The following is a 139,826-nucleotide window of genomic DNA, read 5'->3' as shown; positions in this document are numbered from 1 at the left end:
AGGTACTGGCCGGTACGGCGTACCAGTAAGAAATTAAAACACACGCACAGGCCCGTCGCGACAAGGCAAGCAAAACAAGCAATTGCCTGGGGCACTGAGCTGGCTTGGGGCCCCAAGACTAAAATGTAACGACAAACTGTGTGAGCGCCCCTTTGATAGTTAATGCAGTAAAGTGCGATGACACTGTTATCCCCCTCAAGGGGCCCCTCTCATGATCTATGCTGCTGGCAAATTAAAAAAACCTCGTCGTTCGGCAGTCATCATGAAGCGGAATTATGCTTCAGGAAACCTGTTCCACTGTTCTGTTCCACTGTTCTGTTCTAACTATTCAGCTAATAAATAAATGTTGAAATTAAGTGTTTGCAATTTATTCATAATCAAAAACAGATACAGGTGGGTTAAAGAGTGATACTAGAGTGATAAGAAGTCCTAGTGAATGCTTGTAGTAGACTATAACATAGTAAATAAACAAATAAATAATTAGGCTAAGTGAAATTTTTGGCGCTGTGCACGCGCATTTAACCTGTATCATAGTACCACCTGCATGGAACGTACAGTGCATGCCACACACTAAAAGTATGATTTTTTTTCATCCGGATGCTGTGTGGAGAGTGTGTAGAAGTTTGGGGGACTTGTCTCCTCTCCTCTTCCCAGGAAAGGGGCATTGCCGGGGGTGGGGGGGTGGGTAGGTGGGCAGAGCTGTGCCTGGCAGGCAGGCTAACCAGGTGTTCTGGGAGATAGACCGCCTTTTCAGAGCATCCACATGACATGAAGTCTTCATTTTACTGCCGACTCTGAAATAACTTTTCACTCTTCCTCTTTTCATCCAACATTCTTACTGTTCTCACTCATTTCTATTTTACTTTCTTCTTTTTTTTTACAATTTGTTTCACGCATTTGTCCATACTGAAATCACATTTTACTTTTTAACTTTACCTAGTTAACTTGACAGCAATATGTGTGGACTAAACTTTGGGTAATTTTTTCATCGCTTTCACACAGAATTCATTGAATGACTACATCATTCAAATTTGGTGGTTAAGTTTTTTCGCTCAAACTTAATCACCACCATCTTTTTTCACATGCATCTCACGAAATCCACATTTTTGCACATGCCTATGGACTCTTTTCAAAACATTTAACACAACGTAAAAAAATCGAACATGAACTGTGATCGAACTATGAACTGAATTGAGTTCGACAGCAATGTACTACATTTGTACTGTTATATCATTTTTGAAACATCGATATTCTATATTCATTCTATTCAAAAATCTATTCATTAAAATGATATAAATTACATCAAATGTTTTTTAACAATACAATTGTGTCGCAATTATTTAAAATATATTCCTACCCCAGCTGATTCCAATTTTAGCTGAAGCCTTAGCTAGGTGTTTGTATTTTCCATCTTCACAGACAGAAAACAGAACATCTTTGTGTGTACTTTAAACATGGATGCAGCCAGACAAAGAGAAGTAGCTGACAGAGGAAGAAAAGTGTCTGGTGATGGATCAGGTAGGCAAAGAGATTCTCAGGAGTTTTGCAAGACAGGATATGAGGTGTCATGTGGAATAGAACCTGTGGCCAAATGCAGAAGACAAGGTTGATGTATGTATTGATCGGAGTATCACCATTTATTTTTTCATTTCTGTGACATACAGTACATATGAAGTACATGCTATGAACTGAATAGGTGCCGTTCTCTTGTAAAATACTGGTATTTGTAAATATAAAAAAAATACCTACAGTAAGACCAAGTGATCTAGGTTACCGGTTGTTTTTTTTTTTGTTCATTGTGTTAATTTTCCCACCTTGTCCTCCAACAACATACATCAGAAGACCTGGCATCCCAACAAACCCTCTCTGCCTCTCTCTGCCTCTCTCTGCCTCCCCCTCTCTCTGCCTCCCTCTCTCTCTCTTTTTCTTTCCCCTCAATCAATCTATCTCTGTTCACTGAGGTGTGCATAGCTGTCCTAGCTGCACTTTCAGGACATCTAAATCTGAATATCTGGAAGGCACAATGATCCTGAGCCAGGAGTCTAACTGCCTGTACGCCTGCTATAGAGAATCACAGATAATAGCTGAGCTGTACTGCAGGAAATGAACAAGATAACTTGTGGGGGTCAGATGGCTGAGCGGTTAGGGAGTCGGGCTATGAGTCAGAAGGTTGTTGGTTTGATTCCCGGCTGCGCCGGGATACTACGAAAGTCTACATGACTGGCATACAGACGTTACTGTCATTACAATAGCCTGTCAAGTTTCCATCAGTGAATTTGCTATTAGTCAATATGCACATATTCTCTATGATCTGCCTGGGAGTCAACCCCATTTTACTGAAAATTCATTTTATCTATTGCCTGTAGAGACAGCCTCAGCAGAACAGCCTCTGAGGTTTTCCTCATTGGTGCCAATGGACCTGCAGGATGCATTAGTTCTTGTGGATTTCATGTTCTCAGACAATAAGGGATTATCCCCCTGAGAAGTGGGATACATATATCCAGTCTATATGTGTATGTACAGTCATGTAAGCAGAGGGAAGGAGAGAGTCGCAGTATGATGATTACTGATTTGACTATTACTGTTTCTGTTCAGAGAACCAAAATAAAAGAAGTGCAGTAGTGCAGATGAGAAGTAGCTGGCTTTCCACATTGTTAGCACTCAAACTACAGACAGCAATTGCTTGAAGGGTTTGATCTAAAATGATACAAAGTACTGTACATTTCACACATTCTGTTTCTAAGACTTTGAAAAGGAGGTGGGTTAAGTGGATTGAATTTTTTTTACATTTATTTTGTGCTCCTTGAACAAGATCCTGCCACAGTACATTTGACAAACCTCTTTCCACACACAAAACTGTTTGCTCCACTCCTTTCCTTCACACCTCACTGTCTTTCATATATAAAAGTGATTTATTCTTTGACCGTTTAGAAATTCTGATGCATGGTTCCTGTGGCCAGTCATTTGAGGCAGCCTTTTCCATTCTCTTTTTAATTCCCAGCTGTCGTTTCAGAGGTGAGTCTGTAAGAAGAGGCTCTTCCATGGCAACCCTGACGATCTTTTGATCTTGAAATGACTCCCACAGTCACTCACAACGGCCATTTTTGAAAGCGTCCCGCAGGCTGCTTAGAAAGCATAAATCCCATTGACCTGCACTGTGAGATTGATAAGTCTCAGGACACAAGAGTCAGCTTGTTACCGTGTGCCACATTTTAGAGCACCAACAGTAGCCTGTAACCTTCGATAAGTATACAGTGCTATTTTTATCAAGGACCAGCAGGCTATGCTGGTTCTAGATTCCATCTTGATGGACACCTCTTATTAGACACTCACGTTGCAAAACTGTTTGTCACAGCCACAGCCATGGCTCAGCTTGACTTCCTGGTTTTCCCTGTCCTAGTGTTTTCTGTCTGTCTCCCTGGGTGTGTTCCGGTACTGGTCTTGTCGCTCACTCTCCTGGATCCCTGCACCTCATGTCTCTTTCCATTCACCCAGCTGTTGTCCATGTGTGATTACCCTGACCTGTATATATCTGTGCTCCCCTCATCAGTACGTGTTAGGTTAGTATAGGTTTATAAGGTTAATATAGGTTATTATGTGTATTATGTGTATTTAGAGGTTTTGCATGTTGTTTTGATTATTGCATATTAGGAGGTTTACTATATTTTAGCTTATCATAGATGTAATCTATGTTCTGAGTACTTACATGTTATGTTATGCCAGGTTGCTTTGCATTGTCTTGTCCTAAGAATTACAGTGCCCAGTCTGACCCTGTATTGTTCTGTGCATCTGACAATAAAAGACTTGGACTTGAACTTGAACCATAGTTGTGACTGCCCTGTGTGAGTATACCCTCTTGTTCCCGTTTATTTTTATTTTTTATAAAATAAATGTTTTCATGCTCCTGCCTCTGCCTACATTAGGGTCCCTCCTGCTCTCCCGCTGTGACACAGTTGAGGTAATCCCAGGGCTAGTTGTAGCTGCCACAGATTTAGGAAAACAATAATAGTCCAAGAAAAGAGACTTGACTGTTCTGTGTCTAAGAAATTGTCCTAAACTTGACAGCATGAGCACATTTTCTAGGGTATACATATTAATGTAACATTCATTCCTAAATACAGGCTTATTGAGTAGGCTGGAAGATAAAATAGATTTTCTTTGATTTCTTTGGGTCCCTCTGCCCACCCATTTCCTTACATTTCCTCAGAGTTAAAACAGAATTCCTGACACGTGAAATTCCTTCAGGGTAGAAACCCTCAAGGTAGTTACATTTATAAAAGAAAAAGGGTTATCCTGGAGTTAAAAGGATGTGATCACAATACTAGACAGAAAAATTGTGAAATGCAGCTTCCCACAAGTGAGGATTGCTTATAACGTGTGTCCCTGAAGTTCACTTGAACTTAGACATTTTTACTGGAAAATAATCATTTGTAAACAGTGACAATGTCATCACTTGTCATAAACATAGACAGGAGAAAGTATAGTGGTTTCCCCTAGTTTAACAGAATACTTTTGCAAGAATGGAAAAAATGCCCTTTATTGTATCTCTTGTTTGATTTGATTTATTTTACTCCAACCATGAGGTTCTAGGAATTTAAAGCTAATTTATTCAATGATTCAGTTAAGGTCGTCTTTTCATCCATGCGCTGATCTGGCTCGTTAGATGAAACCGTTTTCTTCAAATATTTAGAATATTCAAATTTCTTTACTTTTTTAATCAATCCCTACTTTCAAGGTCTTCTTGCATGATTTACTTCCAAGTAAAAAATCCATGAAAATGAAATTGAATTATGAAAAATGCCCCATATGTGCTTTCTTTTTGAGGTATGTTGAGGTATCAGAATCAAATGGTGCATATCCGTATCAGAATCGGTGTGCATGTGTGTGTGGCAGGAGAAGTGGGAAACAGGTAAAAGTCCTAACAGCAGCAGAACATGGTTGCTGGCCTGGAACAATACAATATTGCTTCAATGAGCAGAGTGTTTCCTGAGCCTCTGAAATAAGAGATCCAGATACTAAAGAGTCAGCATAATCTTTTCTAATGTTGGAGACTTGACCGTCACTGAGGAACATGAACGTGTCTGACTGGAATGGGTTTCTGTCTGTCAAGCGCAACACTCACAAACCCAGAGAGGCATTCCTTCAGCTTTTACATAAAATAGGTGCAATAGGTCAAGAGTCTTGTCTGTAGTCCTCCCTCAGAGCTAAGCAAAGCTGACAGGTAACACCCCGCTCCATAGCCTCCTTCCCATCTTCCCAGTCTTCCTGGCATTCAGTATCAGGAGACAGAGAAAGCAGGAAAGTGGTGTGTGCCATCCTCATCCATGGACGCTGAGTGGATAACGTTTGTTCTCATAGAATTAGCAGTTGTTGTGTGAGCAAGAGATTATGTCTAACTGCGTCAAAGAGCTGTCAGTCATCCTGCCCTGCACGCTCTCTTTATCTCTCGCTCTCTTTCTGTCGCTCTCTCTTTCTCTTTGATTACCCTTTTTTCTCTTTATACATCTTTTTTTCTCTCTCTTTGATTACATCTTTTTCAGTCTCTCCTTTTCTCTTTGATTACCTTTTTCTCTATCAATCTCTCCTTCTTTGATTCTCTCTCTATCAATCTCTCTTTTTCTACATCAGGGGACTGGTACTGTATTGGCCATCCTCATCACTATATGCATGCAGAGAGGGAAGGAGAAAAAGAACCATCAAAGTAGAAGAATGAAGGCAATGATTGGGTGGATGGGAATATATGGATGGATAGCGAAGGATGGAATGGGAGGACCATTTCATTCAGCATGATATTCATGATATGCTGCACAAGGTCCATCCCTCCATCCTTCGTGAGATGACAGTTCTAGTTATTTTAATACGTTTTCTTGAGTTGCCGTCCAATGATCCTCCACTCCTACCATCAATCCAGGCCCTTTCACCTTTGCTCTTTTTTAACCTTGGGCAAGAAGATGAATAGACCGTGAATTAACCGTGATTGTGCTGATGTAACAAATCACCGTCTCGTTCTGGGTGACCTTAGAGGAAGTCGGAGAAGGCAATGCCAAACCAACTCCGTAACGAGGATGCTTCTCCTAGAGCAAAGGGCTTGACTCCTGAGAGGAGCCAGTAAGCAGAAGCACTGATCAGACCTGACACTTGGCTTCCTCCACTGCCTCCCAGAGCAAGGAGCCTCCATGGTGCAAAGGGGGGGGGGGGGGGGGGGGGAGTGCAGCGGGGGGGAATAAAAGAGCAGGGGGGGGGCAGAGAGGACAGCGATGGGAGGAGATGGAGAGGGACGCAGAGGGACAGAGAGAGGGGTGAAGCATAAGAAAGAAGGAAAGAGAGACGAGGTGGAGGGAAGCGAAGGAGAGGGAGAGACAGAGTTTACAGATTAAATGCAGCCATCTCTGACCTTTTCTGTGTCACTCAGGCTGAAGCTCAGGGTGACAAGCAGGGGACAGAAGGACCCGTGAAGGATCAAAGGATGTGAAAAGTGACACAGTGAGGAAAATCTGGGATAGAAGATGAGGAGAGAGAGGAAGACACTGAGGGATAGAGAGAGGAAGAGAGTGAGAAAGAGGGTGAGAAGATAGAGGTAGGACAAAAGTCAAAGTCAGCAAAGATTCAGTCTGATCCATATTAAATGGACAGGTAGGTGAATGGGTATGCAGATGTCTTCTTGTCCATGTTTTAAACATGCATCCTATGTTTAAAACATGTAGTCTCAGCCATTTTGCATCATAGACCATGTACATGACTGATTATAGTTTTGGTCTCTCAGAAGATTATAGTAAAATCCTCTTGTTATGAATACAATCTGGAATCCAAATCTCTTTATCCCCCATGGTCTGCCCAGTGTAAGCAACCCAATGGATGACCCAGCTTGTTATGCCAAATTAACACATAGAGAAAGTTCCTCCCATGCTGGAAGGTCAACTTGCTGTCTTCAGTGTTAACCATTAATCGATGCACGTTGAAATTTTAGATGGATGGAATAGCACGCACGACAGTTAATCTGCAGGCTGACGCATCATCAATTTTCATTAGCTCCAGGCAATCAATTATAATTGGCATGCACTAATGATGACAGCTATCACCTTATGCTAGCCTCATGATACTCCATGAACAGTGGGGGCGAAAGGCTGTTAATAATTTCATAATTATCTTTAGTTTATAATGTGGCTCCTTCCTCCTTAAGGTAGCTCATTATGATGTATAATAATTGTTAAGCATGGCAGAGAATAAAAGGAATCTCTGTGGTGTAACTCTCAGACTGTCAGAGACATCTGATGATATTAGTATTATTAATCTAATATCATAATTTAGCTGGTAGACAAACACGCTGTTTGTCACTATACATTGTTGACTTTCAACTAAAGCAAACATAGTACAGATTGACATTAATTGGTGTCGTGTGGACACACGTTTTGATCTTGATGCATTTTCAAAAGAAATCCTATTCTAACATTGCAAAATAATAATATATCTGCACTGCTTGAATCATGTCTCATGAAATTCTCCCATCTCATTGCCAAACTATTCTCCAGTCTCCAAGCCGGCCTGGAGCTGCCTTCACTGTGTCTGCTATGCTGTCACCCCATCCTTACAAGACCCCTCCTGGGTGAGGGTCAACCTCTCCCAGAGTAATGATCTACCTCTCACGCATCATAGTGCTGGGCTGGTTCCATCTCATCACTCAGTGCTCATGGCTGCTTAAAAACGTGCATATTACACCTGTCTTCATCCATCTCTCAGAGTAGCATTGTTTCTCTTCATACAATTCCTGTCACGTGACCAACTCAAGGACATTCCTGCTCTCCGTCTCCCCTTGAACTATCGCGTTAACAAACTGGGTCCTCGCTCGTGACAGAACCAAAGAGAGGTGGCCACTGGGCCCTTTCTGCTCAGATGGACTTTAGAAAACATGGCTGCCTCACTACCCTATTTGAAAATGTTTGAGGTGCGATTGATGTGTCTTCCAGTGAACGATGAAACCAACAGAGAAAGTGTATGGGAATGCACTGAATGAATAATCAAGTGCAACTTAAACTTGCAAGATGTATTCTGTTAACCACATCTGATTAAATAAATCAACAGATCAAATGTCAACTGAAAGAATTTACTTATCTGGTGTAAAAATAAATACATTTATGTGTTTAATTTAATCAAGATTAGGACAAGAATAAATTACTCATGATGCACCAATTAGGTGTTAGGTAATCCTTTTGGCCACAGTTGCTGCAATGAAAACAGTCCTTTAACTCAGCCTATAAAACCATGACAAAATGAGAATATTGTTCCACTAAACAAAAATGGTGTTACGCTTGCTAAGGTACATTTGACAGATATTTCCAAACAACAAAATCCAATACCAGCATTTCTATGCAAATTCAGATTGTCCACAAATCTGAAAAAGTGCATACACACACATTTCTTAACATTGAACAACAGCAACCAATTCCTTGTTTCCCCCCTCTTATCCAGACAATCTGTGTGCTGTCACATTGACCTGTCCCACTAATAGCCTCTGTTTTAACAGCTCACACACAGGCATGGTGCTCTCCTCCTGCCTCGCTAGTGTGTATGTGTGTGTGTGTGTGTGTATGCCTCTCTGTCTGTGTGGTTTGAGTGAGTGTCTGTGGTTTGCGTGTGGGTATGTGTGCATGTGGGTGTGTGGTTTGTGGTTTGTGCGTGCATGTATGTGTGTGTGTTTGTGTGTGTGTGAGTCCGTCCAGCCTCCAATTAAGCCACTGCTTGAGCTTCCTCCTGTCACACGGAGGCTGGACCTGCCTCTCTGCTGACTGCCTTTACGATGAAGAACATACAAACACCAAAACATACACTCAATCCATGACAAACATATGCTCAGATCTGCGCACCACATCAGCAGCACAGATGGTGAGAGGATGGACAGGCTGGGGATGTGTGATTTGAGTTAAGTTTCAAAGAAGTTTGTAGGGTTGGATGTGGGGGCTGGGTGGGAGGGTGGAGGCTGAGGGGGTTTGGTAGGAAGGTGAGGGCCGGGTGGGAGGGTGGAGGCTGAGGGGGTTTGGTAGGAAGGTGAGGGCTGGGTGGGAGGGTGGAGGCTGAGGGGGTTTGGTAGGAAGGTGAGGGCTGGGTGGGAGAGTGGAGGCTGGCTATGAGCCTGAGGGCTGGGTAACAAGTTCTCTCAGTCATGGCAACAAAATAAGGAATGGTTAAGGGGAAATTACAGACTGCAGAGCACAACATCTCTGGATCACAATTAGCTGAAAGAAATCATTTGACATCACCTCCACTTTGGCTTGGTTGTTTCCCTCTGAGTTTCCCAAAGCCTCTGGCTGGCATCAGGGGAATTGGAATTCTGCTCAGTACTAGCATCCGCATCCATTCTACTTACACTCCCCCTTTTCGCTCTCCTTTGACACAAAGACACACACACACACATAAACACATACAAACAGTCAAACATTTCACACACACAAACACACTCACACACACTACAGTGTTGTAATATGCACCAGCCATCAGATGTGTCTTTTAGGCTCCATGTGCCTGGAACAGATTGCATTCCAACAGTGACTATTAGCAATATCAACTGCTGTGCAATTACAATCCCACTGGTGTATAGAGCTTTGTAATGTAGCTTTGCACCAATCCCTCTAATACTAATACGCATACTACGCAGACTAATCCATATTCCTCTCTAAGGAGAGAGTATGAAAGAAGGGAGGGAGAGGAAGGAGAGGGGAAAGGGATGGGGAACTGTTTTTAATTCAGTCAATTTAGCTTGTACATGTCTTGCAGTCAGATGACTGCTGGGCTGTGGAACAGCAGGGGTAGAAGCGAGGCGTTTAATTTAGGAAGATCTCATTCGAAAGACGTTAATGAGGTCTGTTATGAAGCAAAACTGAAGCTGGCGAGGCAAAATGATGTTGAGGGAGGGAGAGAATGATTGTAATAGAAATTGGGTGGGTGTTCGAGATGCAGGCATTCTGTCATTTAAGCAGATCTTGCCTTGTTCTATCCTAGAACATTTGGTCCGTTCATGGCTTGACTATCAATAACAAGGATCATTTTGGTTGACCCAATTTATTATTTTGCATCAGTGTTGCAGGGGATTAAGAATCTCTTGTAGTGACTTTCTGAATGATTTGTAGGTATCAGGGTAAAAGCAGCCATCGGGAAAGCAGAGATGAGTGACAAAGCTGATTCACCCAGAGAGAGGGTTCAGTGTGTTAAGCCAGACAGACCTTTAACAAGAGACTGCACTGTTTAGTAAAGGCCAGAGAGAAAAATGGAAAAAGGATGAGCAAGAGACAGAGAGAAGTGGAGAAAGAGATAAATGGAGAAAGTTCTGAGAGAATGTCACTGATTGCCCATTAAACAACCGCTGTAGCCTGAAGAGAAGCTTTTCAGTGAAGACTGGTGAGAACAAGGAAGAGAGAGAAGTGTCAGAGAAGGGCAGAGAGTGGAAGTAAGAGAGACACAGACAGAAAAGAAAATACATGAAGAAAAACCAAGTGACTTGCTTCCCTCCGGTATGTTCTGGGGCGAGTACATTGTTTTACCAGGCCTGTTGCAGTGAGCTCATGTTTACTGCACTTTCCTGGAAAGTGGTGTGGAGCAGGTGGCAGGAAGGGGACCATGGACACATCGACACCGCAGGCCTACTGTTCTTTGGCCTCCGTGTTCCTGTAATGATCAGCATCTGCTGGAGAAGTCTCAGCTGGTGGAGAGGAGGAACCAGGCCTAGATTAGAGGTTTCATGTTTTCATCACAGCGACATCAATGCTACCTAGTATTCCAGCGGGTCATCTTGAGGTAAACACTGTGCTTTTTCTGCACTGCAGACACCCACCCTGTCATCCAGTCATTTACCAAGAAGGGGAGAAAGGAAGGATTGCTTTTTGGGAGAGGTCTGACAGGCCTCATACTGTCACCCTGAGGGAGTGATCTCAGAGACTGGCAGAACCTGGCTGGTATACAGTGTGTGTGCAAGGTTTTTAAACAGCCTAAAAAGGCAACATTTAATACAATAAGTCGAAATTAAAATTTCTGCCGCTGTCATAGCGTGATTTCTCCACAGAAAATGTTTGTGTGGCCCCAGGGGAGTGACTTCAGAGCCAGATTAAACTGTATTAGTCAACGGTGTTAAAGAAAGTTTCCATTACACCTCTACAACCCTCCTTACATTTCCTCTATCCCTTAACCATACTGGGTTTACAATTGAGCTCCTTACATCAAGGTCTTATTATCCAAGAAGATGTTGAAGGATGAGCTCTTCGGTAGATCATCTACAGAACAAAAAGTTGCATATTCAAATCCCAACGCGGGCATTATTTTGGATACGAGGGTCCGCTAAGTGTTATTTTTTGTATTGTTATTACAGTGACTGTGCATCAGTGTTAGTGTACAGGTTAAGCATCAGTCCACATCTTGGACTGTTAGTTGCAACATGCAGTTCTTCAGATGAGATTTATTCCTGTGATTAAAGTGTTAAGTTATTTTCCTCTATCCAGTGTGGAGCTCAGAAGCGCTACATGCTGAGTTGAGGTAAAACATTCTCTTATTTCAAGAAGGCACAAATTGATGTTGCGAATGTTTTATTCAGGATGCAGTTTGAGCAGCTGGGCATAAAATCAACTCTGTGTTACAGCTAAAGCAGTAAGCTTTCCTCAAAAAACCACACATTCCAGTTAAATGGAACCCTGTAGTATATAGCTTTTTACATCACTTTAGCATTGTGCTGAACATGTCGAAATAATAATAAAGCTTAGTAATAGAGACTCGGGAGGAACTCTAACAACAGCACCAAATGCACCAATGTAGCTTTGAACTGATTTGTGTTGAATGTTGCCAGCTCTGACAGGTAGTGCGAGGGCAAATGAGCCCAAGCCAGTCAGTGTGTTTGAGTGTTTCAGAGTGTGTGTAGGATCCCTGTCCAGCAGGATGTGGACCAACAGCCCCCCGGTGGTGAACCAAGGCTGTCAGAGCTCAGACTGACGCTGGCAGGGAGAGGGCTGTGGAGGTGAGCCTGATTCAGTCACTCTCACTGCAAAGCTGCCCAGGCAGGCTGCGTGGAGACACTTCCCTCAGAAAGAGAGAGTGTGTGTGTTTGTGTGTGTGAGCGCACGTGCGTGGGTGTGTGTGTGTGTGTGTGTGTGTGTGTGTGTGTGTGTGTGTGTGTGTGTGTAGAGTATTTGTGTATGTGCGTGTGTAGAGTGTGTTTGCTTGTGTGTGGATGTGTGTGTGTCTGTGAGTGAGCAGACACACTGACGCAACAGCATCGGACAGGTGAGTCAAGTGGAAGCAACATGGGCCCGGGGCAGATTGAAAGGGACAGAATAAAAGTACCATTGGGATTAAGAACTTGGATAACTGGACGTTTCAGAGAACGTATGTGTGTGTGTGTGTGTGTGTGTTGGGCAGCGCGTCACCTCATCCGCTGATGTCACTCATGCAATCAATTGCAGGTGTGCTAGTTCAAGTTTCAGGTGTACCCCTTCAGAGGACTTGAACACTGCATCCATTCACATACCTGGACACTCATGCTCACACATCATGCATTACTGTGTACCTGCATATTCAGCAACTGCTGCCATCCTCCTCCATCCCCGGCCCCTCCATATTGTCTTCTGTATCGTAACTACAAGATGTTGTTAATGTTCTGTGAAGCCTTTTGACTTACTTGCTAAAAAGACAACTTAAAGTGTGAAATGGTTCCTGTCCACAGTGCATCTTATAACCCTGCCTTGTTAATTGTATGTACTTGTGCTTTGCTAGCTATGTCTCAAAGTAGAGAGTTCACCCTTAGATACAACCACACTGCCAAAGACAAACCTATTTCCATTGTATTAAACGGTTTAATCAAAACGTGAGTGTGTTGACAGAACTTCTGCTGTTAGAAGACAAAATGTACCTCTACAGGACAATCAGGAGAGCGTGAAGGAAGGCCTGCAGCACTGCCTGGTCTGTTTCTCCCTCAGACAGCACAGAACCACAAGCACCCTGCAGCTTGTGGGGAAAGAACCAGAAGCCACTGTAAGAGTACTTTACAGTAACATCAGCAAACAAACCTGGGGATAATCTTTAGTTAATGTGTGTGGTCTTGCCGCAGTGTATATGTATGTCTGCATCAAGCAAATCTGTGAGACTCTGGGCTGCATGGGCTGCATGTCCCATCAGTCAGTCTGTCCTGAATGTCCGTTTGCTTGTCTGACTCTGAGCCTTGAAAATCATCAGATCTCTCTGTCTGTGTGGGCTTTGTGGCTTCACATTGCGTACGGCAAACAGCATTGTCCCCAACATGATGTTACTGTTTAATATTTAATGTGCAAGTTGCTGCCAAGCAGCAAGCAGATATTAACATCAATATCTCAGCCAGCCTCAAGGCCTTGACTGAAGAAAGAGATGGAGGGAGAGAGAGAAGATTGGGGGAGTTGTCCGTGTGTGTGTGTATGGGGGGGTGACCAGAATAAGCGGAGAGAAGAATGAGAGGGGGAGTGAGGAAGATGGACAGAGAGATGTGGAGAGAAAAAGAGATGGGGAGAGAGACAGACAGAAAGAGGAGGAAAGAAATATGGAGAGAGGGAGCGAGAGAGATGGGTGAGAAACAGAGAGAGAAAGTGGTAGAGAGAGAGGGAAAGAGAGCGATGGGTGAGAGAGATAATTTATCTAAACCTTATTTTCTGAGGGGGCATAAAAACATGAAGCAGTTCATGTTACAAAAGCAACAAAAGCATTCTTGACATTTATAAAGCAGCACTCAGCATCGGTCAATGTCTGAATTTCCTCAAGTGACAATCTTAACATTTCACGACAGTGTGAATAACCATCTACATGCTATTGACTCACATTTACAAGACTGGAATTAGCAGTCAACTCGATTCCCAGCATCATTTTCATTCATTCCACAAACAGGATTTTGTAAACCTATTAAGTTGTTTATGGCAAGGCTATGCCATGCCATAAACAACATTTATTATTGGGAATGTAAGAAGTAACAGACATTCTGTGCCGTTTTCAAATGTATCGACAGACATTAAATTATTTGAACTTTCAACTCTCTTTGCTGTTTTTCACACCATAGGAGCCTCCATTAAATACAGCAGCAGTAAACGACCGAATGACTCAACCTCCTTCTGAGAACCCATAACAAACGCCACAGGAGGCTTCAACCTCCCAGTAGAAGCGTTGATACATCTGTCCTGTGATTGACTGGCCGTCATGTCAGGTCTCACTCAACATTCAACTCAATAACTGTATCATACTTTGTGGCATGTGTTGAGGCAGTTTTGTCCTCTCAGATGGCCCTCTGCTGCGCTGTCTGATTCTCTCTGCTCAACATAAAAAAAATTGGGGACTATTTGTCTTTGAGTGCAGTGATGTGTGTGCATGTGGTGTGTGAAAGTTCTGTGAGTGTGTGTTGGTATGTGTATATGTGTTTTCTGCAGGGATATCCCTGTCACTCAGACATTAATAGTGCTAGTCAGATGTGTAGAAACACTGACAGAGTACATCCACTTCCTATGCTGTGTTCACACGCAATTCTGTATACCCAGAAAACTTGAGTGAATACAAACATTTATAGGTGTCTCTCTCTGTGGAATCAAACTATGGATGACCTGTCCGAAATCTTCAGTTTGGCTTTTTTTATGGGGAAAGAGACTCTAAAACTCCATACTAATGAAGAAAATAAGTGTATGCACAGTTAGTATCATGAAAAATTTGGTAAATCAAAGGAACTTCTCATTATCAGCAGTGCTAATGAATAGCTTGTTCTTGGGAATGCAGAAAAAGAGCAAGAGAGAGAGAGAGAGAGAGAGGGGGGGGGGGGTAGAGCGAAACAGTGAGAGAAAGGGAGAGTAAAGAGAGAGAGAGTGAAAGAAAGGGAGGGTGGAAAGAGAGCAAAAGAGAAGGCAATAGAGAGAGAGAGAGAGAGAGAGAGAGAGATAGAGAAAGGGGGATGGGGAGAACCAGAGACATCGAACCTGATCCTGTCAGACATACAAGACTCTGTAGGAGAGGTTAAGATTAACACAAACCTAACAGGCCCTGCCAATTGGGAGCATTGTTCAAAGAGATGCAGGGTTACAAGAAAGCCTGACTCTTGTCAAGGCAGTAGGAAACCTGATTTGGTTGTTTTGCATGTCTCCTTTGGGAATTGATTTCAACCTAAAAGTTCATGCAGTGGCAAGGCAGCTTTCACTTAGCAAAAACCACTACCGTATGATTTTTGCACTGATTAAACCTTGTGGGTCACATTGTTAGTCTTTGGTTTGAGTCATATCATTAAAAAGTTTTATAGTTGAATAATAATGGGTTTATGGACTTATGTTCCTTTTGTTAAGACCAGATCTGACAGGTTAAAGCTATAGAGCAAAAAATGACTTTCACAGGTAGTAATAACTAACTATAGCAATTATATTCGTGGTGTTAAAATTAGTAATATATGGCTTGGTAACCCCCTTAACACTGGTCAGGATGGGGACAGATTAATTGTGAGTATAGGCTACTGGTAAACTAAAAACGATGTGATTGAGAGTAACAGGATGTAATTGAGGATGAAACTCCCTCAAGGTTGAGGAGATACAGGGCCCAGATCAACCCTGGGAACCTGGTAGAAAAACAGGCTGCACAGGAACCCACTTCCCAATGGATTCCTTCAACACAACTCCCATACACTGCACGTTCTGTCACCTGCTGGCATCACAGCAGGCCTCTGCTGGTAGACACAGTGTTGTATGATAGAGGTGAACAGTGTGGCCTTGAGTGAACAGCAGGGCTGAGGAGCAGCGAGGTAGTTCTCTCACGTTGCTTCTCTCCCAGGGGAGAACAAGGAGTGAGCGGAAGCTAGAAGGAATGAAGGAAAGGAGGATGAAAGAGTCCAATCAGACCCATAGGACCGCAGAGATCTTTGATTTGCATTTCACGTAAAATAGGTTTTAGGTGTGAATGTGTGTTTTTGTGGCCGCATGTGTGCGTTGTAAGGAGGTCAATACATGTGTGCCTGTGTGTGTTTGTGTGTGCATGAGTTGTGACGTGGAGTTAAAACAATGTGCATCTTCTTCTCCACATTGATATCACTTTATGAAGTTATAATTTAGGTTCTTGTTCAGACCTCGTATGAGTTCAATTACAGATTAAATAGAGAAGGAAGGAAAGGGGGGAATTTAGTTTCACCAAAGTGCTCAGAAATACTTTCATCCCCTCTCGTTTCATCTGAGGAAAGAACATTTAGAATCTGTTAAGATGTGTCATGACGCAATACTGTATTACTGTAATTATAAAGCAACTCTATTAAAGTATTTGTGTTGGCTGCAACAACACACTAGTGACAAATTAGAACCACAGAAAGACTTTAGAAAGACAAGTGTGTATGTGTGTGTGTGTGTGTGTGTGTGTGTGTGTGTGTGTGTGTGTGTGTGTGTGTGTGTGTGTGTGTGTGTGTGTGTGTGTGAGAGAGAGAGAGAGAGAGAGAGAGAGAGAGAGAGAGAGAGAGAGAGAGAGTTCACATGATTGAACAGTGGAACCTCACAAGAAGTGACTTTGGATCATTTTGGATGAAAGGTGCAAAATTACATTTAGTTAGAAAATACATCTGTTAATTTGAAGAAAGCTGAGAAGGTATTGTAGAAAACTAAAGTCCTCCAGTCTCTCACATTACTATGTCCTCATCCCAAATCCTAACATGCTGTATTCTGTTTAGGATGTAAACCATAATGCCTTCCTGTTTCCTATTGTTATTCCTGGATGAGAACTATGGAATTGTCCAATGGTAAACGGGTTTACAGTGACGTAAGAATACAGTATGTTGAGTATCACAGTGTGACAAAAATTGTCATTTAATTAACAAATAATAATAATAATAAATAATCCACCTTGTCATAGACCAAGGGTTTTATATCTTATCCACACCACACAACCCGCTTAAGCTGAACAGAGCAATTTAGTTTAACATGATTACCATCAATGTGATGAAGAGACTTTCTCATGGATCGAAATGTATTTCCTTTGACAGTTTGAACGTCATAGCTTCAGACGAGGAGTGGCACGCTGTCAACTGAAGTAGTCCATTGTAAACCTTAGAAGCAAACCTGTGTAAGAGTTCTGCAAACGAACAGTGGTGTGACGGGCGCAATAAGTATTTCATGCTTCAGTGTTTTTCTACGGGTGCTTCAGGGCACACATTTTTACGCAACCTGTCGCTTTTTCTTATTTATTCTAGCGGTCCGTGACGGATCAGGAGAGGCGCGCAGCCCTCTCCCTCCCAAGGGGAACGAATACATCTGCAGTACCGGTGGAGTGTCACAATGCCAAGGGTGGCACATGAGACGGAACTCCAGGCACTTCTTTTCACTAAACTTCTTATCAAATTCAAATGTGGAAAAACACGTTTGCAATTTGGGGGCGGGGAATATGCCATTTGATTACTTAAAAAAAAAATGTATGTAGGTATAGGGGAGATCGGGGAGAAAGAAACACGTTTTGTTTGAGCGATATATAATTGACTCTTTTATCTAACTAGGTTTTGTCTTATGAACGTTATTTGGATTGTACTTTCGCAGCGGAGTGTTAAAAATATAGATTTGAACTGAACACTGCTATTGTTAATTGGTTTCAGCTCGGAAAAAAGGATCATCGTCATGAACTACAGAGACTCCGTGACTTCAATCAAGTCTAGTGAAGCATCAAGGACTGGGACCTTTTGCGGCGTCCCAACCTGGAAATTGACGTGCGTAAAACGGACATAACTTGGTCCGGATGGACTTTTGACTGATGATGTCCGATGTACAAATATGTAATTTATCACCGGAATACTTGGATGGTCCTTTGAGAAACCTGTGGTGAGTAACCCTTATTGCCCGACTAATGCTGAAATGTCTAAGAGGTTATTGTAGGACTGTTTGTACCATTACGCACTGTCCAAAGGATGAACGTTCAGCCAAGGAAATCATTAGCTGACAATGACTGAAATAGAAAATCCTAATAACCTTCAATAATAGAGTAAATTAGTTGGGAAAATAATGTGTTTTAAAAGTTTTTCTCTTAAACGAATGCAAACTGAGCGATCCAATATGTATTGCCTCTCTCACAACGCAAGTGTGTTAGATGTAAAGACCTGTGGGTTGAGGTAGGCTAATGCATGCTTGTTCATTTGTTTTATAACAAGCCGTAGCCTAAACAGTCGTGCAGGGTGGCGGATGGGCGCTTGTCTAAAGGGCGCTCGTTTGAAATAGGTTTTAATCAGCAAGTTACATAAATCTAGCAAACAATTGCTGGTTGTTTTTACTGCCCTCCTAAACGTTATTTCACTGACCACGTTTTATCGACAGTTCCATTGTAACTGACACCTATGTAAGCTAGTTTAAAGAACAATTAAACCGTGACCTATTCTTGACCGACTGCTTAAATCTTGTAGGCCAACCAGACAAATGATCTACCAAAACCAGCCTTCTGTCTATATAGGGTCAGAAGTTCACAGCCGTCTAGAAGACTCCCTGTGTCCCAGTGTAGACAGATCCCAGCAGCTTCAGCTCTCAGCTCATGCACCATGCTCTACTGCAGATCTGAGCCTGATAGGGGGTAAAAAGGTTGAGGAGACTGCCCTCCTCCTGCTTCTACTTGTGCTGCTGGAGTCATTACAGAGACCAAGGGGAAATCAGGTTTGTGTGTGTGTGTGTGTGCGCGCGCGTGTGACATGTATTCATGCTGACAATAACATTACAGCTCAGAGGTCAGGATCAAGGCTGTATTCACAGTCTGGAAAAAGCGAAGAGGAAAGACAGGACTGGGGGTGTGATGAGAAGAAGAGGAGAGATAAGGAGGATCAGGTATATGAAAAGGGGTGGAGGAGAGTGAGAGGAAGATAAAATGTTTTGCGGGGGCAACATGAAGTGATAGAAGTTTACATGTTTCCGTTTATGAATGATAGGTTTTATTTTTTAACTGCAGTACATGCATTTTACACACACACAACGTATGACCTTCTCTCAGATGTACACTTCGTATCAGATTAGGCTACGTGTAAAAATCTGCTTTCATTATAGATGTGTGAACAGCATGTTGTTTTATTCAGAGAACATACCTCACACAAACATGAATGGGCTCCTTCCATCAGCCTGAGACCTGCACTACCAAATGGAAAAATCCCCCCCCCCTCTCCTCTCTTACCTGTTATCTACCAGTGGGCTGGTATGTTGTGAGTCACGTACAGATGTGGCCCAGTGGCACCCTATTCCCCTGTTGGACACATACCCCCTGCAGGCTGTGGATCAGAGAAATCAATCAGTGGTTTGAAGTGATGCATTGGCAGGTTGGAGAGTAGATGCTGTCAAAGAAAATTCAAGGGGAATGCTGAATAGGTCCAGGAGAGATGTAAAGCAGAGAAATATTTTTTTTTAAACCTTGCTCTCACACATTCGGTTTAAATTCACTTCATCCTCGGTCAGACAAACACATATGTATGCATGAAGACACAGCAGCCTCACACATCCGTAGACTGAAATCCAAGCACACACTCCAAAACATACACACACACCCTGTTTCTCTCAACATCAGAATGCGAGTGTGATTCGCCTCCACTTTGAGCGTGTAGAAAGCCTGTCTCCAGATTATCTTGTGACTCAAGGCTCATCTCTTTGACTGTTGCTGTGAGGGACCTCAGGATAGCAGAGGGCCTTCAGCGAGTGTTCAGCTGCTGCAGAAAACACACACTCACACACACACATGCACGCACACACTCACACACGCACACAAGCACACAAGCACACAAGCACAAACATGGATTGTGAGCTCCCGTCTCAATGTGATTCACAGGCAATAGCGTAGACATGAATAGCACATCCTGTAGAGGATAAAGCATATTTACTAGGATCTGTGGTGCATGACTGAATCTGACTCCAAAACTGGAGGTAATTGCATCAGTCAAGATGACTGAAAGTGAAGAAATGAGAGGCCGTTACTGTATGGATGTGTATGACATAATCATCACCCTGATGGATAGTTTACAAACATGTACAATACAATACAGTTAGCTGCTGTAAAGAAATTCAAGTCAACACACATTTTTTTTTACCCTACAAGATGTGAGAGAGAATTTGTCCAAGCCCTTGAGTCTTAATCGAATGTGATGCATGGAACAGGATATTTTCCCATCAGACGGTGCCAAGCTTAGATTGTTTTCACCATCGAATTAAAGCGACCAAGGGGAATAGAGATTGTTCGGGTAATCCCATTGGTTCTTAATCCCAGATTATTCACATGTGATTGTGGTGACAATGAGACAATCACATTGCGTCTCAGTCAGAGATTGACACCCCAAAATCTCTTCTCTTTTTGCTTTATTGGTTTCCTTTCCTTTTCGAGGTTTCTTTAGCCTTGCTTTGTTGGTGTGTTTTCCCCCTTATCCCCATCTTCTATCTTGTGTTCTTCACTATCTTTCTCTGTTTACCTTCTCATGCGTCTCATGACCCCGGCCCTCGTTCTTTCCCCCTCCCTCTTTCCCCTGCTCTTGCCCCTTTCCTTCTGAGATCTCCCCACCTTTGCATCCTTATCTCTGCATAATCTATGTCCAGGGAATGTAATTATGACTCTGCAGTATCCTATGATTGGTCGTCCAGATGGAGGATCTGTAATTACAGATCTAGAGCTATACATCATTCACTGAAGGACAAGATAAAGCAGAGCATTAGCTGCGCCGGCTCCCTCACTGCACAGTCCACACTAGGACACCATTAGTAGGAAATGGTACATTTAAAAGGCCCGGTGCTGAGTTGATAGATGCTTGCTAATATGAACGTTTCTATAATTTGTCCACAGCAAAAAATATTTTATTTTAAGGAAAAGGCACTTTGGGATCATGTTAACATTGCAACGCAGTTCAAAGTATTTTTTGCAGTCCTATCTGTCGCTTTGCTCTTCTATTACAATATGAATGAGTGCAGAGGCACTCTGTTTTGGCTGAAATGGCAAAAACAGTTGGAGAAATGCATGGGAAAAGCAACTTGAAAAGATACCAAACACAAGTGTGGATGTGTGTGGGTGGGTGATCCCAGGTGGGATTCAGTAAAGTTGGACCCTGATCGCTTCACCTCACCTCATGTAGCTGGACAGGAGCAAATAACTATATGTCCTTCCTGATCTCATAACACCATACTCAGGATTTAAATATAATTGTTTTCAGCCGGCAATCCCTAAAATACTGATGTTTACCAAATGAGTTGCCATTATCAGGGGAACATAGGGTGAGGGTCAGGCTCAAGTGATGCTTTCCAGAGTCAAAATGAGACCTTTGTCCACAATCTTCAAATTCCAATTGGATCATAAGGTTCCGTGAGATGATCTATGAGATCAGGCTTTCTCTCTTGATCTCCTCCATAACCAGAATGCACCACTCCAGTGATGAGGGGCTGCAGCTCACTACTCTTTCAAGGTACAGTGTCAGTACACCCTCATCCGATAGGAAAGAGAGAGGGGGGAAAGCAGAGAGAGAGACTGAGAGAAGAGGGAGAGAGAATAGACATAATGGGGAGAGAGGAGGAAGAAAAGAGATTGAGAGAAAAAAGAGTATGAGAATGATGTAGATAAAAAGAGTTAAGAGACTTGAAATGAAGCTTTTTAAAAGTAGTAAATCAGCCGTCTGGATCAACCACATATAGCTCTCCACCCACTTGTGTACCTGTGTGAAATAAACAATGATTGCTATACCGGCTGTATGTAACACCTAATTTAAAGAGGATTCAGTGGATTGTGAAAGTCAGGTAACAGAACTCTGATTTGCCCAGTAGAAGGACATGGAGGTGGAATGGAGTTTATATCTGTCGGGGGAATGGGGTTTGGAAAAAGTGTGTAAAGGTGGTCAGGCTTGTTATTCCTCTTTTCTAAATCCATTATCTGAGTATTACAGCCCAGGTATCACTGGCAGTAGAGGAAACAGTGACCTCTCAGATGACCTTGGTAGATTTACCAGGGAGGTACATCCATCATAAATCACTGACATCTGATACATTATAGCAATACTAAGAATATATGCTGTCCGTGAAGAAATTTGTATTTACTGCCTACGTGATAGGCAGAATGTTTCACCCAGTATACTCTCACTTTCTCATTCCGCTCTGCTGATCAGCGGTTCCGTGAGCTTTCAGTCTTAAAAAAAAAAAAAAAAAAAGTCTCAAATACAGTCTGAAAAATCAGCTGGAAATGTTCCAACTTTCAGAGAACTGTGAGATGGGGTCAGGCGTCACATGCCAAACCCACCACTCGTAGATCCTTTTTGCCGACCGTACCAGCATCTTACTGTTGATGTTGACATGGGACTGTTTGCACTATCCTTGCTTTATCATGCTGTGCTTGTTTCATTATTAGTTGTCTCTGGAATGCAGTGCACAACACGGTTAAGCAGATGCATCAAAGCAGGAGGTGGACGGTGACTCATGCTAGCAGAGGATCAGCAGCCTCCTATTAGTGGTAATCTTGGGCCATGCCATTTCATCTGTTTCATGTTAATATGCAATGTGTACAAACAGTACCTTTTCACTAAAGGATCACTGTATATATCTCTGTTTCTATTGACAGAAGGACACAATAATGCATGGATGCCCCCAGCTAGCCATTCTCCAATTAATGTCACACAATACCTCGGAGCAGATAAACAATTTGAAAAAGTGCTTGGCTGGAAGTCAAGCTTGAGAGCTGAGCCAAGCAGCACTCTCACACCAACAGCTGTTTTAATGAGGCAGCCAGAGTAGAAACAAAACCTTAGTGCTCATGTGGTGGCCCTTGGACTTTTTTGTGGCGCATCTAAATGGCTTGAACTGGTTTCTTTGCAGTCCTCCTTGCTCCACCTGGAGCATTGTAACCATGACGAAGATACTCCCCGCATCAGCACATTCCTGCTCCACAAGGTGGAAGTCCCTCAGGTGTGCTATATTTTCCCTGCTGGAAGTGTTCCAGTGTGCAGCTTCCATGTGGGATTCACAGCACACTGCATCACATGTGGTACTGGCCAGGGAGCTAGCATTGGCCAATCATGTTTTGTTGTGGCAGTAAGAATGTGCTTTGGCAGTTAGGACTGTTAAAAAGCTTACATGTATAATCTGTAGTATTATTAATTTGTCCTTTTTATTTATGTAGAGACTAGTGAGACAGAGTGAAGGAAAGGAAAACATAGCCAAAAATAGAATAGCGATAGAAACCTAAAGTAAAGGTAAAGAAGGAAAGAGAAAGAGAGAAATTGAATTAGAGAAAGTGATATCCAAACAAATCAAATAAACTGAGAGAAGACTTGAATTTTGTTCCGTTGTGTTACCCTCCATATCGGCTTACACTGGAGCACAGATTATCCTGCGCTGCCTGAGTGCTCTGACCTGAGGTTTGGTGTCCAGGGGTTGGGATTATGCCATGGTGATGCTGCACCATCTGCACCTCCCATCACTGCCTGGACAATTTGAATCTGAATCAGCACCCTGAGTCTCTTGGAGCTAAACTGGCCTCTAACAACGTGGAAGGGGAAGCTCAGTTGAGGGGCTGGTAATGACCACACATACCTATAAACTGTATGGACTATTGAAAGTACATGTCCTGTATGAAAGCAGGTAGGACTGTATAGTTTTGATTGTATTTCTTGCTTGTTTGCAACACAACCAACGAGGTTGGGGGGATTTTCCACTTGGGTTAATGCGGCTCCAACTGTTTGTGCATCCTACTGTGCATGTGTTTGTACTGTGTATAGCTATGGTGAATCGTATATTTCTATGGTGTTTCTCCCCTGTGGATCAGACAGAATAAGTCATTCACAAATCCTCTCTATCCCTTTGTATGGATCCAGCTTTCTAAAGCCCTCTCATGTTCACATACACTGATATTACAAGATGGGAGAGATGTTGCTCAATAAATCTAATTTTAGCCCCCATTATTGTAATATTGCACACACACTGTATGGATGACTATGAATAAATAAAATACATGAATAAATACCTAGTACAAGATGCAAGCTTATGAGACATTTATTGACTACAAAGTGACCTGTATCAAAAGCTGTACCTTTAAGGCAAACTCTGGGTGTTGCTTATCATGCTGGAGAGGGCAATCATTCTTTCTGAAGAACAAGGAAGTTAAGTACAGCAGTGGATATAAAGGTAATTCACCTATCATCGCCAAACTATCCCTGTCATCCATCCTCTATCCATTTATCCACTCCACCATTTACCTCTTCACACTGTATATTGACAGTGAAGAGATCACATACCCCCTGTCTGCCTTTGCCTGTACATCAGCAGGTGAACCAAGACCATTATCTTCAGCTGAACCATTGGCTTTCAGTTGCTAAATCAATTAGCCTGTTTGTCTCCACAGTGGTCATGCAGAGCCTGCAGGCCTGCTGTATTCAACAAGGATTACCACCAGACCAACATCAGTACTTACCCAGACCAACATTAGTGCTACCCCTAACCAACACCAACAACCAGCGCCAGCCTGGTCCAATGTTAGTATTAGCCCAGACCAACATTAGCTTTACCCCAGACCACCTTTAGCACTGGTCAGACCAAAATTTGCACTAGCCAGCTCAATATAGAACCAGAATTAACATATCTGTCCAAAGATCAATGACCCATCATCCATTGTACAAACTCCTCTAGGGTATAATGTCATGTAGCCTACTGACTGTTTATTGCTTTTGAGGTGTAAATTATCTAGTCTTCACTGTGTTCTCTGTGTTCTTTATGCCTGTCTCTGGCCGGTGATGGGGGTATTTCCAGATGCAGGCTATATTAGCTCCTAACGGTCTTCTGGCAGCTGGATCTGTGTCTGGTTCAGGTTCAGTCAGTCTGTGGCGCCTGGTTTGGTTTCATTTTTTTGTTTACTTCACATTCATTTAGGTACTCATTATCTGATTGGAGGCCCAGCACATGGAGATAAGCCATGTCATTGTCTGTTTGACTGGATGTGTAAATAGATAAAGATGCCCCTGTTCATTACAGACTTTCAGATGCGGAATAATATACACCCTATTTAATCTAAATCTATAGGTGGGAAACTAAGATTAGTGTGTGTGTAGTCACTATAATTACATCAGTTTAGACACACATGTTCTCTCTCTCTCTCTCTCACACACACACACACACACACACACACACAGGCAGCTCTCACAAATCTGTACACACACTGTATGACATTGTTCCATCTAGCATCGTTTACAAAACCATTTTGTTTGCAAACTACCTAAAAACCCTTTTTCCCCGGCAGATTTGACAAAGTTGTGGAGCAGACAAAAAGTCCTAGAAAGTTATTTGGGGTCTTGTTACATTCTAGTTTAGAAAGAGTACTGCGGCCATCCTAGAAAGGGATTTGGGGCATTAGTAATTTATCAGAAGACTGTATAATTATCCTTGTCAGCTCAAATCTGAGTGTGGAAAATCTTAACAGCAACCGGATGAAACAGCTACAAACTCTGTGGCTTCTCAATTCAATGGCTTAATATGGGTGAAGTTTGGTTACTTAATTCCTATCACCAAATAGTTGTGGTTGTTTATTCAGGACAGAAAATTAAAGACGTACCCAGAGTCTCACTTAACCGATTTCACTGAAATTGAACGAAAGTACATTACCTTCAGAACAGAAGAATAGAACCTGCTTGTGCTTTGGTACCTCCCTCAAATCCCCCTCAGCTAAAGGTTGATATTGGTTCATGCCTTCTGTCTGTGCCCTAGGGCTCGCTGGGCTAAATGAATCACCATGGAATCCCATCACGGGTGCTGTAAGCCACGACCAGGTTACATTTGCCCCTGTCTGAGAGAGCTTCATTCAGTTTGTTCAAGTAATTGAAAATAACTGAGAGCAGCCTACCCCCTTCTTTATGTTAGAGGTTATACAGGCTTGACACACAACCAAAGATGTTTCGATTCCTCCAGGACAATGGTACCTTCTCATGCTTTCTCCTATGACTGATTGCCAGTGTCAATATGAGTCATTGAATTTAGATGGAAATTGACCGTGAAACAAATTTGGCGTGTTCCTGCTCCCTGCCTGTATATCTTGGAAGCAGTTAGTCTGTGGGGCCTGGTTTGGCTTCAATTTTTAGTTTATTTCACATTTATTTAGGTACTCATTATCTGATTGGAGGCCCAGCACATGGAGATAAGCCATGTCCTTGTCTTATTGGCTGGATGTGTAAATAGATAAAAATGTCCCCGTTCATCACAGACTGTCGGATGCTGAATAAGATACACCCTATGTAATCTAAACCCATGGGTGGGAAACTAAGATTAGTGTGTGTGTGTAGTCACTGTGATTAGATCCATGTAAATCTGTTGTTCTCTCTCTCTCTACCTGCTCCCCGGCTGTATATCTTGGAAGCAATTCAATATTGTACAGTACAGTTCTGAATACAATACCTTTGAGTTCTGTCACAGAACATTTTTACCTAACATTTTTTTTGTAGCCAAAGAAATACTCAAATACTCAGCTTCTCTGGTGTGACAGGACCTTAACAGACATGGGACAAGAATGATAAAACAAGAGTCTGACTTAGCTTGCTTACCACCTGACAGAGAACAAACTCTAAGGTACTTTTCTAAGGGAGATACAGTACCAGTCAAAATGTGTCCAAACTTTTGACTGGAACTGTATGTGTGTATTAACAGAGTAATAATCCTTCATGTGGGAGTAGTTGTCAATCAAAAAGGTAAGAGAGTGCTGCTCTAATTAAACAAGCTGTTACAGCGGCATTAAATATCAGCTGAGGTCCTTAGCTTGTTTGTCAGCTGTTTTTTTTCTGGCCATTACTATTCTGAACTTCAAGACCTGTCAATTTGGGTAAACATTAAAAAAGAGGCCTCTGGAAATAATCAACATGAAAGGCAACCATTTTATAAGCTTTATCCCTTTAACTTCCTCCACCGAACTACCTAATCCCACCCTCCTAAGCTCTGCAACAATGCAAGAACTAAACACCACCACTGCTTGGTCCTAATGAATTGTGCATTGTGGTTTCAGTGTGGTTGCCAACCAATTCACACACAGGCTAATTCATGCACATGAATTCCATCTGTTCCTTGTTGGTTACACAAGCCCTGTTCATTGTGCTTCATTAGCAAGGCACCATGTTACTACTAGCAATGGCCTGTGCACCTTATAATTACTCAGATAGAAATGTAGAAATAGAGAGAGAGAGAGAGAGAGAGAGAGAGAGAAAGAGAGAGAGCAAGAGAGAGAGAGAGAGAGAGAGAGGGGGATGGGGAGAACCAGAGACATTGAACCTGATCCTGTCAGACATACAAGACTCTGTAGGAGAGGTTAAGGTTAACACAAACCTAACAGGCGCTGCCAATTGGGAGCGTTGTTCAAGCGATGCAGGGTTAGGCAGAGGCAGAGGCAGAGACAGGAAGAGTCAGATGGAGGTAGGGTTACACCTGGCTGGCTGTCCCATCATGATTGCTATGGAATGTGAATGCCAAGCTAACTGTTTCCACCACCTTGTCACTTCACATATCTCACACTCCACAGAGGATGCCCTGCGACTGGTTCTTTCAGATGGCAGGCGGCCCAGGTGGACTGTCCCGATCTCGGGTGAGGGCCAGTTTGGTTGAGCGGGCTGTACTTCATCAGACTTCACATTTACAGTCTGTGAGTTTTCATAGACTCAGGGTCAATTGAGGATATTTGAATTATAATTGGTGAGATTCTGTGGATATGTCAGGTTCTGACCCTGCTTCAGCGCTTCTTTGAAAAACTCCTTTGAGACCGCTGTATTCTTTGTTGAAGTGACTGATGCTTAATTTTTCCTGCAAACAGCAAAATCAAAGGATGTGACTCAACGTCCATGACACAACAGTGTGTGCTGACCAAACAGGCCAACAAAAGCCTGGTCATCGTGGTACTGTATTTAAAAGTATCATTAGCAATGTCAAGAGCAATGTCGCAGTGTCATTAGCTAAAATGAAATGAACTGTGGAAAAATACTTCCAGATCAGATGTTCACCAGATCCAACATTTGGGTGAGTGCCCATAGTGGGGATAAAGCTGTTCCGAAGGGACACCCTTCAGTCTGGTGACACTGCCTACCTCCAGGTATAAAATCCCCCAGACAGGTGGGAGGAGGAGGAGGGAGGGGCTAGGGCAGGGTGAGAGGAGGAGGGAGGGGCCGGGGCAGGGTGGGAGGAGGAGGGAGGGGCTGGGGCAGGGTGGGAGGAGGAGGGAGGGGCTGGAGCAGGGTGGGAGGAGGAGGGAGGGGCTGGGGCAGGGTGGGAGGAGGGAGGGAGGGGCTGGAGCAGGGAGGGAGGGGCTGGAGCAGGGTGGGAGGAGGAGGGAGGGGCAGGGGCAGGGTGGGAGGAGGAGGGAGGGGCTGGGGCAGGGTGGGAGGAGGAGGGGCTAGGGCAGGGTGGGAGGAGGAGGAGGGGCTGGGGCAGGGTGGGAGGAGGGAGGGAGGGGCTGGGGCAGGGTGGGAGGAGGGAGGGAGGGGCTGGGGCAGGGTGGGAGGAGGAGGGAGGGGCTGGGGCAGGGTGGGAGGAGGAGGGAGGGGCTGGGGCAGGGTGGGAGGAGGGAGGGAGGGGCTGGGGCAGGGTGGGAGGAGGAGGGGAGGGGCTGGGGCAGGGTGGGAGGAGGGAGGGACTGGTACATCCTCTGATCTCCAAACAGACTGATATTCTGTTGTTTTATTCACAAAATTAATTTTGAACAAACATCATTTAATTCACTTGGCTGTGTGCATTTATATAGTTTTATCCATGTGGGTGTTTTCTGGATGATAAACCTTTTCAGCGAGTGACCCATTTTTCACATTCTGAATACCTTCAGGCTTACAGCCAAGACAGTGGTTGACAAGAGGTGCTACCTCATCAGCTTCATGTTAACAACTGCAGCCACTGATGTATTAACCTCTGGCATAAAGACATACTGAAGGCTTTATAGACATCATCTTTCTTCTTATTTGCTTTTCATTTATGGAAATAGAATCAAGTTAATATGAAACGTTGACACAAAGCTGGCTGTGTGTCTATGCATTTTGAGTGCATCTCTGCTTGCACGTGTCTGTGTGTGTGTGCTGATCAGTATAGCTGCTGAAGATTAATGAGAAACATGACTCAAGACAGCGTATATGCATTTATTTTGGTGTTGGCAAGCTTCTGCGATTTGTATGTTATCCCTGCTCCATTGGATTTCAATGTCATTCTTGCATGTAATGACAAAAGATGGTTTGGGGTGTAGGTGGTGAATCTCAAATGCAGTGAAAGTGGAGTTTGCAGATTTCTCAGTCCTATTATTATTGTAGTTTTTTTATATAAATCTGTAATGCAAATTTCTAAATGTTGTATTTGTTTCTTCCTAGGGTGAATGTGCTGTGAAAGAAGCTGGGTAAAATGGAGGTGTTCTGAAGCAGAATCAGGACTAAGTGAAGGTGTCAGAGCAAGCCCTTCAGCTCCATACTGTACTGACCACCAAGTCTGAGACAGAGGTGTGTCCACAAACACACATTGAGAGATCGATAAAAGAACTCCCTCTGCAACCTCACACAGGACTTAAAATGTTTTTTTCGGTACCACATTCATTGAGTGTCAAATGAGCCCATGGTCTAAAAAAGTCTCAAGGTATTGACTTGTTGTGGTCCTTCACGACTGGACTGAACAAGAGGATCTCAGGGATGAGGGGATCATGTTAACATCTAGCTTGGCTATTGTTGTTACTCAGGCTTTGCTCTATGAACACTGTTTGACAGAGTCTGGTCCAGTTTCAGATTAGGGGATCGGCAGAGGCAGCGATAGAGTAAGGGAGAAGAGGTGAGAGGGAAACAAAAAGAGAGAGACGGGTGGAGGGACAAAGGTGTGTTCGATACAGAGCAAGACACAGAGGTGCAGAAAAGAAGCTGCAGACAGAAGAAGAGACAAAAAGAGGAAGCTGGAGTCTCTGTTATTATCTCTCAGGCAAAGGGAAAGGAGGAAACAAAAAGGGAATGAGAGGAGTGGAGTGGAGATGTGTCCAAAGAGAAAACAGACTTTTAGAGCTGAATACCAATGAGGCCCTTTAGTCAGACCATCGGGACCAACCAATATTAGAAATTCAGAAAAACTAATGCAGCCATTAGTCGCACAATAAAATTATGGACCTGCACAAAACTAAAAGGCTGATAATATGAAATCGAACACAGGCTGGTTCTCTGCTCGGAGATGACCGAAACGGAGGTATACAGACGGATTTGTTTACCGAACAGGCTGAAATAAAGGGATAAAAAAGCCCTCTGTGCAACAGGCACACGTCTAAACCAGCTGTGACATTCATCAATGCAGCCCTGTGATCCCCACTGGGGGAGAGGCAGAAAGAGTCTGGATCGATCATCTTGATGGGGACCATGAGCTTCCTCTAACCCCAACCACATGAAAGAGGAGTGGCGTGGAGAGGACATCTGAGCAGAAAGGTTAAAGCACCAGGCGGGATGGAGCAAGATAACACCTCAGTGCTGGACCTGTTCTTGTCCAATGTCACAGATCTCCCTGGAACCAACACTGACCCACCCTGGGATGAAACCACAATCCTGAGCTTGCAAATCTCCCTATCCGCCATCTTGGCCATTGTCACCCTGGCAACGGTGCTGTCTAATGCCTTTGTCATCGCCACCATCTTCCTCACCAGAAAACTGCACACCCCCGCCAACTTCCTGATTGGTTCGCTGGCCGTGACGGACCTGCTGGTGTCCATCCTTGTCATGCCGATCAGCATCGTCTATACAGTCAGCAAGACCTGGTCGCTGGGCCAGATTGTTTGTGACATCTGGCTCTCTTCCGACATCACCTTCTGCACAGCCTCCATCCTGCATCTGTGCGTCATCGCCCTGGACCGCTATTGGGCCATCACTGACGCCCTGGAGTACTCCAGGCGGCGCACGACGCGCCGGGCGGGGCTCATGGTGGGGGTGGTGTGGGTTATCTCCATCTCCATCTCCCTTCCGCCGCTCTTCTGGCGGCAGGCCAAGGCCCATGAAGAGCTGACAGAGTGCCTGGTGAACACAGACCAGATCTCGTACACTCTCTACTCCACCTTCGGCGCCTTCTACGTTCCCACCATCCTCCTCATCATCCTCTACGGGAGGATTTACGTGGCCGCACGCTCGCGCATCTTCAAGCCGCCGGCGTCCTGCGGAAAACGCTTCACCACAGCCCAGCTCATCCAGACCTCCGCTGGCTCCTCCCTCTGTTCGATTAACTCCTCCTCCAACCAGGAAGGACACACCCATTCAGCAGCCGGAGGAGGAGGAGGAGGGGGAGGCTCGCCTTTGTTCGTGAACAGCGTGAAGGTGAAGCTAGCGGACAACGTGCTTGAAAGGAAACGCCTGTGCGCTGCCAGGGAAAAGAAGGCCACCAAGACGCTGGGCATCATCCTGGGAGCCTTCATCATCTGTTGGCTGCCCTTCTTCGTGGGCACCCTGGTCATGGCCATCTGCAAGGGCTGCTGGTTTCACCCTGTTCTGTTTGACGTCTTCACCTGGCTGGGATACCTCAACTCCCTCATCAACCCTGTCATCTACACTGTCTTTAACGACGAGTTCAAACAGGCCTTCCACAAACTCATCAAGTTCAAGAGATGCTACTGACACAATGGTGTGGAAAAGTTATACACATACATACACTGTCTTTGTGATGTACACTCTACTGGGATATTAACAGGTGTGTCTGACCTGGACTGCTCCACAGCCTGTGAAGACATGGCAAACATGGACTTTACTGAACTCACTGGTAACCTGTTGACACTAAAGACAGAACATGTGATAAATGTGTTACCACTGTATTTTTCCTTTCCTGTTTTTGTGGGAAAAGGCAGGAATGACATGAAACAGAAATCCTAATGTGGACATCATTATGTGGATTATATGGCCTGGAATATTGCAAAACACTGTGATGTGGCATTTGTTAATTGTTGTAAAAACACACATGCTCATTGTATTGTGTTTGTTCAATGGACATCTTTGAACTCATCTCTAAGATCCATGCCATTGCAGTTCTTCTAGATATTTCCCCTATCCAAACTTCTGCATGTATTTCAAGAAGTTGAATAGGTTGCTAGAACTACAGAAATCACGTTCTTAACACCAAAGGGACCGATACAATGATTAACACTTTGAGGAACGCCAATGAATAACTTTGTGTACCAAGACTAATGAATTTGACTACAAAGCAATGCTGTCACACATATGTTCATCTTTCATAACCTTAATGTGATTCAGTACAGTTTATAGAGAGGATATATACCTATATATAAATATTAACGCTGTGTTTCTGTGTCACACTCTTGAGTGTGAGAAAAAAGGAAACAGTGTGTGTGTAAATGAGAGTGCGTGTGTGTGTGAGTGTGTGTGTGCCTGCTTGTGTGTATTTGTGTGAGGCCCTCCATGTTTGCGGATGTGCATGTGTGAGTTTCAGGTTGGGGGTGCATGTATGTGTGGGGGAATGGATCTCCATTTATTCTCTCTCATGTTCTTCACAAACAAGCGAAACAGAGTGTGATCTCATGTTTAGGATGTGGGCAGAGTGGAGGCTCAGCGTTACTGCAGTGAGAGTTGGGCTGGCAGGACCAGCCATCCACCTACTGGAGATCTATTATCTAAACACTTCTGCTATAAATACACCAGGAGAGCTGTGAAGTTGCACAACCATTTCTATCAGGTTATAAGGGTTTGAACAGTTATTGTGTGTGCGTGGTTGCCTGTGTCTGTCAGCGTGTATGAAATAACTCCCTCGAATGATTCTCTTCAGTACACCTGTAGGTGATGTAATACACCTCCACCTGACCTTTTATCCACAGGTGGATAAACGGATCCTTTCAAAACGCTCCCTGGTACCACCTCCATCCATGATACAATAACTATCTTCGCACTCCTCTGTGGCTAGGGAACAGGTTAGTGCTAAGCTCTGACGGCAGATAGACAGGGCCCCTCATCCCAGATGCAGCCAAAAGGACATGAAGGACTGAAGATGTGAAGACATGGAGGACAGAGGCGAGGGGGGGGGGAGAAGTGATGGAGCAAAAGGGAAAAGGGTGAGGGGGTGGAGTTCTATTATTAACGCCCAATTTACTTTGTTTACAAAGGCTAACAGCTCTACCGTTCCACCTCCAGCACCAGCTTTTAATGTTGACCAGCTGTGGAGACCTTGTAATGGGAGTTGACAGAGTGCCGCTGTGGAAACCGCCACTAGCAATGCTCCATAAAACCGATGAAGCCGTCAATATTAATTTGCAGAAGTTAATCAATTATCAAGGAGTGTTGCCTTGCTGGGATCAAACTAATTATAGACCTGCATACTATCTCACCAAACACATGCACACATGCAGGCTGATCTCAAAGGGAGAAGATCAGAACCCGTGACATTCTGAACTAAATGAAAACTACTGCCTCATGTTCTATATTTCCTCATGTGTCCCCAGGCAAAAAAGTTAAATAAATAAAAGAAACACAACTACTTTGATCAGATTAACCACACTGCTAGTAGCAAGCTTGGAACTGATTCCTTTTTTCCTTGGAAATCAACAGGCATTTAAAATGGTCTCTATTAATTATAGAGGAAACACAGAGAGAAGGAAACGCAGATGACACCCAACAATGGCGTGCAGTGTGCAGAGATCGAGAAAGAGGCACGTGAGTCGTATACTAGGAGTCAGATTTGACAAGGGGACATGGGCGATTTAACTAGATAATGTTTCTCTAACTGACACCAATGGAAAGGTCACTTTGCACTTAACCTCCTAGGAATGTCACACTGGGTCACAGACTATCAACAGCATGGGAGGAGAGGTGACAGTAACGGGAGAGGACAGACAAAGAGAGAAGGAGAGAAAGGAAGGAGGGAGTGAGAAGAAAGAGCAAAAGAGAGGATGAGGACAGAGGAAGAGAGGGAGCTATATTGAATATAGTCCAGTCCTCTGGATAGATAAACAAAGAGAATAAGGCAAGGGAGCTGTTGAAAACCTATGTTGAAAACCAAACACATTGTATGTAGCGTCCCTTTGAGTTGTGGCACACTTGTTTCTTTAATGCTCATCAATATGAAATCCCGTTCTCTTCTCTCTGATAACCAACAGAGTTGTCAGCTATGTGAGTATCATCAGCAGGAGCAGAACTGAGTCAACTGCATCTGAACCCTGAACAGATCTAGCAAAGGAGCGGAAATAATGTGGCGGCCGCTCACTCCACGCTACATCCAGGCCCAAAGTGGCTCTCGTAGCCAGGCCATTCTCTGTCATGACGTGTCCTTCTCCACGGATGTCAGCTTTGTTCTTTGAAGAGTCACATCTGCTTCTGCGTGTGACAAGGGAGGACAGGAAGGAGGGAGAAGAACAAGGGAAGAGAGAAATAAAATAATCTTGTTATCATCCAAACTGTTCTGGTTCTTCTGTTATATGTAATGTGTTTAAGGCGTCTGTGTGTTATCACAATGGCTGCTAGCCCTGTCTAAAAATCCTAATTAGCAACAGTACTTAGAAAGCACTTTATCACCTCCCTCAGAAGGAGGGACTTCGACCCTTCCCCCCCAAATTCGACCCCCCCCCCACATACACATATAATATATATTTTGCACATATTACCACAGAACACATAAAACGTCACACATCACATGAACAGCTGCACTCCAAGGCAAATGGGAAATAAATGTTTGAAGGAACCCTATGAATAGTTCATGCCTTCTCTTCAATCTTCCATCAAACTTTTCTCTCACCATCTGTATGAAACATGTATGAGCTCCAAACACACGTGAATGTCCACCGTTACTGGTCACGATGGTCTGTCTCTCCCTCCCACTGTGTCAGTTTGAGTTTCAGAAATTCTGGTGTGAGTTAATTGTAATACAAAGCTTCAAGGAAACTATGGTTCTTTCCATTAGGCTTTAAACTGCTCTGAAGAATCATGTCATATCTTGCTTTGGTTTTAATGACTTCAGTGAGAGACTTGACTCTCTGAGCCTCTTAACTCCTCAGAAAACTTTTGGTGTCTTTCTATGCTAACGACCTACCCCAGTTATAAAGCTTTAGAATCTTTCCCTCAAAGCTGAGGTATCAGTTGATGTATTTGTCATTGGGATTAAGGTCTATTAAACAAGCAACTGCCTAGAAGCCTTGAAAGCCTCTCCTCTCTGCGGGCTCCTCCCTCTATGATACAGGCCATGCTAGTTTTATCTTCTGTTCTTAACACAGTCAGCGAAAAGTCCTACCATGGAGTCTGTACATGATGCATTGGTTTGATAGTTAAAGAGGTAGAAAGAGTGAGGGTGAGAAAAGGTGTGGACTGAAAGAGAGGCTTAAAGATTCTGAGACATATAGAAACATCAGATGATGGTGGAAATGAAGAGGTGTTGGACCGTAAAATCTTTGAAAGTTGTAACAGCAACAACTTTCATAAATTCTAGTGTAAAGCTGTGCAGCGTGTTCAAAACAGTGGCACTCATGAAGATGATGGTTTCGCAGTACAGCCCTGGCAGTGTAAGACACATGCCGCTCAATCCGTCGCTTTAACCATGTGACTCATGAAAGAGAGCAAGTGTTCCAATGTTGTGACATATTTTAGTACCTGCTTGAAAAGCCACACTTGTGTGCTGTATTAGCTTTTAATGACACTACTAAGGATTCCCTGGCCACCACTGCCTGTCAGGTCCCAACCAAGAGGGACGGTGATAAAAACCAACCGTCCAAGGGATTATGACTTAATTAAAGATGTCTGTCTGTTTGGGCTGATCTTCCACGACAGCAGCATTACTACCTTCTGCTGTGGAGACACTCACCCTGGCAGATCCACTCTACTCTGTGTACTGTGGGAGAACATGCAGGGTGACAAAACAATGGGATTACCTCTTGTTATCTCACAGAGCTGCCATAACAACTGGACACAGTAAGAGAATACTAAACACCAAGATGCTAATCAACACAGCCTCAAGGACTAAGGCGTCCCAGGGGGAACGATGCAAAACAACCCTCTCTGGTGTGTCTGTGGAAGAGAGAGTGAGATGTACCGATGCATGTCAAGTGGCTTCCTCCCACACGCTGGCTGTTAGGGTTAGCTGTCCTCGTTCAGACTCTATGGGTTTGTCCCCCGTTGTGTCTCCATGTGATATCGATTATTTTGGAGAAATACCTCATCGGACAGGAACAGGAACACTTGGGACAGGTTACAACACCATCCTTAATTAATCATTCTACTGAAACTATTATGATGATCACAAAGGCACAGAATATTATCAATATTCAGTGTAGTACTCTATCAGAATCAGAATCGTAAATAAATGTAGAAAATGTACAACAAAATACTGGCAGAGCTATACAATATAATATAAAATACAATAAAATAATAAAGAATAAAATAATATAGAATAAAAAATAATACTGGAAAATAATACTTATCTAACCCTAAGCCTATACATTATGTGTGGGTTATACTTACGTTCTGAAGATATGTAGTCTGTCTGACTATACTGGTACTAGCTACTTTACATTCCCCTATACCTATAGGGAATCATGGATTAGAGAGAGTCACCCACTAATCACAAGCTTGGTGGTTCGATCCCTGACTCCTCCTGGCCATGTGTTGCAGTGTCCGTGAGCAAGACACTGAACCCAATTTAATTCCGGTGGGCAGCCCAGCGTCTTGCATGGCAGCTCCATTGGTGTGTGAATGAGAGGCAAAACGTGAAGAGCTTTGGGTATGCCAGAAGGTGCTGTGAAATGTGCTATATAAAAGCAGTCAATTTACCTCCCCCAGTCACAAGGAGGTTTGTAAAAGGACCCATGGTAACGTGACAGATAAGGAGGAAGGGAGGTTGAATAATGAAAGAGTAGAAGTAGACAGAGACATGGAGGACAGTGATAGTGACAGTGACACTCAGCTGGCGGGATCAATCTCCTGAGTGAGAACTCCCAAGAGGAGGGAACATGTGACCCCATGATCTTCGCCAACAAAGCTTGTGAATACTTCATATCTCAAGATCCCTCCCCACTGGTCTCTGACTCCGACAGTCCTTATCTCCGCTCATCTTCCATCCTTTTAGAGACTTGTCACATTCTAATGCTTGACAGCTCAATGAAACTGTGTTCCTGAGAAGGACTGAGATGCTTTTGATGATCCTTGACGGTCACTGGCAATGCTGTCTCCAGATGATTTGTCGTTAATCCTCTCTGCAAAGCATGGACTTAACGTCAACTTGCTCACCCCCAGAGAAGTACCATTCCAAATACAGCCGTTCTGAACAGAGACACAAGACAGCACCATGGACGATGACTTCTCAGTTATTCAAACGTTTTAACATTCTGGATTTCAGCCTCCCTTCTGAATGAGGACCAGGGTGAGCCATTCTTTATCCTGCAGATAGAGAGTGAAACTCGGTGCATAGCTGACACACAGACATTTGATCTGAGTGCACAACCAGCAACACATGCATTATTAAAGGTGCACTGAACTCCTTCACACATTTTTCCCCAGTCCCACCTTGCCAAGATCATAAATCTTCCTCAAAATCTCACATATCAAGCTGTTCATATACAGATTCCCATTGCCCTTATAATTATGAAACCATGGATGTGATGTAATGAGACTGGGAAATCTCTTAAATTATATAGCTTGAGAGCAAACCGCAAAACTAATTAACAGAACACGCAATGGATGGTTAAGCTTTGCCACACACCTCAAAATGCTCCATTATTTGTGTTTATGTTTACCGGTATCTCCACCTCGTTATGTCAGAATTTGGCAGCAACCAGCTCTATAATTTTGTCTGTGTACCATTAGCATTAACGACCTAGAAATTTTTGGAGTTCTTCAGCTCTTGGCTGAACAGAAGCTACTAATTACCTTTGTGTAGTTTCTATACTCAAGAAGTTTCAGGTGGGCTTGATGGTAAAGAAGCATTTCCTTACACCCAAAAGTGTTCTAAGTCTTTTTTAAAGGTGATTTGATACTCAGTGCTCAGTCATAATTAGTCCATCCTCCCTCCCAATGTAAAGTCCTAACTGTCAGTCTTCAAAACACAGAGAAATCTGTCTGTGGACAGGCAGCCTCCAGACTTAAAAGAACCAGGGTCTTAATGCCACCAAACCTAGTCCAGTGTTTAAAGGTCAGGTCCGATTACATCAGATTTTACACTCAGGAAGAGTGTTTTATCTGTGTGGGCCATGTCTCTGTCTCCAGTCTGCTGGCCTCTCCAGATTAGCCAGGGCAGGCATTTCATTTCCTGGTCTAAATGGTTCACCAGTGGAGAGGAGAACTCCGAGAGGGATAAGAAAGGTAAGATGAAGGAGTGGAGTGTGAGAGAGAAAAAAGAGGGAAAGACGAGAAGAAAGATAGGACTGAATAAAGAGGTAGACTGAGAAAAAGACAGTCTGAAGTTAGGTAGGTATGGAGAGGAGAAAATGGAGATGATGTGAAAAAGGATCTAAGGGATCAGAGGGACGACTGGTTTGAGAGAAGGCGGCGGGGCAGCGTAACCCTTTTTCACGCAGACTTTATCTCAAATGAAATGTGCCATATCAAAGCCATGTGCAAACTCTAGAGGGGAGAGTGAGGTTTCCCTTAAAGGCCACAAGCCAAATCAGCTTTTTTAAATAGATGTGATAAGATAATGAAAAAAATATGATACTCTAACCAACAGCAAAATCGTAAAAGAAAAGCACAATAGGAAAAAAAACTTGTGAACTCCTGTCTGTTGGTCTGTCCTCAAGAAGCTGGGGGATATAACTGTGGGGTGAAGTCTTTAGATATTTCCCTCTGTCAGCCATCCATCCCAGTATTAACAGTGCAGGCCAGGGTCTAAGCCTCCCTCCCTCACTCATCCATGTCTCAGACAGCTATGACAGGCTTCATCCCTTGCTGCCCTTCTCTCCAGGAACTGAGAACTGAGAGAGAGCCAGTAGAGAAGCTTGACCCTCACAGAGGACTTTGTTACTGACAGCTCCCATCACTGTGTTGGTGTGGGTTGGGGGGGGGCACCCATTTGATATTCTCTGATAAGAAGGTCTTCCCCACCAACACAGTGACTTCCCATGACCTTCTGAAGCTCCTCCTCCACCGGGTTATTTGACCTGTGATGAGAAAGGGAGGAGAGGAGGGAAAGGCAGCGGAGGTCAGGGGTGGGAAGGAGGAGAAGATGTAAATAATGTAGGTCTGCTCCATAGGATGTGTCCAGGTGCATGTGTTTGGACCTGTAGCAACATCTCTGTTGACATCTGTGGCATGTGATCGCCAGGATTCTCTCCACCTCCCTCAGACCTCTGACCCCCCACTCTGGCCCCGCAGAGTTATCATCACCCAGACCAGGCAGAATGTTATGTTTCTCAAGGCCCCTGACAGCTGACCTTGTCACTAAAGCTCACATAAAGAGGTGATGAAGTCCAGCACAAAAGATAATGGACTACAAACAAAGGATAGCAAAATAATAGCAAAAATTTCAGCAATGATAAAAGGCACAGAGAAATGTGTTCATAGTTTGTAAGCTTTTTAATAAATCTAGTGGGATTGTCAGATATAGTTGAATGACTCACAACAGAGAGATTAAAACATGGTTGTTGGTGCTGAGGGAGGGCATTTGGTGGTGGCGAAGGAACAATAGTGTTGTTGAGGGCCCTGTCAGAGATTCAGAGTTCTTTTGATCACTACTAGAATATCGTAATGGTGAAATGATTCCAGTCGGAACCCATGCCAGTTGTCTACACACACCATGTAAATTACACAAATGTAAGCATGACAATAATCTGTGCCACACAAAAAACTTGAAACTTTAAAAAAGAACTATGAAGCAAAGTATTTTTGACTCAGAAATGTAGTTTAGTCTTGGTACAAGAACATATTGTCTCTTTTGAATGTTGTTTTGATGGCTTGAAGTGAGGCAAGCACAAGATCAAAACACATTTGAGAGAATATTACTATGATAGAAACACTTCAACTTCTCATTAACTAACATATTTATATTCTCATAACTGGTCTTCATTATAAATTAATGAAATCATGAAGGCCACTTCTTTCAGCTCTAGGTAATTACTAACTTTAGAAATGGTCCATCGAAATGGTCTTGATTGTTCATTTTCTCTTTGAACACTGATGAAGTGTGACAGAAAGAGGGATGGAGAGACAGAGAAAGACAGAGTGAGAGACCAAGACAGAGAGAGAGACAGAGTGAGAGATCAAGACAGAGAGAGAGACCGAGATAGAGAGAGAGACAGAGTGAGAGAGCAAGATAGAGAGAGAGACAGAGCGAGAGACCAAGACAGAGAGAGAGACAGAGCGAGAGACCAAGACAGAGAGAGAGACAGAGCGAGAGCGCAAGATAGAGAGAAAGACAGAGTGAGAGACCGAGATAGAGAGAGAGACAGAGTGAGAGAGCAAGATAGAGAGAGAGACAGAGCGAGAGAGCAAGATAGAGAGAGAGACAGAGCGAGAGACCAAGACAGAGAGAGAGAGACAGAGCGAGAGAGCAAGACAGAGAGAGAGACAGAGTGAGAGACCAAGACAGAGAGAGAGAGACAGAGCGAGAGAGCAAGATAGACAGAAAGACAGAGTGAGAGACCAAGACAGAGAGAGAGAGACAGAGCGAGAGAGCAAGATAGACAGAGAGACAGAGTGAAAGAGCAAGATAGAGAGAGAGACAGAGTGAGAGACCAAGATAGAGAGAGAGACAGAGCGAGAGAGCAAGATAGAGACAGAGACAGAGTGAGAGACCAAGACAGAGAGAGAGACAGAGTGAGAGACCAAGACAGAGAGACAGACAGAGTGAGAGATCAAGACAGAGAGAGAGACAGAGTGAGAGACCCAAATAGAGAGACAGAGGCAAAGAGAGCTGTGATGAATGTATAAACTATAGAATTACTTTTAAGCACCCTTTTTTGTATGTGTTTGTGTGTCCAGAAGTTTGATAGTTTCTATGATTCCAGAGAAACCAATTCACCGGATAGACTGTACAGCTAGAATGAGATAAAAAATTAGATGGGTTTGGAAACTATCAAGTGCATTCAACGTGTTACAAGCCAGCAGGTCTGATTGTAATGACTGTTATAGTCATTAACTGTAGGTTCAAACCTAAATAAATCCTCTAATTGTTCTTAATGGAGTTTCAGGTTATCTCAACTCGCAACTTTTGTGGAGGAAATCGGATGGATTAGTAACAGACTGTCGATCTTCATTCACATTCTGAGCCAATATTCCACTTCGAGAGTCAAGAGATTATTTCACTATCCTTTTAAGTAATTTGTTTGTGGGGTGTTAGGGAAAATGAAAACAGAGAACCTCCAGCCAATGCTGACAACATCAAACATAAAAGTAGATCTTGGGATCTGTAGCCCTACAGAATAAACTCACTTTGACCACAGACTTAAAAGGATTACTGGGCAAACAACATGAAGATCAATATGTCAGTCAATCTGAGAGAAATCCAATTAGTAGATATTTTATCATCCTGGTCTGACATTTACTCAAACCCTAGGGGAAACAGAACAACACCCTCTAAGGACCATTCAATGAGCCCCTGCAGGATTGTGTTCTAGCTTGGTGTTGGTGCTTGTATTTTGTATTGGTCTATAAACATTCAATCCCCCAAAAATTAATTCAGTGAATTTTAATCTGAAGTAAAATGTGTCTGCAATGGTGGCTCAGATGGACAGAAAGAGTGATTGTAACTCTAATGGTTCTGATTTTATTAAAATAGTTAATGTATAAAAGCAAAACCCCATCCACACACACCTACACAGACGTTTATCAGCACAAACACACACCTATACACACCCATACACTCTCTCTCTCTCTCTCTCTCTCTCTCTCTCTCTGTCTCTCTCTCTCTCTCTCTCTCTCTCTCTCTCTCTCTCTCTCTCTCTCTCTCTCTCTCTCTCTCTCTCTCTCTCTCTCTCTCTCTCTCTCATACACACACACACACAGACACACACACACCAGGACCCTCTGCTCAGTTTGGCAGCTGGCAGATGTTCTACTAAGCCAGCCCACCTTCAGCTGGAACCTGCACTCTTTAATTAGGAACAGAGCTGTCATTTACACACATCTGTATTTCAGAGAGTCAAGGGGGATCAACATCCAGCAAACCCTGTTTTCAATTCAAAGAAATTGTGGCTCAAGAAAAAGATAATGACACAAAATGTGTGTGCTTGAAATCACATGCTTCAGCATCCCTCCAATCCTTCCCTTCAACCCCCCCTTCTTTTCCTCCTACTGCTCGAACACACCTGATTCAATTAAATGGGTTGTTATAACCATTCATTAGAATCAGGTGAGCTGGATCAGGGAAACATCTAAAACATGCAGGACAGCGGCCCTCGAGGACCGGAGTTTGACACCCCTGCTTTAGTTTAAAAGAAATAACTTTATTTTTTTCTTTCCTTTTCTCTCTTCTTCTCTCTTTCCCTCTCTCTCTCCCTTTCTATACACCTCCACCCACCTCTCCCTGTCTCACTCTTCTTTCCCCCTCCCTCTCTATTTCTAGCCGTATCTGGCTCCTGAACAGTAAACAACCTTTCGTCAAGACCTCACACTATTCTTCCACCGACTGCAGCTGTTGTTATGACAACTCACAGCACACGATAACAGGGAGAGGTGCCCAGTACCTATGGATGTAGCAGTGAAAGAGCACAGGAGACCACTAATGATCCAGACCCAATAGGGGTTTAACTAGGAATCAGGTGACTGGCTGTTAGTGTTGAGGCTAACAAAGAATGTTCTAACTTGCTGCTCTGTCATTCTCCTTCGCCTTCTGACAATCTCCTTTTCTGATAATGAAGAGTCTGTGCAAGGTGTTTTGGGAAAATTGGCGTGACCATATTCTTGTCGAGTGCATTTGCAACGAAGCGAGTACAGATTGTCCTTCAACATTATTGTTATTCTTCATCAAAGCTGGCGCAGACCCATTGTGTCATGTCTTTTGTGAAATAAGATAGGATATATTGCTCACACACACAGATACTGTACGTGGACACAGCGACACACACACAAACACACACACACGCTTTTGACAGGATAGAGATTCTGCTCTTTACTTTTGCCTTTCAATAATGTAGCCTTTTTTCCCCTCACCCTGGATGCAGAGACAGGAAATGAAGACAGCCCTATCTCTCTGTAATAATCCTGCTCTGGAAAAGGAGCCGGAGCTTCTGCATGAAGGGAAACACGGACACACAACACAATGACTCAGATATACTGACTCACATCCTACACTGTGTTTTGACAAATATGCACGTCACATACATAGAAGTCATATCCATAAGCCTCCTTAACTCCTCAGTGATTCGATGATTTAGACAAAGGTGTGCGATTGAAGAAAAAAAAGATCATATCGAAAGGCTGGAATGATACCGTACTGTAGTCTGTCCATCAATGCATGGTTATCAATGTAGAGGCCATCCCAAGCCTGAGAATGTCATTGGACATCCATGGTACAGAAAGGTTAGGGATCTGTGATCCCCTCGTACACAGAGATTTTTTAGCTTTCTCAACCAGAATCGAAGGCGATTAATGCAAATAGAAAATTGTCTTTACTTACTCTAACTGCATAGGTACCAAAACTACTCTTTCCTCCTAGGAGTGATCAGTCACACAAGGGAAGTTGGGACTGGCATGTTGGAACTGTCTCGTTGCAATGGAACGTAAAGGTAGATTCATGCATGTCATTTGCATAATCTCCTGGGGGTGGATAAATGCAAATGAGGATTCAATTAACTTATTTGAAGTGATTTTGCCCTTGAATAATTGAAAAGCTGCTCTGTGATTGCCAGGGTGTCCTTCAAAGGCATTGAGGTGCAGATTCAGTACTGCCCATCTACTATACTCTACGCTATAGGGTTAGGATGATGGATTACAATTCTAGTTTTAGACACTGACATGTTTATGCTTAATTGGCAAAAGCAGTCCAACCTTGCCGCTGAACTTCTTTCTCTCACAAGGAGAAAAAGACTTTGAGAACCAAAATGAAGGATTTTGCCACCACTTTAAATGCCATTCTTAATTAATTCTGTCTAATAAAGTCATAGCAAATACAAAAAAAAGGCTGTGAATATTGCTTTAAAAAGCATCGAAGATTGTTTGTATCTGTGAGATTAGCCCTCCATTCAGCACTGTTATGAGAGCCTGAACCATCAACATAAGTTAAATAATGCTGGCAGATTCAGAGATGAAATGCAAATGTGAGCTATCCAGAGCGTGTTTTTTTTCCAGTGATTGTTTTTTTCTTCTGTTAATGGAATCCCTTTTAACACCACACTGCAGCTCACCACTCTAGAAGCAACCAGTTACAAATGCAACATTTACAAAGTGAGACACTGAACCAGGTCCCAGTAACCAGCCCTTGACTAAACTCAGAAACTGGAAAAGCAGTGAAAATACCTATCTTGCTTGTATCGCACATTTATGCTGACCCACATTAATGAGCGTGTTGAGTCACTCACATTCATGAACATGAACACATGAACGAGTGGATGAAGTGATTTGTAATTCTGTCGTTCGCAATCATAAAAATTACATCAGGAATCAGCCTTACTAGCCTTATTAGTAAAGAATAAGCTGCATCTCATTTTAAACACGACAAGCCATAACTGACTGCACCTTAAATGGCCGAAAAAAAGCTTTCAAACTGAGAGGAACTTTGAGAGGAACATCTACCAGCAAGGACTGACAATCATCTCTCCTTCAGACACATCTAAGAAACTCAAAGGTTTTCTATCTGTGAACTAGTGAATCCTTACTGCTACAATGTTGCTTTCATTAAATAACATAAGTTACAGAAAAAATTCTGAAGTTGAAGAAAAACTTGTATTTCTGTGTATTGTGAAAGGCTTGTCAGGCTTGTCAGTTCACTTCATGCTTTACCTTGGTGCAGCTATTGTCACTACACACTGTACTCCATTAATGCAATTTGCTATTCATGTTCAGCTGTGTTTCATTTACAAAGTTGTGTTCTTTTGACTTTTCATAAATAATTTTCCATTCATGGTAAATATAAGGATTGGTTAAGCACTGCTGGAAAGCAGCGCCTTTGAAACCAATTTCTACTGCCTCAGATTATCAGCAGGTTAAGGGCTATTCTGTTCCCACACGTGTCAATTCAAGAAGCTTCTTTAAACCTTTATTCTCACAGACACAGATTGCTTCTGTCCATGTATTGATAGCATCAACAATTTTAGACGAAAGAGCAAAAAAAAAGAGAACAACAGTAAAAAATCGACTATCTCTTTGATAGCTACTCTCAGAGGAGCATCATTGACAGACACACTCCAGTGCTAAGGCTGACCCTGTCCAAAACTGTGGGGGAGGCTGCGTGGAGGTACGGTTCGATCATTCAAGCCAAGGTCTTGAGGAGGCGTTCACACAATAAAGGTCTTTTCACTCACTGTGTGATTATAGCGATCCATGAAAACTCATCATGAACCGTCACAGTGATCTTCCCCATCTGTTGACTGTGGACATGGTCTCCCTCTTAAAGCAGGTAGATAGACAGGCACATCACTCCAGGTTTCTGTTTCAAAGGACCCCAGCAGCCAGGAGTGCGTGTGCGTGTATGCATGCGCCCCCCACACTCAATCCTACACTCCACAAGCCTTAATTACAAAGATAAGCAACGCTTTGCGATCCAGTTGGAACCACTTGAAATGAATCACGTAATAAACACACACAATGCCCACACAATCCAGCACGTAATCATGTTGGCTCATCTCAGAGCGCTGCTCTCCTCACCACTAAGGTGGAGACTGACTCAATGCAGCTTTGTTGGGCGGACGTCCTCCACATCTCCTTCAGTCCAAAGTCAGAGCTGGAACTTCAAACCACAGGAACTGCAAGGAGGGCTGAAGCTGTCACGTTCATCTAAACAGAATGACTTGAATATTTAATGCTTAAGTTGACGACGGGTGGGTAATTGAAGCTCTTTCACTGAAGGACGTAAGTAAACAAGGTGCCCATTGATAACTGGTATTGAGGCAAGACAATAAAAGGAAGAAGCACATTGTGGATGAAAGGTACACAGCTGCCTGTGTGCTGTGAGTGCACACGGATCAGAGAAGTATGGTGATTCAACTCAAATGGCCATTTAGCAGTTAAGGTTACGCTCACTTTCGTCAAAAGAGACACCTTCCATTCACATGCTTAATTTCTATAGACGGACATCACTTATAAAATCATAATTAGTAATTACATGTATTCATTTTCTAAATTGATTAATTTTTCCCAATTGGAAAATTACAACACAGTAATGAGGTATGCTAATTGCTTTGAAGTGAATAAAGATAATTTCTCATTCACATCAACTCAGTGTAATACTGCCCCCATGTGGTAAATGACTCTAACTCCATGGAGAGTCAATAAAATCCATGCTGAGGGATTTAACCAACCCAGATCAAAATCCCCCAGTAGTGTCATGCCTAAGGACCCGTTTACATCATTGGAGAGTTTGTTTATGAAACATACTGCACAATAAGCACACAATAACATATCTGAGTTCAATCAACTGGTTTATTTGTATTCATGAATATTAGTACAATCTAGCTTGAGCACCCATGGTTTTATGAAATATTTCATAAAATTATTTCATTTTAAGTACTTGAGCTAGAGCAGAACACAACTTGATCAGGACTAACATCATCCATAAGATCCATAAGCCAATATCAAAGCAATACATTTAGTGTTAGTGATGACCTAAGTAAAGTTAAGTATTAAGACTTTAATTTGATCTAACTTAGACTGATCGCAGAGAAATGTACTCAATAGAGTCATTTTAAGCAAAACTAAGAGAATGGGGCAGAGTGAATATCCCTCCAGCTGAAGTAAATGATATGTCACAGCTTTGCAGCAGTGTAGAACTGATGCAGCTCCATTTCTGCTTGTGTCTGACCTAGATTCATCATCTACATTTACAGAGCTTTTATTAATTTCAGCTCAACTCAAGCGAACCGAGTGAGTCATAACTCAAATTAATTCTGAGGTCCAGATTACAGCTGATCAAGACAGGGACATAGGGATCGTCAATTCCTACTCATATTCCATGCATGACTTTTCAAAATGAAAAAAAAAAAAAACATTTTCAGGAAACATCTTCAAAACTAAAATGCCTCTAGGGTTTACAATATTAATGGAACTATGAATGTGGCATGACAGAATTTTGTTAAATTTTTCCTTGTACTTGTGTATAACTAGAAGCAGCTAAGGCTGATTATTACGCAAGCAAATTAATTCTGGGGCAGCAAAATGATTACATTGAGACAAGTTGCATGATCCTGAACAAAAATAAATTAGACGATTTATAATGGGAGGGAGACAAAATGCACCAGGGTGGAATCAAAGCCATTAATATTGGTGTCACTACACTTCAGAACACCATAGCTTTTGACAGATGGTTATGTGTCAGTGGTCCAGCATTGTCATTTCATGATGCGCTATACTGCACCAATTAAAACTCTCTAAAATACTGCATTGTGAATGCTCAACTATCAAAGCACTTTGACGCGTAATGGCTTGAAATTGTAATACAGTACCAGTCAAAACTTTTGACTGGTACTGTACATACAATTTGGACATAGGTGTTTTATGGTACTACTGTACAATAGGTACAACTACATCAGGGACCACAGATGTAACGTGTTTCTTTCTCAAAGGTAGGAGCTTCTTTCCTACCAGTTGCGTAAAACCTATATTGTGATGGGGTCTTCCTTACCTAAGCCCAGAGTCTGCCGCCTGCGTTCACCAACTGATTCCCACGAGTATCAAGACTGACACCTGGATTAGGGGAGAGAAGAGGACAGGGACAGAAGAGAGGCTTTTGGATCTAAAAGAAATCCATCCATTGCGTCTTTCACCTTCCTTACCCCAGACATCCTCAGCACAGCCTCTGAAGCCCCACTGAGTGGTGAGAAGGCAGGGTCGGGGGCCCTCCACCACACACGCACTTCCTGATTGGTAGATAAAGTTAAGTGACAAGAGGAAGGAGTTAATTTAAGGAAGTACTTACGTCACTTGCTTAGGAAGCCATCTGAAGTTTTCTTTTTTTTGTTTGTTTTGAGAAAGACATCAGAGATTAGAAAATGATCTTGGGTACAGGAGTACTTCTGCATTTCTTGATTGCTGAACCTCTCATTACTGCTTATTGCTTCTGACGTATTCAGTTTAGTTAGTCTAGTTGAGTTATTATAATAAATTCTAAACTAGGTAAGCAATGTGGACATGGCAAGAATGTATTTCCTTACACCACAGTCTCTTTAACAATGCGTCAAGTTTAAAAACACTGCCTTGTTTAAGGAATACTGTTACTGTAATGCACTGCTGTTAAGATACAACAGAATTGGCAAATGGATGAATAATCAAGTTTTGCACGTCAATGGGAAAGTGTTGAGCTGTCAGGGTTGTCAAGAAACTGCCACAGGGCATGTTATCTTGGTTACATAAAATATTTCCTGACTTCAAATCAGAGAAGGGTCATAGCTAATGAATATGGAGATGCTGAATATAGCTGGAATAAGAAATTACCTCAGGGCATTCTGGTACTGTAGAAAGGGAGAAGAATTAGCAGAGAACTACATTTCTTGATTGAGTTGATGTTGAAACCCACATGCCAAACACGCTTTGGCCCCCAAGCTTCCCCACCCACAGGGAAGGGGGTGAAGAAGGTCATGTAAAACCCCCATTTCATTTAACATTTTAGATGAATTCCATCTGAAAAGGTTAATTCCTATAAAGATGAGGGTGTGAATGTGATTCACTTGCCTCCAGGGCTGTGGGCTTCAAGGCACATCTGGATGACGTGTTATGGTGCAAGACCTTTATTTCAGACCATACTGATCCAATTGACAAAGAGGCTGATGTAGATTCTGAACTTGAATTGAACTATAATTTTTTATGAAGTCTCAAACTATTTGTCGCATCAATTTCTTTACACAAAGGTGTTCATATGTTTGGTTCATATGTTTAGGTCAAGTGTAAACTATTCAGTTTCACATGAAACCCAACCCTGTACAGGCTTTTTATTGAAAACGGTTGAATACTACTATTGAAAAGTACCCTATGTCAGAAGAGGCACAGTGTTCCATTGGAGCTCTGCAACTGAAGTCTAGAGACAGACTGGTGATTTGTCCAGTTTCCCCAGACACAGTCAGATGAATTTTATAATTAAGAAACCATTTAACTGATTTCAACAATGAAAATCTCCACTGACACTGAAAGAACACCAGGTTTTACAGAACTTCCTCTTCCTCTACTGGAACTAAAATGAACGTGAAGCAGGCTGAGGCTCAGGAGTGGAGGAAGAGGAGAGGAAGAGAGGAGGAGAGGAGGAGCACTCAGTGCTGCTCAAGTGTAGCGGCGAAGAGGTAAACAAGGCTCACCCTTGGTATGGGAGGAGGAGGGGGAGGCGGGGATGATGAAGAACACAGCAGAGAAACGATGTGTTCCTCACGTGACTCACTCATGCGCCGCCATGCCCTGACCCGTGCCTCCGGCGTCACCTGAGTGGTTCGAGATAGAAGGGAGAAACTTCAAACAACTAAACAAAAGGGAAAAAAGCAATACAAAAAAAAAGGAACTTGAATGTGGTCTTTCAAAACAGCAGATAAATCAATTGTACTTAAAGTACAAAAAAAGAAGGGGGGGGGGGGGGAAGCTAGCCAAACATGAGAAAGCCAATGTTTTGGAAACTGAAAACCAGAGAGCTCAAGGACATGTAGGGCGTACAGAAATGGTGGTCCGTGTCTTTGAGGATTACTTTTGCTCCATAATTCAGCCAAATAGTCAACATCTGCAAGATATGATGTCACACTAATAGATTTGCAGTGGTTGAAACATCCTTTTTTGGGGTCTTCCAGCAGTCAATATCATAGTGCCAAATGTTGATTTCAAGACTGTAATGCTTCCAGGTGTATCAGGTTGTGCTGAGTGTACAATGGTCAGTTAAAACTGCAATCACAACCGCAGTCAAGTAAACTGTTTCCTCAATATGCTGTTATTGGTTGGTTGTCTTCAAAGTGTAATTTGCCAAGACATTTGGTCGGTCAAAACTGGTCAGATCAAAGTATGTCATGATGACACAACTGAATTTGAAAATTTCGTATAACTGAATGGAGTATGGTTGAGTTTTATTGAAATGTAACAAGAACAATTTATAAATACAAATAACATCAAAGAACAAATTGTCTCGCAGATCAAGGATTTGCCAGACCTGTAGTTTAAATGGGCAGCTTTAAAACTGTAGTAACACTTTTATAAAAACACAATTACTCTACCTAGACAAATGGTAAACATACAACTGCAATGTTACTGTCTCACTACAAGAAAAAGGCACTATCTACCTCTCTTCTTGTACCCACTTATGCAAATCAACTTGAAATAAAGCCATTATCTTAAAGCCATTATATACAAGCAAGTGCTATGTCTTAAAGAAAATAGGGATGGGCTTAGTCTAAAAGGGAAAGGGGGCGGTGGTTTAGAGCAGGTCATTAAATGAATGGTAGTCATGATCATCCAGTTCTTCCCCCAGTAAAAAACATGAGTCAACAATATTTTTAAATGTAACTTTCAAAAGGAATAAGATAGCAATTTTGCTTTTAAAGTGTAAATGTCCAGATACCACAAGCAAAGCAAAACAAAGGAATAGACTGAAGAAGCAAGTTTGTGTATATACACTTATCGTCTTCTCCACACTTAAGTGCAATCATTCCATATTTCGCAAAGTGTGTAGATTTGTCAAATTATGCAAGTTGAGTTTCTTTTTTTTGTACGATGTCTTGTGAATATAACTGGTCGATTTGTACACAGCCAATCAAAACTTGATGTCACTCAGCCCAATCCGTTCATTTGTATTTAGTCTACTTCCATTGTTGCCCATAAGAATCTTGGTAAAACTCCTGGTTGTCATTATTGTAACCATAGTTACCAGAGTAGTCGCCACCCTGCTGCAGTGGTTGCTGGGCGATGGGTTGGGAGCCCCAGTTCTGCTGGTTGGCGGTCTGGCGGCGTTTGGAGTCAGGCTGGGTGTAGCCGTCTGCTTTCCTCTTCCCCCCTACGTTGCCCCCTCGGTTACCCCGGGCCCCTCGGATGCCCCTACCCCGGGGCAATTGAGCTGGGCCTCCAGGAGTCCCGCGGCCCCCTCCACGCCCTCCCCTGGGAACCCCCATAGGAGACCCCCTTTGGACGTAGCTGCCTCTGCCCCGAGGGGGTGGCGCTCCTCTGCCCCTGGGGGGTAAGGGAGCACCCCGGTTCACCCTGCCCCCCCTCCCTCTTATAGAGTAGACGTCATCATAGCTATAGTAAGGATCGTCATAGCTTCCTCTGTAGTCATGATAATCGTAACTGTAGTAATCGTCGTAGTAGTCCTCGTACCCATAGTAATCCTGAGGGTAGGCGTAGCCCCCACCCCCCCTCCCGCCTCGGCCACGCCCCCTCATGGGAGGAGGCATGCGCGGGGGAGAGTAGTAGTAGTAGTCGTCATACCTGACAAAACGGCAACAACAAATAAAAAAGCAAAAAGATGGACAAACAATGAACAACAATAGCCTTTACTGTTGTTTTTATGAACCATAACAGTGCGAGGTACGAGGTGTATTCAGAACTCACCCTGCAGTCCTCGGGGGCTGTCTCTGGGCTTGACGCTCCTTCTTCTTCTTGTCTGGAGGCTTCGCCAGGACAATCTCAATCTCCTCCCCCTCCAGCTCCTTCCCATTCATCTCCTGCATGGCCTGGACATTGGTGGACATTAGAGAGGGGTTGACATCCAGTGACTTTTTCCGAGAGAGAATTTCAACACATTGACAGGCGCACATACTTGCTACACACACACACACAAACAAACACACACATACTTACTTAGTACATATGCTAATTTACACACACAGTTACAGATTCACAAAGACAGAAGTACACACCTTAACAGCAGCGTCTCTCTCCTCAAAGTGGACAAAGGCATAGTCCTTCAGCTTCTTGACTCTCTCCAGCTTCCCAAAGTGGGAGAAGGTCTTCTCTAGGAGCTCCTCTGTGACAGGGGTGGCTAGGTTCCTCACAAACAGCACCTTCACCTGACAGCACACCAACACAGTATAAGAGAGACAGATCACCACACAGGAAGAGGAAGGATGAACATGGGGGTGAGAAGGGGCAATGAGAAAAACGATTTTTTCAAGTGGGATATTAATATCCGAGGCACAGTGGCATATATGCCATTACAGCTTGCAAAAGCATGGCTTGTAAAACATGTAGGCCTAATTGTGTTTGATGAGTCGAGGGAGTCTGTTCCGTGCAGTGATGGGCTTTTCTTGGTACTGAATCATCACACAATTCTCCTCAGTGTAATTTCAGTCAATTAAATATTATTAACTGCTTTTCAGACTGTTCTCTCTCAAGGATTTGATTCTCTGGCCTCTCATCTGGTTTTGTGGTCCTTGTGTTTTTAATGGGGTCAGTGTTTTTAAAGGGGCCAGAGCCAAGTTTCAGTGACTCGGACCTCACCCTGGCCATGATCCCTGGGTCTGGTTCCTCCACCGGGTCTGCCCATTCCACTGTCACCGGGTTCCCCCACACCTTGACCTTGCCACTCATCAGGCGACGGCGGGCCTGGGCGGCGGTCTTGTGGTCCTCATACTCCAGGAAGCAGAAGCCCCTGTTCTTCTTCTTGTCGTCAGGCTGGTGGTAGAGGATCACCTCCATGAGGCCCTCTGGTGGAGGAATGGACAAGTATTTATGTATTTTTAAATCTCTCGCCCAGTCAGGAGATTAACTACCTCAACAGCTGTCAAGTGTGGCACTCTATCCCAGAACAGGTATGTGACATTAAGATTAATGTGTGCATATACAAGGCTGGATTTGACATAGGGCAACACATAACATATAAGGAAGAGGCAATGCAGGTATGACAACACTATACATCCAGTTGGTGTACCCAGGCATTCTATCAACACTTTCGGATAGATAAGAGTTTGTATAACACTTCTTTTTATGATTCGATTGTTAGTCTCCTCAGACAATATTTTTAATAAATCACAGTTGATTGCAAACAATATATGTAGAAATTTTAACTATGATCTTTCTCTAACCTGTAACTTTGCTGAAATCTTCCAATATGCTCTCTCTTGTCTTATTCTTTGGAATTGAGCCAACAAAGAGTCGATTGTTTGCGACAGAGATGCAGACACCCAGGTATTTACCTGACCGGATTTCATAATTATCACACTAAAAACAAAAAAAGGTTGACAAAAAAAATTATTAAAATGTTGCACAAAACATGTAGCCAATTCATGCACAGTCAAAACATTGAAGAAATCACACATGAACCACAAATAGACCACACTGTCTGCCAGACTTCAGTCAAGTTAAAAGGCATATGTTAGGGCACTCTGTATCAATGGACTGCCTTTAAATGTGGTTAAGTGGTGCTAGCCTAACAACAAATAATCATCCAATCCAATCACTAACCTAACCTTAACCAAAAACCTTAGGTTTGGGTTGTTCCACTAGTATTTCGATAAACAATACATTTAAGGTCCTAAAAGTTAATATAAGCATGACCCTATTTAAATATCATCAAAAGTGATTTGGACTGTTGTGTGATGGTTAAAGCAGATCCTGTGTCTCATTTATAAAAGTAGTGACGATCTCCAGACTTTGGTACTCTGTTGATGTGTAATAACTGGGTTTGTTTTAGGGTAAGTCGACATTTGTATTGTGCCATATCTGTAATGGGGGGGACCATTAGTTAATGGCCCATCCTATCCATGCAAGAGGATGTCTTAATGGCATGTCTTACGAGTTTGACAGCCTCTTGTGCGGCGTCCTTGTTGCAGAAGGTGATGAAGGCGTAGCCCCGATTCTGACCCGAGAGAGGGTCCATCATCAGACGCAGGTCCCAGATCGGCCCGGCCTTCTCAAACAGAGGCACCAGCTCATCTTCATACAGGTCTCTGGGGATCTTACCCACAAACACCTGCAGCGGCCAAAGAGAACGGAAAAGTTTAACTTCCCAAGCTGAGTTAGATTGGAAGTCGGTTATTTTTTATGAATTGTGGAATGAAATTGCAATGGAGTATAGACAGTACAGAAGTTCCATAACCAAGTGAAAACAACCTTAAAAGTGTTCAAGTTGTGACTTTGAACAACAGAAAAAAACTGTCTTTGACCATAACAAAAAATTTCCCCTTGCCTCTGTCCCGACCCCGGGCTGTGTTCCAGTGTACACCTCGTCTGGGGGAGGTCCTCCGTACTTCCTCTGTCCTGTGGTCACATCCAGAGTGTATCCTGTTCGCTCCAGAAGAGCCTGGAAAGGAAATCAATGACAGAAAGGATTCACACAGAGACCATGTACGTCTGCATCTTAACTCAATAGAACTAAACTAATCAACTGCATTTGACAGTAGTTTTAGCACTTCTTTCACTGTATTTCACTTTTTGTCACCTTGATCTTGGACTCATCTGGGCCCTTTGTGGATTCTTGAACTTTGCTTCCTTGTTTTTCTCTTTGTCTGTATGTCTTCATCACACCACAGAGAAACGCACTCTTGTTCTGGGAGAGACAGACACAGACACTAATGATGTACAATAATGATGAAAGACAGTATATCTTACCTGGAGTAAATGCCATAAGACATAAGCTATTCACAGAGCAAAACGGTGGATGAATGGAAGGACATCCTTCTGCGTACTCTGAGAGACAGTAAATTGATTTTGCTCTGGAGGACAGAATCTTTTTTAAATGGAGTACTGTGGAGGATGGGGGTTGAGGCAAACTCACCTGGACATGTGACAGGTCACTCTCCTTAAACTGCAGAATGACGGCCAGGGCCCCCTCCTCATTGAACTCCCTTAGGGCATCAATGGCCCTCTCATCCAGGTCAGCATAGGCCACCAGCCCTGAGAAAAAGGGGGAATGAGGGGAAGAGAGAGATAGACAGAGAGATTCAGCAAGAGATACATTACATTGATTTGTTTATACAAAGGTTTTATAGAGTTGGCGTTAGCACTCACTTACCAGTCTGAAATATGTCATCCAGGCTTTCTGCCACTTTTTGAGGAAGCCCGGCATCGAGCAGGGTCTGGTAGTTCTGTGTGTGTGTGGCACTGACATCCATGGGCTCCTCTTCCTCCTTCAACAGAGTTGAATTGCCATTCACCTCTGCAGCCATTCTCCTAGGGCCAGAGAGAGGTCACAAGTTATCCATTTGTAAATAGAGGTGGTTCTTTTGAGTGGCTGGGTTAATTGGTTATTATTTTATGAGCATTGCATGAACACTTCTATTTTAATGAACTATATATAACTGCTCAATTTTACGGGTTGGGATTTTGTCAATTAATTGCATGACTATAGATAACACGTTGTTGAGACAGAACAGAATACAAGGATTCCACTAATTATTTTGCCATTAACAAACCGTAGCAGGTATTGCATTGGAATTTGTCGTGCTACGTCCTAGACAGATGGGCACCACAAGTCGGCCTAGTGTTTTGGGACAAACAAGCATGATTCCTGGCGGGAACTGGGGTGACGTCAAAAATGAGAGGTAGGCTAAATTTGCACCTGGCAAGGCTAATATTATGTGGATATAAAGTTAGAGGCTAGTACTGTGCTAATGTCTCCTGTACGAAATAACGTTGTTCAGCGAAAACAACGGGAGAAACAGTGTGATCATAAGACCTGCACCGACTAATTCGTCATGGTAACGCCATGGTTTAGCAATCTAGACACAAGGCCTGGCTGTCTAGAACGCCTTGACTAACGTTGGACTGTAAACATAGAGCCGACCCGCCCCCTACATTACCCACACTTCTCTACAAGCTGGCCAACTGATGTTAAATTTGAAGAGCCTCATTATATTGTAACGGTTAAAAAAACACGTATAAATGGTTAGTGGCTAATACAGTAGTACCAATACGCTTAAATTATTGTACTAATAATGCCATGGCCTTCTTCGTCCCAAAACTGAGCCCATCTTTCTTTCCAAACGCAACGTTGTTTTAAATACATGGAACAATTTACAGTATGCAAATGCTATTTTAGGAAACAAACTTACCGTTACACTTGAGCCAGTTGCAACAAAATAAAATTATGAGTTATCAAAATGCATACAATATTGTTAAGTGGACCTTCCCCTCTTTATTTGGGTCTGTAAACCGGAGACTGACAGCTTAGTGCTCGTTCATGAGTTCCTCCTGGTAAATCCAACCCGATTCCATTCGCGCGCACGTACTCATGTACGGGGTTTCCGTCGGCACTTTGCAGGGGGTTGCTTGTTGGGCGACTTACTTGTAATAGGGCCGAAGTCAGTGCAGTTGGACTGTTCAGTTGATAAGCATTATTTTTTTTAATATATGCCTTTATTATAGGCCAAGTGCAACTGCCCAAACCAAAAACACAAGCAAACCAAATACATTAAACACTTTCTATAAACATTTATTATTTTATTGGCCACCAGAAACCAGCTCAGACAAGTACACCATACTGTTTCAGCACATCAGTGTACTTTGCGATCTTGCTCTCCACGTTCTTCTCTGCCACTTTTTTCAGCTTGATCTGGGTCTTCACCTTGGTGTACCGGATCTTGGCCTTCTCTTTCCTCTTCTCTTCCAGGGTGGCTGTGATAGCCTGGTACTTCCAACCGACCTCATGGGCCAGACGTCCAAGAAGGGCAAACTAGGAGAAAAGCAGTGTGGTTAGAAAATAAATTTATTTTAGCATGAGTGAACAATTATGCATTGCAAGTTGTGCTGTGCAAGTCATGTTAAATTGAGCGCACTAGCAAACGTATATGCAGACAACCAATAATCATGCAACTTAAATCAGAGTCATGGTAAGAAAGAAACATCTAGATTAGGCACTAAGATTTACCTTGCGAGTGGGCTTCAGACGCACGATCTTAAGGGCGGCTGGGACGACCATACGCTTCCTCTGTGGAACAAAACAGCGTCAGGCCCTGGAGCAAATGGCTGGTCCACCAAATGTGGATGGTACCCGAGCTTGTCTCAGTTAAGTGGCATTTAATACTATTTGCTTAAGTCTCAGATGGTAGTGCATGTAAAGTATTCTCATGGTCGTGAAACTCAAATACTTAACTGTGGTAATCATCACCGACAATAAGCAAAGTCTAAATAATAGTAACAAATAATGTAACAGAGTTGCTGATAGAATCAGCAGTAACTTGACTTCACAAATATGATTTGTGATGCTACCAACTACTTTTTCTTAATACTAAATTAAAAAACTTAGCTTCTGACTCCCCCAAAATAAATTTAGATAATAGTTGTGTACCAGCTTAAAATTACAACAGCTGTAACCACGTATACACTTTCTGTGGGCCAACTAGCTGAGCTATAGAGATATCAGATTCAGGCCCTGCTTGTTGTGTGGGGTTGATGCATCATTCACCTTGTCATAGGGAGGGGGGATACCGTCAAACACCTTCAGCCTCTCCAGAGCAGCCTGTCCCCTCTTGGTTTTGTGAGGGAGCATGCCTGTTGGGGTTAAAGGGCAGTAAAACGTGACTAGGACATTCACAACATTAATCTAAAAGCTAATATTTTCCCCATCTACTAGTTGCTCATGCATGCACACACAGATGGCATTGCCCAAACTCAACTCAGTAATCAGATCCGTAAATTGTCTCATCAGAAGATGGATCAGTTTCGGGATAGGGTTCATCAGTGTCAAGCAACGCCTTACCTGGGCAATACTATGGTAGATGGCAAACTATCAACCGATGTGAAACAGTGGACTCACCCCTGACAGTCCTCCAGAAGATCCTACTTGGAGCTCTGAAGTGGTATGGTCCCCGGGAAGGGTTGGTGTTCATCCTCTTACGCAGGAAAGCCAAGTACTTCACTGTTCAGAAACATGGGTACAAGTGTTAAATTACATACCTTAAATCTACTTATTACTTAATAAAGCATTCATGCCTCTTTGTCTCAGATGGTAGTGCATGTTACGTAATCTCATGGTCGTTAAACTCAAAGATTTAACTGTGGTAATCATCACTGACAATTCTCTAGAGAAATCCCAAAATACATAACTAGAACAACTTACGCTTATTACGATAGAAGTTGCCAGAGATGTTGATGCCCTCACATCTGACGACCACCACCTTGTGACCTGGAATAAGTTAGGGAAAACAGTGACTTACTTGGTTTACAGAATTGGTACATTACAAAAAACAGTCCAGTAACCAGCAGCTCAGATATTAAGTTCCTCATTTTAATTCAGACAAGGGAGATAAAATATCATCACTGACAGCTATAGGTTATTTGCCCATATTGTTAAGTCATACAGGCCTTTTGATTAAACGACTTGTTCAATGAGAATAACACTTACCGAGTAGGACCTGCTTGGCCACGATGGCGGCAAGACGCCCGAGTAGATGGCCTCTGCCATCTAGCAGCAGAACCTGGCAGGTGATAAAATATATGCGTTTAATTGCAGAAATCTTCGGGTTTCCAAGAGGCCATTTGGATGCGCAGCTAGTATGCGAACGATTTGCTCATGTCTCAGATGGTAGTGCATGTAAAGTATTCTCATGGTCGTAAAACTCGAATACTTAACTGTGGTTATCATCACTGACAATAAGCAAAGTCTAAATGTACGTATAATTCCCTGGCAACAACCATTATTCTTTACAGCACATGTGGATAAATTAGCGAGCACGAGTGGAAAAGGCCAGGGGAACAAAAAGGCAGTTGGATCGGTCAATCACGGAGTGGCATGAAAGTTTATAAATAAAAAATACGCATATCAATGACAAGTGATTTAAAATCACAAACCGTGCACAAGTTTCAGCATACACATTTTTGAATAATTATTTGAGGCCCGTGCTAGTTCCTAGCTTGCTATCGTTTACATAGCCCAGTAGCAGGGCTGCCATGATTGTGAGGCATGTCCGGCTAACGTTGTGGCAGACCAAAGCGTGACATCCAGTTTTTGTCAGAAAAGACGATCAGTTCTGGTAAAAATCACAAAACTTCGCCAACACGAAAGTTCCAATAATAGGCTAAGCAACCATATACGCAAAGGTGTATCTTAGCCATTTATTCTTCATGTAAGAAATAAGTTAAACGTAGCGCTCTCACACACCTTATTGAACCGGTCCGCCATGATGTGCGAAAAGAAAGACAGACGGGTTGGCCTGCCGTAAAAGACAGGGGTTTTGCGGAAGTGACGACGTTGTCACCCTTCTTCGAAGGATGTGTAGAGATTTCATATTAGACTTGCATAGTTTTGTAGCCACCCTCTGGACAGAATGAGGAACGTAATTTTCATTGTGTAAATGAAAGGGAGAACTGACAATGATTGTTGATAATTGATTGATCCAAACGATCATTTCTCAAATGTGCCAAATTGATCAAATTTAACGTGACTTCTGTGACGTTATATACAACAAATATTCCGCTCTCTGGAAAGAAACTTTTGATTCTTTCAAATAGAGACAGGTGTAACCTATTTTGTGAACTATTAGTAACCTTATCAACAGTTTAGACAAGTGTAACGTGAGGGTTCACTCGTGGTTGGATCACTCGTAATAAGAAGAGACAGCCAGATGGAGACAGATTACTTTCTTATAACGGCACTTTGTTTTTTCACCACACTTCATCAGTCACCGCCTGAACACTTCCTTTTCTCTCGCTCACATGTTGCTCATCAAACGTTAACAGAACTTAAACTAAGGTAAATGTCAGGAAACCACAGAAGTAGATTATCGTAACCATATAGTAACTGTGTAACACAAATATTTAAGTAGTTAACTGTGTAAACATTGTAAATATATCTTTAGTAGATAGACCCTGAATATATGAATGACTTGTAACCCTTACACAAGCATCACACAACTTAGTCTCTGATACTTTTTTATTTCATAGCAGTCATAGTTGAACACTTGCATGCAGATATTGAGTAGGCTACTTTGAAAGTTTCAATAAAAGGCAATAATGTAATTTGATCTATCTTTCCTTTTTTCTGTAAAACATCCCTTTCCGTTCCTTTAATTACATGTCTACATTCCAAGTCATAAATATGAATGAGAGCACACAATAAGGTCAAATCTGAGGATGCCAACCACCTTGAATGATTGCAATTTAAAAAAACTCAAGCATTTTGGACATTCAACCGCACATTCACTGGAAAAGCTTTGGAGTGCATTGCAAGCAATTTACTAAGGACTTTGGCAATCAAGAATGACAGAGCTTCACATCATGATTGTTAGATAGCTTTGTCAAACAATAGATAAAGAGCTTTGTTGGGGTTTTTTCCACAGTCTCAGTCATCATGTTTCAGCTTTCGGATCTTTCCCTTGTGGCGGTCAATCTCTCGTTGCAGACGCTCAATCTCTTTCTTGTGATGGTCAATCTCCTCTTGGTGGTGCTGCTTCAGAGCAGCTAGCTGCTCCTGCTCTTTGCGTCTACAGAGGGAGGGGAGATGGGGAGAATGTGTAAGGACAGGTAGCATGTCAAAACAAGCTAAATGCTACTAGCACAACAGTACATTTTCCTATTTACCTCTAGCTACAGTTACTGTTAGGTTACGGTCTGTGATGACTTTACTATGTTTGAATAAAATATCCTACTCAGGGGGAATAGGAATCAGGAAAAACCAATAGCAGGTCCACTAAGGGTCTGGAATTACATTTAGGGACTTTGACATTGTTGTAAGGGGCCCAAAAAGCAAGCAATATCAGGTCTGGAAAACGGAGTCACCCTCACCTGAAGTACATTTCCTCCTCAGCAACCTGCTTCTTCCCCATGGCTCCTCCTGCCTCCCTGATTGATCCTCCACCTCCTCCTCCCTTCCCTGCACCTTTGCCCAGCTCACCCAGCTGAATCATGGGAAAGATAACATCCAATGAATATACCGAATATGATCACAATTACATACTGTTTAGCACACAGGCTATCTTGAGCATATTTGCCCTTTCATTTCTTTGTCCTTCAAATAGGCTCCTTTCACTATGGACATGATTTCACAATTAGGAAGTAGGGTGTGACATTCTTAGCTGCTAGGCTATACTTTTAACAGTAAGAAACTGATTATGTAATGTTATACCAAATTGTATAGTTATACCAGAATTGACGAGAATAATGCTCTCAAAAGCGACACTATTGTGAGCTACAATTGGCAACATCCATTCACGGGGAGGCATTCACTCCAGAACAGTGTTGTCTAATGAAACGTCAAGCCCAAAGAAAATCTGCCTATGGCTACAACGTGTTTATGTATATATGTTTATGCTATCCTTGAACAATGTTGCCACTTGCCATTAAGAAATGGTTATATTGAACCAATACGGAGATTAAATACGCATTGCTAAAAGGTAAGTAGGCCTTACGCTATATACTATAATATGTTTATAAGAATGAAGAAAAAAAAAATCCTCTGAAGAAGTTGAGGGCAATGGTGTGGATTATCTGAACGCCAAAGATCTTAGACTTTAGACTTATAGTGACAGAGAAATGTCACTATTACATATTCAATTTACCTGGTCGGATGACATCCTTAGCTGTGTGGCGAGGAAGCTCCTAACGTTAGGCCTCAGAAATCTTGCCATTTTTCGTTCTGAAACATACCACTGACTGGTTTGCCCTTGTCAACCAAAATACACCGAAATATGACCTTTCCATTAGACAACAGTGGGTGCGTACAGCGAGCACAGGGCTTTGTAATTGTGTAATTAATTATTTAAAAGTGTCCTTTTTTACAGTCTGGGTCGTTTCTTAAGTATTCCTACTGTAATTTAACTTATGCCAGGATCCTGAATTTGATCAATAGCGGTAGCTGTAAAGCTTACAAATAAGTGACCCCTGCTGAATGGTATGTTCCAACATAAGAACCATAAGGTGCGTTCGACTTCATGCAGCGCCGGCGTCGCCTGCAGCCCGGCTGACTTGAAGCAGCCAATGGCATTCTCAGCTTCAAGTCAGCCGGCTGCATGAAGTCGAACACACCTATTGTTACGCAGCACGCACTACGTCGTAGAGTAACTCCGTGTTGTTTGCCGATCAAAAGCATATCTATCAGACATTTATACATGTTTATATGTATATGATCAAAAGTAGCTTCTTTATCACACAATTGACTTTAAAATTCAGGCCCATATATTTATAGAGAAAATTAAACCAACGTCACGTGTCACTTACGTCCATGAAAAAATCTGAATGAGGACAGGTGCTTTAAGGGATTTTATTCACAATTCCACAAGAAAAGTCAGTTTCTCCCTCAGTATCAAACCAAACACTGAGTCACTTGATGTGAGGTGCCCAAGGACCTTTGCGTCTCCACATTAAATCACACCTTGCACACACACAGGCAAAAAAAACTAAGCATAACATATTAATAAGTATCCAAACCACATTCAGATATGCCAAAAGTTTGCATAAACTTTTTATCCAGTCCATTTACCATTAAATGCAGATTCATAAAATAAATTATTTACAGGTAATGGTCACATTTTTGTTTACAAACAAATGCATAAAAAGAGGTTTTGTAAAAAATAAAAAAAATAAAAAGAATTGACAGCTCTACGTCTGAATATCTTAACATTTGAAAATCTAAACTTATCATTCCTTTATGCACTTCCTATCAGCTAGTTACTTTTTATACAGAGATTTTCATTCTCATGTTATCAGCTAACCGTGCAGAATCAGAGAACACAGGCACTCAAATCTTATTATGATGATCAGTAATGATCCATCTGAAATGCAGTTATGAGTGAATATGGAAAAAGGCAAACCTTTTTGAATTTCCCACTATTCAACCACAAAACAATTACACCAGTCAAATGGAATTGGTTTACTGGATGATATACCTGTGCTTACTTATTAAATAGTAAATTTACTGTGGGTTATATTACTGTGCACACATACTCTTGATGTTCAGGGGTGGACTTTTAGTCTATGACTGACGTCTTTAAATCCTTTCAACATGATAGTGCTGATAAGAAGAGCAATGGAGTTACTCTTTCCATGCACGTTTAGAAGTTTTAGGAGTATTTTTGGAATGATTAAGTAACAAATTGTTCTTAATCAACTAAAATTGAATAAAAACATAGACAAAATATAATGAGCAACCCTTGCAAATAGTAACCTGTAATCGCAACAGCAATTTCAGCTCCCGAAATATGTGTGTGTATGTGCACAGCAGTTTCCCTATCTCACGCTCATCTGAGGGTGCTTGTGCAAATTAATGTTTTTTTACAAGTAGTTAAAATAAAGAAGAATAAAAACAATCGAAACTGTATGGAAAATAACGTGAGCTTGAATCCAAAATAAAAACAAAAAATAGACTGGGGGGGGGGGGGGGGGGTCCAGAGGTACAGAGAGAGATTGAGAAAGAGAGAGAAAGAGCAGTAGATCAGAGGGCGTGTAATGACCTCCGGAGACCCTTGGGGAGAGCTGGTGGTTGTGCGTCCCCCCTTTGACCCCATCAGTCCTGCTTGATCCCCAGGGCTCTGAGCCTCTCCAGGAGAGGAGGGTGAGAGTAGTGCCACATGGAGAACAGCCAGTCAGCCACAGGAAAGCCTAGGTTGTCTTTGTTCAGCTTGATAAGGGCAGAGTAAAGCTCAGAGGCCTTGCCCATTGCCCGTGCAAAGGCATCTGCCTGGAACTCGAACCGGCGACTCAGCACCGTGAGACAGAAGGAGAGGAGCTGGAGGGAAGAGAGTGAGGAAAAAAAAACTGAAGTCTACCACTAACAAAACAACAATAACCAACCTTTTTTTAAGGTTACAGTCAGAGATGTCAAGGCATTATTTATGAAATAGTCACCTCATTGTATGGAGAAAAGATGAATTGGAAGATGATCATCAACCCAATCAATGTGGGCTGGTTGTCATAGAAACCAAATGCTAGGAACAGCTCTTTCCGGCCAATCATAACAGCAAAAAGGAAGAAGCACAGGAAGGAGTTCATCTAGAAGTACAAAAGAAAGGATTATTATCATATCATGTGTATACTGTAATTTGATGTCTATATATTATTATTTAATGTAATTCTGTAACAATTCTGTAATAATAGTATGTAAATCAATAGTGTAGAACTAAACAGTTTAAATTTTGTAAAATGCACCTGGCTGATGACAATGTTTTTCACAGTGTGGCCCAGCTTCCAGTGGCCAAGCTCATGGCCCAGAACCGCCAGGATCTCTGGGTTGTTACAGCCTTGCTTCTTATTCTGGAAAGAGTCAGACACATTAACTGTTGGTTATTGTACCATGCTCACTGGGAGTGTTTAGTCCCTACGAGTTCTCCCCAAGAGGTGTGTCAATGATTCCCAGCAGAACCCTTCAATGAACTCTCCGGGTTCTTTTAGGCACTTTTGTAGAAAACTGCAGCCAAGTCATTTTATTTTCCAAGGAGTTTTGATGCTCACTGTGTTGTCATGACTACTGTCATGAGTCACTACATCTCCCTTGTATGGGGGTATATCTGACCTTAGGCTTGGCTTTGGCCTCAGTGGCTGCATCACCAACTTCTGTCTGCTCTGGCTGGGGCTCCCCAGCCTTGTTGAGGGGGGAGTAGTCCTCCAGCAGGGTGTCGAACAGAACAATGCGTTTGTTCTTAAAGAAACCATAGAAGTAGGCGTTGCTGTGGGAGGAGCGTTTGGAACCTGGTGAAATGGAAAGGAATTTAACTTGTTTTTAAACCTCATCTAAGAACACAGCAGGTGTTCTTATTTCATACAGCCAATCATACTTTCAGTAATTGCACTTTTGTACATCGCTTTGGATAAGTGTCTGCTAAATGATGATTTCTGTGTCATTGATGTATCCATGTCAAGTGTCAGGACAGACAGAAAAGTTGTACTTAGACTGTAGTTACTGAGAAACTCACCTTCAACTACATAGACCTTGGTAAGGGGGAAACTGATGGACTTAGCCATAGTCTCAATATCTGTCTTCAACTCTCCCTCTGGCAAGGGGGTAAACTTGTCAAACAGGGGAGCTATGTAGTCAGCGTAGATGGTTACTAGCACCTAAGGAACAGATTAATTGAAATAATCAAAATATGCAATGTGCAAATGGAAAAGCAATACAAATTATTAGTCTCGATTGGACTAACCAGAGAAACACCCAGAGTGAAGAGCCAGGCATAGATGAAGAAATAGTCTCCGCCTATCTTGATGATGTATAGGAGCAGTGAAGTGACAGGCAACAGGATACATTGGGTCACAATAAACTTCTTAACGGCATCTTTTAGAAAGAACCCAATTGTCTGAGGAGAGAAGATATAGGAACACCAGAGAGAAGACGACAGACACAAGTAAGAACAATTTATGTAACAGTTATACAAAAACAGAAGTTTTTTGTATGTGCATATTTCTTTGTGTGTGCGCATGTGTGCATAAGGAAACCCCCATGGACTTTTGACTGTTCACCTGCTGGTTGAAGCCATGCTTCTCCTCAATGACAAAAGTGTTGTAGATACTCCAGGGAAGGCCAGTGAAGGCACTGAACAGGGTGGCCAGTGTCAGGAAAGCAAGGGACTGGGAGATCTACAACCAAATAACATCAACAAACTAGTACAAACAAATCCCAATGGTCATGTATGTAGTGGTAGTGGTCTATCTATTGTCATTATGTGATGATTCTAAAATCCTCAAGGGGCATGCTAACCTCATACTCGGGGCCCAATCCAAAGCGAGCAGTTACAGTCCCAGCTACTCCCCACATGAAAGGGATTCCACCAAGGAGTAAGATCAGCTATGATGTAAGAAAACAGTGAGGAAATGTTATCACAAAGGGACCAGTTCTTACAAAGATTCTCCTTTGTCAGTATATCGGTCAGTATAGGATATTGGTTGGCAGAAAAGTGGTGATGAGTCACCAAAAGGATGAAAGTTAATCTCTTAGTATGTTTTACCGTGCCCTCCGTTTCTGAATAGAGTCCTGACCAGAAGCTAAAGTTACTCTTGTCCAGCTGGTAAAGGCGGGACTTCTCAAAGGTGTCAGTGTCCATGATCTTCCCCAGCTCCTTGGGTACATGTGTGGTTGACCTGTATATCCTCCGCTGATTGACAAGAGAAACTCTTGACTCGAGCATTTCGACAAAGTCGTATACATGCAATGTTAAAATGAACATTTAACGTTACGCCAACTATTTTACAAAATCACTTTCCATTTCTCAATATTGATGGTTGGCGAACTAATTGTGAGAAAGGGTAGCAGTCGAAGAAGCTTCCAGCTAGCAAGCAGGCTTTGTCAATAAGTCAACGTTTGATTTGGTTAGTTATGCTTGACAGTTAGACTACGGAACTATAATAATCTCACATTACCTGTCTGTAAGCAAGGTACGCCTCCCATAGATACACTGTCCATGAGAATCCCAGTACAGCATAGAATATCTGCTTTTCAATTGGGAGATCAAGCAACATTTTTTCTGTTCTTCGTTTAGCCAGCAAGCTGGCTAGCTATGTTGAGCGAGTGGACTGGCTGCTGGATAGCTTAGCTAGCTCCACCGATAGTTAGCTACGGTTGTGCGTTACAGTTTTCCAATCCGATGATAATTCAGTACTTGTTAAACGTTTGTATGTTGTGTGTCTGTCCCAGTGTTGCTTGGTTTGGCTTCAAATAAACTAAACTATGTAAAGTGAAGATCATGCTCATTAGCTCTAGGTAGCCATTCAAGCGAGCTTCTGGTGCAACTATCAAATGCGCTCACCAGGAAATAAACGTAGAGAATGCAATAATTAAAGTTCCGGACTCAGAAGCCGCACATGGCATTCGCAACTCCTAAAGTGCTACATTTTATTAAGTAAAAATACACATGATACAACCCAAATATATAGAAGCAATGTGGATTTGGTCTCGGATGTTTAAGCCATATTAGTGTAGAACGTGTTCAGATGCTTATTGTAACCCACTAAACTTAGCCTCTGTCAGTTTGATTTTTCTTTATGGATCATTTTAGAAGAAATGTGTTTGAATCATTGTTGACAAGGTGACTCGGAGTCTTTGTAGCTGCTTGCCTATGTCTCCCACTCAGAAGCACTGCTGCTGCTGCCTTGTAGTCTCTTGCTCTTGAGTAAGTGCAAATGGCAGTGAGAAGAGCAGCAGGGCTGGTGTCTCCGATGTGAACCACCTTGATTCTCCAATACTCTCCTCAGTGATCTGACTCTCAGCTCCAGGCGCTTGACCTTTGTCAGCAGAGGGCATCGGCGTCTCTTTCTAGACTCCCTCTTTGGTTTGTCTACAAAGTGCACCCATTTTGTGCGATGTTTGGTCAGCCACCACCGGACATCCTGATAACATTGCGAAAATATAACATCCAATGACACACCCATACTCACATAGTGAGGATGGGGAGGTAAGATACTGAGCATTTTATTTGAGCCACATAATAAAAAACAAAAATAATTAAGCAGATAACAGTATCAATTTGATCCTTCATATAGGTGTTGCACTGGTCTCTCTTACCTTTAAAGCAAACGTTATCCTCTCCCAATAGATGTAGCAAAGGTAGCACAGGGCGACCACGAAAGAGATCGTCTCACAATTCCACCCACCGAAGACAGACTGGGCCTGACGGGAAAGGCCCACCATGTATGTTACTTGTCTAATTTGGCTGCTGCCGTTGGTGGCCAAGATGAGTTTGGAGCGCATTTGTGACCACTCTGGGGGTTGGGATTCAGGAATCCAGCCCATTTTAAATAGTCTTAGGCTACATATAGCTACTTGAATCTACTCTGTGACAATCCTTGAGTTTATATTAATTGTCACGACAAATCCCAAAATAATAATGGGCCTACAACTCTTTAATATTAGCTGTGACATCATAAATATCGACAAACACCTTCAGAACGCTCTGCTTATGCGATTCTTATTCAACTACCCAAAACATTCCATTGGGTCTACATGCAGGGGTATGAGGTTATTTCTGAACGAGAACATTTTACTAATCATGAACGGTCAATCTGAAACACAAATTCGAAAGAGTCGTATGAAAATTTAACAATTCACCAATAAATGCATTCCAATTCATGGGTGTGCATTTTACATATTATTTATGTTATTGCTCTATATTTAAATAATTACTTATAGCTAATTACTTATAGCTGTATACAAAGTAGAACTGCTTATGAATTTTTAATGAATTGGAACATTAAAGGCGTCTTCCATAATAAACCAATATTTGTTTGTCGGTACCTAGCAACCATTATAGGACATTGGCACCATGGACGAGTTTCAATCTGGCGAAGAGGTAGCCTACATACGTTTGTGGACTTCAGGATTACAATCTTTCTAATTTCATATTTAATTGTAATAACAATTGTAACATTGATTGAGTACAGCAGAACGTTTTGTCAAGATTGTGTATCCGTTTTTTTTCAGACCGCATTTGTTGTAGACGACATTAACACAATCGTAAAAGACGTGAGTATTTATTGTTAAAAAGTTGTGTAAATGTAGCGAGGACGCTTAGAAGAAAATTAAAAAAAAAAAATGTATTAGCCTTATTTGACTTATCATGAAAATATTGAAAAAGTTATTCTGATGACAGGCAGTGGAAACAACTATTGGCAACAATAATTACCAACAAAGTCGAATCCACCAATGGACATCCAGTGTTGTGGAGACAAGTCTGAATCAACTATCCAAACTAGGGAAACCCTTCAAATACATTGGTAATCCAAACCCTATTGTTAAAAAAATATGTTACGTTCTCTTGCTATCTTAGCATAGCATTGTCGTTTTCTGTCCCACAGTGACTTGTATCATACTGCAGAAGAATGGGGCAGGCCTGCACACAGCCAGCTCTTGCTTCTGGGACAGCACTATGGACGGTGGGTAACAAACCACTCAGACCAATGCAAGTAGAATGGATCATTGTCAGACAAACTTTTTTATTGCACCATTTCCTGCAGTTAAACCTTTACTTTCTCCCTCTCTCTATCAGGAAGCTGTATAGTGAGATGGGAGAACAAGACCACACTCTGTGTAGTCAATGTTTTTGGTTTAGCTGTGTGACTGATCTAGGTGGCAACTTTTGTCACTGTTATTGCTCAGAAAGACTTTCAGTTAGCAAAAGTTCAAACATAACCAACTAAACCATAAATCAATTTGTGAAATGTTTGGTCTAGCTTTGTTATGTTGTGTAAAGTGTAATTCAAGTTGGCATAAAATGGAAATGTTCTCAGGATATACCATAATAGCTTCTTGCTTCAACTTTTGGACAAAAATCAGAGACATTAAAAATAAAGCATGCAAATCAATATTTTTGAAAGAGCCTATTCAAACATTTATTTTTTTATTATAAAGCAATACATACATATCTGCCAACATCCACTTCATTGAAAACATGGAATCTTGATGAGACTAAGCAAAGCTGAAGACGGCATATTCATCAACTTTATGTTTGGATTAAGAGGTGCTTAATTATTGTACATCCACTTTCTGACAAAAAAATCTTTGTTGAAACACCACCATCAGTTTTTCTAAATGATATTTAAACATTTGCAAAATGTGTATTGTGACAAGGTATATACAATATTACCAGTTAATCACTAACAGAGGAAATGGAAACAATACTTGTTAAAAATCTATTCCAGGCCATTTTACCAGGTAATAAACCAGTATTAGGTCTGATACTAATATGATCGCAATGTGATCAGTTTGGCAACTTCAAAGAAACAGTCATTATAACACATTCTTCAGAAGAAAAGTAAACAAAACGCAGTCTTATGCGAGGACAAAATTAAAAAGTCTTTATAGATGTTAAAAGGTGTTCAGTTGAACTAACTTCCGAGAAGTAGCTGATCATTTGAATCGATGGGGAAGATATCCAACAGAGAAGTGGAGAACTTCGACCTTTCCAAGACCACCACTGGCCTGAGATACTGCAACTGCTTAATGGCCAGGTCCCCACATCCTGTCAATGCTTTGTCTAAGATGGATCTCAGGTTCTGGACTGACGTGTAGTCCCCCTTCATGGTTAAGGGCTTGAGAGGTGCAGAGCGAGTGCGTCTGTTACGAGTATGAGTGAGACCATTCTGACTGTTCTCCTTGACAGAGCAGTCGCGCCTGTGGGAGTCTTTGCGCTTGGCTGCCACACCAGCCGACCCGCCCACCCTAATGTCCTCGTCCTGGGTGGTCTCCTGTATGAACTTGAGGAAAGACGACTCAAACCCCATTGGCTTGTATGTGGCCAGGTCAAAGGTTCGTGGAGTAGGGCAGAGAGGCTGAGACTCTTTATGGGAAGGAAAGTGCTCAGAGAGCTCGTTCTTCCGCTTCAGCGGTTGGCGGGCAGGCGGGACAGTCAAGGGCCCAGAGATGTTGTTGGTGGGTTTGTGGCCAGACGTTTCCAGAAAGCCCTCATCGATAGAGAATCTCAATGTAGATGGTGGTGAAAGATCTGCTGGGGGAGGAGGGGGGTTGAAGGCCTGCTGCCTTGATCTCACGTCTTGCGCATGGCCATTCTGAGTCGCAGTGTCCTCTGTGTGCCCACTGGGCTCTCCGTACAGGAGGTCATCTGCTCCAACAAGGACGTTCCTCTCCGCAGGGTTTTTTTCAGCAAACCCCAGTGTATCATGGTCATCCAGCCTTTCCATTTTGATCGAGTGGAGGCTCATGGGTACGGACGGACCCCCAGGGTTCTCCGGTTCTGACTGGTACTCCATCTTGAGAACACCATTTGGTGTCCGTATTCCGTCTGGTTGGGAAGACAGCGCTGACTTCTTCTGTATCAGCTCCTCCAGCTGCTCTGCCGTAAACAAGAGCTTATCTTGATGAGTGACAAAAGCGGATAATGCCATGGTGTGGCACGTCAGGTAGTGGCGGCGCATGCTGCTCATTATTTTGACGACCGAGTCACAGCCTTGGACCATACATGGATAGGCTACGCGCAGACAGCGGTCTTGGCACATCTGCAAGGCCTCCTCATGGGAGCGGAAGTCCATATCTTCAAATCTGTCAAACTTTTGGAATTGCTTTTTATTGTTCGCCGGCGTCTTGTTATCTTGAGGTTCCTCTTCCTCACCAGTATCCGTTCGAGAATCAGGGTCATCCTCAGACTTGCTATTGCGCCTCAGAGATTGCCTGTGTGGGGGCGATATTGGAGTGTCAGTCTGGGGCTTTGATGATGTGATTATTAGCTTCTTTTGGCAACCGCTTACTGACTTGTCCTTTTTGTGAGTACTCTGAAGACGCACTACTACGGAGTCGTAGAAATTGCAGTGTGTGAACAGCATGTGTTTGTTGAGGTTGGAGGCATGGGTGAAGACGCTTGTACAACCGTCATACTTGCAGTGTATGAGCTGGCTTGATTGAATATGGGAGTCACGATGGTCACGGTTTGTGTGACGTAACAAACTGCTTTTGAGATGATACGAAGCGTTACAGTTGTTAAATGTACACCTAAACCTCGGCTCTGGGTCATCTGAAGGTGGACTGGGCTGCATCCGCGTTTTCCCCTTCCTGACATCAGAATTTTTATGTCGCATCAGGTCTTTTTCAAGAGAAAGTTGAGAATGATTGTAACGATGTACTGCTTCCAGATGATGCAAAAGCCCAACCTGGCTGGTGAAGGTTGCTTTACAATCTTTATTCTTACAGTGGAAGCTTTTATTGTATTTAGTCAGAATATAACACAGATTACGTTTGGCTACCAAGCGTTCATTGTTTGATTTTTCCTCAATCTCCTCCCCTTCCTTTTCTTTCACACATGTATCAGGTGCAGAAGATACAGTCTGGCTCATTTTAACATTTTTGTCTCCAGACTTACCATGTCCATTTTCTTTCCTCAACATGCCAGCTTTTGTTTTCTGGTACTTCTGCTGCCAGGTTGGCATCTCCTTCTTTCCCATTTTGAGGGTGTCTTTTTTTAATGACTCACTTATTTGTTTCAGGGAGGTCTTGACTTTTGCAGTGTTCTCAGAAGCCTTCATCTCCTCGCGCCTCTTAAACAAATATCTCATTTCCTCCAACACTGCATCACTGAGTTTATGAACACGAACATAATGCGTCCTCAAATCAGATTTTTCCCTGAAGCTTCTGGAGCAAATATGGCATACAAATGGCTTGAATTTCAACGACTTGAGCATACCTTTCGCCTTTTCTTTGACAATGTCATGCTTGGCCATGTAGTGTCGGAACAAGGTGTAGCTAGTCACACTTCGGAAGCTGCAGCCTTTGATTTCACAGGTATAGGGTTTAGTACAGGCTTGCAGCAGGAAGGGACTCCTGCTGTCTGAGCCTGAAGGCAGCTCTGAAGGCTCAATCTTTGTAGTGACTTTCACTCTCTCGCCTAATAACGGCTGAACTTCCTTCTGCAATAATACAAATGGTGACTTGATCATAAGAGCCTGGTCATGGGACAGTTGAGTGGGCACTGAGGTTAAGTGGGGTGGTTCACAAGACCAACTTTTAAGGCTGGAGGGATTCAGGCTCAGCTGGCTTAGACCAATCATAATTTCTCCAAGCGGGTCGCCAGAGACATTGGGGTTTGAAAGGGTTGTTGCATTGTGGGTAACCTGGGAGGGGGATGTACTGTCTTGGCTGGTCCCTTTAGTTTGTTGCGAGGTCGATAATTCATTTCTACCAGTTTCCTCAGTGCTCTGCTCTGGTTTGACGTTTAGGCTTTTAGTCTTTGAACCACCTTTCTCTTTGTCATGTTTCTTGTGCTCCTTGTTTTCAGATTTCAGATGTTCTGGATGAGCAGCTTTCAGGTGTCTCTGTACATCTCTGGCTCTTGTAAAAGACATTCCACACCTCTCAAAGCCACAGGTGAACCTTTTCCCATCAAAGCATACAGCAACAGATGCCACAGTTCCCTTGGGCTCTTTAGACATTGAGGCACTACTGGTCGATGAGGAAGGGGCAACATCGTCACCATTAACCATCTCCTCTTGTTCTGATTTTATATTGTTAGACTTCTTGGGGCTGGCTACCTCCTCTATAACGGGTTCCAGAAGCTTCCCTTTTGCTTTCCTCTGAGCCTCAAACTCCTCCTCTGATAAGGTGATGCTGTGTGTCGCCAAGTGTTTGATGAACTCCTTTTTAGATAAGTAGTATTTCTTACAGTCAGGATTGATGCAGCTGTAGGCAGCGTCACAGAAATGCTGTGCCTCGTGGTGGTATAACTGGCCCAAGTCACAGAAAGTAAGTAAGCATCCTTTTAATTCACACTGGTAGCTGAGTTGGAAGCCGTGGCTCTGTTTGTGTGAGACCAACTCGTTGGATGTTTCGAATCGAGCGTTGCAGCCAGTGACCACGCACAAGAAAGGCTGGTCAGTGGCATGCACACGTCGATGCTTGCGGTAGTGGTAGGCTGACATGAAGTGACGTCGGCAGAAAGAACACTTCACCCTGCGGTTTTTCATCTCAAAGAAGTGCTTCACATTCTCATCCCCAATGTGCTCGGATTTCAAATGAACACCCAAATACTTGGAATGTTTAAAGGTCTTTGTGCAGTGAGTTCCGGGACACGTGTATATATCCCGGTTCTGAAGCTCAAAGTGGATGTTTATATAGTTGAACGTGACATGCTCCTCATCGACAGGCTTTATGGTTTTGGCTTGTTCCAGAATGTGATCCAGAACCACAGGGTCACGTGTAGACTGATAGTACAGTATGAGGGAGGGGTCCACAGCAATCTCACCAGGCTCCATGCCGTCAGAATCATCATCATCATCATCATCGTCATCCATCAGCTTCTCAATTTCGATCTTCTTTTTATTCTTCTTTTTTTTGGCCGGTGCTCTGAGGTGTACTTTTGTGTGTGGGATAAAGTCCTTTCTACTGGAAAAGGTCTCGAGACAGATGGGGCAGCTGTAAACATTGTTGTTTACATGCCTCTTAGAGTGGTGGAGGAGTCGGGTTTCAGTCACTGACTTATCACAGATCTTACAGGTGAACTTGTATTTCTTACACTTCCCCTTCTCTGACTTGTTTTTGGATTTTTTGTCTATCTGATCCTCCTCCTGACTAACAGTACTGTCATTTAGTCCATTGCATAACTCCCTCATATGATCAGGGTTTCCCCTTTCCTCCTCTTTAACCTCCTGCCCCAAACTACCCCCCTCCTGCCCACCCTCATCCACATCTTCTTCAGGATCAAGCCCGAGCAGAGTAATACAGTGATGTCTAAGCATATTCCAGTCCCAGAACTCAGGGTCAAAGGGCCAGTGGGCCTTAAGTGCTAGCAACAGTTCACAGCGCAGGGAGTTGGGAATGACTCCTTTCTCCTGGTCGTATTTCTGGTCTGGACGCAAGTGGAGCTCCTGAAGGAGGCTAAAGGCCGTCTGAGAGGGGCTCAGGAGGAACTCGGTGAGCTGGCAGGCACGAAGCACCTCCAGGTCATCCAGCAGCAGGGAGGACACAGTCTTGCAGATAGATATCCTTGTCTCAGAGTCTTCATCCTGCTTGGGAAGCTGGAGAGCTTTCACACAGAGCTCCACAGAAGAAGCCAGGCCCAGTTGCTCAGCCTGCAGGTAAGAAAGGGAAGAGGAAAAACAATTTGAGATTTGTCAAAAGCAATGGCTTTTATTGTATTATTACAATTCTACTACACAGAATATAAAAACTAAATAAACTTTTATACAAAGACAATTTCATATAAAAATTAAATCAAGAAGTAATTTCACTACCTCTGTCTGTATAATTCTCACAAGGAAGAGCAGATGGCATACAGTCTTGGCAATGGCCCCTAGCTGCAGGCAGCGCTCCAACAAAGACTCCAGAGACGGATCAATCCTCCTCTGAAGCTTACTCCACAACAGTGTCAGCTCCCTGCACAAAAGAGATAAAACATACAGTACATCACTAAAATACTTAAGTAATGCAAAATATATATTTAAGCAACACAGAGTGACATTAAAAAGACACATTGATGAAACAGCACAAGCTGATACCTGCACTCGCACAGGCTCAAGCACAAACCTGTCTCAAACACTTTTGCCTTGGCAATTCATATAGCCGATTTAACGGCATACATTTCCATCCAGAAAAGCCACAACTATACCCCGTTCTTATTTTGACCAGTACTCACCAGGAACAATACAGGTTTTGCTGCTGAAGCTGTTGAGTCAGGAAGGTGGTACACAGGATGAAGGCTGTGTTCTCTTCCCCTTCAGTCTCCAGATTACAGGTAATTTCCAGAACATCCTTACAGTTCAGTCTGGAAATCTGGGTTTTAAAATGAGCACCACAAGAACAATTATAAGCATACGGTATCCTCCTAAAACCTGGGTCAAAAAAGCTTGTATTTACATAACAGTTATGTGAGCTAGCAAATGTCACAATAGCGTTACATTTGTCATAGTTAATTAAGTTAGACATGAATAAAAGTACATTTACATGGCTATTCCTGATATTGTTTGCATTTTTTACATCAGGAAGCTCAGGATGTTCTTAAATTTGGGCAAAATTAATTCAAAGAGCAGTATGGTTACAAAGTTCCCAAAACCAATGTCCGCTACAAGGGATGTAAACATTGCTGGGTCCTAGATGGATATCACATGTAGGGCAAAGTGTCTATAACACTAGTGCTGTCAAATCTGCCTTTCTCAAGGACATTCTTACATGTGATGTTTGTGCAGGGGGACGTAAAGGGGGTACTAGCTCCAAAGTTTAAAGAAAATAAAACAAGGACAATAAATGAAGAGGCAAACCTTTAAGGTGTCAAACTACAATGTAACTAAATTGCAATAACTACAGTGTAAACATTGTAGGTAGACATTGCTTTGTAATTAAATTATATTAATTATGGGTAGTTTAGGTTATTGTCGTGGTTTATTGATTATAGGGCAGCTAGGTAGGCATGTCGGGTAATCAATGGTTTGGAAGAAAAGGCCTAGGTTTAGGCTGTTATCTGAACAGCAGAAATATGTCCTAAGCTACTCTCAGTAAATTCTGTGGTGGCCAAGTTAATTGATGGTACAGGTAAGAAGTTATAGTGAAGAGTATCGTAAACACACGTAACATGTAAGGGGGGCCGAGGGTGATGCAGCATTATCTGTGGGGCTGTTATGTGTTGAGGCTTCCCAGTAAGAAATGTTTTTAAAAGTCAGCAGAATCCCAGGGCATAACAATAGGGGGTTGCAAAGGGTTAGCAGCTGGATGCCATACAGGTGAAGGCCATGTGACTGACCCTGAAGAAAGTATGGGAAAATATTGAGAAACAGTATTACAGCAGGCGGGGGATTTTCCTCATTAAAACTATATAATGTGTTTTATCCTATGAATTATTAGCTTTTTGTGTCTTCCTGTGCCAACTGAGCATTGCTGATTAAACCCATCAAGCCACCTTGACTTTGAAAGATCTTCCGTCTCCGACTATTTTTGCACCAAATGCATCTGAAGTAAAATATCCAACATTACGAAAAAAGCATACAACAACACCGTATAGGGGAGGGGAGTAAGGGGTAAATGGATGTTGTAAAGAGACAGTTGAAGGTTATGTTTCCCAGACAAAAATCAATGTTAACATCCACTTACCTCTGAAAAGCCCATCCCCTCATGCTAAGTTTCACTTGGGTAATAACTACTGCTAAACCGTAGTGGATTGTTAAAACCTTGCAGCATGTGACTGCAATTTGGTTGGTTACTATAGGTATTGCTAAATAGCTACTTGGTAATTCATGTAACCTTAATGTTAAGTGCTGCCAATAAAGCCCCATCATCAACATGGGTTGACAAACCTCCGCGATGGCCTCAGCATTGGGCAGCAGGTGGCAGAGGAGGGAGACGTAGGTCTGTCTGAAGGTGACTTCGTTGGATATGTGGCTGCATTCAGTACAGGCTTTGGCCAGAACTACTGCTTTGGCTATCTCCCCCATCTTCTCAAGGTGTTTTACACGCATCTCCATGAAGCCCTCCCCCTCTAAGGCGATGTAGGCATCCACTATGGGGAAGTAAAGGAAGTGGTGAAAGATTAGCTGTAAGGGGCGTCATAACCACACCAAAATAAGGCATACAGCTGTAATGCATCAGTTCTAAACAATCCGCTGATATTGTAAGCCCCTTGAAACATCTTTTGGATATTGGAGACATGCATATATTATAACCACCATAATTAGTAGTTAGTGCTACTTGAAATAAACAGTTGCTGGCTTCTTCTTTATTCAATGAGGTACTCATATGTTGTAGTACGTGCAGTGCATCGTGGGAACCAACCTTCCTCTGTGCTTGTGTGTTGACCAGTGAGCAGGGCATTGAGGACCGGGTTGCTCCAGGCTCCCCCTTCTCCAGTGATCTGAAGTAAGGCCTGGAGGTCTGTGCTTCCATACTCTAGCAAGGCATCATGAGCCATCTGCAAAACATGACAACATGCGCTGTGTCACAGGTGTGCATTTTGAGATGTTGTAGCATAATGGAACAAACTGCAAAATGCTGAAAGCAAAACACCCACTATATAGTAAAAAGAAACTTAGAGGCATACTCTCTACTTCTAAATGTAAGAAAAATGTGCAAATTACATTTCCAATGTTGTCTTCTGCTAACTCAATTCCGAGCCCCCTCCAAATACTTTCCCTCTTAGTACCACTCTCCTTGCAGTACTCATACCTTTTTCAATGTCCCAAACCTTACTCCACTACCTACAGTGCAGCCATTTTACTCCTTTGTTTACCTGAACAGAGTGGTGGAATTGTACCCAAGCCTCATAAGGGATTTCATTTTCAGGCACAGATAGAAGCAGTTCAAAGCAGCTCCTTAAATTAGAAGAACATCATAAGAGAAACGAAATAAGATAACATGCTCATTTATGCATTACCAACCACAAGCAGATTCTTGGAAACGTTTAAATACGTGTTTATTTACAGTGCCAGTCTTTTCAGAACGAGGGCCACGTTATCAGAGTCTGCTGTGAGGTGGGGTCTGGCAGCAGCAAAACAGTTGATGGACAGACAGTAGACCTCCAAGAGAGGAAGACCGTGTTCCACTGAGTTCCTGCTTCCAGCATAGTTCATCAGTGCCTGTTTACAGAGAGAGACAAATCCAAAAGTTCAATCAGACAACAAATAATGACAGGACAATTATTCTATAGTGACCATAGTCACAAATGGGTTGTTGCAATGTATAGAAAAAATAAAAGATCGAAATCTAAATTGCACTACTCGAACCACAAAGTGCCCCGCTACTTTCCAGCCAATTCTGTTTCAGAAATGTTGTTCCAACCAATCACCTTCAGACAGGCAAGCTTTTCTCCTTGGCTTATTTTGTGAAACTACTGTCAATCAAACTTGGGCTGGAGGAAGGCGCATAAGTTCAGACATCTATTGGGGGCGCTGTTTCTCATATTTTGAATTTATTTTGAAATTATACCTATTGCGGCTTTAAGGTAAACACATCTGTCTACTTCAAAGCCCAAGAGACAACTAACACTGTAAACCTTGATAGATCCCAGCTTGCACTCATGTCTGTGTTGGGATCGACTGATTGGGCCTATGGGGATCAAACCTTTCAGCAGATAATGGCAAGGTGCACCAAATGATGACAGCCCCTCACTGTGACACAAACACAGGTTAATCCCCTGAAGGCCCATTTGTTAGGTGAGAACTTGGTGCCTTGAGCTCATGTCAACCATAATCATAGGGGTTGGTATTTCTGGTATAAGTATTCCCCCTCCCTTAACAAGCGCGTAGAACCTCACTTCACTAGCAAATCACCAATACATTGACAACAACTTTGCCTATTTACATTTGTTCCAGACAGCAAGCACTTGCAAGATAAACAAAAACGTGATGCCGCCCCTCCCCACACATGTATGCTACATTAAAATTACCATGAAGTACAATCTAAAATTACTAAAATTAACACACCGTAGTTATCTCCCTAGATATGGCAATTGACAGTGCCTCAATCCTTATAGGTTTTCTAAACAGTTTTGCAAATCAAGTAGGAAACATGACCTTATGGCCACATCCAGCCAGAACCACCACTACTACTGCTAGCTAGCGACTGTGGGCTACTACCTAGCTAGCCCCACTAGCCTAGCTTACTACAACTACAAAACATGTCACGCATCAGCTGTGCATGTATGTTAGGCATATTATGATGCAGGAGCATTGATGCTGGTGATATATTCATGCACATTCTCCTGTAAATCTAGACTGCTTAGCGCGTTGATCATCTACTAAATTAGCTAAATAGCTAGTCCGCATTGCTACGACCATATTGAGTTTTCTAGCTTGCTGGCTAGTCCGATCTCAGTCAAAGCTGTGTAAAAACATTCCCCAAATGAAGATTTCAGAGCTGTCGGTTATGCAAGCTACCTGGCAGAAGTTGTCGCAGTATTCGGTGGAGGATATTTCTGAAATCTCTCGTTGTCTGAGTTCAGCTTCAAGCGCTCTTAAGGTTGTCAGCAAGCTTTCCATTGCAACAAGAGTATCCTCGGCAGTATCGGACGGCCGATTACTCCAGTCGGGATCTGGTTCGACATTACTTTCCGCCATCTTCACTCTCCGCCACCGCGCGTATGCTGCTTTTTAGTGTGTCATGTGACGCGCACGTACTGATATTTTTGGGGTGTGTGAGTGCGTGTGCGTGTGTAGTGTTAGTATCTAGTCATCCTACAATTATTAATATTTTTACATCTGTAACGTGTACAAGACAAGTGTAGGTAAATTGTGATAAATATACATATTTATAAAGTAAATTCAACAGTTTAGGATGTGGGGATTGTTTTAAATTGTGTATTTGGTGATATCAGAGAATGTCTAATAAGGACTCTGGTGATATTTACAAAGGAAACCCCAAATATTTCTTTGTTTTTGCTGTCGCAGAACTTTTCCTTACCAGTGTTCTTTGGCACTCTCTGCTGATCTGAATAGGTATTGCATCTTGACCCGGAAATGTTTGTGCTGCTTTGCTGTTAATAACACGTGTTAAATGTAGCCAAGCAAAAACATAATACGTTTAGTAGAGCCAAGGCCCACCTAGAGAAGTTAAAGGTGAGTAAACATTTAGAACATTATGTTGGTTGAGGAGTGTTTGTGTCTGTATACCTCGAAATGATTGGCTAGATATGGCAACAATACACTTCACTGTAGGTTAGCTTATTAATGTAAACTCCAGTCTAGCCAACCAGAACCAGCAGCTGGCTGACTGTACAACGAGTTTAGATTGAAGAAAATAGGTCTACAACTAAATTGATTCACGTGAGAAAATAAACCACTTTTACCCTGACTTCCTGATCAAGTGTTAAGAATTAACAAAGGTAGCTTTAAACGGACTGACAGTTTGGAAATGCTATAAACTAGGAGGAATCAAACATGTTAATTTTCCCCAGCTTTTCCTGAAAACTCACCACACCTATTAGCATGGGGAAATCGAAGCAGATAAAGAATCACAATAATGGCAGAAAGAAGAACATTGCGAAGACATGGAAGACTAAACGCAGGACCAAGGACCTGGATGAAATTCACTCCGACATGAAACCCGAAACAGCAAGCAAACTGCTCAAACAGCCAGTGGACTTCGATGTCACAGGATGTGCACAGAACTACTGTTTACATTGCGCGTGAGTGCTTATTTCTTCACTTGTTATATCCTTCTTAACCCCGATGTTTTTGAACTTTTCCATTCCACGTTTACTTACTTTTAAAGTGTGTTACTGTAATGTAATATCCTCCTAATTCCCTTTTCTCTTTATAATCTCAGGCGGTATTTTGTTGATCTGAATTCCATGAAAGAGCACTTCAAAACCAAAGTGCACAAACGACGGTCAGATTCCATCAAATTTATTTTTTAAACATTCATACATGACATCCAACCTTACATCATTACAGACCTGTGTTGGTCACCAGGCTGTTTTATACTCACTCTCCTGAATCTGGTACACTGACATCCTCTCTGCCATGGTAGACACTTGTAACGTCTATGATCACCACACCATGAGTAGTACACTCGCAGACACATGCATGAGCCTCTGTTGCTGAGTTCTCTCATTTACATGGACTAATGCACCTAGGAAGTCAATTTATCCGTTGGCAGAATGCTTTGCTGTATGTTGTGGTATCAATGTGATAGTTTGTTTATATTTCCAGAACCATCCATCCAGCTTTTTATAATTAACTGTCATTGGACATCTTCAATCTTCCCCATTTGTTATCCAGGCTGAAAAAGCTCAGAGACGAGCCCTACAGCCAGGCAGAGGCAGAGAGGGCTGCAGGTATGGGCTCGTATGTGCCCCACAAAGTCATGGAGGTAAAGACACAGCCAATCGAGGAGGAGATGAAAACTGACTGAGGATGAAATTGGAAACGGACTGCCTTTACAGAACCTCTCTAATACTTCAAGCCATCAAGAATCATCCCGAATATATAGTTTTTTTTTTTGTGTTGTGGCCAGCTATTCTGGGCCCAAACAGATCCTGCCTATTATTTAGGCTTGCATACAGGCCCAAGACAATTTGCATGCTATTTACGAAGACGACCTTCCCCTTTACATGAAAATAAATGAAGATGATTATTATGCATATGATCAATCGTATGGAGAGAACAGTGCTGTTCATACCAGTACAATAAACTGAGGTGAAATTTAGTAGGTTTATTTCCAGTTACAGGATTGGATTGTATGCTGATGGAGCGGCTTTTGTAGATCATAACCAGGTCTTCATTTCATGCTGTTTTTGTCTGTACACAAAATAAATGGTTCTACATTTAATTAGCTTTGTCTTTCTTTATAACTACAAAAAGTCAGAAAATGTGTTCATAGTAAAATAGTATGCTCTCTATGGGAAACAAGTTTTGACATTTTAATGTAAGGTATTATTATGGTCACTCACTACAGAAAGAATGTGAGCACTGGCGCTTTAATTGTGGTCATTACACTGCCAGCCCCTCAGCCGGAAAGAGGATTGCGTTGTAGTTACAATTTACAGCTGTTACTAGTGTAGCAGTTCGGGAGTCTGGAAGGCAAGGACGTTTGTTGAACGAGTTGCAGTAACTGGAATCATTCTGCATTCATTGTGGTACGAGCTAACTCATTACAGGAATGTCTGTATCTATGTAGAAAGCAGGGCAAGAAAACATCAAGGATGGCCGCGGACGTGGATAAAACGATTGCAGGAAATAAGAATGTTACGCCCCAGGAGAAAAAGCATCTAAACATGATATCTCCAAGCAGTGGGGAACTTGCGTCTGGCAAGAACAAGAGAAGATCATGGATCAACGGGGCAATCTTCTTAACAATGTTGACGCTAATTATTGTCCCAGTCCTCGCCTATTGCTACAAATACTACCAGGACTTCCAGCTTCTCAGACGTCACGTAAGAACCATCTCCATTTCTCCATGAACACTGAGAGAATGTTGTACGGCACGCGGCATTAAATACTAAATTAGTTGACTAATAAAACGACTCACTTTGATAGAGTGCAAACACTTAAAATATAGAAAACATTGGTCGCGTCTGTAAATGATGTAGCCTAGCAAAAGCCATCAACCGTCCACTCCTAGGCTACGTTTGCAGAATTAGGACATGTTCCAATATTGATCTTTAACTTTTGTAGTAAGCACTAGAACATTTGTAGTAACCACTAGAAATCTGTGCCACGTATTTGTTTTTAGTTGGCAACAATGAACACAGCCATATCCTATCCCCCTTTTTATTGGGGGGCTGTAAATGTGCCACAGCTGGTTACACACATTGCGCTCTTTCAACTCCCTCCACCTAAATTAGTTTGGCTCTTCAGTTCTTGTAGCGCCCATCCTCCATTGAACCAGACCCCGTTAGCACGCAGGCAGTCTCCTGTGTATTAAAAAAATAAATATCTTTGGAATTCTGCTCATTCGCCATGCAATCCTACATAATCAAATAATGTCCTCATCAATGTTTGTTTGATTGGTCTTTGTTTGTGCTGGTCCACCAAACCTAGAGACAAGTGTTGACAGACATCTATATTTACGTTATTGTCTAAACTGTGGACCAGATTCTTTATTGACCCAGTTTGAATGTGGGACATGCCTTTTAAAGCTACTGGAGCATGTCAGCTGGCAAAATAAGAAGCTCCTTTTGTATCTCTGTCGCTCTGGATAAGAGTGTCTGATAAATAACTAAATGTAATGTAAATGTATCTCTCCACAACAGAAAGAGGGTATGAAGACTTTGGGCACCGAAGGGCTCTTCCTATTCTCCTCGTTAGACACGGACCACGACCTGTTTCTCAGCCCCGAGGAGTTCAAGCCTATAGCTGAGAAACTCACAGGTTCGGTTCCCTAACACCAGTCTGTTCTGATTGGTGCCAGATATGCTGAAACCTACCAACCCACTCCATATCCACACACTCTTGCAGTGTGGATCATCTTCTCACAAACACTCACACATGGTCTTTGTCATGTGTCCCTCTGCAGGGATTGCACCTCCTGGTGATTTTGAGGAGGAAGAGCTCGCTGACCCAAACGGTGAGATCCTGGCCTTGGAAGCCAAGATGCAGCCTCTGTTAATGGACACAATGACCAAGAGCAAAGATGGCTTCCTCGGGGTAAGACAGGGCCATACATTAAATCCAAACTTGATATATGTATTAAGATATTAAAGTTACAGAAAGCTGTATTGGTCAGAGTTAATCTGAAATTGGAATGGATGTCCCTTTCACAATTTAGTTACTGGGCCTTAATTGGTCCTTGACAGACATGACGACAGTGTTTCACCTGTCTTCCAGGTTACACACAGTTCCCTGATTGGTCTGCGGTCCTGGCGCAGTCCAGCTGTGCCCTCCTCCACCTTCTCTGCCACCCAGTTCAGGGCACTCCTGCCCCCCAAAGGCAAGGACCAGGTGGGCGACACCTGGTGGGTCATTCCCAGTGAGCTTAACATATTTACAGGGTACCTACCCAACAACCGTTACCACCCCCCAGCACCACGAGGCAAAGAGGTACCGTACCCTTCGACTACCTTTCCTGTCTTTCGCCCATGCCATAAATGCACATGATTTGAGCATTCTGTAGCATCCTATACAATGGGCAAGAAAATATTGTTTTCTTGAATGTATGGACTGTATGTTGAATGTAAATGTGAGTGACGGTGAACATTGTCCCCTGTCTCAGGTGCTCATCCACTCCCTGTTGAGTATGTTCCACCCCCGACCCTTCATCAAGTCCCGCTTCGCCCCGCAGGGGGCTGTGGCCTGCATACAAGCCAGCAGTGACTTCTACTTCCACATCGCCTTCAGGTCAGGGACAGTCCGGCTGGACTTATTCTGAAAAGTTCCCCCTCAGAACAAAAGAAGACATTTCAATTTTTTTTTACAAATGTACTATATTCTGTACAAGTAAATACAAGTCAAGTTTCCATTCAAATAGATTTCACAGACATTTATTGTGGTGATTGTTGTTGTCCTCAGGATCCATGCAGAGTTCCAGCTCAATGACGTCCCCGATTTCCCCTTCTGGTTTACGCCTGGGCAGTTCACTGGCCACATCGTCATGTCCAGGGATGCGTCACATGTACGCGAGTTCCGCCTCTACGTGCCCAACAATAGGTGTGGGGAATAAGTTACACAAATGCACTCACTTAATAATCCTAATATTCTAGTCTTTATCCTACCGCATATTCATATAATATCTGAATCGTTCAGGTTGATCACGTCTCCTATGCAGGCCTCTGTGCGTTACGTAATAATGACAGACATGCTTTCTCTTACACCAGGTCTCTGAATGTGGACATGGAGTGGCTCTATGGAGCCAGTGAGAGCAGTAATATGGAGGTGGACATCGGCTACCTGCCACAGGTACTGTACACCCGACATCTCTGGAACTCTGCTCAACCCGGATGGTAGCGAAGGAAATACATTCACATCAGCTGTTGTTGCAGGTGAGAAATAGACTTCACCTGTCTTTCTTTCTTCTCCTGTTTGTGTGTGTGTGTGGTCAGATGGAGTTGCAGTCGTTCGGTCCCTCCACTCCCTCCTTCATCCAGGATGAGGAAGGAAATGTTATCGACAGCCGAGGACAGGAGGACGATCCCATCCAGTTTGTCTTTGAGGACATTCACTGGACGTCAGAGATCAGCAAAGAGGATGCCACTCGACGCATAGAGGTCACATTCTACCCTTTCAAAAAGGTGCAACTCTACTGCTTCCTGTATTTGTGTTCAGGGCCAACCTGTGTACCCCTAAATGTTTTCATATTTTCAGAACATCTCCTGTGCTGATCCTTACAAGATATTCACTAAAACATGAGCCTTTGTGTCACAAGGAGGCTTTGCTTATGTCTAACTTGCTTATACCCTGGCCTCACTTTCCCCAAGGTGTCCTACCTGCCTTTCTCTGAAGCGTTTGAAACGGCGCAGGCTGAGGAGAAGCTGGTGCACTCCATTCTCCTGTGGGGGGCGCTAGACGACCAGTCCTGCTGAGGTGAGACACTTCACCTTGCTGTGTGGTGTGGAGACACCAGACAGAAATGTGTGAATAGTTCAATCTACTCTTATGTAGAGATGAATGGCTGTAGTGTCTAACCTGGACGGTGCCTCTTGGTGCTTCCTCCTGCAGGTTCGGGGCGGACTCTCCGGGAGACAGTCCTAGAAAGTTCGCCCGTCCTAGCTCTGCTCAACCAGAGCTTCGTCAGCAGCTGGTCTCTTGTGAAGGAGCTGGAGGAGATGCAGGTGAGTAGCCATGACAGTTGGCCCTGAAAGGCTCCAATCTCAACACTCCTTCTAAAGGACCTTACACTGCCCCTGTGGCCTTGTTAGTCTTTGCTTGGAGAGATTTGACCTAACCTTGTCCTTCTTACTAAAAATGATATGCATAATGTGTTTTTGTCCCAGGCTGATGAGCAGGACCCTATGTTGAGTCAGAGGGCCCGACTGCACCTAGAGAAGTACAACTTCCCTGTAGAGATGATGGTGGCACTGCCCAACGGCACCATAGTAAGTCCCATCTCCTTTCACAACTTTTTCTGTATGCTTCAAACTCAACTTCCCAACAATAATGTATCCTTAAGCTCACTAGGCAAGGTTGAAGCATGCAGGACAACTGTATCAGAACCATTTCAATATAAAGTGTATAGAAATGTTTTTCAGGGTAATAGTGCTAGTGTGTGGAATCAACCCAATTTTCAGCCTGTTTTTCATCATCATTCCTAAGCTTCATTACAGGAAGAGACTTTGCGATAAACTCTTGTGATAATGACTTTAATTTGTTTCCCATCCCAATAGCTCCACCACATTAATGCCAATTACTTCCTGGATGAAACGTCCATGAAGCCTGAAGAGGAAGGAGCCCCGTTCAGTTTCTCTGGGGGGTTTGAGGACCCGTCCACCTCCACTTACATCAACTTCCTCAAAGAAGGCCTGGAGAAAGCCAAGCAGTACCTGGCACACTAAATAATGTCTGTTTGTGTGTGTGTGTGTGTGTAAGACAGTATGTGTGAGAGAGGCTGAGAAATAACTAAGTTCTCTCAAAGGTGATAATGATTTAAGTTCATTAAAACCTTCAGTATAAGGAATTGTTTCCTAAAGCACTGGCAGCTGATAATGACTTTTCTTTCTAATACAACTCCTTAACATCAGACCAATATACAACTATTCAAGCCCTTCTCGAAGACATGGGTACTAAACACTAGTGTTAAATGTATGTCACATACCTTTTATAGTTAGGGCTAGCTATTGCTTCTTAATTGCCTTCTCGTGAAACTCATTCCAAAAACAGACTACGCCATAATGCACAATCATAGTTCACCTTTCTCTTTTATACATGGCTTAGTTATGTGCAATATATAATACCGACCCACAGTTATTGTATGGTGTTGACTTCTGGTCACAGCCAGGGGTATAGCAGGTCAGTGGTTCCCTTTTCTAAAGGCTCAGCAGTTTGTGAAGGCCTTGCCTGAAAGCCCTCGCTGGGCTGGGCTGGGCCTGATGTCATGACTGGGCCTTTGAGGTATCAATACCCATGCTATGCCCCCAGGGTGCAATGTGCTGAGTTATAAACAAGGCTGGACTGTGGTACATGTTACTCATTTTTTAATCTCCCTTTTTTTTTTACCTATTTTTGCATTGACGTTTGTGGGCAATACAACATTGCCCATTTCATATTAATGATGTGACTGACTGTTGGATGCCAAATATCTTCTTACAGTAGTCAGGAACATATTTACTGGAATTTGTGTGGATGTCTTGTAACTAAAATGGATTTGTTTCTTCTAAAATATCAGCAATGTAGAATAATGCTCCTACGTAACCTTGTTTTTGTTAGGCCTTTTGGATACTAAGGAAAACAATCAAGTCATCCCAATTTAACAAAAACGGAAATAAATTTGATTTGTTAAAACATGCTATCCTTGTAATCTTTAAACAGTGTTGCCTGAATTGTATAGGTTTTCAGATCTTAATTTTGTTACTTATAAAGTGCCTCATATTTCCACTTTGTGGTTTTATTTTCCTTTTTCTCTATAGTACAGTGACAGCAAAGATTGGTGATTCTACCAGTGGTTAAGTGCCAAGGATATTAATGAGTGGCTAGGTTCCATTGATAATATACAGTTGTACTTTTGTCCAGAAGCATCATCTTCCAGTTCACCTGTCCATGTGCAATATAATGTTTCCATATCATTTACATAAGTTGTTTTTCAAACACAGACCAGTCAAAATGCCACCAATGAGATATTTTCCTCCAGGCATATTGTGGTTATCCAAGTGTCCATAAAAGATCATGACTTTTCAGTCCCTTGTTTTAACAAGCCAGTCATGATCCTGTGTTGTATGATGCATTTCAGATGATGAGAGGGAGTGCAGTGACTGGATGGTGGGGCAGAGTTGTGCTAATGTGGACATGAAGGTTAGTTCATGCAGGGTTAATGTGGTGATCTGGCTAGAGCTGTGTGACTGGCAGAATCAACTGTCCTGCATCTCTTTTAAATTGTGAAGTACCCATTTTACACTGAGGCTACAGCTTCAGTGCCAACCAGATTCCAAGTTAGCAATATCCTCCGTTCTGTTCATAGCCAGGAACACACAGGAATGAATCCAACAGGTCTTTTCACTGTGTGGAGGTAGGTACTGTCTTCAAGTCCTCTCTTGGACACAGTAAATATGGAGCTTGTGAGTGTCAGATGTTCATGGATGCTGTCGTCAGGAGAGGCAAGGTGTAGGAGGAGAATCCTTCCACCTTTTACCTCAGGAGACCGATCAACACCATCTGCAGTGACATGTCTCAGGAGTCCTATTTAATCTAGTGACACAGCAGCTTGTTAGACACCAGTAGTCCCCCAGGGGGGAGGGTGTTGTCAGCAAAGGGTTCCCTCTTCCATCAGCAGAAGGTCCACACCTCCAGCTCCATGACCTGGAAGTCATCGGTCTCTGACAAGCAGCAGTTGTTGAAGGTGTAGCAGGGACTGCTCCGGCCCAGGTACAGGGTTTCATCCAGCCACAGACCAAAATGACCACTGGGATTAGAAGAAGAAAACAGAGTGTGAGAGAGTTTGCATCATGCACACAACATAATTCTGATCAAAAGGAATGTAGAACACAATTTCAAATGTAGTGAATGAATACCTTCCTCCACCGATAGCAAATGAGTCCAAGTCCCCCTTTATGAAAAATGAGTTCTCTCCTGTCCACTTAAAACACTGCGAGAGAGGAAAACCAGCAAAAACCTGATTAAAGCCACCGTCAAGCATTATCAACAGGGGATTGCTCATCTTTATGTGACACGTCTCACCTTGAAGCGGGGATGCAACATAAAGAGGAAGGTCTCTCCTGTACCATAGAACTTCTCACTGGGCCTCAGAGGGTGGGACAGGAAGCTACCAAACACCTGGGACACCAAGATCACCGTTCACAACAAAAGCCTCAGTTTGATTCAATTTAATTCAAACTAAGTACAGCACAGTAGTCTGGCTGTGAGCCATGGTCCAAAATCATAAGTGGAAAGAACATTGACATCAATTCCATGCAGGTTTGATACGCCTGCTCCTGTGTAGAACTGTGTTTTACTTATTACTCAATCTATAGATCTGAAACAATCAACAGAGGAATAGTGGGGTTCATATCTGAGGAAGAAACCATGACTGTGTTGGCGTGCAAAGGTGGTCACCTGGTTGAGCGCGTCTTTGATAATGACAAGGACGGGCGCGTCAGTTCCGTTGAGCCTCCTGTAGAGGGATCTGAGGCTGGAGCCGTGATGAGAAGTGCTGTAGGCCAGCTTCCAAGGGTGGCCCACTGTCCTGGGAGGCAGCTCTGCTGACAACTAGAGAGAGAGAGACGGAGGACAGGTTAGTGAGAATAGAGTGAAGGTGCAAGAGAGGGGGGGGGGTGTGGGAGTTTACAGAGAGAAGAGAGAGAGGGTGAAGGGGAACAGGTTAGAGAGACAAATGAAATACAGAGAATAAATGTATAGCAGAGACCAAGTTTGGTCTACCACCTGTTTAATGTATAACACGAAGCAAGCAAATGTTTTAAAACATTTGCCAACGTCCTGTTCATACTTACCTCTCTGACATGTGAGGCCTCTAAGATTCGACTCTGCTCTACAATCTCAGCCAGTCCCTCTGGGTCTATGACCATGGCTGACCTCTCTCCACCATCCTCTACAGACACCATCTGCCAAACAAACAAACCTGCTGTAAACTTCACAAAACCACTCTATAAACCCTCTCACTCAAATCATAAACCTCTTTCTGTGTTGTATACATGCGGTTAGCTAAATAAACAGGGAAGAGTATACTGAAATTCTAGTTAAACAAAAAACAACTACTAGCTTGAAGCAAGGTGTGTATATAGGCCTACTATAGAATAATACACAGCAGATATTAGTGAAGTGAAGCTACTGTTACATCTAATGGTTCAATGGTATGATTAACAATTAGCAAATTCTACTTTAAACCACTTACTCACCTCCCAATCCTCCACCGTACGTCCACACTTCTGGGACATGTCAAGCTCCTCTTCTTCACCCTCCACCCTATCGTTGACAAGAACAAACTCCTCTTCGTCCACCTCCCCCTCCTCCTCCTCCTCAACCCCCCCCTCCAGGATACACAGATCAGGTCTCCAGTGGCTCAGGTAAGCGTACAGCTCATCGGAGCTGCAATAAAACAAAGAAAAACATACAGAACATAGAGAGGTAGGTTTAGAACCAGAGAACACAAAAAGGGACCTGAAACGAAAGGCTGCTTGGTTAGAAAAACCTCAGAGTTGCGTTCTATCGCAACAACTTGTACTACAGAAAGTGTTGACATGGTCAACAACCCCTATGGCTCTGTCTGCCGGTTGTACCAGCCCACTGCTGCTTGTTAATAAGACATCTGCTCGATACTGTCAGTGTGTTAATGAATGTTCACTGAGTAGAAAAGTCAGTGTTAATGTTGGTGGTAATTGTTAAACTGACTGGGTTACCTCTCCTGCGAGAGAGTAAACCAGTTGTCTCTCCGTGGGAGGGTTTTGGAACCCAAACTCTTTTTCTTGCCAGACGACCTATGAACACGCATCCGGACAAACATCAGTCCTCCAGAACTACCTGGGAATGTTCTGGAAGAACCTGAGAGGATAGAGGGAGGTCAAGGGAGGAAGAGAATGATGGAGGTCAATTGAAGGAGAGAGAAGGGGTGGGAGGGAGAGAAGGATAGAAGAGAGGGGAGTGGTACAGCACAGTTGGGATAGAGAGAGAGGGCAAGTAAAGGCAGAGAGGGAAAGTAAGGGAGAGAGATGGATGTTAGTTCAGTCATCCAGCAATATTATGGTTTAGGTTTGTAAACTAGGCCTTAAAATAAATCCTCTTCTTACTCGTCTGATTCTTCAAATGGAACTCTTTCTCCTTGTCGTTCAGATGTACCAGCTCCATTTTCACTTTGTTGCCAGCAGTCTCCTGGCCTCCACAACAGAAGGTAGCGGCACTGCTTAAGACAGCCACCCCCAGGGGCCCTGCAGATGGCACCGCCAGCTCCTCCAGAGGGCTTCCCTCTCGCTGCCTCTCGGCCTCGTCCATGTCCCTGCTCTCCCTGTCCGCCCCCTCCTCCTCCTCCTCAGATCCCCCCTTGCTCAAGCTCAGGGTCAGGCTGGTCCTCGGGTTTGAGGTGGCTGCTGACACCAGAGCTGGAACAGTCTCCCCCTTGTGGTGGGGAAGACTACTATGCCCTGTGTTCCCATCCTGGGGCCTAGTGACAGGTTTGGACTTGGGTGTGGTTTTCTTGCCTTTCCACCTGGATAGTGAACAACAGTAAGAGTTGTTGATATTCTTGTATTCAATGTCCAGCAATGATGAACAGCTGACTGTTACCCTGTTCCACTTAGAGCATATCCACACATCCGGATGTTGCTAGTCATTAGTAAATCAGAACTTTTGCAAATACTGTCAAGCACTTGGAGTCACCCAAGTGCCCCCCCGCCCCCAAATCAAATCTTAGATTGCTTCCATATCAAGTGTTTCGAACCTGTGTGTGGAGGTGTTAAAGTGCACATGGGAGATGTCTGAGAAGAAGGAGATGGAGGCTAGGGCGTCCACGGAGCAGGACAGCAAATACTCCTCACAGCCATGCTCCATCACAAGGGGGTGGGTCTTACATGGGTCGAAAAATATCTTTTTGGCAGTCACCAGCAGAATACCAGACACAACACCCTGGTGAGTGAGAGAGAATATACATTTACATTTAGCAGACGCTCTTATCCAGAGCGACTTACAGTAAGTACAGGGACATGCCCCCGAGGCAAGTAAGGTGAAGTGCCTTGCCCAAGGACACAAAGTAATTTGGCACGGCGGGGAATCGATCCGGCAACCTTCTGATTACTAGCCCGATTCCCTAACCGCTCAGCCACAATGAGTCACCATGCAAGCTTCAATGTACAATACTGCGTCGGTGCTTCTCTAGTCATACCTTCCGATCTGTGATGGAGCGGCAGAACAATTTGAGGTATGGCATGGCCTCAGGCCCCTCCCCCTCGGAACACTCTGGGGGCAGGGCCAGTAGACAGAGCTGTCCGTCAGGCATGGGCACCGCCTCTACATCCTGTCCAAATCAAAACAAGGGGTTTGCTCAGGACACTTGGCACAACATTTAAACAGAACACTGATCTGATAAGATATATTATGTACAGAAAATATGAACTGAATATTGTATCGATTACAGGCTTATGTCTATCGTGTACTACCACTGATGTGTGGGTATAGCTCAGTGGTAGACTATTTGACTACAGGTCAAGAGGTTGCATGTTTAAATTCCCCTGTACTGTCTGTCACTTTGGATAAAAGTGCCTGCTAAATGCATTATTTACACTATTATGTACAGGCTTACTGAAGCTGAACTGAGAGACTTGTATGATATTACATGTTTTTCTGCAACACTGCACTATTGACCTTTTCTCTTCACCAAGCCTGTAGCATTCTACAAAGTCCCATCTTCTATGTTATATTTGACTGAGCTGACAAAGCAGTTTCATAAAGAACAGCCTTCAAAGTAAAATATATTATCCCATTAGCCAGTTTTTTCCAGACCTGAATCGACTCTAATCCTATTGAGTAATGTTTCCCTCTGCACGAAAACAACGCAGTGAGACTTTAGGTGCGTTCGACTTCATGCAGTGCTGTCGGTTCCGCCGGCGCTGCATGAAGTCGAACACACCTACTGTGACAGCCGTCATAAAGCACAGCTTGTCAAATAAGACTTCCTCTTTTGTAGTTGATATTCAGCACTAAGTTTACCAGGGGCTTACCAGCAGTTTGTCATACTCTGCATCTGGGCAGGGGGAGTGAGGACAGGCCAGGGGAGTAAAGACAGCCCCAGGGTTGCTCTTCAGCTCTGGAGCCAGTCCCAAAATATGGTCAGGGTTGGTTGGAGGAGGAGGGGATGAACCTTGGTTGAACGCCTTTCCCATCGGAACACGGAGGTGCTGGAGAATAACAGGCTGTTGAGACATGTCTACAAGGAATCTCTTTCTCTCTTTCGAAGCGGACACATTCAACTTCCTCTTTCTAATGCTAGGCCGTGTACAGACGTTTTATCAACCTCTGTCAGCTATGCAAATACTGCTGTAGTTTGAAGGTGAGATGGTTATCAAGGCAAAGGTTTTACTTTGCATTTCCTACTGTAGTTCAAAAACTAGACTGGCCTTTATATATAATTTGTTAGCCATCCCCCATACTTTTTAATGACATTTTTACAACTGATATTTCTGTATATTTTATATAAAAATGCATAGGGCCTACTTATTATTTATAAATATTACATAGATTTAAAAGCATATATTTTTTGCTGCTCATTTACAACTCAAAATATGAGTGAAGTGGAGAATGAAATATGATGTCTTCTCATTTCCCCTGCAAGAGGCAGCCTCATAGCTGAATCACAAAGAATAAATTTGGCAGACCGGTGTAAAAATTGACCTTAACCATAAACTGCAACTTATTTCACTAGAGCACACTGTGGACACAAGTGAATCTTCATGAATCTACCGGTTTAATTTCTTGGCTTCGATAATATCCAAGTTATCTATGTGTGTGCCCTGTGCTGAGAGAAGTCATCCAGACTCTACTAACAAAGGATGAGATTAGAGCTGAACCCATCACAGGCCTTACCTGTCTGGAGATCAGGGAGGAGGAGGAAGCAGTGGAGAGGAGAGAGGAACAGGAGAAAGAGGAAAGAGGTCTATTCATCTTGGTCATGTCTGAGGCTCCAGGGTTGTTGAACTCCGACGAGATGCTAAAAACGGTGTCCTCAGGGAGGCGCTGGGTAAACACACACAAACACAGGAATGTCACAAAGTGCTATCTCGATACACTTGAGTGCAAGGGCAATACCAGCCCATTCAATATATACATACAGCAACAAAAAGACAGGGAAACATAACTAACTATCTATCATTTTGGGTCAGGGAATAGACAACGATTATGTGAGTCGCCTACAATTCTACAAAATATACAGTGCTTACTTCCAACCACATGTATCGAATGACGTGAACTAATAAATCAATGACAACAAATACCTTAGAATACACAGCTCTTTTGTGGTAAATGCCATAGACCTTCTCAATCAGACTTTGTATTCCCATTTTAACTGAGAACAACAGTAACCACTGCTTCTCTCACATACAGAAAAGTTTTACTCTGTACTTTGGACAAAATGTGTCCTTCCAATATCATACATTATGCAATCTGACATTTATGGGTGTAGCTGTTTCTTATCTAATAATTGTAAAAGTACAACGATGACTTATGCTTACATGGGTATATGACTACAAGACCCGCAGTATCACTCCTGCTTTCATTCCACACCATTTTTACAGGCAGGCTTAGAGGTCAACAGATTTGACTGATTTCCATATCTTATTTCTTATCTCAAGAAAAAAATGAAAGCTACCTCAAAAAGCTACTTCCTCAAAAAAGAAAGTAGACTCACCAGACTGTTGGCTACGCCAGATGACTGTTGTTCCTCCTCAAAGGGCTTGGCAGTGAGGCCACCTGGTTCCCAAGTCGTGCCTAGAGACAAAATGTCAGTAGTTTCTTAAGAGGAGTCTACCTCGAGTTCTTTCTATATTTAATCGTGTCTCGTATCAGCTGTCTGATCTGCTCAAACATCCCACGATGCAGTGCACCAGACACAGAAGTGGGAGTTGTCTCAGGAGGAGTCACGAGACTTCATGCAGTGAGTCAGACGCTTGTGTGTGACATTCAGTGGACACATTGACCCACTAATGAAGCAATGCATTTACATTTAAAATGCAGATAAAGAAGTTGAAAAAGGGATCAATACAGGGAGTACTGACCTTCAAAGACAAAGGTGTGAAAGCTGTGTTTTATATTTGGATATTTGTAGGTTGCGTGTTGTGTAAATCATTATATCAGTAAATATCATTCACTTTGTACATGCCAGTCACATGATTGAATGAGTGTGAAGTAGATCATATGTGACTGAGAATTCTGGCATTACCATCTATGTTGGAAATGTGGCTGTTGTAATAAAAAAATTAGAAACAGATTTTAGGACAAACTAGTTTTAACTACAAAAGGAATGGCTCTGTATATGAGGTTGAGCAGGTCTGAAAACAGTGTGTGAGGGTGTGTTTGAAAAGTTTACCTCTGTCTTTATTTCAATGACACCCTAGATGTATTTTCTAAGTGTGTCAAGACAAATCTCCACTGACATTGTTGTCCAGAGAAGGCTTATTCTGTGTCCAGGAAACAGTCACTCTAACCTAGGCAGCTCATTGGCTAACACCGCACCTTGGAGGTAGTACTGCCGCAGGCGAGGATTTCTGATGTGGGGGACGTGGTCAAGAGGCCGGCCTGCACCGCTGTGGTAGTTGTGGCACTGGCCACTGCCCTCCAGGGCTGGGCAGGCCCGAGGCTGGGTCTCCCAGGGGCACGAAATGAAGCCTGGTGGCTGGGAGACACCTGAGGGCAGCTTGGAGCCCAGCCTGACCAGGAACACAGCAAGAGACACAGCATAGTCAGTCAAGCTTCTTTAATAATAATAATACATTTTATCTATATAGCGCTTTTCAAAATATTCAAAGTCACCTTACATGGTTAAAATAAACATAAAACAAGTACATCATATAAAATCACAGCATTTTTACACATTAAAAGCAGATCTAAAAAGGTGCGTTTTAACTAATAATTTAAAAAATATATATTTATTCTACCTCACAAATTGACAATAGATGCTGTTGAGTTTTGTGTCACTGAAATGCATAGTGACATTTACGACCAGCTCTGAGTAGGCCTGAGGAATGCTTTAGTACTTAATACTTGAAAATCCATATTTCACATTAATATACATAAAAATCCATTTGCAAGTTTCAGTTGATTCTGCATCCATCTTGAGAGAAGATTAGGTTGTATTGGCAATCCAAGAGTTATTTATGCAGTTGAGTGGGAGTTAGGGATACGGCTGGACAGTTCCTGGCAGAAACCTGTACTTCTCTCGCCCACATAATACCCTCCACTGTTTGTGTGGACCTCCATTCAGACGGAAACTACAAGCTATGTGACTAGCAACTCATCAGAGGAAAAGGCCAGTCTCCAACTCCAACTGGGATCAGAATATCCTTCCATCATGCTTTTTATTCTTAAAATGACAAAACTATAGCAGTGTGTCGCATTAACACAGTCTCCATGTCTCTTGGTTACTAACTTGCTCTAGTGTGATGGCACTATAAATTTCACCTCCACTGGTATTTTGGAAGTGCAGGCAGAACTCAGTAAACAAATTAATTATAATAACTGAAAAACATTCAGAGAAATAATACCATATTTGGAATGACTCCAGCCTCTGTGACTCAAGTGTCACAAGTTTAAGGAGCACTTTCTTTCTTTTCAGCACAATAATCTCTTCTAATCGCAGGCCTGACCTGGTCTTGACGTTGCCAAAGTAGCTGGGCCTGGTTTTGTCCCTCTGTAGCTTGTTCTCCATGGCTCTAGCAAAAAGGAGGCACCCTTCACAGACTGCTCTGCCTAGTTTGATGCAGGATGAGAGACTCCACTAGCACCCCTCCTCCATCTGACAGTCCCCATTTTGAGTGTGCCTCTGTAATCCTATCTAAAGGAGAAGGGAAGAGAATGCATACACACAGGCTAAGATGCTGTGGGCAATGAACTTAAATCTTTCTATTAAATTAGGCAGTCAATCAATACATCCCTAGAATTTCTGTAGAGCTTGCACTGCAAAATGACCTACCAAAACACTACTTAAATGCATGTGTAAGGACAGCTCAGACAGGTGCCTTTCTTCTTTTCTTTATGCTATACACACAAAAAACATGCATTACTATCCCTGTGGTGTGAAGATGTTCTGTTGTATGCAAGAAAGGACACCATACTCTTGGGTCTGTCACATTGTTTAACAGCATAGTTGCCTGGGTTTAAATTCCTTAGGCCTCTGATGTATGTACTGAAAATCTTCTGATGCATACCAACAACTATTAAAAACAGAACGTTCGGAGGAAAGATAGCCTGCATATTACGCTCATAGTGCTAATATCTAAATGACGCGCAGCATATGTTTTCAAGCAATAAAAGAAATGAAGAGCCTTCGGACGACATTCTATCATCAAAGGATTACATGAGCAGCCCAATCACAAGCAGACTGAAAATCACGACGTAAAGAGTTACACTGTGTATCCAGCACCATTGAACATCTGTGTCTGACCTGTCTGATTGTCTGGAATGTTGTTTCATGGCGGGTGGCGGCGGAGTTCATATTGCGGCGTTCTAACCGATTTCACTGCAGGCTACAGTAGCAAATTGAACATGCATACTCCGCCCACTTTTATCCAGATTTAAAGGGCCAGAAACGTATTTCACTGGTGTAAACCAATAGGGTTGTGCAGGTCCAGCGATTGATTTAATTATTTCACTGGGTAAATATGCACATTAAAAAGCAGACTGGTTAAAATAGTTTTTAGGTTCATATACTACAAACTTGATAATTGAATTAGACGTCCAAAATGTGTACTTGTATTTATCTTATGTAGGTAGGCTATATCCAACAGACATTCGATCTCACCGAACTGCCAGGACAAGTCACTTTACCTCCACTGAAATGTACAAATTGTTGTTATTCTTAGTTTTATTCTCATTTTCTCTGTTGTTAGATTGTTCACTATTATTCCTTTTTTATTGTTATATAATTTGTCGAGAAGTCGGCTATAGTAGGTATTTAATGTTGGTTAGGAATTTCTATAACAGATTTAGAGTATTTTTTAAAAGATTTAGATCGGCTGTTTGAAATTGTCACGACCAGGACTTAATAATTCCAATGTACTTGTATTTGTTACACAATAATCTTAAACTTGAATGACAGAAAGACCGCTGTCTTGCGCTGCCTGCTCCAGCCACGCGGCGTGCTGTCACATTTGTTGACGCTTGAGAAAAGGCATGTGTAAAACTTTGACCAATCAGAGGGCAGGAAAGGCAGAGCGGCTTTCTCTCCTGTTGTGGGCCTGATAGAACGATAACATTTAGCTACCGTAATCTGAAAGGCGAAAAGGAGAGCCGCATTTTCTCCAACAATCCTGAACATTGCATTCTTCTAGGTAAATTATTATTTGGTTGAACTCGTTTTCTAGTGACTTTTTGTGCATTTGCATAATACGAGATACACAAAACGCAATATAACGCTTCTGTGTATGTGAGGGTCAATTAAAGGACCGATTGGACCTCTTAGCCTAGCTTGTCTAGGTAGCTCACCAACAGCTAACGTTAACTGACGTAGACTACCTATTTCGTACCCGTAGTAAACTAGCCTCGTCAGTTGTTGTGATTTATGCGATAAAACGAACGTCTAGCCATTTACGCAGGTTAACTCTATCTGGTAATTACGAATTGTTCAATTGTGGTTAGCTACGTGACTTGACTTCTTGGTTTCTAGCTTAGTTTAACAGTTCAGTTTGCTTAATCTATGCACTCTGTCTTTTTTAAAGCCTTGACTGTGGACACTGAACTTCGGAGCTGTAGTCCAAAATGTCCATTGTTTACTAAAAGCACACTGAGCTCCAGTCTGCAGCAATTAGGTGTGCCCTTCCGCTGTGTATGAGGCCAAGCCTCCATATTCACCATGGAAACTGATGCCGTAAGTCTCTTGACCCATTTTAAATGAAAAGACTTAAGCATGCAATCTGTCATCACTAACTCGCATCAAGGCTAAGTACTAACAAAAGTGTGCTTTAGTTACACTAATCAAGGTTTGTAGACTAGCGGTGTTGGAAGACTAACTGCATGTTCCTTTCACAAACTATTCAGGAGGTTATTCCTATTTGGCAGAACAAGCCTCATGGATCCACCCGAAGTGTGGTGAGGAGAATCGGCTCCACTTTGCCCCTTAAGCCCTGCCCTAGGGCATGCTTTCAGGTAAGCAGCCTCAACCCAGGTGCAATACTTGCAATTCATAACTTAGCCTAGCATTAAAACAATAACAGATTTAGTAGTGAAATGGTATTGTATTATCAGTGTCACAAAGTGTTCTTGTTTCTGTTGTGTTCCAGGAACTTCCAGGCCTCTCCCCCCTGAGGCCCATGGACGGTCCCATGGTGCCCACCTTGGCAGACATCGCCTGGATCGCAGCTGATGAGGAGGAGACATACGCCAGAGTTCGGTAGGCTGTTGTATTTTTTTTTTGAGGGTCCGTCATTTGATAAAAGTAGCAGATTTGAAATGTTAATACTAATGGGATACTACTAATACTAAGATCTCCAAATGCTCAAATAATAAACTCTCACCCCCCCCCCCCACAGGAGTGACTCGCGCCCCCTGAGGCATGAGTGGCGACCAACACCCCTGCTGGTGCTCCACAGGAACTCCTCTGTGCCCAACTTCCGCCGCGAGGGCAGCAAGAAGATGGAGGGTCTGAGGAAGCCAGGAGTGACGGCCATGAACAGAACCACGGCTTTGCAGGATGAGCTCAGCAGGCTACGTTCCCAGATTGCCAAGATCGTTTCCAACGACACCGGTGAGAGGCCCCAGTCTCTTTGTCTAGAGGCCTGTGTAGAGGGATTGGGCCTGCCTTTCCGCCCTCGTCTCATTAAAAAGGAAGACCGCTCTGTTACTATGTCTATAGAATCTCTGCTTTCTCTTCGTTAGGATATCTAGGAGAAGCAGTTTCTTAGACATAGGCATTTTCAAACTTTTCTTGAACTGTTTCCCTTGTTTGTTCCTTTTGATATTTGTCTTTTGGTGAAGATTGATCTGTTTCTTGGAATCTCAGTTTGCGTAAGCTATTCCCGGTGAGCCATCAGGGCACTCCAGCTATGTCCTTGTTTTAGAAAAAAATATTTTACCCTCACACAGTTAACTTATATATATAGATATTGATATAAGATCAGTGATTGTCAGCAGGCACATAATTAGAAAAACAGCCTGTCTTTGATTTAATTGTTATTTTTAACTCTGTATTCAGGCCTACATACTGGCTATGGCAGTGAGAATGCTAAATATGGACCTGCCCTTGTCGCAGATTAGAGTAACAGTAAGATAACAAGAACACTGTACTTCAGATGACTTGATTAGGCCAGTCTGCCCTGTCCCTTCTAGGTCCTGTCCTAATTCTGAGGTTTATTTATGGAGACAGACCTCAATGAGCTGCAATATGAGTAATCCACGGTCTGTGATAACTAGTGCTTAACAGTAATACGTCTGTCTGTAACCACTTTATTGGTTCCAACCCCATGACCCCTGACCTAGGCTCCAACCCCATGACCCCTGACCTGCTCTCCCCTGACGACACTAGTATGAGTTTCTCCTTGGCGCCCTTCGAGACGGCACCATACCAGCCTGCCGCCACTGCTGCAGCTTCGTTCGTCATCAGTGATGTCACCGAGGAGGAAGAGGAAGACGACGACGAGGATGATGACGTGGTGTCCGTCGTATCAGAGCTGGTGCCCGACCCCCTACCACCAGTGTCCATGACTGCCTCAGCCACGTTTGACCTTGACCGCCCCAGCATGGAGTTCCGGGAGGCAGAGGAGGACACGGTGTCCCTCTCCAAGTCCACCAGCTTTGCTGATGTCATGGACATCCTGAAAGACATGAACCGAATGAAGATGAGCAAGGACAGGTAAGGTTAAGACAGGCTGGGAAATTTGAGCGAGACAAATTATGTTATATTTTCAAAGAATAAATTGTCGTCTCACACTGAAAATAATACGGTGTTACACAACATATATTGTCAAGGTGCCCTCCTCTAACCTGTCGTGGTTGTTGTAGATACAACAGAGGCTGTACATCGCTGAGAGAGGAAAACTCTGCTTCATTAATCTCTGAGGCTCTGAGGAAGAAGTTTACACTGAAGGATGAAGACATTGGTGGTGTCAAACGGAAGTAGCCCTAGCAAGTTGCCCATTTCCACTCCATGTAAGTCAAGCTAGACAGTGTAATTATGTGTTGAGTCATTGGGAACACTACCTCCTACCCTGGTGGTTCTCCACAAATGAGATTGCATTTCCTGTTTGAGAGAGCTGAATTTAGCATTTCATGTCTGTGCCAGCATGTCACCATTATAAAACAAGTAGTTCCAACCTTGCTGCTGTTAGTCATGAGTCCTTTGTGTCTTTCTCTTCCATTACTAGGCCTTTGCCTGTGGACTGTGTTACCATGGAGACCCATCATCACCTCATTGCAAACAGCAATCAACCAGCCAGGCCAAATGTAAACCCAACTCCAATAGAAGGAAATAGAGGACCCTTACAACCCTCTTTTATACCAATCTAACCTCTCTCCCACCCTTCCTCACACTCTTTCTGCCCATGTAACTCACTAAAGGAAGCTTGTTTCATCGCATGGACATGAAGTTACGCGGAGTCTTTCGTGTCCCCTGTAGCGATGAATACTTCTGGGATCTCACATCCCAGCTTGTCAGATTCTCTTGAGTAGATGTGTTAGGCCCATTAGACTAGCTCTATTGCTAGATCTACTACATTACATCATCCAATTACACGCTTGGTTCATTCTCTTGTGTTCCACCCAAAGTACCATATAGTGAGTGAGTTCTCAAAGGTGTTTGCTTTCTCCAGCAAACTGATGGGACTCAACAGAAAAAGGACGAACCTTTTTCGGAGTTTCGGACAAAGTAAAATAAAAATCCTTCTATACATACTTAAAAAGGTTGTGTGTAGACATGACCGGCTACATGTGTGCACATAATCTTCACATTTTCAGTTATGATCTATATTTGCATCGCAACATTGACTTTACAGTCATTGCAACTTGTATAGCATTTCAGATTGGTTGTTTGCCGTCACCTTCGGATACACACCCAACTCAACCCAACAAAGTGCCACACCACTGGGAAAGAATAGTTGGCTTTTGGGTTCTCAATGACGGAGCCTGACTGAGGGCTGCTCGAGGACAGGTGTATCTCAGTCTGTATCAGTGGATGAAGAAAACTGGCTAACAGAATTATATTGTGTGAAGTGTGCCCTGTATGATACATTAAAAGCATGTGAGATTTGGTTGTCGTTTGTCGAGGCAGCACTTTACTTCATGGGCCTCTACAGTGAGTCAAAAGATCAGTAAATAACAAAAGATGTGAATGTTGCAAAACCATATATATGAGGGAAGTTTTTTGTTGTTGCTTGCTAATGGTCAATTGATTATCATTAGGTGGCTCCTTCAAATAAAGTGCTGCCTCTGTATATTATTAACTGTAGTGTGACTGAGTTATCCTCCCTTGTGTGCTGCTGTTGTGCTAAACCTGCCTGCTGGTTGAATACAGACAGATGTGTACATGGGCTGCAGAAAAGTCCAGGTTTCCCTACTGTGAGAATTGTGTGGCTCCTTGTTTTTAGTCAACTGCAACATCCCCTACTATGTATGTTTTACTATGTACCAGACATTTGTGTGAATAACGACAGCTCCTGTTGACGCCTTACTACAAACCTATTGCCTCTTCCAATGACTGAACTTTTTGCTTTAATTATTGGCTGATGTGCCACGAGTTTGCTTTCTTTTATCTTCCCTCCACCATAGTTTTCCTCCGTTTCTGACATGTTTTCCACTCAATGTTCAATCTTTGCTACTAGAACCTGTGTCTCCACAACCCATCCGAGGTTTCAGAACCGTGCTTATAACAAGCATTCATTGCAACTGCTTGTAGAGCCAACTCCCTGTCCCCTCTTAGACCATCTGCTCTTTTGGTTGCTCTGATGGTGGTCTCCAACGATATCAAGATAGTCTGTGTGTAAATAATTGGGAGCTTTGTGTGAATTACTGGTCATTTTTTAGTAGCTGAGGACCTTCAATGGCCCTTGCCATGTAGTCTACCTGGATGAAGAAGAATAATGTTCCCTGTTGTGTCTCTGTACACTGTAACTGTCAGGTGTGTTTTTTGTGTTTGAATTTCATGGATACTGTTCCCCAGTCTTTTTCAATATTCCCATTTCAAAATGTTTGACAGCAGTTGAACTGAGGCCAAGTTAAGCAATGGCCATAGCTATAGAACTTATGGATTGATATGATTTGTTTTTATATGGTTCAGTGGTTGAGTGGAGTGACTTCATGAGAACCTAATTTTGAGAGCTGGTGAGACCTCTAGTCCCACAAAATAAATTGATGGATTTTCTTATTTTGTCATCAATATTTTTCAGCTGTCATTTATGTTATATGTTTATTAAAGGTAAACCACCTGATATGCCGTCATCATATCTCTGTCTGCCGCCAAACTGAATTGAAAAACTTTTTTGATTGTCTTGTGTTGAAAACATAAATAAAAATGGGCTGTTGTTTTGAACCTTTCTGTTTGTGACTGGTTATACCCTTGTTGAGGGGCCTGAGGAGAGAGATCTCTCGTTGCACCCTTCTCCCCTGTTGAGGGTTCAGGCAAGTTTTTTCACTGAGCATGTGCAGTACCACAAGATCACCAGAGGGTGGTGACAAGGGCATGTAACTAAATATACAAAGAAGTCCTTATGGAGAAGAATACATTCTGTGCAATCATTAGCTCTTGTTTTTTTTATGACTCACCGGTGACCGGATAATGACTAACTCTTGAGTATCTCTATGCTTCTCAGCCCATTAAACACAATTTTTCCTTTTCATGGCATCATACATTTCATCATGAGACCTGGTAGTTCTAACTCCCACACACCAAGGAGACCAGTCCTGGATAACTTCGAAGATCTTAATTAACCTAATTTTCTTGCCAGCCTGCCCTCCCCCGCCCTCTAACATGTTCTTTTTTGTTCTTTAATTTATTAAATGTATTAAATTTTCTTCCTCCCCCCTTTGCTTCCCTTTGATTCCTTTGACCCCCCTCCTTCTCTTTCACACTTTCTCTTCATTTCTATCGCACTCTATTCTCTTTTTCTGGAAAGCTCAAGATGATCCAGGCCATATGTGAATCTATTTATCGTTGAAGTCCTTGGCCTACTTCGTCCCTCCGCACCTCCGCTATCCTTTTTTAGAAGCTGGGAGATGTCTGTGGAGAGCTCAGATAACTAAGCTTTATGTCACTTTGCGGCATTGTTAAAACATAAATGTGGAGTTTAGGATGACATTGAAACATTTGTATTAAGCTGGAGATGAATCTTTGCCCAGTGAGTACTGAATTTCTCTTTCTTTGCCCAAGTCATATGGATGAAGTTGAGTAAATACAATATATTTTGCAACACATGCAATTGTTCTACATTTGAAGTATTTATTGCCCCATTGCTTTCATTACATTTCTATCAACATCAAGAAGGGGAAGTAGTTCTTAGCCAGCTGTCTATATAGGCACAAAGGCAAACCTTCCCAACCAGACAAGAGTTCTGTTAAATTGCCCTGACTCAGCCCAATACTACAGAGCTTTTCATCAATGTCTCCTTAGCTTGCTTGCAGCTCTTTATAAACAGACCTGCCATTGAGAACAGAAATGTTCCCAATGTTCTTGAAGTTCCCCTTCCAGCTCAAACATTGTCATGACCATTTATAACTTTTTCATTTTCCAACCCACTTGACAAATGTGATTGTGGGAGGTTGTTGTGAAGTTGTCCATCTTAAATGTTTTCTCAGGAACAAGAAGGCCCCTGGCCTGTTTGGCAAATTGACAGTTTCACTACAGGGGAACCAGTGCATCCATTTTGGGTTTTATAAATCACTCTGACAATTGTGTCAGGAGTTGAGGTATGGCATCGCAGCCAAGAGGTAATTCCAAGCCATGGCCCAGGTGGTATGCAGTTCACTAGAACCGAGAAGGCAAGAGGGATTGCCCTAAAAGTAATCAGTTTCATGAAGCTGCAAGTTACAGAGTGAGCGTCTTAGGAGCAGAGTGTCATCAAGGGTGTAATTTAAGCAGATTTACCCATTCTTTTACAGACAACAGTTAAAGTCAGGAGGTGATATTTCATATCAATGCCCTCACTTCACTCTGCAACGATAAACATCGACTGGAAGAAGTACGTTGAAAAATGCCACCCTTCTTCAATTCACATTCTTTACACCACTGAAGAAATGTGTTTGTGTCACATGCAACCGCACAAAAATGTAGCATTATAGAAATAGAATCTAAAGTAAGTTAGACCTCTCACATTGCTGTGTGTCATATTTGCAGGTCAGTAATTGGTTGCCATAAGAGCCCTTCCTGTTTGGTATTAATGACACCACCGTCTAGACCAAGTTTCACTGGTTTGTCTGCCAATTTGGACATACCAGAAGCACAGAGCTGCCATCTTAATGATGATTCCAGATTAAAAATTTTACCTTTCCCAAACCCATGCACAGATATTTTAATAGCAGGGGAAATGAGTCAGTTATTCCCTTTTAGTTAAATACCATAATATATATTGTCAAAGCTACTTTGGGTATGGGGGTTTAACTATTTTCTGGAAAAGTAAAGGCATTGAAATATCTTATTACTCTTTTGGGATTTACACAAGATTGAAATATTACCCAGATGTGAAATCACAAGCAGGGATAAGCAACAATTATGTTGGTCTCAACTGAAAATGTTAGGAATATTTATGACTGTTCAGCAACCAGAAGAGACTGAAGGACACAGGGAAATGTGTTGCTTCATAAAAATACACTCCACTCATTCTGATCAGTGCATGTTAGTTGAAACTATGAATGTGTGGAGTGTTTTTCCCAAGATCAGTGTGACAAGTCTGTGTTGTTTGCGTCTGCTGAGGGAGTATTCTTCTTCCTGCCATCACCAGACTGGGGGACGTATCGTAGCAACAACCAACTGGAAGCTGTGAAATTCAATGGAGACAACAGTCTTGGGGAACACCAACCATCGCCCCCTCCTCCATCACCAACACACACGCAAGCACGACATGCGCACGCAAGCCTCCCTCTCCCAGCCCCTACACCCACTCACTGTCTCGAGCACTCACACAAAAATACATGCTTATGACTCACTACCACGACATGGGCACCTCAACAAAGACGATTCTCTCCATATTTTCCCCATCATTTATAAAAACTCATTTTTCTATTTTCGGGGCTGTGTGTGCTGCTTGCTTTTGTTCCACCATTCAGTGAGGAGCATTGGGATGCTAAATGGAGTGTCTCTGTAATGGTACTTCAGCAAGGCAAGAAGGACTGCCACTTGCGTTGTTTTCTCGTCACCTCACCTTATAAGGCTCCTTGTCAGCACCACTCTGCTGAGCACCTGGGCCAGCTTCATGGGGTGGAGCGATGGTCTTATGCCAGTGTAAGAGCATATCAGTTACAATTTTGGGTGTTGCTGGACAAATTGGAATGACAAAACACGAGTGCTTCATGAGGACAATGAACCCCCCTTGAAGCTTGCCTCCATCAGAGTTGCACTGTTAATTGGAGCATAGCATCACTGCAGCCCTGGTTTAGCCTGCTATCTTTTCTCTGGGGGGTTTGGTTGGGGGGGGTGGGGGGGTGGGTGGGGGGGGGGTGTCTGGCCCAGCGCTGATCTGACACCTTTGTAAGCGGATGGTTTGATTTGGGCCCAGGTCTTTCATCCAGACTGGCCTGAACCCAGACCAGCCTCCACAGCCAGCTGCCTCCATCTATAACTGCGGGAGAAGACTACAGAGAGGAGAGGAAGAATGAAAATAATTGTGCATTTTGTCCTCCCCATCTCTTCTTTCACTTCCTCCTTTTCCTCTTTCTCCTCTTCTTCCTTCTCTTCCATCTGCTCCCCCTCTTCCTCATCATTGTCATCCTCTTTAGCCCTGGGTCACGTTTCGATAACAAATAGATGCCATCTCCCACAGATGGTAACCCGTAACTGGGTTTTCCTGGCAGAAAGACAACCAGATCTATTGTGGGATTGTGGAGCAGTATGTTGAACAGGCCAATGTACTGAACAGAATATAAAGAGACCTACTCTACTACTGTTATGTAACAAGTCTCTGCCATGAGACAATACTAACACAAGGTACAAACTGGACACCAGGGAGAAACCTCCTGTCATGGTACTGCCGTGTAAATACGAATAATCCTTAAAACCCCGATTGTCTTGGGTTTCTCATCAACATTTCACACAACAAAAGACCTGTTTTGCATCAGTAAATCGAATAAATGAGCAACACATTCTAAGAATAGACAGGAAAATATTGAGCATCCCATGAGAAAGCTAATCATCCTAAAATAAGCAACAGTAATGAAGACACTATGAAGGCAATTGAAGCACAAAATGTTTTTTATTTGCCCTGCTCACCTTCTAGAAAACAACAACTGGTGATTAGTCAGCCGATGAGCCAGAGTGCCACCCAACCACAATCCTAATTCAGACCCAGGAGCCAAAGACACAGCCACTCACCCACCTCTCCCCCACCCATTTAATCTAATGTGAATGATAAATACCAGTGAACAATTGGCAATTTCTTGCATCACAACACAGAATTTGTTTTCTGACAGAGATGATTCATGTGACATCAACCTCTCAGTCTGTATTGTTTTGATTCTGCTTGTTGTGACTCTTGGAATGCTGAAAAATACATCTACTTGATGAATCCACTTTGATCTTTGATCCACTTCAAAGAACTTATTGATTTATGACTATTATATATTGTTTCTCTATACTCTTTGTCCACATTTAGGCCAACATTGTGATGAAACAGGTAAATCTGGAGTGTGTTAGTCAAAACAATAAAGGAAACCTCACTGTGTGTACTGTAGATGATAAAATATGTATGGAACAAAAAAGTGTTTCTGATTATTTGAAACCGTAATCTTTATTATACACCCAGGTACAAAAAAAAATCACTGTTTATCTGTCATTTGTGGTACTTTTAGGATTACATAAACAGATATTGGATAAAAGCTTCTTATCTCACCTCTCTTAGATCAAACAGAGACAAATACTTCCAGTGAATTCAAAATCCAAACTGTTATTTTCTTCAACCTATAAGTCTCCGACAGCTTGTTTTATGTTGACCCATTTTCTTTAAACAAGATAAAAAGATCATAAAACAAGTGAAAGCCTTTTTACATGTAAAAAGGAAAACAGAATCCATTTGCTTCATTGTTTACATCTTTGTTGGTGGCCTACAGTACATGAGAGGCATTCTGCAGCATATTTCTGATAGCCCTTTCTCCAAGCCCTATTGTACTTGTTTACGTCTTTGTTGGTGGTCCACAGTTCCTACTTTGGGGAGGTGTTTGTAGTGACATGTTTCTTCAAGCCATTTTCTGTATGTGGGAGGACATATGTCTTTATTTGCTCTTGATGTAGCTAAAACCTCCAGTATTAGACCTATGCCAGTATTAATTAGCCAGTGTATCAACTTTTACTGTGGCTCATTGTAGGCTTAGGTAGGTAGAGGTTATGAGAGCGTTAGCTCCCTGCAGTGTTCTGTTTAAAGCACACCGCCCCAGGGAGCCGACCAACAGCCAGGGGCCTCAGAATGGGCTATTTGCAGACACATCCGATATGTCAGCGTCACTACGCTAGAGTAGATGGAGCTTTGTTGACAGGTTATGGCTTAATGGGGAATTCGCAAGTTATGAATGATAGAAAAACCTGGACATTACAGAGAGAAGCTTTTATGTTTGTGTTTTGCTTCAGATTGCAACTCGTTTGTCCAGTGCAGAAGGATTTTACACCCAGAGAAATATTGTTATCCCTGTGAACATCTTCTCCCAGGTGCCAAGTGCAACCCTGTGACACTCTTATCAGCTCATTTTCTTTTTTATCACCTTTAGAATGGACATGTGTCACCTCATTAAAAGTGTTAAAGGCTATGACAGCAGGGCATAGACTACCTGTAACACTCACATAAACACCAGTCGTACTGAACCACTTATAGTATTTATTAGCATTCACAAGGGAAATTGTCCCTGAGCAAACATAGCCCACAGACCTCAATGCTCCTGGACAGCACAGACTGTTACAGCCTTGAGCACAGGCATGAGCGCACCGTCCTTCTCCAAGAACCAGCTTTCCGAGGCAGTTCTTCCAGTGCACTGTTGAACTGCAATTACGCTGTGTTACGCTGTTTACATGCGTGGCGTTTAAGAAAGGGACTGTAAGCTTACTCAGTGTCAACAGTAAATTAAGTGGGTACAGTGGGTTATTTCCATGGGTGTGGTGTGTAAACAGTGGCGTACTTTTCTCATCACTCGGCCGCTCAGTGAGAGACGTTCTCCTCTTGTCTCTGAGTGAGGTGGAGGGGGCTGTCGCTGTGGCATGCTGCTGTTTTTAGACCCCAGTCTCCTGCCTCATTAGCGCTGGCTACAGCACACAGAGATGGAATGACCAGCTGGAGACCACCACTGCAGTCTTAAGGGGTCAGGCGTGCGTCACCGTATGAAAGCCAGGACACAGAAAAATCCGGAATCCAGACATATAATACTCGGAAGTGCTAAAGGGCAAATGCTCATCCCTGGTTTGTGATTGCACTTTCCTGTTTGTGTTGTCCCTTCAAGACATGTAAAAAAAGATAATATTCATGTCATATTTGGTAGTTGTTAGGACACATATAGGACACATATATAAATACACAAACACACACATTACTCTGTGTAATACACACACATTACACACACAAACACACACATTACGACTGTTGCAATGTATTCATGTCAGTCAGTTATAAGATTATTTTTTAAACAAAACTTAATTTAAATGTCCTGAAAGCATAAATTGCTAAACTGCAGGGCTGTATTAAACCATTACACGTCTTATCATCAGTCTGTCTGCCGCCCTGCTTAGACTGCTCCTTGGATCCCTCATTATGATCTGGCTTAATTAGCCCTGGTTCTAAGGGAATCCATTTACCCAGTAGGCTCTCACATGCTGGGCCTATATCGTCACAAGTACTCCCACTGTACAGTACAGTGTGAGATATGTGTCTGTGGGAGAGAGTGAGAGAGAGTGTGTGTGTGTTTCACCATGGCACCTTTTAGTCACATTTCTGGCACAGTAGTACTTTACCACTGACAGCGGAAGCAGCGATCAGCTCTGTTAGTACTAGCCAGTTAACACCCTGTGTGTATGCAGGAAACTACATTTCTAAGAATAACTGGCTGACATGTTTAGTCTGTCAGAAGAGGTGAGAGCCAGAAAGAGGCAAATAAGGAGTTTGGCACCAACAGGTGTGACAAAGCTTCCCATCTCTTGCCTGGATGGGTTTTCTACATCCTGGTATCCTAGACAGGGTTGAAGGGCACTAAGGGACATGACAGTGATGTACAACATGCTTTCATATCTCTGAGAACATAAACATTATTTCAAACGTAAATCTTCTGGCACCTGTTTTTGACTGACAATATATTGGCTTGTTTAGAAAGAAGGGGCTTTCTAATAAAGACTATCAAATAATAGGTAACCAGTTAATAGGCATGCCTCAAATAATAATCAATTTAATCCCAACACTGTACATGGGGGATAATATAACAAGTAAGAAGATGTGCTAAAAAAAATTGTAATTACTTCTTTGAGCCATTTTTAATCAGTGGTTGTGTGATTATTTCAACATAGCACATTCTTGTGTGAACTTATTAACCATGCAGCGTTGTCTTGGAATTGTGCATCTACTATTCAAATTCCCCCACAACTGCCAAACATAGACCCATTGCTTTTTCCTCTGGAGTTTATTCACACATGTTAATCTTGACAGATCCCAAAATAAAAAGCGTCTGGAACAAGATGCTGCACTTACTAAAGAAATTGACATTTAGATATTTAGGATATTGAGGATAAAGAGAATAACATTTTCATTCAAATGTTTATTGGAGAATTGTATTCAGTCTAAGGTCTGTACCTCTCTGTATCACCAACTGTCTATGGAGGAGTGGATCACTCATTGAATTGCTAATCCCAAGGTTTCTTCCATTTTCCCCCTGTCTTCTTTGAGGGTTTTAGGTTAGTTTAGGTGTAATATAAAAATTATATTTGATTTGATTTGGTTCAAATATAAAGCAATGGCTCAAAGACACAGACTGAAGGATATTTAACAGATAGACCAGACCAACATGTTATTACAGCCAGTAGGCTAGTATTAATCTATGGGTGACCTGACTGAAATGGTTTGAAATGATGTAACACAATTTAAGGAAAGAGTGTTTAATTATGAGAACATTATTTTGTTGCCAAGCATTCATGACGATGAAGCTAATTTGAGCTCAACCATTTGCGTTGTTAAGTGGTAGCACCAGAATGTGCCTGAATTGATCCTATGACCAGCTAGCCCCCCAACGCCAGAAATGGGTTCGCTCTTGCTGAATAATTCAGTATAAAGGCATATTTCCCCACAACAACAAAACCCTAATCTTCTAGTCAGGGTCTGAGTGCTGTGATGCCCAAGGCTGTTATTGGTGGCTGAATGGTCTTCTACATTCTGTAATGAATGTTCACTAATCATAACACATTTGCTTATAAAGACAACAGTTGTGGGTAAAATGCACATATACTTACCAATTCCTCCATAACAACAAAACTAAATATCTTCATCCTGGTCAAACATCAACTATTGGTTGATGGCTGACTACCCTTAATCCAAAATAACCTGATCTGTTGTGGAACAGTTTGGGATTTCTAGTCTCACTAAGGCTGTATATGGATGGACTGCAGAAACAGATACCTCCATAGGATCACATTTAGGACTGAGGGACTTAACTCAAGGAAGGAACTCCCATAAGGACCCAGGGACTTAACGGTTCAATAGGATATGCCCAGGCTCTGGCAGGTTCCACACCAGAGTCAGCCTGTCGTTAGTGGACAGGCTGAGGGCTCAATCCAAACCAAGTTCATGTGACACCCATTTCCAGAAGCAACCCATAATCCTGCATTCATTCACTCCAAGGAAAGAAAAGTCTGCGTCCATTTAGATGTGGTGGAAAAAGAAATGTGAGGGAATTGGTCATCCAACATGAAATTGGGTTCAAACTTTGAATGCTTGGTTTGTGGGTGCATGTATCTTTGAGAAGTGTTGCATGAATTTATGTTTGTGTGTGTGTGTGTGTGTGTGTGTGTGTGTGTGTGCGTTTGTATATTTGTGTGGTTATGGCAGCTGCTGTATCCTTAATATTTGTACACAAGATTATTTTGAGGGCTGAAATTTACATACAGATATGAACCAACCTGCCTTCTATGAATATGATTATTGATTTGAGTGAATGAGTTTAGTGAAGAGATTGCAATTAGGACTTTTGAAGCTGTAACAAAATGTCTTACTAGGTTTGATTGACAAGTCTCATTTCCACAGCTGAACACTTGCTTGTTGTGGTTTGTTCAATCAAGGACACGTCTAAGTCACTGCAGTGCTTTCATTATTTTTCCATTTTTAGGCTCCCCTTCTCATTATAATAATGATCTCAGTTGCATAACACACAAAAAATCATGCTGTCTTCCATGACTGGTAAACAAAAATATGAAGCCCATGGATTACATCTGCTCACTGTGAAAGTACCTCAAGGTTAGAATGAATGCAGTTATACAGGCTCTTCTACTCTTTAATAAACTGGCAGGCAGAAGGCAAGAAAGCAGACACTGCATCCTGGAAAGTGAAATCTTGATGAAAATGGAATCTAATTTCAGAAAGATAGAAAGACTGGAAGAAAGAAAATACATAGAAAGAAAGCAAAAGAGAAACAATGACAAAAACATAAGAAATAATTGAATAAAGGGGCATAAAGGAAAACCAGTCAGAAAGGAAGGAATCAGAAGTCAGCAATCTGTCAGGCATGAAATTACACAAGTCGGTTCTTACTCACGGAGACCCTTTATTTGATTTAATTGACCCCTATTTCTCCCTGCCCCTCCTCCAGTACTCTGGCTCCCCATCATGACCGGCAGCTGAGACACCAAATTACAGTGTATTTCTCCTCTTTCACTCTCCTTTTTCTTTCCCCCCCTATCGACTCACTATTCTTCATCTTTCCTCTCACTGTCTCTGTTTCTTTCTGCTGTTCTAAATGTTTTCCTGCTTGTTCTTTCAGTTTGTCCTCCATTCTCTTTCTTGGCTTCCTGTCTGAGTGGTCATTCATTGGCTCACTGTCAGTGATGACTTGGTTCACACACACGCCATCATGGGTTGAGTCATGGCCCATGCTCTGTACTTCTCGTTCATTTCTGAGTGATTTCATCTTTGTATGGGTGGAGGTGGAGTGTGATGTCATAACGCCTTGATTCTTCTTGCTGGAAGAAAATGGCTTTTGTGGCTAAAATAATGTCATTGGGACTGCACTGCAGCGTGCCCGGCAATGGGAATTAACACAAACATTACAGAGAATACATTATATTTAGTCCATCCGTAACATTTTCAAGATGGCTTTGATCTTTAATTACAGATGGAAATGATTGTTTATCCATTTCAAAAAGTGACTGCTGAATGAAACACATTTTTTAAAATAACAGGCAGAAGGAAATGGGAGGTGGGCACAGAATATAATCTAAAAAGGTGTACAAGTACGATTTTGTACCATCTGAAGAACCCTCTGTAAAGGTACCATCTGGACCTGTGAATGGTCCTCACATTGCAAATTATTAGTGCTGTCAGTTTAACGCGTTATTAACGGCGTTAACGCAAACCCAAATTAATGGCGTAAATTATTTTATCGCGCGATTAACGCTCTTTTTGGCCTAGCAAACTTTGTAGTTTTTTTCACATGCTGTTGCAACAACTACCGACGTTAGAAAAACTACAACACCACACCGGATCTAGTTAGACCGGAAACAAAACAACAGGCACGCCAAACACTCGTTTGGCTTGCGAGCTGGCTAAAGAGTAGTAGCAGAGCCCGTTTACGGATATTAGACATTCTCTGGTAGTAGGCTATCGTTACGTTTTGAGTGGATGACGAGCGCGAGATGCCGAAATGGATGCCAATAAGATTCTGAATGGAAAGTTTGCTTTTAGAAAGTTGCCAAATGGTTCTATTGACAAGACCAGTGATCTGTGTGTTTTGTCGTTGTAAACTGAGCTATCATCGCAGCACGTCCAGTCTGAAATACCACTTGATGGCCAAGCACACAGCTGATGCGAATTCTCTGCCCCCTCGTCAAAGCCAGGCGATTGCAATGTTGTTTTCAATAAAACAAATATTTGCACAAAGCAATCCGAACCACTTTTCTATGTTGATAAGAGCATTAAAATTTGAAAAAAGATTGGGACAAAAAGAAATCAGGGACATTTAGAATAGATAAAAATGTGCGATTAATTGTGATTAATCGCGAGTTAACTATGACATTAATGCGATTAATCGCGATTAAATATTTTAATCGTTTGACAGCACAACAAATTATACATGAAAATGTCAAATACACTTTGTCTTTGAATGAAATGCAACATCTTTAACATTGTCTCTGACACTTGCAGTACTACTGATTCACAGTGTGTTTCTGATGTGTGCAATACAACAATGGTTAATTTCATGTGTGTGTCTGCCTGACGGAATTCTCTGTTGTAAGGAGTCAGTTTCGTTTTGTGTGATAATTTTGTATTTCATCCTCTGATCTGTGGAATTTTGCATTCATTTCACATTGAGGCTTCCACACAAGCTGGGCCAGCCAGGCCCCACTATGACTTCAAGGACATCTCTTCACTGCGGAGCCCTGGGACAGGCAGGGTGATTGGTCACTGTCCAGGATTACAATTTTTTTGTATGTATTTGTGAGTTATTTTGCTTGTTGGAGTGTCTGTGGAAAATACCTCCACCAGGTCATGTAAAGCATGCTGCCAGTCAGACTAAGCTTCAAAAACCTACAAGAATAGTCTAAACTTACAAGAAATTAATCTTTGAAGCTACTTGTTAGCTCTCATGAAAGGGGACATTGTTTGATTGTGGGCTGTTTTACTGTGATGTAAAGATGGTTTGACAGCTCTTGGTCAATCTTGGAAAAATAATGTTGCACAGTCTCTCTAACAAAAACTTAATCAAAAACAGAAATAGATTGTGGAGCACCAATTAATTATTCTAAATGCCATGGGGTTTGGTCCAATTGCTTGAAAGAGTTTTATCAATTCTAATTTAGTCGAGATACCCCTTGGTACTGGGGATAGTGACAGGGCAATTATCTGGACTTTTGCCAAGGTGAAATGAGTTTGATCTTTTATCATCTTGTGTCTCATCATCAACAAATAGACTATAATTCATCTAAACATGTATCCTTTCAGCTAATATATTTGTCACCAATGCCAAAAACCAAGCATTGACATGGTCTACCAAAACAACCATATTGTAAAACTGTAGATTAGAATAACCCCTTGTATGGATCCAAAGTCTGACTAATCAGATATCAATAACCTTCTATACTGACATACATCACAAAATAGAAGGCTGATTGGGGCAGCCACAACATCACAAACACGCGTTAAGGACAGCCCCCTCCTTCTTACACTAGGAGACACGCACAAAGCCATCCGCCCTTTACCAAGTTGGCAACAGTCTAGCTTATCATTTGCTTGTAAGCAGACAGACACAACGCGCGCATGGACATGGATGAGCTCTTGGAACATTACGCGGGACGATAGAAACGTTGAAGTATCGTAAAAGAGCAGTAGCAGGCTTATTTACGTCACGACTGCCTGTCCAGCTAGTATATTACAATCCATATGTAACCGACATAGTTACTTCGAACAGTTTTACTTATGTGCTGTCTTTTTCTGAGTCAGTTTTTGACTTGACAAAACAGCCTGTCGCAGATTTCAGAAAAGCACGGCCATCTGACTGACTCTTCGAGACTACAAAGATATAGGCTACAGACAACTAATTGGGATGTATGAAAGTGAAGAAGGATATCCGAAGTCTACATGAACACGTTTTTCATCTGTCAGGAGAGAAGATGATTCCGCCAGCCAACATGCAGGACGAGAGTTTTGGGAATGAAAACGAGCGGGGCCAGAACGACATACCTCAGTCACCGGCAATAAGCATCGGGCAGGAGACGAAGGTATAGGTTTACCTCACTTTCATAGATGGACCTTTAGACATTTCTATTCAAATGTGCAAATATCATGATGGAAAATCACTCCTTTCTTTAAACAGTAATATGCGTCATAACCTCAATTCTAAATCTAAAAGAATTAACCTGTCAGTCTGCACTGTTAAAGTTTTGGGATGTTGGACTTACAGAAAACGGCAATAATCTTTTAACTTTTTATAGATTCAAACACGGATATTCTTATGTTTTATTGCCTGTTGCATATTCTGTAATTGGTTTGGTATATTCTTTGAAATGTAATAGTTAGTTGTAGGCCTAGTTGCATTCAAATACCGATTTTTTTTTGTGCCACCTTTCTTAATAATAAGTAGCCAAATACAAATACATAAAGAAAAACAAGAAAAAAAAAATGGTATAGTAGATGATTGTGGTAAGTTTACAGATGTGTTCAGCACTACATGATACAAATGTCTGTCACTACCAATATGTTCAGTCACTGAAGTGCTTTAAACAGGGGAACACTTATACATTTGATACATGGAGCTCTCTCCATGCTGCTGGTTGTGGGGTTAAAAGGAGTGTTCAGGGTTGCCATGGGCATTTTGTCTCTTTCAGTGGTCCATCTATCTAGGTCAGCCCTAGTCTAAAGTACTACAATTACAAGTAAAATATCGGTCAGGTCACCATGGTCATACATTATGTTTTCAGATGACTACTTTCTCTTCCTCCCACAAAGCCTCGCAGCGTAAGCAGGAGAGTTCAGATACGCCTCACAGCACTCATAAATGACAAATCCACCAAACTTGACAGAAACCACTTCAGATTTTCCATCTACTTTTTTTCTGGCAAACAGTCACGCCCAGTTACAGAGATGGCAAGGGAAATGTATTTCCTTTCATTGTGGTGTTGAACATTTCTCATGTGCACACCTCAGTGCTCTTAGTCAAAGCTCTGCGGGAGGTGAGAGGGCTCGTGACAGGTAGTTCAAACCAGTAGTCTGCAGTAGATGTTGGATGCAGGCAGATTTCTGGACCTTCTTTCAGTCCTCAGAGAAAAGATCACTCAGCCGTGACTGAGATTTGTTTTATAATTTATTTATTTTTTATCAGTAAAGTCCCATAAATAACAGTAATTATGTTGCTCTAATAGCCTAATAGATAATTAAAAGAAGTTTGGTCTCAATCTTCTGATTAAGAAAGTTTTAGAGAGAAAAGTGGCATTCTAAAAGTCTTTAATATAAAATATCACCCTAAGGTGTTCTAGGAAATAAGCTTTTAGTGTGCATCTTCTGGATACCCATTAACCCCACTCTGTGCTGTAAGGGGACAATTTATCAACTTCCATCAAGCTTTAGCTCCTAAAAAAGGACTGAAAAGGGCATACTGTAACAACAGATTTTAACATCAGTGATGACTAGGAACTAGGTGTATTCTTGTATTATGTTCACGTCTAAATTAAGCTTGTTTAAATATAGTATATATCCAACTTATACATGTATTGTATATAAGCCATGCACCTCTGATTTAGCCGTATGTTTTTGCTAACACCTTATGTACTGTGTAGCAGGGGCTTTGTTGTTTGTGTATACATACAGCCTTGAGGAAGGCAGCAGTTCCTCCTACTTCACTGTTTAGATGAAGTATGTATTTAGTGTATTTAGTGCCCTCACACACATATAATCTGACCTTGATGCATGTAACATTTCAATTTATCAGTAGATGCTGTAAACACATTTTCCACCACTGTAATGGACAGACCTTATTGAGGCACCATGAAAAGAAATGCAATTGTAGCCTATTCAATGGCAGTATTTTCTCCATCACAAAATGCTCTTTTACAACTGCAGCTCCCTGTGGTGAAGCCATTTTTAAAGCCTCTCTTTTAAAAAGTCAGTCTCACATTTCCATAGTGTGTGTGCGTGTGTGTTGGGATGGGTGGGTGGAAGGGTGCCTGATTGATTGTTTCCAGATTGACCAGTGTGATCGATAGGTCCCATCACACACACGCACACACACACACACGCATGCAATGGTGAAGCTATAACGGATCTGCCTTTTTGACCAAAGCTGAAAATAACCTCCTGGTCCATCCCATTTTTTGGTCCCTATTCCAGACCCATTTCCCTCAACTGTAATGGTTCATAATGGTCCTGAATCCCTCCAGTCTGACTAATACTCACCATAATTCATAAATAAATGTTTTTCAATTGGTTGCCGTGAGCCCTAAACATAGACAGAAGCCATAAAATGATAATATACCGTTGTTCCGTTTAGTCAGGAGTATGATAGTGTTGGAAAAATTGAAGATGGATAACTGGATTTTCTTTTAGTCGAGAAAATGTCCTTTTTGGGAGGAGGTGTAGAAGCTGTTCCCTGCAGAGGGATTACACATTATGTTTTATGACTAATGAGGCTGATTGAGGTTGAGGTATTGAATTGCTACTCAGCGTAGTGCAGACAGCGCCTGGACATCTTCCACCCAGAAGAAACTACAGAACCTATTACCTTTCCACGTAGGGGATCGTCAGGGATGCACAGTGGAACACAGCAGACAGCCTTTAACTGTGGTCATTTCCCTGGCCCCCAACAGGTCTTAGAAATAGCCTAGACTTGTCGCTTGGAATTTAAAGCAAAGCTGCATCGCTGTCTTTCTAAATCTGATGTTGAACCTGCATGGAGCGCCACTGAGTAAAGACATTATTTCCTGGTAAAGGGTTGTTGTTGATTAGTTTGATGACAGACTAAAGTAGATTGAGGGTGTACTACAGCATCCCTGGAGCCGGTTAAGTCAGTTGATACCTCAAAGCTAAATTACCCATTTTATCACAACTAGCAGTAAAGTATACTTCTACGTCCAAGTGAATCAACTCCCTCCCTCCCTCCCTCCCTCCCTCCCTCCCTCCCTCCCTCCCTCCCTCCCTCCCTCCCTCCCTCCCTCCCTCCCTCCCTCCCTCCCTCCCTCCCTCCCTCCCTCCCTCCCTCCCTCCCTCCCTCCCTCCCTCCCTCCCTCCCTCCCTCCCTCCCTCCCTCTCTCCCACCCTCCTTCTCCCTCTCTTACCTCCCTCTCTCTCAGTTACAGAGAATGAAGCGCTCCCTGTCCTTCAAGACCAAGACCATGCGCAGTAAAAGTGCAGACAACTTCTTCCAGAGGAACAGTGACAACAAGCTCCAGACTGAGCTGCTCTCCGACGCCAGCAGCAGTACGGGCCACCTATTGGGCTGTGGGGTGGTCTCCCTTTCAGCCCCCCCGCTCGCTACCAATCTGTCCATCCCCCCTGTGCCCCCCCCCATCCCCTCGGCCCCGCCACCCACCTCGGTCCGCACGCCGTTGCGTAACGGCCTCCAGGTCGACGCGGCGGGACACAGCTTCATGGAGCACATCTTCAAGAAGCCTACCTTCTGTGACGTCTGCAATCACATGATCGTAGGTAATGGAAATCCTCTCAGCAACTTTCTCATTTTCCCTTTCGTGTATTTTCCTGTGTGGCATAAAAAGACAACCCCAAGGTCATCTCCAGAGATGTTGTCCTGGGATCACTCCCAGTTCTGTTCACCTCATCACTCTCATCCCTTGTTGTTCAATGGTTAGAACCGTGTCTCGCAGTCTCCCTCCCTGTATTCTCCCAGTCCGTACAGGTCCAGAGTAACAGCAATCTTGACATATCTAACTGCCTAACACCTAGACCCGAGCCTGACCGAGTTGTTAGCTTCACTGTGAAGCAGGTCGGGGGGCCTGCAGTCGCCTCCAGTCCCCCAAACACATGCTCCACTTCTCCTGACCAGCTACTATAGCCGGCCCCCCTTGTCAGGCAGCAGTAGGGTGGCATCATAGGGAGATTATGTAACTCTCTCCTGGCAGAATTGGAACCTTGGTCGTCCGTTCCATCTGCTCTGCTATTGCAGCTTCTCTGCTGGCTGAAGAGACAGGACTGTGAATAATTAAATAAGCAAGGAAACCAGGTAAGTAGGTGGGTAGGTACATTATAAGGGAGTGAGAGAGGTAGGGAGGTGGGTAGGAAAGTTAGACAGGAGGGAGAGGGTTAGGTAGGTACGTGGGTAGGTAGGTAAGTTCAAAAGGAGGGAGGTAGGTAACTAAGAAGGGAGGGAAAGACGTAGGTTGTTGGGTAGGTTGGAAGGGAGGTGTTTGTGTGCCTTGAAGTATTTGAGAGATTGAGAGTCCCACATTTGATTAATTGGAAGGTATATTTGCTAAACTAAAATACTTTGGTGAAACACTAGATTGAATCATGTAAGATTTTGTGTTTTTTATGTAAGCCCTTACATGTGTCTTTAGTGGTAAGCCAGTGGGTCTTTGACTGCAGCGCTAGTTAGTCTGGTGTGGGAAGGCCCTAAAGCCTGGAGGCCTCATGAAGAGGGGTGCTGTGCTTCTCTCCATCCGTCCAGCGGTAATGAGAGTCTGTGTGATGGTCAGGACCGAGACCCCTGCTGGACCACTCGAGTGTGTGTGTGTGTGTGTGTGTGCGTGTATATGTGTGTGTGTGTGTGCGTGTATATGTGTGTGTGTGTGTGCGTGTATATGTGTGTCAGAAGAGAAGATATCAATTTCTTTAATGAGCCTCGGAGTAGAGAGACATTTGGCTGGGGTGCTCTCCAGATGTCTCTGTCGAACTCTTGAGTCATGGAGGAGAACAGCAGCACACAGGAGCAGACACACCACAGCTGCTGACAGTCAGAGAAATCACAGACAGGTCTGACACAACAGCCTACAGAAGACTCCAAGACCAAGTCAGGAGCAGGCAGGGTCCAGCTCAGTGGTTAGAGCATTTGCCTGCCGATCAAGAGTTTGCAGGTTGAAAACAAAAGTACTAAATGGATTCGTAGTATGTTAAAGGGACAGCATGTTCTTGACACTACTATGAGTAATATTTGTAGCATTCCTGCAGGCTTGATGTACAGTCTTTGATTGTGAAGAAAATAAGCTTTGACGAGGATGTTTTCCCTGAAAGTCTTAATTGACTTAAGAGCCTGGCGTTCCACAAAGGTCACCTTGGACACAAAACGGAGGCGCGTGCTGCAGATTAGGAGCAGTACATAGAAAAATCTTCTGATTGAGGCCAGGGTGATACTCTGTTGTTGATTACAGCCCCAGAAAAAAATGACTCAATACAGACTATACCTTTCCCTCTGTAGTGAATGAGAAATGTATCTGAGGGCGACAGAGGGTGGAAAGTCTTTTACCGGGTTGAAAAGAGGTTATTAATACTGGTTTTACAGAACAACTAAACATGAAGAATGTTCTCAGAGTATGTCTTTACGTAGGAGAGTGTGTTTTTGTGTGTAGGTGTCCATGTGTTGGGGCAGCCTACATATATGTATGCAGCATAGAAAGTATATACAATATATGGAGATATTATTCAATCAGAATGTTCAAAGCCACGACCGTTTAAGAGCCCATAAGTCTAAAAATGACTGTGACAGGAAACCTTAACCTTATAAAGCAGAACATGTAAATGACTGGGTCCTATGCCACATACCTAACAGGAACAGCAGTAACTTACCAATGCCTTTTTACCAATCAATTTAATCTTCCTTCGGAGACTTAGATCCCTCATCTAAAGAAAGAGATGAAAGTCAGTTGCTGATGTAATTGGTTTCGTAATGATCCAGATGTTGAGAAGAGATTACAGGCTGACTGACAGATACGGTCCCTGACTGACAGATCACCGCATGTGCAGACTTAGTAGCAGTTCTGATCCTCAGTCCTGCAGTGTAGCAGCGTCATGTCCCAGACAGCTGAGGTCATAGGTCACAATGGTAAGTCATCATTACTTGCCAAATAGGACATAAATGTGCAGAACACATCTATGTGAATTTAAGAGAGTATTTAAAGAGAGAGTATGCACACAACGAGTTTACTAATAACAAATGACTCTCAAACCCATTTGAGGCATACACTGTAAGTCAATATCGCATTTCTGCTCAGCCATGTTGGTGTTATCTGTGTTAACACTAAAACAATTTTCCAACAGATGGTTTATCTATAATGAAGTGTTTCTATATTAGCAGAGGTGCCATACAAATATGCTATTGTTCCCAGTACCAAGTATCATTAAAAGGAAGTGAGTGGGTGTTTTTTCCTCCTGCTGTGTAAAGTAAAAAGTCTTATCCAATTTGCAGAGAAATCTAATTAAAGTTCCTTGATAAACCCCAGTTAGCAGCTCAGGTCAGTGTTCAGAAGGGACGAAGAGGAGCGGAAGGAGAAGGGGGAGTAACCTTGGCCCTGATAAAGGTCATTTACACAGAAAAGTAGATAATAGAAACAGGAAACGGCGCTCAGTGGATCAATACGTCTTATTGTAGGGAGAGAGTGTTTTGGTGTGCATTGTGAAAAAGAGATGAGGGGAAATAATTTAGCAAACAAAATGAGGAAGTGGGGAAGTTGTCAAAAAGAGCAAGAAGGGAAAAAGGAGAAACATTTGTGAAATGGGGAGAACGTAAGAGAGATCATGTGCGCAAAGAGGGAGGGTTTGGCAGTTGTCCAAACTATTACTGCTGTGTAAAAGAAAAATTAGCAGTTAAGGTTGCCAGGCCAAGAGAGAGAATGCCACAAAGAGGGGTTTAAGTGCCATCATCATCCTTTTCCCTGCTGTTAATAGGTCTGGGCACGTTCTTCTCCATCTCGACCAGCCACTCTCCACCCCATATCAAAGGGCAGAGAGGCATTTTGAGATGGTGGAGTCTGGATGAATGGGTCTATGGTTCATCCTTCCAGCGGCAGTCATTTAAACCAAATGACTGCACCCCTTACCCAGGTCCACATCGCTCCTCCGCCTTACTGCTCCAAGTCTGTGGGCCATTTGGACCCTCTCACTCTAGCATTTATTGAAGTCTTCAGTCTTCTAACTTGTTGCCTTCAGAATGATAAGTATTAGTAGTGTTTGGCTGAGTTTTAGTTTGAAACTGAAAGAAGAGGCTGTCTAGCTAGTCAAGCTGAAACGTTTACTTTTGCATTTATTCATTCAGCAGTAGTTTTCATCCAAAGCAACACACAAACAGTGAATATGGGATGTACCGCAGATGATCAGGAACCAGAAGTGCACAGTTCTAGCAATATTTCACTGGTTAGTGCCAAGAAACGGTCTGTATTTAATACCAGGCACAGAAACCTGTCTGCCAAGTGACGGATGGATAAGGTCTATCTCTTCTGTCAACTTTTGTTATTGCTGTTAGTGTATCTTTGTTGCTGTCTTTCTCTGTGTCACTATCAACCACTCCTATTGTTTGCTAATGAGATGTGTTAAAGCAGTATGGGTCACAACAGAAGGTTATGAGGTCCAGGTTTGCCCTCACTGGTTTCAGTGTCTCACCACACCACTATGAAGGCAATCGGTACCTCGGTCACAAGGCTGTAATTACTCATTTCTTAATTTCTGCGTAGTCACACAGCACTGAAAGAGCAACAGTTACTTTTTCCTGTCTACAGCTGTCTACAAAGGGACTGGGTGTCTGGTCAGAGTAATCTTCTGTATCAGTATCACACACTCACCCTTCACCAAGACCCTGACCCCTGACCCCTTCCCTGATCTTGATTCCTCTCTTCATAATAACATGAGACATGCCCACCCCTGCATGGCCTCATTGGTAAACAAACACGACAACCTGATGGCCTTTTCAGACAGGGCTTGCCTGTTGAACACTTCATGTGTGCGCCTATGCACATGACCGCCTGGGGCCTAAAGAGACACGTGTTCATTGATTATTCAATAAAGGCCTGGGAGCAGATGTAGATTCCCTTCACAATAATAAGAAATGAGAGCAGAGCTAACTGGTGATATTCATTATGGCAAAACAGAAGCATGCAGAACCATCTGCCCATGCCATTGCTGTTTTGAACACTGCCACAACTTGGTTAAGGTATCCAGTTTTAACTTGGATGGAGTTATACAAATAATACTGTAAGTAATACATTAGACTTAGAGTTAGCGCTTTTCTAAATAGCTCTAAAATCATTTAATAAGGACATGTATACATCGGACAAGTAAACTAGATAGTTAAAAGCTCGAAGAATCATGGAAGTTGAGGGAAGGAGAGAGAAGGAAAGGAGATAATGAATGTAATGTGAATGTAAGCTTGAAAAGGTGGGTTTGGGCTTGTTTGAATGAAGGTGGGGTGTCAAATGTGATTTAGATTTTCTAGGTGGTAAGTACTATTTTTAAGTAGGTCTTATATTTAAAGTAGAGGATTCATGGTTAATGTCATAAACCGACTGCACTGATCTACCATGTTCAATCCCAAGATGTGAATGAACTGTACGTTTGATTGACCCAAGAGGGACATTGACCTTGACCAGTGTGGTCCTGAGGGAAAATGGTGGAAAATAAATCTGAATACGGGCCAGGAAAATGGTTGTTCCCTCTCATCCTTTCTCTTCCTCCTTTCTCTTCTCTTCACTAATCAACTCTCCTCTCCCTTCATTAGGATCTGGCAGGCAGTCAGAAAGATGGTGCCGAACATCTGTTATCACCTCCCTCTCTACCCCTCTCCCCCGCATCCCTCCATCACCTCATCTCCCCCATCCCTCCCCTAGCCTCGCCACCCACCTGCCTTCCCTACCTAAAACAAGACTTGCCCTCTCCGCGCTCACAAACACAGTGTTGCATGACTTCCAAATGCAATTAAACCTGATTCATTTTCATTTACTCTAACGTCTGTGATTCATATATGGATGTGTGAGATGTACACAGAGCCAGGAGGGCTTCTGCCTCTCAAGGGGATTCTGTCTAAATACAAAGAAGAGAAAGAAAGTTTGAGTCCAATCTACGGCCAATCTACGTTTTTTTAAGTTGAGGACACTGGGGGCCTCTCTGAGGCAGAAAGATCAAATGGGTACCTTCCTGTTTGGGTTATGATTATTCTGCATGAGACACAAAGGGATTGTGGATCATCCTGGTCTCCTGAGAGGTCAAGGAGAAGGATAGCCTTGGTAGAGACTGGCAGCTGTGTGAGAGGGGCTGTAATTACTGAATAATGATTATTACGAAAGTGTTCCTTTTACCTTTCTTCCACATCTCTCCAGGCGGGTTAAGCTGTGTGTCTGAACTGAAATGTGTGACATTTGAAAGTGAACAAGAATAGATATATTCAGCGTCTACGTCTCTTTCCTGGAGTAGTTAAACTAAATCAACTGACATCCTGTGTTTCTGTGTGTGCGCACACGCGTGTGTGTGTGTGCCTGTGTTCTCTCTGACAGGTACCACTGCCAAGCACGTGGTGTTTCTGGCAGGGAACACGGCAAAGCACGGCCTCCGCTGCAAGGCCTGCAAGATGAGCATCCACCACAAGTGTGAGAACGGCGTGGGACTCCAGCGCTGCATGGGAAAACTGGTGAGACCAACGCTGACCATCATTATCCTCTCCCATCAATCATCATTATGATCAATATGATCCATTTCATATACAATATCAGCTGCTTGCCTCATAGGCATCAGTGCTATTTGTACCACGACACAGCGGCAGATGTCCTCATTAGGCTCACTTAGGCTCATCGACACGCGAAAACATACTCACGCACACACATACACACATATGTTCTGGCAAGTCGTCGTTCCCATCTCCCGTTGCGCTGGCAGGCAGGATGCTTTAATCAGGGTCAATATTGAGTTCAGAGAGAGGCTTAGGATGACCACACACAGACATGTCAAAGTTATTAGATACTGTGTATGCTCTTTGAAAAGGTGCCTGTGCACTTGATTGAACAATGATTACACCAGAATGCCGTGGCTTTGTTTGCAGTACCAGCCGCACTGCCTTTGATGTGAGAGATAACAGTGGTATACAACGCAGACAGACACATGGCAGGTCTCATTTTAGCCCGGCACAAGTTCTCCTCTCCACCTCTCCTCTCCACCTCTCCTCTTCCACCGCTCCCTTTTTACCTCTCCTCTTCTCCTATTTTCGACCTCACCTCATATCAACCTCTCCTCTACCTCTCCTCCTGTCTCCCGTCTCCCTCTCTTTCCTTTCGCCTCTCTTCTCTACCTCTTCTCCCTCCTCTTCCTTCCCTCCTCTTCTTCTTTCCACCTTCCCTCCTCCCTCCTCCCTCCTCCCTCCTCCCTCCTCCCTCCTCCCTCCTCCCTCCTCCCTCCTCCCTCCTCCCTCCTCCCTCCTTCCTCCTCCCTCCTCCCTCCTCCGTCCTTCCTCCTCCCCTCCTCCCACCTCCCCTCTTCCCTCCTCCCCTCCTCCCCTCCTCCCCTCCTCCCTCCTCCCCTCCTCCCCTCCTCCCCTCCTCCCTCCTCCCACCCTCCCTCCTCCCTGTGTGTTACTCAGTGATTATGAGGATTAGGAGCAATTTATCACCTCTCCCTCTCAAGAGTGTGAACTGGGGGGTGGAATATTAATGAAGCCATGCAGGCTTGTGATTGTCCAGTTGTTTCAGAGGTGGGCGGGGTGTGTTCGTGGATGGTGGTGGTTGCCGGTGGTGCCAAGATTCATCCGTCATTATTTGCCTCCCACACTCCGTCTAACCACACGTCCCACACGGAAAATAGAGAAAAAGAGTGGGGGTTTGGGGAGGAGTGGGTGGATGGACTGCATGTATGAATCAATGAAACAATGTGGGACCTTCTGGTTGTCCTGTGACTCCTGTGACAGATGTCCCTGGGAATGACAGGGACCGGCCAGGGGTACATTGTGTGATAGCTGGCACTACTTCTGAGCCAACAGGAATAGCTGGAAACAGTGGCGATGTTAGACTCTTTTTAGGACACCTAAATTTAATCTCAGTGCCCCTAAAAATAATAATAAAACATTACAATTACATTCTCATTGGGGGCTGAGCCCCCTGAAAGGTCTGATCCTAGAATCGCCCTTGGCTGGGAATCTTGTTAAATACAAAAGCTGTACGTGAGGTTAGAAAAAAAACTGAAGTGGAATGTTTGGAAAAGACAGGAAGGGGAAGGAGCTTGTTCTTGTTCAGCCCATCCATGAGAAGAACATCATTTTCTTTCTCTTTCTCTTTATAACAGAGGGTTTAGAGAGGAGCTGTGCAGAGATTGGATCAGCTTTCAAGAATGGAAAATTAGGTTGAGGGGTGACGCTTAAAAAGAGAATTATTCCCTGTAGATTAGGACTAAATTAAAGTGCCTCTAAATATAGATGGCTGTATTTCTTGAATCCTGCTTATTTCTCTTGGCGACAGGATTTGGTCAAAGACAAAAAAGCTGACTCTCTGGCATTATGAAATGAGCTGCGACTTGGAGCAACATGATTTAGAGCTGCGAGATTCACAACTCTTTGAGAACATAAGAGTTCTACATGGAACTCTGTAACCTTGGAAGAATCCTCTGGAAAACAGTTGAAAGTTTAATGAAAAAGTTTCATCTACTGTAGAACCATAAGGTTACATACACAGTATAACCTCTTTCAGCTTTGTTAGATGCTGTTTGGAACCCTTTGTTTGTTTGCCAATGGAACTATATGGAGCTTTACAGACCTCAAAAAAGGGTTCCGTATGGAACAATTATTCAGAGGGGACAATTCTTTGTTTTCATAACTTGATGTCAATGCAGAAATCATTCAGAAACTGTTTATTATAATTATTTTCAAGTTACAAACATAATACCAGACAAACTGCAGAACGCTAAGCACCACTGCCATCACTCATACTGACTTAAACCTCCGTCTTGTTGTAAAAACCAATCCCAGTGGCTGAACCAGCCATTACGGTCGCACAACAAACGTGTCTCTCCTAACCTTTCCCGTAATGAGCTCTCCGCTGAAGGTCTGAAATCGCAAGACTTAAGGGGTGCTTATTGAGCTCAAGGGTTTCTTAATTTAGCTTCTCATCATGAGTCGTGGCAATTGGAGAATTAATCAAAGCAGATTAGTGATGCAGATTGCACCAACCCTTTCATTGATTACTGCAAATGTAAACAAACTTTGCAAAGACTGAAGAGCTCCTGTGTGTTTTTACAGTATATGATGAGACAGCTGGACTAATTGCAAATCTCATGAATCCAAACCCAGAAATTAAACATGGACATAAAACACACAAATATAACAGCCAGGATACTGTACAGCATGGAGAATATAAAACATTTTTTTTTTTACATAAAATCATAATTGAAGTAAATTCAGCCAAGAAAATTATGAATATGACACTCTCTCCGAGTGTTTGTTTATGTAGTGATCTTGCATGTCAAGTTCATTCATCAGCTCTCGCCTGGTTTATATTCTGTTTACAGTGTATGATGTCAAATGCTTTTCTTCCAGTGGTATTGTCTCTTAATAGAATCAAATGAGAGTGAGCGGAGAGATGGGTTCTGAACCAATCAGGATTTAAGTTTGTTTTTAACTGTGGGCCAAACAGGGAAAACACATGACACGACACATCACAGTTAGACAAACTGTAATCACCAACATCTGGATGCCCTGTGCTCATACAACGTTAATGGACATTATGTAACTGTACAGATAGTATACAGATAGTTTACTGCCATTCCCTTTAAAGCCCATCTACTTGGTTGATCCAAATCAATTTACTTCAACACACACACACAGACATTACACAACTTCACAACTTGAACAACAAAGTTCCTGAAGGTTTCATCTACTCCTATCCTTACACAGTCCCGATATCACGGAACACTGCTGAGCAGTGTTACATGTCACTTACCAGGTTGTTCAAGAAACCAGTTTTATCTCTTATACGTGGCACCAGTGTAGAAAATAATGTTGAGTCTACCATGGCCATTTGTTCAACCAAACCCTGTTGCAGTGTCGGCTTGCAGGATGTAGTTCCATACAGACACCCAGGCCACTACTGTTGTCCATGTGTGGAAATGAGTAGAGAGAGAAACAAGGTCATGAAGGGATGTTAATGTGGTGTTTGTGGGAGTGTGTATTGATCTTTCAGTCTGTGTAACTCCTCTCGCCCCCTTTTTCCCATCTCTGTCTATCTCTGTTCCCCCTCTCTCTCCCTCTTTCTTTTTCACCACCCCTACTATTTCTCTCTGTCTGTCTCTTTCATATCATTGCCACTTTCTCTCTATCTTTGCCTCGTTCTCTCTCTCTTTCTCTGTCTGCATCTCCCTTTCTCTTTCTCTCCCTCTCTGCTCCTCCCTCTCTCTCTCCACCCCTCTCCCTCTGTACCCTCCGCAGCCTAAGGGTTTTCGTCGCTACTACAGCTCCCCACTGCTCATCCAAGAACAGTTTGGCTGCATTAAGGAAGTCATGCCCATTGGTAAGGATTTTTCTCTCTGCTGTCTCCCTCACACATTCTTATTCCTACTTATTATTGCTTCACAGCATTTCTAGAATGATTGACAAAATGGTAGACTACCAAGTACAGTATTGTATCATTTTACATATTTAAATCAAAGACACATAGATTGTAAAATTATGCTTCAATTACAAATATTCAACAACCATTAGGATAAACAAAGGTTTTTTTGCAACCATTTTAAATTGTTACTGCGTAAGAGCATCATGGTTTGACATGATTGATGGATTATATAAATGTTTATTTTCCATGATGCCATGTGCCTGCAGCTTGTGGCAGTAAGGTGGACCCAGTGTACGAAGCTCTGAGGTTTGGGACATCTCTGGCACAGAAGAACAAGAGACCCAGCGGATCAGAATCACCCCACGGAAACTCTGTAAGGACCAACGATAAGTCACTTCTTTTGGGTGAACTATCCCTTTAACTGGTCTTAATCTCACCGTCTAGATTGTTTTTGACAATGGAAATCAGTGTTTGCCAAGCAGGCTTGGTTTTTGGTTAGAGCAACCCTTTTCAATACAGTGGCCATGTTTGATTGGTCTTGTCCTGTGTGAAGTTGTTGGGTTGGGTATTAGGGTTGGGTTGAGACTCGTGACTGTTATGCTGTAAAGATGGTCACTCAGTCTGTGTCCCTGCCCCCTCTTCCAGACCCAGCTAGAGAGCATTTCACCCCAGTCAGGACACCCCGTCCTGGGTGGTCTGAACACGACCAAGAAAGGCAGTCTCAGTCTGCTCAGGGAAATGTTGAGGGGACAGAAACACACTGCCATCCTGGCCCTGAGATATACTGCTCAGAGCCCTGCTCTTTAGATGGGATTGATGCGCTCCGAGAACGTAAACACCTCAGTCCCCCTCACTGCTTATCAGACTCCATCACATAGAAACTGGATCTGAGGCTTGAAGCAGTCCTTCCCTCATCATGACACCTCAGAGAACAACTCCCAAGAGCAGTGAGGAGTGCAATACTGCAGGCTTGCACTGTACTCAGGGACAATGTAACCACAGCGGTCACAGGTTTCCAATAATGGTTACTAACTGCTGTTACTACACTGCGAATGTTTGGCTGCAAGTAAAAAATATGTGGTAAAGACATTCTCAATGCTTGAACTGCGTAAACAATACAGTATATGTTAATGAAATAAGCTTAATGGAACCCCGCTCTATTTGTTATTAATAGACACATGGTATGCTATGTTATGCTATGTTATGGTATGTTATGGTGTGTTTAATGATTCGTTTATTTATGCTTTGTGTGTGTGTGTGTGTGTGTGTAGACAAGTGACTTGGCCCAGGTACCAGAGGAGGCCACAGCGCACAGTAGCCGGCACAAACTCACCAGGAAACACAGCGACGATGGTGAGGAGAGTGTGTGTCGGGACACACTCAGTGTGGTTCATCCAATCATGAAGCACACAGAGAGATTGCATCGGTGCACACTGAGACATACGCTGTATTGACATCTCTCTGGTTCAAAGTGTTCTGGTGACAGAACTGTGTTCTGTAGGGAACACTCTCTGTTTGTGTTGGCTTTGTTTCCAGGATCTTCACTATCGTGTCTGTCAGAAACACTCTCTTGAGGTTTTCCTTCCATAGATGAGGAATATATATCAAAGAGAACCAGACCCAAAAGGAAGAGAGATATCAAACCCATGTGGTGCTCTACTTCTCATATGCAGCCTGTGTGCACTGGTCTCTCTCCCATATGGAGACACCAGTACCAGACAAGGGGAAACTATCACAAATCCAATTTGAATGTCTCCTTGCGGCTTTAGTGCTTTTCGTATTATGTAAGAACCCCAAGGACTGACAGGGTTCAGTCAAATCTGTTGTTGTATTGATTATCAAAGTGTTGTTTTTAAATGTTTCAGTTGTGTTTAAAGGATAAATGTTTCTTTTTTGTTTGCAGTTTTCTCAGATGTGGAGAACGGCACTGAACATTACCATCTACCAGAGAGGAGGCCAGAGGAGTCCCCGGTGAGAAGCTCAACACTCATTACATGAACCATATTCAAGAATGGAAATGTATTCACAATGTACAGTAAATCATCAATTCACTATTACTATTCAATGGACTATTAACACGCAGCGACCACCTCTATAAACACTTCTTTAACTATTAACTAACGCCACCGAATAGCTAGCTCTACAATGGTGCGGGTGAGTGGTATTTATACTGAGGAGTGAGTTTTAACCAATTAATCAGTTACACTTCACTCACAAAGTGCAAATATTCTGCAGAGTGGGTTTAGGGACTAAGCCAGTGAATGAGAGGTTGTTTCCTTGATATACCTGTCCTTCTTTGTGAGACAGCCTGGTGTTTTCATTTGCTTGCAAGATTGGCAGAGCAGAACACACAAGCATAAATAAAGATTCCTTTGATTCTGACACTGCTTCATGACAACGCAAATGACCTGGGTGGCGAGACTCCTCGTCTGTAGACAGCCCCTTTGTCTTGAGCATGTTCTTTTATGACCCTGAGAAACGCAATGAGCACACCGCAGCCAAATAAAACACCGGTATAAATACTGCCAACTGACAAATCATCTCGACTTCTGATATGGAAATGGAAAACGCTGACTCTGAGTTTGTTAAGTTTGTCAGCTCAGTCTGGTCAGCATCAGCAGTCTACACACGTTGTGGACAACTTTACTCTTAACTCTTTGGTGCATCCAAAACTTCTTGGTGTGAAGTTTTCAGGAGTTTGTTTACAGCAGTGTCGGAACAGACTATGGATATAGAGTTCAGGGATGGGGCAGGTTAAGGGTTGTTTTGGTGTGAGAGCCTGTAAGTATTCTCTTTACTGTACTGGCTAGCTGACCAATCTACTCTGCTGTCCTGAGGACTGATCATGAACCACATTCTAGTGTGTGTTCATCAGCAGGCTACACTTGGCCTTACTCCATCCTTGCTGAATTTCCCATGAATTAGAGGGAAAGGCCTGGTTTCTCTGCCTCTGCCCTTGTCTCTATCTCTCCCTCTATTCCTGACTGTCTCTCTCTCCCTCAGACTCTTCCTCTGGTCCTGCCCGGGTCTCTCTTGCTCCCTCTGGCCATGCCCTGGACACTTTGCTTCTTTTCATTCCACTCCCTAAGCCACAGGCACACATGGATAGCACCAGTTTCTGACCCCGGTGGTGTTTATATATCTAGCTCTGCTCTGTGCAATATTTAGTTCCTACGTGCTGCTCTGACTCTCTGTACATAATTCATGGCTACGTCTCGGTGGAAATTGGCCAAGTATTGCAAACTCAATATCAGCTCAAAGTGTGAAATAATGAATGTTTCAAGGCAAAATTCCGGACAGAAACCAGTTTGAGCCTCCCTTTTTGCGCTGCCAGTGTGGTATACTGTAGTAGTGTGAAGAACTTAAAAGTGTTCATTATTGGCCATCTTATTTATATGTATTTATAAATAGTCCTACTTGTTTATCCTTGATGTCAACTTCGGAAAATAACACAAGCACATAAAAAAGTGCAAATAACAAAGATACACAAACAAATGTAAGGGTATACTGTAAACACATGCACACAGATATGAACACAAAAACACACACACTAATCTCTGGCTTCCATCTCCTGAGGTCAGCTATATCTGAGACATTTCATGTGTGTTCGCAGGCAGTCTTATCTTCCTGGGCCAAGCGCTGCTGGAGGGAGGCTGTTTATCTGCCTGAAGCCAGACAGACAGGCAAGCCAAGCAGGCAGGCGGGCATGTAGACAGAGAAGCAGAAAACAGGCAACAAACCAGACAGGCAGGCAACTAAACAGACAGATATACAAACAGACAGACAGACAGACAGACAGACAGAGAACCAGGCAGAAAGACAGACTGTGAAATGGACTCAGGGTAATGAACAGAAGAATAAGCCATACGCTCCACAGGGGGCTCACATGCAGCCTGAAGAGGCGGCTTCTCTCTGAAGGAGAGCTACAAACACACAGACATAGACACAAACACACACAGACAGAAACACTCAGACACACCAATCACACACGGACGGCCTCTAAAATTCGTCATTGTCTCAGCCAACACCTCTTCTAAAATGTCCAGATGTCTTATGTAATGAAAAAAGCTATTCATATATATATATATACATATATATATATATATATATATATATATATATATATATATATATATATATATATATATATATATATATATATATTGTATACATTGTAAAGCTTGCAGATATTCAAATAATTTCTAGATTATTTCTGAAAAGCTTTGCTTTAGATATCCACCATACAAGACCAAACACACTCTATTTCTCTCTCTTTCTCTCTTTTACTCTTTTACCCATTTTCTCTCTATCTGTCAAACACATGGATTAAAGTGGATGCCCTTGTCGAGCTATTATCCTGCTGTAATAGATAGTGGATAGTCTATAAGCAGCTGTGAGTGTGTGTGTAGATGACTCTCACTCTGGGCCACAAGAACAGTTAGCCTTGTGCATCCGTCAGACAAAGCAGCCCCTATCCCACCTGTTCGAGGAATAGAGGCCATCGTGTATAGTGGCTGAAGGTGTGAGTGCATGCAGTCAGGCGGAGACACCAAAATATCTGATAATTGTGTTAACACCTCTTCAACAACATCCTCTCTCCCTCTCTTCCACCCTCGCGTTCTCTCTCTTAATTTCCGGAGTTTATATTCTAATGAAAACAGAGTCTTCTGAGGCTTTGTCTCCCACTCAGTATTGTGATAAAAGTTCTCCAGAAACTTCCACAAGTTGCCCAGGCAGAACCTGAGCAAGTCTCCTTCTGTCTATCCAGACAATGGACTGCTGGATATTTGATTGTAAATAATACCCGGATAACGTCACGATAATTACTGTTTAGTCAAACTGATGTTGTTACTGTATAAATTACTGTATAATGTACTATATAAAATGAACTAAGAGTTTACTTGAGCATTAACATTAGGAATGTTTCGTTCTTATCTGTACCGTGTCTTTCACCTCTGTACTGTGATGAATTGTATTGTAGTAACTGTACGCTTGTGTGTGTGCGTGCATGCGTGTGTGTGTTAACTAAAGGAGCGTAGGCATCTGAGAAAGGACGTCCTGCAACTCAACACCTATGTGGCCTTGTACACATTCACTCCACAGGAGAGTCAGGACCTGGAGATGAGGTCAGTGGCAATCAGTACACACACACACACATCATGACACACACACACACACTCACACACACGTACAGTACACAAGCATATGCATATTCAAACTGTAAACAGCACATACACAAAAAAATACATTCACAGTAGTTCCAACGCGGCCACGCCATACAGACAGTACATGCACCCTACACATTTGTACTGAACACTAGTCAAGTGTTACAATCGACAGGTAAGAGTCAGTCAGACAGCGCACCAGACATAGCTTAACGCTATAAGCTGCTGTCAAACACACAGCAAAAGAACAGTCTCACACTGCTGCAGTGTCTCTCCCCATTTTGGGGGACTGCACCGGTCAAACAGTTCTATCTGCTGCAGCCAAAAAAGGCTGTGTTTGACTTTTCTCTGTCAGCCCTGGACGGTGGATTGGTTTTTAATGGCCATAGTCTGACTGTTTTTCTGCTTGTTTCTCTGTAAACGTTTAGTGATAGCAGCAATCACCTCAGACTCTCCTTGAATACAGAACACACATTGTGTGTTTACCTGCAGCGATAAGCAGGCAGGCATAAGCTGAATGTTGCAGTCACTGGTGAATAGATATCCTGTCTTTGTCAGTGTCCTCTCTAATACCTACCTTTGTTATTCATGATAATCTGATTGTCTTCTGTTTATGTGTGTGTGTGTGTGTGTGTGTGTGTGTGTGTGTGTGTGCATGCGTGCGCGTGTGCGTGCGTGTGTGCACCAATGTGGCAGAAATAGAAACAGTAAAGAAATAGAAGAAAAAGAGACATTTCCATAAGCTTGGGGAGATTGATGCCAGTGATGTCACATCATGGATAGATGATGACCAGATAGATGTGGAGGAGCAGGTTCACCTGTGTTCAGACCATTTTATAATCTTTCAAACACTGACCTGATCTTCCCCATTATCTGATGGTGTGTGGTCAGGACTTTTTTTATTGGACTTGAAATCAGACTGAGAGAACAGAACATTTGTTTTCTGTCTGAACAGCCCTTGGGCCTAACTATCCATTTCATTCATCTTACTAACCCAGGCAGACCTTGGACCAGGACCAAGCAATGTCTCTGCGGTCAATCGCTTCATCTTCCTCTCTCCTTGTCTCTCGTCCACTTCCACGCTCCTCCTCCACTCTCCTCTTCTCCTCTTTTTCCTCTCTCCTCCATCCTCCTTCCCCTCCTTCTCCTTTGTTTGCCTCTCACCTCCTATTCTCTTCCTCTCTTCACCTCCTCTACCAATATCATTCTCATCCTCCTCCCTATATTTCCTCCTCCCGTCTCCCCTCCCTGGTCTCCCTCCCTCTTCTCTCCTCTTCCTCATCCTCCTTTTACCCCCCTTGATTTTTCTCCTCTATCTGCACACTGTCTTCAGTTACCTTCACTTCATCTGATATTCATTGACAGTCACAGTAGGAGTCCAGTCATCAGACGCCTCCTGGACAGTTACAGATGCATCTTTTAAAGCCTGTCTGAGAAAAGCCTCGTCTCAAGGTCTCACATTATGCCTGTAATCAATTATCAGACAGCCTAAAAAAAAGCAGTGAAGGAAAAAATAACAAAGAATAACTAGTTATAAAAGAGTGCTAGATGTTTGAAGCTGGGAAATCAGGCTTGTAATTACATTCTGGTTGTAGGTCCGTTGTTCCGTTACACTCCTATGGTAATGAATTCAGTTACACTTTTATGGTAATGAATTACGTACTACAGCAGTGGTAAATGAATTACCACTAGGATGGCTCACAATAGGCTCAACATCTTAAAAATGTTTGAAGAAATGCTCTTGCCTTGAACCTTTTTCATTACAATAATTCAGTATGTTCTGCATGTCAGGCTTTGTTTCTTAGTTTAAAGGGCATTCAATATTTACATTCTACTCTTTGGCAAAGAAAGTTTAACAGCACCTTTCAGTTTAGCATTGCACTAATAATGTCCAATATATTTTCATTAAGGCCTCATTTGCTGTAAGGAGACATTCGCTGTGTCTCCATGAGTCACGCAGAGTATTCCCAGCAACAGATTCCTAATTGGCTCACCAGAGGAATGACAGGAAACACACCAGCACCCGAACCACACGTCTGCCAGCCACTCACTGATTCACTGATTCACTGATTCTCATTGGTCTAAAATACCCTGAGGCTTTGAATGGATGCCAGTCATGACACATGAGATGAACTCGCTTGAGGATGCAAAGGTCCTTGGGTTTTCCCGTAACAAGTGTGGTCTGACCAGGAAAGGCCTGCAACCCTTAGCACAGCTTATTGGCTTATGTTTTTTTTTGTTCTCTTCTGCTCTTGTCCTCTGCAGTCCTGGTGACAGGATTGTACTGGCAGATGACTCCAATGACGACTGGTGGAAGGTACGCTTGTCAGAGATGTACTGCAGTTGTGCAGTCATGCAATCAGCCATATCGTTGTGTCTTATCATCAAACAATCAATAATCAAGCCATCACCTGCCATTAATAGCATTATCAATACTTTTAGACCCTGTATTTGTTAGATCAGGCAGTATGCTTTAAAATGACCAGTTGTGGATGTGGCAAGTTGCCACGTTGGGTCTGCATTGAGGAAAACCAGGTGAGAGATTTAGAGCGCTATATTGTAGGAGGAAGACAGCAGGTAGTGGGACTGAGATGGGCGACAGACAAATGTGGGAGGCTGGTGAGGCTCTGGGGGTGCTGGGGGGAGGGGTAGAGGGGGGCTAGGCTGAGCCAGCGTCTCTCTCTATCAGACCACAAACAGACTCATACATCTCCACAACCATTGATGTTGTCGCTGACAGATCAGGCGGAAATACAGCGGGGCTGGGGGGCCCCATCTGGGCTGCTTGGACACCAGAGCACGCCCGATGCTTATGTTTCAAAAGACAGGAAGCTGATTTGGCACGTACACCTCAGTCGTGCAGCATATTTAGATAGGTACTACAAATGATAAAGGTGACTGCATTACACAGCATCTGCTCGACCTCTTCACCGCTAAGCTTGTTTGTTCTGTGGATGTGGTCATGGGAAATGGGAACGCAACTCATCACGGTGAATGTTGGGGTAAAAGCATCTGTTAAATGAATAATAGTTCAAATAAATAATTGTAACGGGTAATTGGTTTCCTGTCTCATCTCTGGACTGCTCTACCAGGGCTTCATCGAGGACAGGGTCGGCTTCTTCCCAGCATCCTTTGCTCAGCAGGTTCGGGCGGGGGATCGAGTATTCAGGTGCACCCGGACCTTCATCGGCTGTAAGGAGCAGGGTCAGATCACCTTGAAGGAAGGACAGGTACCCAATAATTTTTATTAGCCTCAGACTGACTACACACACAACCATGAAGGTGCTTTGCAGGAAATGTACTGCACACCCGTTAAGACCTAGACCCTCTCATGTCGACCATGCCTCTACAGCAGTCAGACCCATACACGCTCCACCTCCTCCTCTTCTCATCGATTCCCGCTGGCCGCGCACATCTCCACAGACTTCCTCCCCAGAACATTCACATCAAAGGCTTGACCTGAGCTGGCCAATCGAGAGTCCCTTCTACACAGTAACCATGGCATTCTGGTTTTGGCATAGCAAATGGCTTTCCCAGCTCTGATCCGTCTGCCTCGGTCTCCCCCTCAATGCTATGTGGGTGTTTGTGCATTCTGGGTAGAGATGAGGCCAGTAACCCCAATAGAGATGCAGTCAAATACTTTGAAGTTCAGTCCATAACCTCAGACAAGCCTCTCTGTTGTATTCCAGTCACACAAACACAAACAACATCAGCTTGAAGCTGTCCCTGAATATACACACACACACACACACACACACACATACACACACACACACAAAGGTTACTCATGAGCATAATTGATATGATTCTGGATGGTCAGCGGCTAATTTGTTTTAATGTGGACGGAAAAGATTTTCTTAATCTTGACAGGCTCTTGTTTTATCTTGGTCCCCCAGATTTGTGTGAGCAGTGAGGATGAGCATGGTGGCTTCATCTGTGTAGCCAGTGGAAAGAAGAGAGGCTATGTCCCCTGTGATGTCCTGGAAAACATCTGAGAGAGAATCAAAGAGTGATGGAGAGGCAGAGAGAGAGAAAAAGAGGTGAAGAGAAAGAGAAAGAGAGAGGTGGCAAGAAAAAGAGAGGGGAGAGACACAGTCCTGAGATTCACAGTATTGGTGACTCTGATTGTCACTTAGTTCAGATGCCAGACTTGATTGCACCTTCAGCTTCAAAATGGCCACCTGAATCCATGGAGGGATCCACTGCTGAACTGTGACCGCCCCTGCCGCTGCCCCTGGAAGGACCCAGCTCAGCCCAGGACTGGAGACCCTCCACATCCCCTTCTGTCCAAGAACACGGATCCTGAGACTTATAAGCTGCCAGTCGAGCTCATAAGGAGAGAGAGTGGGTTTGATGAATAATGGGGCGCGGTTAGATTTTTCAGTTGTCTTGTTTATTTGTTTTTGTCATATGAAGGACTGCTGTGGTTTCTTTCAAGGATGTTGTTTGGCAGTTCCGGCGACAATAATATGCATGATTGGAGTTGTGTGTAAGTGCGTTGTTGCTGACAGAAGGCATAGGGTAATCTAGTTTTGTTTACATGTTTTTCATCAAAGACATTCTATTCTGTGACTGGTATGGTTCTGCCTCCCTGTTTAGCCTACACCCCTCAAATTTGCTTATACAGATTATTCCCTGAAACACACCACGTAACTCTACATATTATTATTGCGGTTCATACTATCGAAATTCTTGACAGTAGCACTTGGTGTAACAAACATTAGTAGCTTTTCTTCAATAAATGTTTTGTCCTACAATACCTCCCCACCAGGATTTAGTGCAGCCTGCAGGGCAGTTCCTGCCTGTTCTTCAGTAGCATAAAGCTGTGATTAGTCCTCCTTTGTGGATCCAAAATCTCACGTTACTTTTGTGACAGAAAGAAAACAACATAACGAGAGTACTGATGGGAGCTTTGATACTAAACGAGAGTTTTTTCAAATGGAGTTCGATAAAGATGTTATTTTCAAAGACATTTCTATTCCCTAGCAAAGAAAATATTGGTTAGTTAGTGATTTCCTCCTCAGAGAAATTTCTTAATGAATGATATTGAGGAAGATTATTCAAATCTTCATAGGAAACTTTAATAGCGGTCATATTGTCTGAAGTTTAAAGTGACTACCAAATGTATTTGTCTGTATTCTATCTGCACAGTACTTTTCAGCCTGCATTTTATTTTACTTATTCATAAAGATCACAAAAGGTTGAGCAACTCTAACATGGATTGGAATATGTATTCCTTTTATTTCTCATGATAATGATGTAAAATCTGTATTGTATTTCAACATCTTGAAAAAAGATATAGGAGTTGCCTACAGTATACACAAGGATGTTATGATGATCTATGTGTATGTATAACTGCTCCATTGGCAGTAACATGGTCAAACCTTTTTAGATTGCGCAGTACGTTCAAACCATGATTATTAATACCAATAAGTTATACTGTATTCTTCAAAGTGTATGAATATTTCTCATCAGTTGAAATCAATGGAAGTCTAAGGGACTGTGGCTTTAATTGAAGTGTAATTGTTCTCTACACGTTTTCCTCTTTGTCCTGATCTGTTCTGTAAGATTATCCTGTAGAGGTCACATCAAGTTTCCCGCTCATAACTGCTGTTTTTAGCTGTTGTTCATTCTTTTAAACAAAACAGCAAAGGTATGTCAGTTGATCTTTTTTCCAAACATGACACTGCCCTGAGACTGTACATACTGTATGCACTGGATTAAATATATTTATTATCAAAATACATATGTAGAATTAGATTCTAGACTGATTTGTATAGTTTGGATAACTTTCTAAAGCCTCCAAACATAAAGTCAACTTCTCTCTTCATCCTCCCATCCTCTCCTAATCCTCTCTTTTTCATTTCTTACTCATCTC

General features: G+C 42.8%; 12 protein-coding genes and 4 non-coding genes across 20 annotated transcripts; 6 read left to right on the top strand and 10 right to left on the bottom strand.

Moving 5' to 3' along the window:
- Nucleotides 1-30,391: 30,391 nt before the first annotated feature.
- htr1d (5-hydroxytryptamine (serotonin) receptor 1D, G protein-coupled) lies at nt 30,392-31,546 on the top strand. Its single transcript, XM_084683267.1, has one exon. It carries the CDS (start codon nt 30,392-30,394, stop codon nt 31,544-31,546), a length of 1,155 nt encoding a protein of 384 aa, XP_084539393.1.
- Nucleotides 31,547-46,405: 14,859 nt separating this feature from the next.
- On the bottom strand, nt 46,406-56,089 carry LOC146299880 (heterogeneous nuclear ribonucleoprotein R-like). Of its 2 annotated transcripts, XR_014731736.1 has the most exons (13): nt 55,948-56,089; nt 54,909-55,066; nt 54,672-54,790; nt 54,336-54,443; nt 54,084-54,197; nt 53,691-53,867; nt 52,981-53,116; nt 52,397-52,602; nt 51,817-51,966; nt 51,509-51,630; nt 50,829-51,385; nt 49,285-49,404; nt 46,406-47,856 (listed from the first exon to the last, which is right to left on the bottom strand). XR_014731736.1 is itself a non-coding variant. In XM_084677285.1 (11 exons), exons 2-11 carry the CDS (start codon nt 55,060-55,062, stop codon nt 50,761-50,763), a joined length of 1,911 nt encoding a protein of 636 aa, XP_084533411.1. In that variant the 5' UTR covers nt 55,063-55,066; nt 55,948-56,089; the 3' UTR covers nt 50,015-50,760. The 2 variants fall into 2 exon arrangements, 1 of the variants encoding a protein (XP_084533411.1); XM_084677285.1 differs by lacking the exons at nt 46,406-47,856; nt 49,285-49,404 and having other exon boundaries at nt 50,015-51,385.
- A 222-nt stretch (nt 56,090-56,311) lies between these two features.
- On the bottom strand, nt 56,312-59,078 carry rpl13a (ribosomal protein L13a). The gene is made up of 7 exons (XM_084677272.1): nt 58,995-59,078; nt 58,239-58,311; nt 57,954-58,019; nt 57,651-57,752; nt 57,300-57,385; nt 56,763-56,822; nt 56,312-56,567 (listed from the first exon to the last, which is right to left on the bottom strand). The coding sequence occupies exons 1-7, from the start codon at nt 59,013-59,015 to the stop codon at nt 56,358-56,360; spliced, it is 618 nt and encodes a 205-aa protein (XP_084533398.1). The 5' UTR covers nt 59,016-59,078; the 3' UTR covers nt 56,312-56,357.
- LOC146299879 (small nucleolar RNA Z195/SNORD33/SNORD32 family) lies at nt 56,927-57,009 on the bottom strand. The gene has a single exon (XR_014744470.1). It is a non-coding gene; the product is annotated as a small nucleolar RNA Z195/SNORD33/SNORD32 family (small nucleolar RNA).
- On the bottom strand, nt 57,508-57,580 carry LOC146299878 (small nucleolar RNA SNORD50). Its single transcript, XR_014744294.1, has one exon. It is a non-coding gene; the product is annotated as a small nucleolar RNA SNORD50 (small nucleolar RNA).
- Nucleotides 57,830-57,912, bottom strand: LOC146299877 (small nucleolar RNA Z195/SNORD33/SNORD32 family). The gene has a single exon (XR_014744459.1). It is a non-coding gene; the product is annotated as a small nucleolar RNA Z195/SNORD33/SNORD32 family (small nucleolar RNA).
- Nucleotides 58,406-58,488, bottom strand: LOC146299876 (small nucleolar RNA Z195/SNORD33/SNORD32 family). Its single transcript, XR_014744448.1, has one exon. It is a non-coding gene; the product is annotated as a small nucleolar RNA Z195/SNORD33/SNORD32 family (small nucleolar RNA).
- Nucleotides 59,079-59,747: 669 nt separating the features above from the next.
- On the bottom strand, nt 59,748-61,549 carry atp5if1b (ATP synthase inhibitory factor subunit 1b). Its single transcript, XM_084683266.1, has 3 exons — nt 61,390-61,549; nt 60,617-60,729; nt 59,748-60,315 (listed from the first exon to the last, which is right to left on the bottom strand). The coding sequence occupies exons 1-3, from the start codon at nt 61,456-61,458 to the stop codon at nt 60,174-60,176; spliced, it is 324 nt and encodes a 107-aa protein (XP_084539392.1). The 5' UTR covers nt 61,459-61,549; the 3' UTR covers nt 59,748-60,173.
- Nucleotides 61,550-62,076: 527 nt separating this feature from the next.
- On the bottom strand, nt 62,077-66,578 carry zmpste24 (zinc metallopeptidase, STE24 homolog). Its single transcript, XM_084677260.1, has 10 exons — nt 66,179-66,578; nt 65,767-65,913; nt 65,520-65,606; nt 65,282-65,398; nt 64,966-65,118; nt 64,738-64,879; nt 64,338-64,513; nt 63,974-64,078; nt 63,674-63,817; nt 62,077-63,554 (listed from the first exon to the last, which is right to left on the bottom strand). The coding sequence occupies exons 1-10, from the start codon at nt 66,275-66,277 to the stop codon at nt 63,333-63,335; spliced, it is 1,392 nt and encodes a 463-aa protein (XP_084533386.1). The 5' UTR covers nt 66,278-66,578; the 3' UTR covers nt 62,077-63,332.
- Nucleotides 66,579-68,004: 1,426 nt separating this feature from the next.
- Nucleotides 68,005-69,102, top strand: dynlt1a (dynein light chain Tctex-type 1a). Its single transcript, XM_084677249.1, has 5 exons — nt 68,005-68,103; nt 68,235-68,276; nt 68,404-68,527; nt 68,609-68,686; nt 68,800-69,102. The coding sequence occupies exons 1-5, from the start codon at nt 68,077-68,079 to the stop codon at nt 68,868-68,870; spliced, it is 342 nt and encodes a 113-aa protein (XP_084533375.1). The 5' UTR covers nt 68,005-68,076; the 3' UTR covers nt 68,871-69,102.
- A 15-nt stretch (nt 69,103-69,117) lies between these two features.
- Nucleotides 69,118-79,752, bottom strand: rlf (RLF zinc finger). 2 transcript variants are annotated; one of them, XM_084677227.1, is made up of 8 exons: nt 79,635-79,752; nt 77,658-77,812; nt 77,467-77,548; nt 77,013-77,148; nt 76,538-76,740; nt 74,887-75,023; nt 74,486-74,627; nt 69,118-74,323 (listed from the first exon to the last, which is right to left on the bottom strand). In XM_084677227.1, the coding sequence occupies exons 2-8, from the start codon at nt 77,804-77,806 to the stop codon at nt 69,638-69,640; spliced, it is 5,535 nt and encodes a 1,844-aa protein (XP_084533353.1). In that variant the 5' UTR covers nt 77,807-77,812; nt 79,635-79,752; the 3' UTR covers nt 69,118-69,637. The 2 variants fall into 2 exon arrangements, with proteins under 2 accessions (XP_084533353.1, XP_084533344.1); XM_084677218.1 differs by lacking the exon at nt 79,635-79,752 and adding an exon at nt 79,112-79,391.
- znf593 (zinc finger protein 593) lies at nt 79,674-81,503 on the top strand. The gene is made up of 4 exons (XM_084677238.1): nt 79,674-79,789; nt 80,128-80,358; nt 80,499-80,561; nt 80,954-81,503. Exons 2-4 carry the CDS (start codon nt 80,159-80,161, stop codon nt 81,084-81,086), a joined length of 396 nt encoding a protein of 131 aa, XP_084533364.1. The 5' UTR covers nt 79,674-79,789; nt 80,128-80,158; the 3' UTR covers nt 81,087-81,503.
- Nucleotides 81,504-81,683: 180 nt separating this feature from the next.
- selenon (selenoprotein N) lies at nt 81,684-87,106 on the top strand. Its single transcript, XM_084677208.1, has 12 exons — nt 81,684-82,107; nt 82,927-83,044; nt 83,190-83,320; nt 83,501-83,713; nt 83,886-84,010; nt 84,182-84,319; nt 84,487-84,568; nt 84,712-84,900; nt 85,087-85,192; nt 85,328-85,440; nt 85,603-85,704; nt 85,993-87,106. The coding sequence occupies exons 1-12, from the start codon at nt 81,877-81,879 to the stop codon at nt 86,158-86,160; spliced, it is 1,716 nt and encodes a 571-aa protein (XP_084533334.1). The 5' UTR covers nt 81,684-81,876; the 3' UTR covers nt 86,161-87,106.
- On the bottom strand, nt 85,953-97,021 carry LOC146299868 (nuclear receptor coactivator 7). 2 transcript variants are annotated; one of them, XM_084677187.1, is made up of 16 exons: nt 96,915-97,021; nt 96,118-96,305; nt 94,988-95,181; nt 94,164-94,243; nt 93,344-93,493; nt 92,482-92,658; nt 91,647-91,778; nt 91,206-91,390; nt 90,559-90,974; nt 90,172-90,313; nt 89,671-89,860; nt 89,266-89,376; nt 88,871-89,023; nt 88,496-88,591; nt 88,330-88,403; nt 85,953-88,220 (listed from the first exon to the last, which is right to left on the bottom strand). In XM_084677187.1, exons 2-16 carry the CDS (start codon nt 96,177-96,179, stop codon nt 88,085-88,087), a joined length of 2,298 nt encoding a protein of 765 aa, XP_084533313.1. In that variant the 5' UTR covers nt 96,180-96,305; nt 96,915-97,021; the 3' UTR covers nt 85,953-88,084. The 2 variants fall into 2 exon arrangements, with proteins under 2 accessions (XP_084533313.1, XP_084533322.1); XM_084677196.1 differs by lacking the exon at nt 96,118-96,305 and having other exon boundaries at nt 96,915-96,980.
- A 644-nt stretch (nt 97,022-97,665) lies between these two features.
- On the top strand, nt 97,666-102,986 carry mtfr1l (mitochondrial fission regulator 1-like). Of its 2 annotated transcripts, none has more exons than XM_084677176.1 (8): nt 97,666-97,800; nt 98,188-98,336; nt 98,528-98,614; nt 98,749-98,858; nt 98,998-99,212; nt 99,944-100,316; nt 100,466-100,612; nt 100,828-102,986. In XM_084677176.1, the coding sequence occupies exons 2-7, from the start codon at nt 98,322-98,324 to the stop codon at nt 100,581-100,583; spliced, it is 918 nt and encodes a 305-aa protein (XP_084533302.1). In that variant the 5' UTR covers nt 97,666-97,800; nt 98,188-98,321; the 3' UTR covers nt 100,584-100,612; nt 100,828-102,986. The 2 variants fall into 2 exon arrangements, with proteins under 2 accessions (XP_084533302.1, XP_084533296.1); XM_084677170.1 differs by having other exon boundaries at nt 98,507-98,614.
- A 12,069-nt stretch (nt 102,987-115,055) lies between these two features.
- On the top strand, nt 115,056-139,604 carry stac (SH3 and cysteine rich domain). The gene is made up of 11 exons (XM_084677157.1): nt 115,056-115,550; nt 118,614-118,968; nt 124,752-124,885; nt 128,660-128,741; nt 129,050-129,156; nt 130,055-130,136; nt 130,687-130,754; nt 133,815-133,909; nt 136,214-136,265; nt 137,041-137,178; nt 137,845-139,604. The coding sequence occupies exons 1-11, from the start codon at nt 115,380-115,382 to the stop codon at nt 137,941-137,943; spliced, it is 1,383 nt and encodes a 460-aa protein (XP_084533283.1). The 5' UTR covers nt 115,056-115,379; the 3' UTR covers nt 137,944-139,604.
- The last annotated feature ends 222 nt before the right edge of the window (nt 139,605-139,826 follow it).

Source organism: Hypomesus nipponensis, chromosome 3 (assembly GCF_054491055.1).
Source record: "Hypomesus nipponensis isolate SF chromosome 3, ASM5449105v1, whole genome shotgun sequence".
In the NCBI taxonomy this organism is placed as follows: domain Eukaryota; kingdom Metazoa; phylum Chordata; class Actinopteri; order Osmeriformes; family Osmeridae; genus Hypomesus; species Hypomesus nipponensis.
The sequence above is the reverse complement of the archived record's forward strand: the minus strand, read 5'-3'. Positions and strand labels throughout refer to the sequence as shown.

What these genes read in the sequence shown, in the direction of transcription:
- htr1d (XM_084683267.1), top strand. Translation starts at nt 30,392, where the DNA reads ATGGAGCAAGATAACACCTCAGTGCTGGACCTGTTCTTGTCCAATGTC.
- LOC146299880 (XM_084677285.1), bottom strand. Translation starts at nt 55,062, where the DNA reads ATGGCTGCAGAGGTGAATGGCAATTCAACTCTGTTGAAGGAGGAAGAG. An exon ending in CAGATGAGTCCAAGATCAAG is followed by an intron (nt 54,198 to 54,335) that starts GTGACAAAAAGT and finishes TTTCCTTTCCAG; the next exon opens with GCTCTTCTGGAGCGAACAGG. An exon ending in AGATTTCAGCAAAGTTACAG is followed by an intron (nt 52,603 to 52,980) that starts GTTAGAGAAAGA and finishes TTCCTCCACCAG; the next exon opens with AGGGCCTCATGGAGGTGATC.
- rpl13a (XM_084677272.1), bottom strand. Translation starts at nt 59,015, where the DNA reads ATGGCGGACCGGTTCAATAAG. An exon ending in CAACTTCTATCGTAATAAGC is followed by an intron (nt 57,753 to 57,953) that starts GTAAGTTGTTCT and finishes GTTTCTGAACAG; the next exon opens with TGAAGTACTTGGCTTTCCTG. An exon ending in GTCTGAAGCCCACTCGCAAG is followed by an intron (nt 56,568 to 56,762) that starts GTAAATCTTAGT and finishes CTTTTCTCCTAG; the next exon opens with TTTGCCCTTCTTGGACGTCT.
- atp5if1b (XM_084683266.1), bottom strand. Translation starts at nt 61,458, where the DNA reads ATGGCAAGATTTCTGAGGCCTAACGTTAGGAGCTTCCTCGCCACACAG. An exon ending in TAAGGATGTCATCCGACCAG is followed by an intron (nt 60,730 to 61,389) that starts GTAAATTGAATA and finishes CCCATGATTCAG; the next exon opens with CTGGGTGAGCTGGGCAAAGG. An exon ending in GAGGAGGAAATGTACTTCAG is followed by an intron (nt 60,316 to 60,616) that starts GTGAGGGTGACT and finishes CTCCCTCTGTAG; the next exon opens with ACGCAAAGAGCAGGAGCAGC.
- zmpste24 (XM_084677260.1), bottom strand. Translation starts at nt 66,277, where the DNA reads ATGTTGCTTGATCTCCCAATTGAAAAGCAGATATTCTATGCTGTACTG. An exon ending in CAAGGTCTATGTAGTTGAAG is followed by an intron (nt 64,514 to 64,737) that starts GTGAGTTTCTCA and finishes CCATTTCACCAG; the next exon opens with GTTCCAAACGCTCCTCCCAC. An exon ending in TCTTTTCTCCATACAATGAG is followed by an intron (nt 63,555 to 63,673) that starts GTGACTATTTCA and finishes TCTTCCCTCCAG; the next exon opens with CTCCTCTCCTTCTGTCTCAC.
- dynlt1a (XM_084677249.1), top strand. Translation starts at nt 68,077, where the DNA reads ATGGACGAGTTTCAATCTGGCGAAGAG. An exon ending in GAAACCCTTCAAATACATTG is followed by an intron (nt 68,528 to 68,608) that starts GTAATCCAAACC and finishes TCTGTCCCACAG; the next exon opens with TGACTTGTATCATACTGCAG. An exon ending in CTGGGACAGCACTATGGACG is followed by an intron (nt 68,687 to 68,799) that starts GTGGGTAACAAA and finishes TCTCTCTATCAG; the next exon opens with GAAGCTGTATAGTGAGATGG.
- rlf (XM_084677218.1), bottom strand. Translation starts at nt 79,291, where the DNA reads ATGGCGGAAAGTAATGTCGAACCAGATCCCGACTGGAGTAATCGGCCG. An exon ending in ACTGCGACAACTTCTGCCAG is followed by an intron (nt 77,813 to 79,111) that starts GTAGCTTGCATA and finishes CTCTGTAAACAG; the next exon opens with GCACTGATGAACTATGCTGG. An exon ending in GTTCTGAAAAGACTGGCACT is followed by an intron (nt 77,549 to 77,657) that starts GTAAATAAACAC and finishes TTCTAATTTAAG; the next exon opens with GAGCTGCTTTGAACTGCTTC.
- znf593 (XM_084677238.1), top strand. Translation starts at nt 80,159, where the DNA reads ATGGGGAAATCGAAGCAGATAAAGAATCACAATAATGGCAGAAAGAAG. An exon ending in AACTACTGTTTACATTGCGC is followed by an intron (nt 80,359 to 80,498) that starts GTGAGTGCTTAT and finishes TTATAATCTCAG; the next exon opens with GCGGTATTTTGTTGATCTGA. An exon ending in ACCAAAGTGCACAAACGACG is followed by an intron (nt 80,562 to 80,953) that starts GTCAGATTCCAT and finishes TTTGTTATCCAG; the next exon opens with GCTGAAAAAGCTCAGAGACG.
- LOC146299868 (XM_084677187.1), bottom strand. Translation starts at nt 96,179, where the DNA reads ATGGAGAACAAGCTACAGAGGGACAAAACCAGGCCCAGCTACTTTGGC. An exon ending in TTTGGCAACGTCAAGACCAG is followed by an intron (nt 95,182 to 96,117) that starts GTCAGGCCTGCG and finishes GTTCCTGGTCAG; the next exon opens with GCTGGGCTCCAAGCTGCCCT. An exon ending in CAGAGTATGACAAACTGCTG is followed by an intron (nt 91,779 to 92,481) that starts GTAAGCCCCTGG and finishes TGATTTGGACAG; the next exon opens with GATGTAGAGGCGGTGCCCAT.
- mtfr1l (XM_084677170.1), top strand. An exon ending in GATCGTTTCCAACGACACCG is followed by an intron (nt 99,213 to 99,943) that starts GTGAGAGGCCCC and finishes CCCCTGACCTAG; the next exon opens with GCTCCAACCCCATGACCCCT. An exon ending in ATGAAGATGAGCAAGGACAG is followed by an intron (nt 100,317 to 100,465) that starts GTAAGGTTAAGA and finishes TGGTTGTTGTAG; the next exon opens with ATACAACAGAGGCTGTACAT.
- stac (XM_084677157.1), top strand. Translation starts at nt 115,380, where the DNA reads ATGAAAGTGAAGAAGGATATCCGAAGTCTACATGAACACGTTTTTCAT. An exon ending in CTGCAATCACATGATCGTAG is followed by an intron (nt 118,969 to 124,751) that starts GTAATGGAAATC and finishes TCTCTCTGACAG; the next exon opens with GTACCACTGCCAAGCACGTG. An exon ending in TAAGGAAGTCATGCCCATTG is followed by an intron (nt 128,742 to 129,049) that starts GTAAGGATTTTT and finishes ATGTGCCTGCAG; the next exon opens with CTTGTGGCAGTAAGGTGGAC.